At 40.8% G+C, this 106,787-nt stretch overlaps 1 protein-coding gene across 1 annotated transcript; it reads left to right on the top strand.

Moving 5' to 3' along the window:
* Positions 1-16,662: 16,662 nt before the first annotated feature.
* Positions 16,663-103,172, top strand: LOC126406807 (protocadherin-16-like). The gene is made up of 21 exons (XM_050071320.1): positions 16,663-16,977; positions 22,826-24,646; positions 83,216-83,404; positions 84,125-84,356; positions 84,552-84,788; positions 85,222-86,250; positions 87,148-87,335; positions 87,421-87,517; positions 88,075-88,232; positions 89,614-90,460; positions 93,711-93,950; positions 94,850-94,975; positions 95,126-95,335; positions 95,451-96,317; positions 96,417-96,530; positions 96,614-96,825; positions 97,150-97,301; positions 98,001-98,131; positions 98,412-98,698; positions 98,815-98,956; positions 99,462-103,172. Exons 2-21 carry the CDS (start codon positions 22,847-22,849, stop codon positions 102,050-102,052), a joined length of 9,849 nt encoding a protein of 3,282 aa, XP_049927277.1. The 5' UTR covers positions 16,663-16,977; positions 22,826-22,846; the 3' UTR covers positions 102,053-103,172.
* Positions 103,173-106,787: the final 3,615 nt, after the last annotated feature.

Below are 106,787 nucleotides of genomic sequence, written 5' to 3'. Positions count from 1 at the left end.
TAATGTGTTGTGTTGTGTTGTGGTCTTTGCATCACTTTTTTCAATGTGTTGTGTTGTGGTCTTTGCAGCGCGTTTTTCTAATGTGTTGTGGTCTTTGCATCGCTTTTTCTAATTTGTTGTGTTGTGGTCTTTGCAGCACGTTTTTCTAATGTGTTGTGTTGTGGTCTTTGCAACGCGTTTTCTAAATGCTGCGCACTTGTTGTCAAATTGATGAAAATGTTTTCTCAATTTGCTTGTATTTTGTCTTTTTGCATGTGTTTTCTTAAGTTGCAGTGCTGTGACCTTTCAGGGCCACCGTACGGTAAAGCCTAACGTTAGCTTTTTACTTCTGGCGATCCCATTTAAGCTTCAAATGCGGTATGAAAGGTGTTCATATGTGAAGATTATCTCACTGAACAAAACCTGTAAGTATCATAAACTTGTGTTAGCCACAGAGCTTATTTTCTGACATAATCCAAAACGCAATGCAAAAATCACATTCACTTTCTCTTCCGGGAACCAGCGCAATGCTAAACTTCTGGGTTTTGATGTCAGCCCTGGCACACTCTATATCTGCACTCTCTGTGTCTGTGCATGGCCCTGTCCAAATACCCGCATTTGCGCCCTTGTGCCCCTTAATTGCGCGCTCCCGCTATGGGGCGTAAGTGCGTAGGGTGTCCCAATTGTCTTCTGTTGTTATCAAGGGGTGCAAACCTGCACCCTTAATGCACCCCTTCCGAAAGTGCGCATCAGACCTCACTTCGCTGAAGGATTTTACCCAGAATCCTCTGTAGTGTTGTGACGTTTCGATTTAGGAACAGCTTTCAATACAGTCCACATCACTTTACAATTTAATTTACCTGTTGGTTGGGCATCAGCATCAGTACTTGGATCTGATGTAGATGCTGCCTTCTCCTGCGGCTCCTAATCCTCCTCATCATTCGCTGATTGTATCTATTTATCATTTGCAGTCCTCCTCATCATTCGCTGATTGTATCTATTTATCATTTGCAGCAGCAGTGCTGCGAACAATGTTGTTTCCTCTAACGCCATGTTTCTCTTAGGAGACGGACCAGCTGGACCCAAATGGAAGTGACTTGTACACACCTGTCCCAATTCTCCTGTTTAAACAGTGTCAGTCCCTTGGGCACTTATACCCCTAACTGCACTTTCGGCAAGTGCACTTCAGGGAAGACCTCAGGGCGCAAGTGCGGGTATTTGGACAGGGCCCATGACTGTAGCAGCACTGAAGTGGCACTTTCTACCTTTATAGACTGTTTCACTGGAGTTGCATTGCTAGGCAACATCTTGGGTCCATGTTTACTTCCTGTCAGCTGATATAATTCACACACACTGCAAAACATTCCAACAGGATTTACAAAGGGACCCATTTACTATGTTTATGTTTCAAGTGTGAAACGGTCTATATGGTATAGCACCATTTCTCAATATGGACTTTGTGCATTTCCCTTGGAGTGTTTTGATACTGTCACATATGGAACCTATACCTGCTCTATATTACAAAAGACATAGAAATCTGACTTTTTACAATACCAGACCTTTAAAAACAAAATAAATTCAACTTGACTTGACTTTCGTTGAAGTAAAGATTCATTTTACAACCTTAAGTCCACAGTTAAATCATCCAGAAAAACATTTATATTCATACATTATGCAGTTGGCTCTTCGTGACCGCTTTGAGGATGGATGCTTTTTCTGACACTAAGCTGTTCACTGCCAATATGTCATCATTTCTTGCAGGGCACTGTTCCTAGTGGCATTTTCACCTCAATGAGGTTTGGGTCTCTCCATTGTGTGAAAGCTCTAAAGTGGCGTGTATTTGAACCTCATGGCATAGGTATTTAATACATGAGAAAAAAATCTGCTCCACTGCCTCTTTGGGACCTGTTGCTGAAGTGCTCTTGCAGTGGGACCAAGCTATGCTGGATGGGAGAGGAAACAGGAGTGGCATAGCAAAGTGAAGCCTTTTCCGGTCCATAAATGCCATGTTTATTTTTGAAGTTCTGGCCTGGTGTGCACCACTTCTCTTTTAAACAAAATGGTGGGTGTGTAAAGCCTGTCACGGCGCTGACAGGGATGGTCAGGCCTTTATAGCCCTGGGATGTAGGAGCAGGATGTTCATCAGTTCAAAGAGGTTTTAGCCACGTGTAGCTCAGGCAGAGTGATCATGTCAGCAGAAGGGCAAACTTCTTCCTTTTTTTGCAGTGGAAAAGAAAAAGGATTATTTATGACATCGGTGTCCTCCGTGCCACAATGTGCTACACTACTCAGCACTGATATATGATGGAAAAAGCATTTCAGCGTAGAAATTGAGCACCATCTTGCTGAATACATTAACATTGATATTTTTATGAGTTATCATTATTTGAATTTTTTATGACAAAGTTTCAGAGATTTCCATTTCTTTCAAATAAAACACACTTAAAGATTACACACTCTTCTCTTTCCTTTTGGTGCAATTGTAAATCACAAGGTTATATACTATACTTATGTGTTTACTTCCTCTATTACGATGCCAGTAGCACGACTGGGTCTGGATAGAGATGCTGGGTGGTTTCCAAAGAGTTCTTTTCCACAGCTGAAGCCACTTTACCATGCCTGTTTTCACCACAGTACACCACAGGCCCTTCTGTGAGGTTGCTGCGCTTCCGTTGTGTGCCTCTCAGAGCCTCTCAGGCCTCCTCACGATAACACTGCAGCCAGCGCTGTCGTAGGATCAAAGATCACCCCACGCCTAACAAACAGCTAGACACTTGGCCTATCAGAAACATCTGGGAGTGGTTGGTTGCAGCTGTTGGTGCATGCCCACACCCCTGAAACAATCAGGACTCAGGCCAGATGTGGAGATCATCTCACGTAAGGTACAGATGTTTCTGTTCCTCAGAATCACTCACCGCAAGGCGAAGTAAGATGCTTTCTGAAGTCCTATTAAATTTAGAATGTTTGTACTACACCCAGATTGGGTTCAGTGCCTTGGGATATGCCACTGGCTTGTGGGTTGTCACTATTCAGCAAAGCTGATTGAAAACAGTGCTGCTTGCAAAATGCTTTTTGAAAACAGTGCAAAAAAAGTTTTTTGTTTTTTTTTTCAAATGGGTGAGTGTGAACCACTAAATATCACCTAGTCTGACCCTACTGATGATATAGACGCGAGAATGTTGCAGAACTTTTCATACATTTTCCATAATGAGCACTTGTATTTCAGTTCTTGAAATATGCTGTCTAAATTTGGTACTTGTTGAAGTAATGTTATGTTTACCACAGGACACTCCATAACATCCCATTACAATGTCAATACCAGCAGCTGTTCCACTAGATTATTGCTGTGACCCACTCACGTTGAAGAAATATTTGATTTGTGTACAAAAACAGATACTCAAATGCAAATTATTGCCCAAAAAAAACCCAATATGGTGGTAAAAGTACCAAAGTATTAGCCGTAACATGTAAATATCAGAAGTACTCATTTTGAAACATGGCTCCCTTCTGTGTGTTAAATTGTTGATGCATTAATATGCCAGCTGGTCCAGCTAGTGCTGATTTTTACTAATTAATAAATTGTTGGGCAGTTCAATCAAGGGCAATGCATCATATTTTATGAGCTGATATGTTTTTATGTTAAATTTTTGACTGCAAAATGACTATGGACAGCCTCCAAATGCAGCAGAATAAGAAATCTATTTTTATGCCTTCATTGCCAGCGTCAGCCGTGGCTGGAGGCATTATGTTTTCGGAGTGTCCATCCATATGTCCGTACATATGTATATATGTCCGTACATATGTATATATGTCCGTCCCATTCTCATGAACGCAATAAGAACATCCATCCATCCATCCGTCCATCCATCCGTCCATCCATCCATCCATCCATCCATCCATCCATCCATCTTCAACTGTTTATCTGAAGCTGGGTTGCGGGGGCAGCAAGCCGAGCAAAGCATTACAGACATCCTTCTCCCCAGCAATGCTTTGCAGCTCCTCCTGGGGGACCCCGAGGCGTTTCCAGGCCAGATGAGGTTTGAAATCCTTGTGTTCTGGGTCTGCCCCAGGGCCTCCTACCAGTGGGACGTGCCTGGAACACCTCCAACGGGAGGCGCCTAGGAGGCATCCTGATCAGATGCACGCACCACTTCAACTGACCCCTTTCGACATGAAGGAGCAGCGGCTATACTCCGAGCTCCCTCCGGATGTCTGAGCTCCTTACCCTATCTCTTAAGGCTGAGCCCAGCCACCCCACAGAGAAAACTCATTTCGGCCGCTTGTATCCGTGACCTCAGTCTTTTGGTCATTACCCATATCTCATGACCATAGGCGAGGGTTGGGACACATATGGACCAGTAAATCGAAAGCTTCGCCTTCCGGCTCAGCTCTCTCTTCACCACGAAGGTCTGGCACAGCGCCCACATCACTGCAGACACTGCATCAAATCAAAGTGCCAAAACGTGTCTCAAGAACACCTTAAAGGAATTTCTTCAAATCTGGCACAAATGTCCACTTGGACTCAACAATGCACTGATTAGATTTTGGTGGTCACTCTGACCTCATAAATCATGACTTCACATGCTAACTATGACAAACTTTCTCACAAATATCTAAAATATAATGATGACAGTAATGACATTTTATATATCCAAATGTTCAAAGGTCAACTTTACTATAACATCATAACGTTCTGCAAAAACACTTTTCTGGAACAGAAAGGGAGACATTCGTTCAGATACTGAATTGGTAACACTAATCTTGGGTGTCCATCTTGGTGCTGTGCTGATTGTACACATCTTCTGTGCTGCAGGGTTGAAGATGTATGTGAAACATCCTTGTTTTAGAATTTGAAGCTTCTTTACAGCAACATCCATTTCTGTGCATTCTCAACTGTCATGGTTACATATGAGTCTGGACAGACATGGATGTAAACTGTGATTGCAACCTTACCAGTTAACGACTAGTAATTCTAGTTTCCTTCAGAAATCTTGACTAGAAATATATGGTTTATAGGATATGTTGTTAAATCTTTTTAAAAAAATGACAAAATACAGCCTTGAAATGCAGTGGAGTAAGAAGTACATGTTTTCCTTTAAAATATGGAGTGGACATTGTTGCACAAAATTTAAGTTCATTCACTTTATTTAAGTTTTCCGTTAAATTGGTGAGTTTTGAAGGTGATATACATGAATTTATGCATGGAGGTTTTACACATTCACCCATTATTACTTTGATTTTGAAAGATGATTTTCCTTACAGTATTAGCTTTTTTGCTGTTGCACTTGACATAGTATGATATTAAAAAAACTGGTCCAAACAAACTTTTCACACATGGTACAATATCTAATGAAAGATGAACATAGAACATAAAACAAGTGGCTTTGTGTTCATGTTGAGTCCTGTACATGATGCATTAGAATCCACCATGGAGATGTAAAGTTAATGAGACATAGACATGAAGACACCTATTAGTGATTGCAGAGTTGACATATTAATGCACTGGCTATGATGTTAATACCAGACCTGAGATGGTCTGGAGAGAGTCTTCCACTCCTGCAGACTCCCTGTGGTGATTAGAAAAACACTTTGGTGGATATTACACCCTGTTATTCTATCCCTCTGCTGTCTCCTCCTGTTCCATTTCTCTACACACTATTAAAACAACATCTTTGGCCCAGGTTCACCGAGCATGACATCGGAAGTAAGGTTTAGTGAAGTACCCTCGCCGTGACCCCCTCCTCTCATTCTCATGAATGAAATGGTTTTGTTCTGTACATCAAAGGAAGGTCTTTTGTTTGTACTGGCTTTTACTTTCTGTATATCTTTTCCTCAAGTTTCCCCCTGCAGTGTAAGCATGATGAGTTAAAGCCGTCTTATAAGACTTGTGGGCCGTGATAACATCAGTGCCCTTGACATGCATTTGTTTTTAGTCTCGTATTTAGATGATCCCCCGTTGTTGAAGTCCTATGTCTGCACTACTACTTCTGCTGTCTCTCCGTCATCAATCTGTCCTCCAGCTGCCTGGTGGTCTTCAAAGTGGAACCCAAAGACCTTAAAATCTCAGGGGATGGTTATCTGTCAGAAGATGTCACTGTAGAGTGTTAGTTGAATCCTATGGCGGGGGGGTCAGGGTCAAAATTAATCCAGATATAAAACAGCAGAATGACGTAGGACAGTGCAAGCATATGAGGAGTGTATGGTGAGAGTTAAAAGGTTTTTCTTGTACATCAGTCAGCAGATGTGATATAGAAGCTCTTCCTAATAGTGATAAATTTCTCAAAGGCTTTTCTGTGAGAGCATAACGATCAATTATTAACCAATCTCCCAATTTAGCAGAGGTCACAGGAAAACTTATCATTTGAATTCTTTTTTTTTCTTTTTTTTTTAACTTTAGAGTTTTTTTCTCTTTCCATGTTAATTAAAATTTCAATTGGTATATTGAGTGTCACCAATGATAAAATTTTCTTTTATGATGCACATACCTTCCTTTTTCATTTTCAGAACTCTTTTTTTCATGTAAATACATACCTCTTTGACGACTTTGGCAATGATCCTAATGGGCCTGGGGTGCGCCACTTTGGTTGGGCACCTGGTATGGAGTGTCTCCCTTCCCTTGCAGATGTTTTTGGAAGAACCAACTAAGAAGAGGCCAAAGGGGACCAAGGAGACCCTGAAGGGGTCACATCTCTCAGCTAGCCCAGGAGTCATTGCTGATGCCCAATAAGGAGATGTAGGAGGTGGGTAGGGAAAATGATGTTGCCAGCACAATGACCAGCATAAGACGCTCCAACATGAATGTATTAATAAGATACTGCAAGGTATAATGAAATGTTTGGTATGTTTACCATGTCTTGTGTCTAGTATTCTTTTGTAATAACTGGAAGAAGAGGGAAAACACCACTAGCCATGGACCACTGAGAATCTTCTGTCTTACATAACTTGCATGCTGTTTGACTGTGGGCAAAGTGGTGTGCAGGGGAGTGCAAGCATGTGACTGAGTTAAATATTGAGCTTCAAAGTAAATGAAACATTAAACATTTGTTATGGGTCTAGTTTTTCTTCTCATGTATCTATGACCTTACTGACATGCAGAAGCCATGGACTGTCTCCCATCTTGCATTCTGAGCTTCACCCACCCTTCTTTGATCATTCAGCTACTATATCTCTTACGACAGCCTTGCCATTTGTTAATTATTTGGCTACAGGCGTTGGCTCTTGGTTCCTTAGCTCATGAGTCAGAGAATAAAATGACTCCCTGTGCTTCAGGAAGAGGATTGGGGTTCAAAACCTCAGCAAATCATCAAAGGGTAAAAACGGGATGTGGTTATTTACTATATCTGAGGTTATAAAATAATTTATTTCACCATTAAATTGATTATACCAGTATATTTATCTGTAATTTTTGATGTGAAACCTTGCCTGTGTATTTTTAGTTGTGGCCTCAGCAGCTGGTTTATAGAGTGCCTCTGATTATAGTGTTTGTTCAAACCAAAGCACATATGGCTTTGACAGTATCATAGCAGCTCTCGTCTCAAACATCTGTGCATGACTAACACTGAAACATGACATGCTGATGTAGAATCTTCCCATGGGCCATTTATATATTAGATTTACTCCCCATCACCTTTATACTCCATCCTTCTCCTCGAGTGTGCTATGGATTTCTGCGGCTTTACTATTTAGCTTTGTTCCTAAACTCCAGACAAGCATTTATTATGTTTCCCAAGATGGGCTTATTTTACACAACACAACGTGTTGCATGCTATAGCAGTTTTCACCTGGGTGATTTTAAGTCATCGATCAAAACTGACTGGCTGTCCAGACTTCAGAAAATGGATGTACATGGTCACAGCTGTGTGTTATTGCCCTTAGCTATATTCCTGAGATTCACACAGTGTGAATATTAGGTAAGATTCTTATATTTAGCAGCTGAGCCTGGCCAATGCAAAATATAAGTTTTTATAATTCAAAGGCTTTTCCCAAAGGACAACTACAACAGAGACATTGAAGCCTGTAGAGAGTAATTTGTTTTTATGGTATTTATGTAACAGTTATGTTAATCACTCAAGAACTCAAGAACGCAAAGCAGCTTGATGAGATGCCAACCTGATGTTTTTTTTTCATGCAAGTAGGCCTAAATGTTAGAATTAGAATATGATATTGCTAAATGGGTTGTAGTATTCTGTAAGAAGTCTGTCTTTGAAACAATTTTATCATGTGTTCAGGGTTTTTACTTGCCACTACTATTTTTATGTATAAGACAAATATTTCCATTTCCACACTGAGATCATGTAAAATATATAAATATAAACCAAATATTATAATCTGTTTGCTCTTTACAATATGCACACTTGTATTATTCAATTAATGATTTGTGCTTGTTATTTTAATACAAATGAAAACCTGCTGACACATGCACATTTGCAACTTGTGGAATCTGAATTACTGAAAATTTATGACAGTCAAAGGATGAGCAGATGTGTATTGGACCATAGAATAGGATGTTGACCCTTCAGGCTGGAGGGAGTTGAGAAGACCCTGAGGATATATATAGCTCTCCTGGCCGATGGGTTTCGAACAGCTTCCATTGCTTTCAGTCATCGCTATGGGAGCTGGTGAGGGATGGGCTTTATTTAATTGTCCAAAAAGATGCGTATTTCCAGTGCACACTTCCTCAGACAACTGGTCAGATGCACTTGACATCCTGTCCTATATTCCTGTTGGGATTTCTGCCTGTAGCTGAATGATTATGACAGCAGCACTCCCCTCAGATGTGCACCTGGTAGTGGGTATGTGGATGCCAGGATCCACACACTTTTTTCTTTCTTTTTTTTTTTTTTTTTAGAAAAAAACAAAAACAGAAAGAGTATTGCCTCAATATAAGCTACATTTTTAATTAAAAAAAAACAAGCAACTGTCATTATAAAAAATGAATAAATTGACCATGGCTATTAAACTTCACAACACAACAAAACTGTGGGAACAAATGAAGAAACCATCAAATGTATTTAGCTAAGTTAATTAATCCCTTATACATTTAAAGCTATGCTCAAAGTGAACAACCGCACATTCTCAAAAACACTGCGCTGAGGCAACCCTGCTTTCTGAACTGCAATCCTTCAAAAAAATAAGACTGTCTACAGCTTCCATGTTGGTGTTGATGAGATGTTTTTCCTATTTGAGTAACATGTTAAAAACAAAACAAAAACCCTCAGTTTCATGTTTTTTACTGGTTTATGCACGTCATTCAGAAAGCTGGTTTGTATTTGCATCTCCATAAGGAACTGTTTACCATTTCTAACTATTCAGTCCTGTTTCTTGTTATGTAAATGTTTTCTCATGAGCATGACCATATGGATCATGTGACCCTTGGACAAATTGTTGGCGGTGTTGGCAGCCTTGAGGGCTGATGCCTAACCCCAAACACAAAACTGGCACATTCTTTGCACAAATATCCTTTTTTTAATTCATAACCACAGTGTTAAATAAAACAAAAAATCCTGCTGGTATCTTTAACAAGAAAATCTGTGCTTGGACTATCAATGTGATAGAATTGCTCAGAGGAACCTTGGCAACCTCGAGTTCATGTGGAGCATAATGAGACTGACACCATAGCCACCTTATGTATTAGGTCTGCTTCCCCATATGGACCTGATTTAAAGAGGTCAGCTGTACACAGACATTCATAATTTTGTTTTTTTCCTGTTAACTCAAGCAAGGTCAATGACTGCTTTTTTCAAATCTTTATTTGCTTTCAGTATTGATTATCTTTTGTTTATGTGTTGATGTTGATTGACAAGTTTGGAGGAAATGGTGAAATAAGTTGACTTTTGCTCCAGTTGCAGTGAATACAGGAATATAATTTATTGTTGATAGGAGGGTGTGGGTCATTTATGTTTCCTGTGGAACCAACCAAAAGCTTTACATCTGCCAAAGAAAATGATCACAGCAACTGACTCATGGCAGAGAAAAATAGTTTCCATGGTTATATATCAGTTTATTCTGTCACTCCATCTGTGTGATGACTGGAATGAGCTCCTTTTCTTAGTCACGTTGGTTGTGATCTGCTAGTGTGGTCGGGACATGCACTTGTAACAGAGTAAGAGTTCAGTGAGGCTGAAGAGAAGAAGGAATTTGCCCAGGTTGCTCCTTGCTGACCCTGATAGTGATTGTTCACTTCAGTGCCAAGGCTCATTACTATGGTGTGTTTCAAAATGATGGACCAAGTCGAGTCAACGATTTCTAAACTTTCTCAAGTGACAGCATTGTGAAGTGTGGAGTAATGGGATTAGAGGCTTTTTCTTTCTGTCCTCAAAGAAACGTTTGCTTGAACAATTTAATTGTTTTGGGAATTCCAGAGCATCTCTCTCAATGCTGTGCATTCCTTTCCTAAACAACAGCATGCATTCCTGGAGAATAAAAGTGATCTCCATCAGAATTACTCAGACTCCCTACAATGTCTGAGGAATTTTGTTCTGCGGGAGAACGACATGCTGGACTGTGTGATTGATAGTGTATTAATTAGATTGCATTCACAGTGGACAACCCAAAAGATTTGGCTGTTCTGAAGTGGGTGTCATTGTTATAAGCCAGACTGCTGTTAACTGGGCAACAGCCCAGTGGCAGATCTGATCCTGTGTAGTATTTAGAAGCAATGGAATTTGAAGGATAAAGAGTATGACATATTCATATACTTGGATGTTTACTGTGAATACAAATACTTAGGTTTGGAGAGATTTAATCAATTTATATTCATTTTAAAGAGCAGAATCGACCAAGGTTTAATTTACAAATCACATTAGAGCCGCATCTTCCAACAAGAGAAATCCTTTTGCTGACAAGCTTAATTTATTCTCATGCTTGGTAGGTCATTTAGCAGAGTTCAGTTCCACTCCTCTAGTAACAAGCAGAACTCTTTGCTGCATGGCTTGAAGGAAGATGCCAGTTTTATTGATTTTCTTATAAATCTGTACTTTCTACTTCTCCTGAGACTGCTGTCAAAAACTTCATATTTGGATTATTTCTCATTGTCTGGAGCTGTTTGTATGACCCTATTAGGTCCTTTCAGTGAGCCTACATTTTTGTTGAGAACCACGACAATAGAGACACTTTCAATACCAGTTAATATCATAGGATTAAAATACAGCTATTCCAGGTTGGATATTCAGCATCTTGTGTTCCAATAATATCTCAGACTCCAGTATGGATAAACCATAACACCAAGTGCCAGTCTTGATGGCAAACATGTTTAATTATTGATACATTAAACTATAAACTACATTACTACTAGTTAAATGCAGTAATTACAAAAGACACCAACAAAAACTAAATGGGCTGAGAAATACAGGACGCATAGACCATAGCTGTTTTGCAGCAGCATTAAACAGTTTAATGTGGATTTTTCCTGCATTGCACAGCCGATGGACAGATTTGGCTCATCTACATACAAGAAAGGAGAAAAACAAAGGAGTCACAGGCAACTTACTGGCTTTGTCGTTATAAAAGGCACAAGAAACACAATACTGTTTTGGTTAGTTAGACTGTTTTTTAGCCTATTTAAGTATTTGCAGAGCAGACTGGGTCTCTGTCAGCAGAGCCTGCTTTGTATTTATGTAGTCACACAGATTCACACCTGGGACTTGCTGAGCACAACCACAGCTATCCTCAAGGTTCCCTGAGCACCAACTGCCAAGGAATAGCACAGTCCTCCCAGAGTCCTGCTTTGCCTCTTGGGTGAGATTCTGTGGTGGACCACTGTGCAGGTGTTTAACCTTCTGTTTTGCAATGAAGAAACAATTGCTTCCCTTTGTCTTCCGGTACAGAGTGGACAATGACACCACAGTTTCTAATCAAAAGAGTGCCACGAGTGAACAGTCGTGAGAGTAAACGGAACAGATATGCCCTTTCCTGGTTGTTCAGACAGAAAATAGTAAAGTCTTCAGGCTGGTGTCACAAGGAAGTTTGACCACACAACATCTGTAGGCAATATGAAATAGATATTGGACATGGGGTAAAGAAAACCAAACATGTAGTTTATTAGACTGTTAATTTACTTGGTCTGGCCTCTTATGTGTCCCTCAGTGCAAAAAAGGAGAATTTATTGTGACTATCATCATCATCTGCACTAACTTACTACATACCACCATGGTAGACTGAAGACTGACTGTTTTTCATCCAGCAGCAAGTTTAGATCATGAATATCATTTTGTTTGATATATAATGAGTCTTTGGGCCTTGATTTTAGGGTTCAGGCTAGGGTATCACAAAGAATTTAGATTTCCCCCCCCTTACATGAAAGATTTATTGCTGCACTTTTTGGAGTCAGGAAGCAGTGGTAACACTAAACAGAAACCTATAAAAGATCTTTTACATCATGATTAACCAGAAGATGATAAAGAGCTAGTACTCCTAGATTTTTTCTTAACCAAATGAAAACCACCTGCGCACTTAATATCTAATATCCTTTGGAAAGGATCGGTCTATGCAGAGTATGTAGACATATACAACACGTACACATACTGGACATGCAAGTGTGCTTTAATACAGTGGAACTGAAAAGTCTCTTAAATGTGATGAAGAACTGATCTCAGGTCTTCTCTTTCATCAAGTATGTGAAGTACATCCTTTTAAAAGTAAACTTCAATAAACCCAGGCTCATATTTCCTAAAATACACAGCAACCTGGGGGACATCGTCCACTGGTGCTTCTGGTTAACGTTTTGTCTCAATAAAAGTCCACATTAGACTTCTGTGCAAGCATGCCCAGCCCCCAAAAACACCACTCCAGTGTCCCCATCAAATATTCTACAAAGCCCACCTTAGAGGTCTAAACACAGCTATTTAAAGCCTACAACTTATACCATTCATTGTGTTTCAATTCAGATAAATTGTAGTAGAGCAGAAGATGTAATCAATATATGCACTGAGGTCTGGCTGACAGAAAAGTTACATTTAAGAAACACAAATTCATCCAGCACTCTGACACAATGAACAACTGTTAATATATTAAGAAACGAAATGCATGCTTCTTTGGTTTAAGTAACAAGTCATGCATCAAGTCATGTTTTTTACAGTTTAATATCAGTATGAGATAAGAAAAAGTGGTAAAAATAAATAAATAACTGGACACAGAGGAGTATGTTTGGTCAAGTTGTGCTTACGTGTAATCATCTTTGTTATTCTTTTTCTTGTCTTGATAAACGATGAAACCAAATATTTCCACTGTATGTTGTGAATCAGCACAAGATGAGATCATGCCCTGTTTCTGTAATTTTGGTTTCCAGGTCTTGATAAAAGACAGATTCATATTCATACATGCTCTAAGAAGCAAAATACAAAACAAAACACTGAACTAAAAAGGTTATTTTGTTTCCTAAGGCACACTTGCAAATGCAAACAATCAAAACCTTGTGAGTGTAACAAACACAACACAGACTTCAGTGATGGGAGGGTCAACTGCTGTACAAATTTAATGACAGGAAAAAGATCTTAAGAGGATCATAATTAGTATCTACAACCTCGCAACACTAAGTAGGAAGATGTAGGAACAGCTGAATCTTTTTCGGCTTCCCACTATTGCATGGGCAGCTCATTAATTACTTACTTTATCTCATTTCATTACATCGTGTGTATCAGGTTGAATGCACTTTTGTTCTGGGTGAAATGAATTCTTCTGGTAAAGCAGCCTGTCACACATTTAACTTTAATCTTGATTAAACTCGATCTGTTTATTATTTCTTCCATGGACTTTCAGCACAGCTAAAGGAGCCAAGCTCTGTGGTTTCCCCTCTAATCCATGGTCAAATGTCACTAAAATAGCCATCACAGAAAACTTACTAAGACCACAACCTTGTGATGTGGACAGCATATAACCTCAAAGTAAAATTGCAGATTTATCCACCACTACAGCACCTTGCTTTTTTATGCAGGGTCTCCTATGACTCACAGGAGCAGTCAAGATGCTCTCAACCAGTGAGGATGAGGCATTGAACTCAGTCTTATGCATGGGGAAAAAGATATGAAAAATTCATCGAAAGTGTGAAGGGACCTTGGGTAAAATAAATTCAGATTTAGTCTTAGAATGTAGAGTGCAAAGTCAGGGCTGGAAACCAAAGTTGTACTTTTGTATGGAACTTTAGTGCTGATGTCAAATGAGTAACAGATGCTCCTCTGATGTTTTGATGCGATTTATTCACAGTACAATACCTAATCTGCTTGTTGTTGTTTAAAAACATAAACAAATGCATCAGGTTGACATTTTTACATTTAGTTTCCGTAAATCTTTTCATCTTTCATCATTTATCAAAGTCAGAGTCGACAATTCCGTCGGGTGAATTTTTTGTCTGATCAGTGTGCTGTCAACAGGATATTTGACAATCCATTGTCTTGTCAACAGGCAGTGTTTATAGCATTTCTCTTTACATATTTGCACAAACAAACAAACAAACAAACAAACAAAAAACAAATGGTATTTGTAATAAAATAAGATAAGACAAGGAATATATCCGTTTTTCTGCTTAACAAACACAGTTATAGATCACAGAGAGTCATAACTTAAGCATATAATATCAAACAGCACTACATGTTATCTAAGAAAAGAAATGAAAACAATGTCCTGTGTTGTCTTTGTAACTTCCCTTTACATCTTAGTTCACTGACATTTATATCACCTTTTATGACTCTACATCTGTGTCTTCATACCTCATTTCATGCAATCTGTAAACATGATTTTTGTGTACAACGTGCTATTTATGAACTTTTTGTTTCTTTGCACTCTAAATCTCAACTAGCTCATGCACAAAAACATAACCAAGCACAATATTATTTTAATTTGTGCCATCTGCTTTCCCGTCACACTAGAATAAATGACGTTAAAACATATAAAGGACAGATAGTGTAGATAATATGCATGATTGTCCCTGCAGACGTAAAGCTGTAGGCTATTCTGACTTAGCAAAAAAAAAAAAGACTGTCATCTGACTTTGTGACTGTGTGTGTGTCTACGTGAATGTATGTGTGAATTGGCGTGTATGTGTGAGCATGTCTGTGTGAGTTTGCCTCCTCTGCTCTGCTGTCACAGTAATAATGAGTAGCTGCCAGCACTGGAAGTCATTCCACTTGGTGATATTGCAGTTTAGAGTGAGAGTGAGGAGACATAACTAGGTTGCTTGGAGGAAAAATGGTTTAGCCAGCAAAAATTGTTGAACTGTGGCAGGGATGACACTGACCAAACCTTTTTTTTCCCCGGAAGTTTTATTTTTCTTAATCAGCACAAACAGAACGATACAGCTATGTCAGTATATTTATACTGACTACTAAATACTTTCACTGTATTTGGCTAATATGATTTTATCATAAATCATATGACCTTATTTTGTGTTGCAAAGGGTGCATGAGTTTAGAAAATATGTATCTTTAATGATGATAACAACAAAGATCAATTAATCATTACAGTGAATGAAAGCAAGATGATCAGTTGCATGCATGCATCCAACTTATGTCAACTGTTTCTCCACAATAAATAGGATTGTTGACACAGCAGGGCCCCTCTGTTGTTCTTTTGTTTATAACTTCTAAATGCAAAGTGACAAGGCTTTAATAACTTTCAGAGCTTTCAGTGATTGACAATAAAGCGAAGCAGCGTTATGGCTCCAGCACTATTAGATATAAAAGCAGAGCTCCTCTCGGGAGATGACTGGAGATGTAGGCTATGCTTCTTTTAAGAGTCACAAGATGTGAGGAAACGTTAAGGGCATTGTTTCTTCTCTAGACTTAGATGAAAAATACCCACAGGAGGTTTCTTGACTTCCAACATCTGAAGGAAAAAAGCTGTCTGTGTGATAGCTAGACTTCCTTATGATGCTTGAGTTGTTTTGTCAAGGTGTAGGTGGATTTAAGGTGAGCTACTCTATGGTACCAGGCAACTGAATATGATAAATGTATATCTTTGAAGATTTTCACTATGATTTTCACCTATATCTAGTACAAGTTATCCTTAACAGCGACAAATTGTGATTTTGAAATTCATCTTCAATCTCATAATGTCAAAATGAGTCTATATGTTGCTGTATTCTTAGTTATTCCAACAGTATGATGGCTCTGAGGGTCAAAACACAAGGACATTTCAGAAAACATGACATTTCATAAAGTTCAACGACATTTCACAACACATAACGATGATCTGGTGGTTTGTGAAATGTTGTGTATTGTGGAATGTCGATTTGTTGAAGCTCAGTGCCACCATACAAAAGAAAATATCATTTTAAAAAACTGTTTTCCCAGATAAAAATACTGTATGTGATGCTAAACATTTCAGAGCTGCTACACTGTATGCATATTGCAACAGCACACTTAGGCTATCCAAACTTTTGGCCAAATTTGAGGCTTTTCAAACTTTATCTCATCATTCCAGATTATTTAAACCCATGTAGCAGCTATTGAACACTGCATGTAATGTTACTGATTTACACTTCCCTTTTGCATAGGATGGTGGCACCAAAGTTCAGCAATAACCTGGCCTGCCTCTCTGCAGTCGGTGTGGCTCCTTGTGGCAGCCACAGCAGCAGCAGCAGCACTAAAGAAGAGAGGAGCAGGAGGTTGCACTTCGTCACGTGTTGCATAAATTAAATTTGGAGAGGGACGTCCACCGCTCTGCCCTGCACTGTTTGGTTTCAGTCGGCGTGCTGCAGCAGTGTGCCTGCGACCAGACAGACAGTGGATACCGTCAAGTTGATAACGTCTACTAGAAGAGGACGACAGGAAAGTTTGACTTTTCGTCTTTTCGTCTGGGAAGACCTCGCAAAGAACTAAATAGGGATTTAGCAAAGAAACTAATTGTGTGTAACGAGGAGGAATCTCTACAATCACTGGCAAAGGATACAGGTCCTGAGATGGATATAACTTTCACTTTGGACTTCATAAGGGAGTACTGAGAAGAATCTGGATACCCTGAAACTCGGCTTGTCTATTCTCAAACACAGCAGAGCAACAGATGAATGTGAGTATCCATCACAGCATGTCACAGATCTCCTCACTCCATAAGTAACCTGAGGCGATGAAGTTGTCCATCAGCTCAGTTCATCCATAATCACACTTTTTCTTCTCCTGTTTGGTGTTTACCACACTTTACAACTCACTCGCTGATCCCCTGCCAGCAGTGGATACTTTCTAGTGGACGCTTATGTAAAACTCATACATGACTTACGACGCTGGCTACTTTTGCAGACCGCTTTCCAGCTCTTTCATGCTCAGACCTTTATGTAGCGGTAATGGACATACAGTCCTTTTGTATTCAATGTTGCAACCTGGCGTATATAGCTACTTTTAAGAGCCACTTATTTCAATTTTCTTTGCAGAGTTGAATTAAAGAAACAGACCCAAATAAATGCTCTTATAGAAGACTATCTCTGCAATATCATAGTATCATACCGTATTGTGTGTTACTTCAAAGCGTTCGTTCTTAATCTTTTCCGTGCAAAACTATTCATAAAAGATATTTAAGTTCTGGTACGACGTGTTTTTTTTTTTTTTTTTTTTTTACTGTTCATGAAACACGACTCTGCATTGATTTTTGTCACTGCACAGTACAAGCCCAGCCTGCGCGCATACTTTGAAGCGCAGCCAAATATTTTAACAGCACGTCAGGTTGCACTTTTTTTAAACTCCTCTGAGACATTCCTCCCAAATTGGTCAACCTATGGAGTTATTTCATTGTCCTGCGAGTGCTGCCGCTGAGCCTTTGTGCCTCCCTCTTCCTTCAGTGGAACACATACCAAACGATTACCCACATGTCTACACAGTTATTGTGTTGGCAGACTTGTGTTCATTGACCGTGAATAGGTGTTCCTTTCCCTCAATTAATAAATTAATTAAGTCTCCACTGGGTTCCATCACCGTGCACTTTAGTTGTGAGTGTGATGGTTGCCATGGTGCAGCTGCGTAATTATGCAGCCTTTTTTTGACTTCACACAAGGAGTGCAGGCTCCTCCTCTCTCTTTTTTACTCCCCACCAGCCCATCAGTTTGAGGAGGACGGCGGAGTCCTGCTTTTGGTTTAATTTGAATGCAACATCTATAACTGTAAAGTTAGGAAATGCCCAGTTTAATTGTTGCTTCCAGTCATTGAATACCTATTATAACAACACAAGAGTAACTGACCAGACCCTAACAGTATTCATACAATTTTTTTTATTTTTTTAAATTTACCTATCAGTGCTTTTCATCCATCCACCCATGTCTACGTGTATCTATCCATATTCTCAGTTTTGGGGCATTTTTTAACTTTTGTGATAATGGCCATCATTCTATCTGTAGATGACTGTGTTTGGAGCATTATTCTAATGTGTGCCACTTTTAAGACTGGGTTGGGTTGTAAATTAAAACTCAGAGAAAACAAACAAAATGCGGCACTGATGGATAAAACCACCAAAATTTGGACCTCCACAGCTTTTATTACAATCCAAGGATTATGTCATAAACCCTTGGTGCAGTGCATGAAGTAATCATTTCACTAGTCTTGTCTTTGTAGCTTGCATATGCTATTGATGAAGCTAGTGTTCCAGACTCCTAAAAAGGAATGAAAAACAAAAGATATGTTTCTCCCAGGACGGCCACACCAACACCACCCAGAAAGTTTCTTGCTGCCTCACATTTCTGAAAATTGCCTGGCTGCAGTCACTGCGGTTTTTACTCATCTTCTTGCAGTGTCGTCATCAGTATATAAGTCAAGTATACATCAACCATGGCGTTTGAGGATGTCGTCCCAGAAGGCTGTCACCTCTGGAGTTTTTCTCATTAGTGACCAGACTCTGTCATCTAGAATAAAGTATCTACATTAATGCTGAAAGCAAAAAACCCTAAAATGTTTTAAATCCCACCTGTTAAGAAATATTTATGTGCCTGTCCACGTATGAGGTGAACTTTGACCTTAGTTTTAGTAATCATGTCCAAACTCTCCTTGCACCCCTGCTACTGTAACTCGATGCACATGTGTTTTTAATGATGCAACCACTAGTACCACCAACGCAATATCAAATGGTGTCATCTTCAAAGACATAAGGTGTGTGTTTTTTTTATCCGGAACATCTTACACAAACAGCTGAACCAACTCATGCTGCTCTTGCTGTGGGAAAGAGATCATCCTTCTTGTCACGGACCCTCAGAACCTTCAGTTCATCATTTAAAAAGTAGCCGCGTGTTTTCCAAATACCATGCTTGTTATGGCCAGGAAGTGCATGTGTATTTGAGGCTTGTGATGGCTTTCCCTGGCCTTTTTTCATGCCGAGGGACTGACGTTTCAAAGGCTAATGCAGGGCACAGAAAGGCTGCACTTGTGAGAAGCAATAGCCTGGCAAACATTCAGGGCTTTTTAGTTTGCTTTGTGCTAAGCCTGTCATCCTCATGTCCAGTCAATCTGCAGTTCTGTCTGTGGTTTTCATTATGGCTCCATTGAGCCTCAGGCAGCCTGGCATGTTCTCGAAACCTCAAAAGTTTTCTTTGAGTTAACTGGAATCATGACATGGAATTAGAAGCTCGTTTCACATAGTCTGTCACTACAGTTGTCCCTCTTGGCCTGGTGATGAAAATGGTTTTGGTTGTGTTAATTAAAACATAGCAGCTGAAGTGCTGTATTTGGAATCATGCTTTTGATGAATTGTGATAGATTTTAATCAGTATTTGGGTTGCATCCATTTAGATTAGATATTCTGGTTAGATCAGAAACATCTTGTTTAATTCACAAGAGACTATCTCAAATATTGTGTATGATTGTAGTTTAAGATATTAACTTAAGATAAGTATTTGGTGATTATTCAATAACCCCAGGATATGTCTTCACAGATGAAATGATATGACTTGGCCAGTTTGATCTGTGGCAAATCCAGTGTATTAACAATGATGTTTAACAGTATCTTTTACTACATGGTTAAATATCATCTTAACTTTTCATGAGAGGTTTGGCATTCTTCTGTGTAATGTGGGTATTGGCTCATGGAGGAAGGCAGCAGTGTTTGTTCAGATGTATTGTCTATTTTAGGTTTTGCCAAACCAAAGGCCTGCTTGTCTTGATCTTGTAGTGGAAGAAAGACAAAAAGTACTCCTCAGATTTGAAAAATGAAAAATAAATAAGCAAAATAATTTTCAGCATCATGAAAAATGAATATCTGACACGTTATGCCAAATGTAATCTGGACCACAGTGGAGAGGTAGAAATGCAGTCCTGATTGGCCCAGCATTCACTGCTGCCAGGGATTTTGATGCTGATTCCAGTCATGCTAGCAAAGTGCCCAGAATGATACTGACTGTATTCAAACAGAGGTTTCATTCTGAATGTAAATCCTAGAAACCTTGGATTCGGTTGGTTGACGTGGTTTAGAGGATTCAAAAGAAAGTGGGTCAATGCTATAGTTATTGCTAACAATGAGATGTACATGCCGTGTTACACACATGTGCATCTCAATGAAGCTATTGCAGTGTGCAAATAAAATATTTTAAAAAACGTTGCTGCAGGTACATGGGGGTTAATACTTCAGCAGTTGCATCATCTCAACAAAACTCTTCACTGTTCTTTAACTAACAGCAGGAGGGACTCTCCATGATCTAGGACAATGATGCAAGGAAAACATCTGAATCCAAGCCACAATGGGATTGGCTTACTAAATGCAACAGCTTTTTACCATCAGCAGCTATTTTGAATTGTTTTTTTCCGGACTGCTTTCCCTGAAACCCTATGCACGAATAGGTTGTTACCTTTTAAATCTTGACTGCTAACTTGCCACTAACTTTCAAACATGAAACTCTCAGTAATGGAGGCCTGGGTGGTTGGGTGACAGTTTTTGTCATATATTTGGTCAACTTTTTAGCTTTAAAGTGCAGAAATTTCTTTTTAACTTACTGAATCTTTTAAAACCATATGTCCCTCTTAGCCTGGTATTGTGCAATTAGCCTACCCGACTGTGTCTGCTATATCCATTAGGCTGCTCTGCTCTGCAGAGGTCCTCCACTGTAGCTCAACCAGAGAGTGCATTATTTCAGTTGTGGCATTTGGACAAAGATTCTGGCCTTGAAAAGCTATCGTTTGTGCTTTGGAGAAAGCTTTGTAAAAGTGCATCCCCAGTGTTGCAGTAAAGTAAATCAATACTGAGACTTTAAAGTTCAAGTGCTGTCAAGACTTTCAGGCTGTCGTGGATGTGCTTATGTTTTAGCCAAGAACAGCACTCACAAAGCAACCCAAAGTATGTAATGGTGAATTTGTAATGCTTGCTTTTAAGGTCCTGTCATTTGCAATTTTTATAATCCTCGTTAAACGTAAGAATTAGAAGTGAATGCAGCAAATTGATCCAGAGATCACTTTTATTCCTAAACTGTTCATTTAAATAAACTAGAAATGTGTTAACAACACTGATTTAATGTAAAATTTCACAACAAGTAATGCCCTGTTGTTTCTCACTACTCACACTGAAATGAATTCAAACCAATTATTGACATTAAAGTTAGCATCTTCGGTGTCGTGGGCCCCGTATCACGGCAGACTGAAATTAGCCCCACGATCTTGTGTGCTTATGGCCAACTTCCAGCAGCCCTCAATTACAATGCTGCAGAGCCAGAAAAAGGGAGAGAGGTAGACTGCATGGAGCCCTTCAACTCTGCTGTACTGCTCTGTCACTCAAACACACTGTCACCACTTTGGCTGAAACAGATCACCACACCGCGTTTCAGGACACATGGGAGCCATTTAGTGCGCGCGCACACACACACACACACACACACACACACACACACACACACACACGCACACACACACACACACACAGATACACAGATGTTTTGTGAATGTTTCCCTGCATGTATCAGTTCAACCACTGGGGGGAGCCTTGAAGAGCTTTCAGTAGACACCAAATTCCTCAAAATTTAATACAGTATAATATGTTTATGTATGTATTTCCTCAGAATTAAAGCTAGATTTACTTTTCAGACAAGTCAAAGTAGTTATGAATTACACAAGTTTAGACAGAACCACAGACAATTGGAAGCTGCTCTCTTTATTTAATGAAAAAGACACAATAATTTTCTGTGTGCCAGACATTTGGTGGTTTTGGATTATTCTACAGATGGTGACAGTCTTGTTGAATAATTTCCACATTGCTTCAATGTGTCTTTCAGTCTCAATTAAAGATTCAATGCAGTGGTGTGGGTCCATTGCCAGAGTTGGACGATTCTTTATGCAAGGGCTTCTAACACCCTACTACTTTTAAATATCAATATTTTAATACCCTCTTGATTTAACTCTTGATTCCTGAATTTGATTCTCTGAAGTATTGAAAGATAGATGTGTTTGCATGGGGAGAGTTATATATTTTAAATGGTTCTCGGATGAGTTTTTCCAAACTGCTCACTTTATGAGAGCTAAATGTGGTAGCACACATAAATATTAAATCCAGGACTTTGACGAGAGTGTAGTGCTGCTATGGTGAACACACTGGGTAGCAATTCCTCCATCCTTTTAATTCAAGTTGAATAGCCACAGCAAACGACTGAGGTAGTATGATGCGGCCTGTGGCTTTGATGTTTCTTTAGCAATAGAGAGCTTTCTGGTATGTAGGGGGAACAAGGTGTTGACTTATTAGGTGGACGAAGAAGTGTAGGAAAATGTTATGTGCAGGGTGTATTGTATGTGCTGTGGTTGGGAACAGAGCCCATAAAACATATGGGGAAGTGTTTAAGGCGTATACTTATTTTTCTTAAACTAACTTACTCTGTATTTCAATGCAGAAATAATACATCTTTTCTTAGTTTCTGCTGTTGTCAGGTTTAGACATTGCTAAGCTTTTCCTCTTTGTGTGTCTCCAGGTTTAAAAAGAAGGAGCCAAAATGAAGACAGCTGCCAAGGGTTTTGGGAAGTCTATAATGGACCCTTCGCACCGTGAGGGTTGGTGGAACAGAAGGATAGTGCTAATGATGTATGTGGCCTTGGAGCTTGTAACAGTCCATTCACCAGTGGTCCTGGGGACCCTTGAGCTACAGCTAGATGAGGAACAGCCAGCAGGCACAATTGTAGGGGACATAAGTGCGGGACTTCCTCCTGGCATCACAGCATCCCTGTACTTCATCTCTGACCATGAGGGCACAGGTGTGGGTAGTGATTTGGACATAGATGAGAGCACAGGCATTATTAAAACCGCCAAAGTTCTGGACAGGGAACTGAGGGATAGATACAATTTCATAGCAGTCACCATGACAGGTGTGACCGTGGAGGTGACCATCAAGGTGAATGACATAAATGATCATGCCCCGACGTTCCCTAGAAAACATGCCACATTTAAAATCCCGGAGCAGACAGCTATCGGCACCAAGTTCCCTCTTGAGCCAGCTTTTGATGCTGATAAAGGCCAGCTTGCAACACAGGGTTACCTTATCAAGGATGGAAATGTTGGCCAGGCATTCACCTTGGAGACCAGGAGGGGAAGCAATGAGGTTCTTTATCTGGACTTGGTAGTCAATGCCATCCTAGACAGAGAAAAAAGATCCACCTACACATTATCTCTGGAAGCCTTTGATGGTGGTTCCCCCAAAAGGACTGATCAGATGACATTAGATATTACTGTACAGGACATTAATGACAACGCTCCCATTTTCAACCAGAGTCGCTACCATGCTATAATATCAGAGAACCTCCAGCCAGGAAGCAATATCCTGCAGGTGTTTGCCACAGATGCTGATGAAGGAGACAACGGGATGGTGGTGTATGAAATCAACAGGAGACAAAGCGACCCAGATCGCTACTTTGTCATTGACTCTCGCAGCGGCATCATCACTCTCAACAAGCCGCTGGACTTTGAGATGAGGAGAGTCCATGAGCTGGTGGTCCAGGCACAAGACAACGCAACCCATCCGGAGGTGACCAATGCCTTTGTCACTATCCACGTCAGAGACTACAACGACAACCAGCCCACCATGACCATTATTTTTCTCAGCGAGGACGGATCTCCCAGAATCTCAGAGGGTGCGCAGCCAGGCCAGTATGTAGCCAGGATCTCAGTCACTGACCCAGACTATGGAGAGTATGCCAATGTCAATGTGTCGCTCGAGGGAGGAGATGGAAAGTTTGCCCTGACCACTAAGGATAGCATCATCTATCTGATCTGTGTAGACCAGATTCTGGACCGGGAGGAGAGAGACACCTACGAGCTGAGGGTGATGGCAACAGACTCGGGCACTCCTCCTCTCAGGGCCGAGTCCTCCTTTATTATCCAAGTGATTGACATCAATGACAACCCTCCTCTGTTTGACCAGCCAGTGTACAGGCAGGTGATCCCTGAAGTGGTGTTTCCAGGGAGCTTTGTGTTACAGGTGACAGCTAGAGACAAAGACCAGGGGCCCAATGGGGACATTAACTACAGCATCCTGCAAGACCAAGGTGCTTACTCCAACTGGTTCAGTATAGACTCTGTTACAGGGATTATCACCACTCTGTCCCAGCTGGATTATGAAAAGAACCCCAATCCAAGTATAACTGTGGTGGCCACAGACGGAGGGAAACCACCCCTGTCATCCACTGCTGTGGTAAACATTGTTCTTCAGGATATAAATGACAATGAGCCTGTCTTTGAGAGAAACTTCTACAATGTGTCCATCAAGGAGAACACAGCTCCAGGGACCTGCATTCTTGAGGTAGGACATTTTTTTGCAGATTTATTTCATTAAAATTTGTAAATTGATTGATTTTGTAAACAAACTCCCACACTTCAACGCTGAGTTCATGTGAGAGTCTGAACTCAACTTGGGGGCAATAGTGAAGTGCTTAACAAATGGAAATTTATTAAATAAATAGAGGAGAAATTTGTCAGACTTTGCTGATTCCTTTCATTCCTCTATGAAAAGTTATTTTTTAAAAGTAAAGCTGTTTAATTTTGACTGCCTAAGTGAGGATTTACCTGCGATTTTAGGCCAAGATGATCTCCTCTTTGGCTGTCCTCCCCTTCACCTCTCAAAAGGTTTCCAGGGTAACAGAGGCAGTGTAAAGTCCTCTGTCAGCCCAGGCACAAAGGGGGTTTTCACATATTCACAGGCAGAGACAAATTCAGGGCTTTATCCAAAGAAATAAATGTCAATTCACTCTCAAAAGGCACCTTAATTAGGCTAGTTGAGCGTGAGAAAAAATGGCTATAGACGACAAGATGAATTAAAGTTAGGACAAATTACAGCACTGCGACAGAGACTGCAGTCCTGTGTCATTAAAACATATTGTTTCTCAAGTTGTTTTTGGCGATCTTATTAAAGAGACAGGACTTACGAAAAGACAGCTCTTCAATTATTTAAATAATTCAAGTATTTCCTGAAGTCAGAAAGCTTTTTTTTCTCTTTTTACATGTATAGACTTTCATGCAAATTGAATTTCACAAGTGTCTGCTGGAGTATTGCATGGATCAAGGAGTTGGATACAGAGTGCAGTCCAGACAGAGGGCTTAGCAGACGGGATCTTGGCCCAGGGTTTGGCCTTGGGAGAGGGAGGGGTGAAGGGAGACACAGGCCTTACCGCAACTCCTGGCCTGAATGCAGAAATAGAAGCTACGAGGGCTTCTTGTGGGAGGTCCCCTAATTATAAATCACAGGGACCACAAGGATAAGGAGAAAGGGGGAATGTGCTGAAATTGATTATAGAATTTGGAAACTGAACCAAAGAATAATTAAAAAATGTATGTTTTGGAGAACTGTAAAGCTCTACAATCACTCTTTCCAATGTGGGTGGAAGTTCATGTTCTATGAAAATATCTGGAAAGTTTTTTTTTTCAAACTAGAGATGGTCAGAGTTTTGTCTTTCCCCTGCATTGCCTCCAAAAGCATTACTTACCTGCTCTCAATCAGCTCTCAGAGTATGACATGTTTGATCAGTAGCCTCACGGGGTCCAAGTATGAAGTAGTTCTTTAAAGCCACTGCTCGCTGGCCTCTCTCAGGCCTGCCTGGATGCTGCAGACGTGTGTTTGGCGGGCCATGTGAGAACAGACTGCTCTTACTCAGGGTGCCAGCTCTACATCCAAACATCTCAGCAAGACATCTGATGACTGCCTTTTTTTGCTCTGCAGATGAAATTCCCAATGTCCCCCTTTTTCCATACACAATTCTGTCCAAAAAAACCATTACAATATGGGTATTGTGATCATTAATTCAATCGTTTGAAGTGGCTTGATTTTCTTTGCTCCGCAGGTCACCAGCACAGCAGTTCATGATTATTCTAATGTAGTCTGGCTCCATGGTGCTGTGCCTGTGATATTTTGTCACTTTCTGCTATACATCATTTGGTTTATGGATGACTTTAAAATTAGATGTGTTGGGGGAAAAGATAACTAAAAATAAGGACTTAAGCCCATTAACAGCAATCAGTCTTGTAATTCAATATGCAAGATCTACTGCAAAGAAAATAGGTCATCTTTAAGGGAGGAAATCAAATACGACATGAAAAACAACATTTTAAAAACCGTGAGTTGCATTGTGGAATGTGTTTCATGAGCCGTTACTAATTCCTTTCTCCATTATTAGTTTTTAAACTGTGTCCAATTTTGCAAGTTTTCTGGATGGTGTAGAAGTCAAATATAACTGTTACACCACAGATCTGATGCCATGAAGGAACCACAATACCAAAATAGCTTGCTATACTTCTTGGATTCATCTATTTGATCCATTTATATGGAGAATGATGTTCTCTTTAACCATTTTATGTCTCAGTTTTACACTGTGGCTTGCAAGCATGCATTCACACAAGAGGTACTGTTACACTGCACTCTGCCAGTGTATGCTTTATTCCAAATGTGTGAAGTCTTCTCAGAATAATAGAAAAGGGAAAATCATTACCTTAAGGTCATTTAATTAGGTCATTGAGCATAGATGCTTTTGATTCCCAACATGGAAGAAGGAGACTAATACAAGATGTCATAAGGGATAATGAGGCACATCAGCCAGCCTTAATATCTCCAAATTCAGAAAAGCAAAGTCTGGTTATCTTGGCTTTGAGAGTTATTTGCCATTCACTCTTCTGTGTGTTATTTCACTTATGAAGTAATGAAGCTTTCCAGTTGTTACGTCAGAATGTCGCTATGGGGAATAATTTACACCTCATACCATTGTGGTTTTTGGTTGGTTTGGAGTGTGTCTCTGCAAAGAATTGTCCCTCTGTCTGTTTTGGGGGGTCGTTCTGGCTCCAGTAGAAAGGCAAGAGGGGGTCTCCAGGCAGCTGAGGGGGAAATGAGCCCTGACAAGCGCTGGCATGACTGGCGGAGGTGACATGAGCAGGGGGGCTTCCTCGTCTGTCTGTTGGTCTGTCCCTCTCCAAATTCTTATCTGATCTCACTTCATTTCTCATTAGCTGGGTGTGAAGATAGGCCAGGCCTAATTTTTAAACGAGCCTCCCCCATGTTCATGACAGAATGGACCGCTTGTCATCACTGCAGCCCCCTTAGCAATATAAGACGAACAGTGATTGCTGTGAGTGAAGGAGCAAACATTTTTGCCTTTTTTTCTTTCTTGAAGCTGTAAAAACAAACTTTTGCATCTATCAGTTCCTTTACCGCCCAGATTGCTTCCTGTCTTAGTGATGTCTTGGCAGCTTTTTGACTAAACACCTCACTTCTCTTGAAAAAACATTGGCCATATTGTGTAGGATTGTTATGCTTTGGCTAGGATTTCTTGTGTGCAACAATACTAAAAGCCCACTAGTTTTTACTTTAGATAACTACAGATGCAGAGGCTTTTTAAGCAGTGTAACATATTGTGCCACTCAAACATATTCGTTATTTCACTGAATTCTTTGAAAGGCAGCCTAGTTGAAAGAGACACCTCAGTGAAGTGGCACTCTGAATCACTTCTCTATTCCTGCCAACATAAAAGCAACCAGTCTATGGGGAAAAAAGAATACTCATAATTGCCCTGGAGAGAAAGTGTGAATGATTGAAAGAATGTATTTCTTTCATACTAGTCTCTTGATTTCCATTTTTTTTGTTCTATAGTGACCACCTACTGGTGACGAAAGGCAGGTGCTAATAACACCTTCAGCCATGGGGTCTTTGAGCTGTACCTGATGAAAAAAAAATGTGTTATGTGGTGTAATAATTTTCCTACTTGAGAAATTCATAATGCTCTCTGCACCACAGTTAGGATAAAGATCTGTTGTTCACTGTTTAATTGCAAGAGTTGCTTTTGTTCTAGCTTCCTCAGTGAACTTTGGAAAGCCTGCGCTGTTGAAGTACATCAAGCTTTTCACAATCTCTGCCTTTATTTTCTTGTGTGTACAACAGTGCCTGCTTCACATTTCTTGTTGAATTGACTCATTCCTTCATGTTAAAAAATGAAAAAAATATTTAAGAAGTTACTCTGTGACAGTAAATTGTTAAAGTTGATGAGAGTAATTGGGATTTAAGGCAGAAATAAGGTTGTTGTCAGCCATTTTATTTAAAGATATACTATGCAGGATTATTCTAAAAACAAGGGAAAGACACACACTAGTATCCCTTATTAGAAGTGTGTTGTGGGTTTTCTATCTGAAGAGACTCTGCCCCCTGTCTGTATTTTCTGATTTTCCTGTTATTTTTGTACTGAGAACATTTATGGGTGTGTACCCCCATAGTGCTCAGGTGAGGTTGGGGCTTTATGCTTCATAATGCTCTGCTTCTTCACAAAATGTCTGTCCTGTCTGTTTAGGCTTCAAATGTTACATGCTGACCACATTTTTTATCTGTCTTAGTGTAGTGCTTAAATTTTTCTTAATTTTACTTTCACCCAAACGAAGGCTCTGCAAAACAGCCATGTAAAGTGCAGTGATTTGGTGACTCAAAGGGACACCTGACTGCTCTACACTCCCTTTGCATTGCCACATTTTCTCTTTGTAATGACCTTTGCTAACTTCTCAAGTACAGCTTTTCCAGGGTATCCAAATGAGACCCAACTATGGTGATGAGTGAAATTGCCAGTTTCAGACTGATATTTTGGTACACAAACCATGTCATCAGTTCTCACCAGACATTTTTTGGGGATGGTTTGTGTCAAACGAAATGTTCACTTGTCTGTTTTAATACCAGACTGGCCTGTCTCCCCATGAGATTGGTTTAGCTTGAGGCAAGCTGACTCTGCTTTTGGTCTCCTCTGTTTCTTTTTCCTCTTGCTAACTAGCAAGCTTCGCTGTGGCTCTGCGGTGTAACAGTATTTTCAGGGACTGGTAAAATTGCAGGAAACTGGATGTGCTACTTAATGTGTTCGCAAATGTAATACTTCCTTGAACAATTACTCCTGGGCCTAGCAGGGGCACTGAAGCGAACATAAACACTGATGTACATCTGGATAGAGCGTGGGTGTTCGGGTCAAAGTTGCTGTGCTTGAGACAGCCGAGCGCATTTTATTGTGCTCAGACGTCCATCATCAAATCCACCGCTTCTCTCTTTCTACCAGTACAGGAAGAGGAGAAAGCTGTGGTAAAACTTTTAATATTATATGCTTGAATACAGAAGCTGGGAGGAAATACTGTTCATTAGTCGGAAACCAAAGCTGTGGGTGTTTGAACACCAAGCTGTGAAACAGAATAGAAGGACTACTGTGGTGCAAATGCTGAATTTGTTTTAGTTCTTTTGTTCATCAGTAGAGAAGTCAGAAAGTAAGTGAATTCCGTATGTCCTTAACACTTTTCCAGAGCCTAAGGTGAAATTTTAAATGTGTAAATGTTGTCCAACCAACAGTCCAAAGATATTTAATTGAAATAATGGAATAAAGCAGCAAATCTTCCCATTTTAGAAGCTTGAACCCGAGAATGTTTGGCATTTTGCTTGATAAATAACTTAAAGGGTGTTTTATTTATCAAAATGTACTGTTTCAGCATTAGTATATCTGATAGAAGTTTGCTTTGGGATAGTACCTCAATTATTATGCATAAATACTTTATATTTTAGACAGTTCATATTTTTGTACCTGCTCAAGCTTTTGGAATTTAACAGATAGCTGCTGTGTCATACAGGTGCAACCAGCCAGTGATGTTATGAAAGACACGGAATCAAAATTCTTCATTAGTAGCTGTCTGTTAAATTGGTGCTGAGTGGTAAAGCAAGCAGTGTTTACAGGCCCTCAGGGTGACTGTGAAGGGTCAGTACAGGCTGTGATGTAGCCACGCGGAGTGTAAGAGATGAAAGTCTGCTGGAGGGGTTTCCTGCCCACATCTGGCAAGGAAGGAAGATGGGCTTATATGGCTTTCTCAAGGGACAAGAAATTTCATTAGTACAGTCTGTCGGCCAGACTGTCTGCTGCAGGTGAGGCAGACCTCTCGGCACTGCTCCCAAGTTTCTATGAAAGGGTGTGAGTGTGGTGAAAGGAGAGCCATAGAGGGAGAAAGCAAACAGTTGAGAGTCTCTAGAGGGACAGTCAGCCTCTGGCAGCTGTGACAAAGCTCCAACTCAGCAGCTGGATCCAGCTGTTGATCCCTCCTTTGACTCTTAGGAGTGGGATCTCCTTCACTCTTCCTGTCTCTTTGTCTCCGTTTGTCTCTCTTTACTCTTTCTCCTTGTCCATCCAGACTTCTTATCTCTTCCCACTTCCTTTTCCCACACTGCTGCATCCCCTCTGTGATCCAATTACACTTCTTCACTTCCCCCTGTATCCCTCTGGAGTGGCGACAAGTGAATCGGAGCAGGTGAGAGCAAAACATCTGCCTGCCTGGAGACGCTCAGGCCTCCCTGGAGTGACGCTAACACACTGTCTTGTGGGTCTCAGTCAGACCGGACCCAGGCTTATCTAATTTGGTGATGCAAGAAAGAAATGGGTGTAAATTACCAACAGAGTGAAGTCAGACTGCAGGTGTGTGTGCCTTCACAGTCACGTTGTGTCACAGCGTTGCGCTCAGGCTCAAGTGGAGCACTTTTGCTTGACCTTCGTAAATAGAGACAATTATTCACTTTGCCTCCCTCCTCCTTTGAGACGACTCAATGGGAAGGGGGTAGTAGACTGAGAGGCTTGCTGTGATAAGGGCTGCCAGGCCTTCTGTTCTCACAGGCCGTGGTCCCCCTGCACATGTGCAAGGCAGTTGGCACTGCTAAACAAGCTGGGCATCAGGAAGCATCATCTGCTCATGATATTCATTCTGTTCCAAAGCAAATCTGTGCTAAATCATCCATCCAGTCCCCTGCTGTCCATCAGAAGCCACCAGACTGGAAAGCAGACGCTGAGTGACAGCTTGCCAGGTAACAAAAATCAGTAACCAGGAAACTAGATCCCAAACAAATGGCAACAAATAATTTTTCGGTGTGATGATGAAGTGCAGGTACTATAATGGCAGGTAGTCATCAGTATGTTGTATTTTACATTCATGACAAAACTGCCTCTTCCTAGAAAAGCATGCACTATATATACACAGCCCCAAAATATCTTAACCACTGAGCAAATTGTCTCCATATCCAGAACTTGACTGTTACAAAGAATGCATCGCTTTAGTCTGCCAGCAACCTCAGCCCCCCCTTTTGCTCCAGCCTTGCTGCTGCACTGACTGCCAGTTGAAATAACGATTGAGAAGAATGTTACTGAGCCCAACAAGCTCATGGAAAGAGTAGAGCATTCAGTTACAGGGCGTGTGGTCAGATCATCTTATTTCTGCTCTCAATTAGATCAGTTTTGGTTTACGACCAGGTCTGATTAGGACTGTGAAGGTGGCTGAGCGTAGGGATTAGTCAATACCTCAGCTCCCTATGTGAGAAATAGGTGAGTAAAAAGAGACAGAGGTGGTAAAGCAGGGGGAAACATGAAAAATACAAACAATTCCAGAGGAAAAGATTCCAAAGCCAAGGCTATCTCTCTGTGTGGTCAGGAAAATGTGGGACCTACACTGACAACATTAGAGCAGGATGTTTTGCAGATGCTTGTTAACAGTAATGACAATATGAAAGCTCTGTGCGTGGACCAAATTAGTGCTGAGGGCTGGGCATTTAACCTCAATACTTTCTCTGTACTGACTGAAATATGACCAGGCACAGTGTATCAGCTTGTTTATTCAGCGAAGTTTTTGTATGGTTGCCTATTTTAAGACAGCATTTAATATTTGAGACGCTTCATACTTTTTTCATGTAAGAAGTTATTTTCTTACATGAAAAAAGGGTTTTCTTGAAAACATAGCTATAGCCTTCAAATTAAGGTATTTCATTATTTACATATTACACTTATCAAAACGATACCCAGCCCTAATAGTGTTGGATTGATAAGCTGTTTAATGAATAAACTGTTTAAAAGAAAATGTATCAACAGCAATTTTACCAATCAATTGATGGTAGTCATGTATTAACAATATTAACATTTTCTGGTACTGGTGTCTGACTCTATCCAAGTGAGTAGGTAATTTTTCAATCTCTGTAAGACAGAAGTAAAAGAAAGCACATAGGAGCGAGCGACAAACCACATAGAGAATGAGGTTTGTGGGGAGAGATGCTCCACTTTTACATTGCGGTTAGCCAACGTTGTCAGTCTTGGCTTCAGACAGAGAGGCACCCGGGCCTGCTCCAACCAGACTCCCAGTCTGTGTGTACTGATGCTCCATGGTGGTCCACCCTCACACTGCTAGTTGCATATCTTGAAGCCTTTGCCGCATCTACGAGAAACGCCCCTCTTGTTATAAGAGAGGACATCTGTTATGCCTTATCTATTCTAAGGTAATGCATTCACCCTGCAGATTAGTTGTAATAAGGAGACAACTGCTTAGCTTAACGCTGCCTTCCTCTGAGTGCTAGGAGGTGATTTAAAGATTTAGCGGGGGAACTAATTACCACAGGGTTGCGTACCTCATCAATAAGGCTAATTTGGTTTGGTGCTGCAGAGTTTATGTTGAGAGTGGTGTGCTGCTTCTTTTAAACCAGCGTGTTGAAAGGCCAAATCTTTGTTTAGATTGTTGTGTATAGCCTGGTGCTGTGAGGAGCCTTGAGGCAGTGTGGGGAGCAGTGGGACTCTCTGCTGTAATTAGGTAGAGCTGGTATGCAGGAGTGCAGGGCTCAAGATGTGTGATGTGGTATCAGGAAAGGCGAACAAAAAGCCAGGGCATGGGTTGTGTGTGTATATCCGTGTCTTGGTGTAGACGGGGTTTAAGGGTGGAAGAAATTCTCTAATCAGTGCCCTGGGTTCCTCCTAGATTGCTTCACAAATATGTCTTGTGAGATCCAAAGCATCAAGGCAGGAGACTCAGAACAGGGAAATTTATGAACCACGTATGATTTTGGCTGCCCATGGCCAAACTAAAGTGATGCACATCAGTGCTCTCCACCACCGTTCCCTCCCAGCATAGGTTGAAAGCTAGACATGCAGCCAATCTGATCCAGTCGGGGCAGAACCATATTGAGTTGCAGCACCTTGGAATGTGAAGTGAAATGTATTGACCTTACATTTTTGGGTTTTTACTGAGTGGCATGTGCACACTGTACAGAGGCTCTCTTTCAACCTCATAGGATGAATGAAAAAATACTTCATGGTTAAGTGCCCATAAAAAGTATGTATTGTCTGCAGCAGCCTGGGCAAGGTTAACTTACCACTCAAATCGATGCAGACAAGAAGCCGGTCAGTGCAGTAGCTGGGATAATGGAGAAACAAGTTGTTGATGCTTTCAACAAGCCAATTCATCATCGCCAGAGCTGAAGGCATCCAGACATCTGGTTTCAGAAGCCGTCTCCAGTCAAACCTGGCTGTGTCTTTATAGAGGATCCCTGGAAGTGATGCATAATATATTCTATCAGATCCCTGATGCAACTACAAAAGCCTCAAATCCCAGTGCCATTTCTGTAATGTGCTGCATCATATTCTATCATCTCCTCTGAATCCATCTGCGATTTTTTTTTTTTACAACTAAGTAACCTTTTTAATCACCTGTGTCACTGCTGCTCTAGAAACAGAATGCTTTCAGAGGTTTATTTTTTTGCCTCATAGTTTTGCGGGGGCTTTAGTGCGACCTTAGTCTAATGTGGTTGGCGGTGATACTCGCATGCAATCTCACTGTCTTTGGGGGTGTGCAGATGTGAATGATCTTGGTGTGCAGATCTTTGGTTTGATGCCTGGAGAGAACTAAAGAGTCACCTGCTGCCAATTTTTACTATCAACAACTTATTGCTTACAGGACCTGATTAGCCCAGACAGCGGATATGATGATTAATGTAGCAATTTGCCTTTTGTATGTGAACTCACGGCATGCTGCAATAACATGAGCTCATTCAAAGATCTGCCTTGAACTAAGTAGTTTGCCTTTTTAACTCTTAAATAATTTAGGAAAAGTCAACAAATAGCTGCATGATTGTTTTGTTTCCTTCCTGCGTCCCATTCACAGCTTTCGAGTACTCCTACAGTCTTCTACTAGTGGTCACTGAGCAGGTTTTATCTTAAGGGCATTTAGGTTTAGAGGCAGGGGCTAGAATTACTCAAGTCACATTTTTGCTGACATTTTCCCAGTTCATACATACTAAAGTGGACTGAACTGTCTTCCTCACACTTTCAATCACAGGCCTATTGGTCTGATGCTTCGACGATCATAGTCTCCTGACAGATTGTCCACACTGTGAATACAAGGCACAGGCAGTTTCATCATCACAAGTATAACAAAAGCTTTGATCAAAAATAAATGCTGTTTTCAACCCAGGGGGAGCCATTGAGTGATGTTTTAAGTTGATTTTGACAACATCTGAATAGTCTCCTGGGCTACATACTGTACAGTAGACGTGTGGTCTCCTAAGCAAACAGAATGTTTGATAAGATGGTTGAGATATAGAGCCTCTTACGTACTGTGCTACAGGGTAGATAATACCCTTGTGCAGAAATTCTCATTTCATGGTCGTGATTTAATGTAAAAGCTGCTACAGTACGTGTATGATTTTCTAATTTTACATTATGATTCCAGTGCATCCCTAAAATGTAACCCTCAGCATTTTGAGCATCTAATAATGCACGTGGTGGTTCTCTCTGCTGCATTAGAAATGTCACTCATTGGAGTGTCTTAAAAAAAATTCAAATGTCTGCCTTTAAACATCCTAACTCTACCCATATGCAAGGATGAGGTATTTTATTTATATTGCTGTGTATTTTGAGTGCTGCAGCTTTAGTTTGAGAAGTTGTATGCACTGTCACAATGCTTTGGCAATCACCTCTTTACTAAACATTAATGTACAGAGTATCGTGACCATGCAGGGGAAGGATGAGAAAATAATTAGGCTCCTTTTCTGGCTTTAAATCTCAGCTAGTTTCAGTCAGCGCTCTTCCCCTGTCACCATTCCTGTCATCGCTGCTACTGCACCAGTTTTTATTTATGGGCTTTCCTTGCCATGTTTTTTTTCTTTTTTACCTCAAGCATACTAATTCCACACTCTAATAGGCTTAGTGATATCTATGCCATTTTTATTCTCTCACTACCGTGGAATCATCTTTGAACTATCGCCCCCCTCAATATGAAATGAACTGCACTGAAGTCTTTGGCTCATGTAACCTTTCTGCCATAACAAGGGGCAGGGTTTTGTCCTTTAAGTAACCACATTTCAGAGGGTAGAGTCAGTGGAAGTTTTGCATTGCCTCATTTTAGTCCACTTGTGTATTTCTGAAAGGAGGGCTTTCTTCGGAAACCTCCTCTGAGCCTCTCTCCCTCCTGCAGTTCTGTAAATGACTTGTAAACAGGCTGTTTAAGTGTGAAGTCACCCTATGCCCTGTTGCTTCCGCTCTTTATTCATCACACTAACACGCATACACATAGAAGTATGGTGAATGTTTTTGCTAAAGAGCCGGGGGAAGGGCACCACCACTGTTGCGGTACTGGGGTTAGCTCTAACATGCTCTGCAGAGAGTTATTTGTGCAGGAGAGATACAAGAGAGCCATTTAGAAAAAAACATTTTTTAGTAAAACCAGCTTAGTTTATATTTGATTTCTCGTGATTTAAAGCTCTAAAATAACACAGTAATGTGATAGTGACATTTCACGTGACCATATTGACCTATCTCTACATAACTGACCTGCAGCTGTTTATTCTGCATAGAGTTTTGAGATTATAAAATTGGGCAAACGAGTAAAGAAAAACTAAGCCATGAAGATGCTGAATGAAAAACTGAGCAGATTAAAGGAGAGTACTCTGACCTGCACTCTTTTGAAATACTAAATCAAGAAAGTGGGAAATGATTGAAACAAATGGGGAATGCGGAAGGAGGAAGATTGAGACAGAAAGCAGATGCTGAGAGGGAAGAGGAGGCGATTTACCTCATGCAGTGTGTGCGCGTAAGTGGCGTGTAGATGAAGCTCAAGTGGTGGTTTGTTACCATGGCAATATTGGGAAACGAGGGAGGCGTAAACAAGAAACCCCATCTATTTCACGGGCAAATCATCATTCCAAGTGCTGTTTTTCCATTATAATTGTGGTGGTGTATTTACGAGCTAGGACGGTCCCTAAATGAATCGTGGAGAGGTGAACTCATGAAACCTCGAAAACTCAGCTACTTCAAAGTTGGTAGAAACACATTTAGACTTTGTTTTTTAAAGGCACTGGACTGTTAAGAGTTAAGCTGTCCTTTTTTCCAGAGTTCACTGCTGTTTCTATTTGGACTGTCCTGCTGCCTCAGCTATCGCACGACATTATCAACACGTTCTAGAGGTCTGGGGAACATGTAGCAGGGTCTTAGGATGTTTGTTTGGAGATAGAAACATCACGATCTCTTGGCTGGTGGAGGTACATTTATCCTGGTGTATAAACACAGAGTATAAACTGAGCTATCAGATGAATCTATATTGTATATCAACTGAGGTTTTCATTTGGAGGGGGATTCAGGGGGCTAGCAGAGGACTGAATATGTTTATTCAACATGTTCACCCTCCGCACCCCCCCACCCTTGCATGTTGTCAGTGGCTGGGCCTCTGCATCTGTCATGGAGCACAGACATGGGGGAGAGTTCACAAGGCCTCCTCTCTCCCAAACTCCAGCTCTGCTCAGACGTCTTTGTCCATGCTTTTTGTCTCGCTGCAGGGACTTCCCTCTCAGCTCTCCTGGGTTCTGATAACAGATCCGGGGCATCCTAATGAAGTGCTAGCGTGATTAGATTCAATATGCCCTTCTTTTTTCACTTGGGAGGGAAGAGCTATCAGTCTAAAAAACACTTCCCTTCAGAAACAGACTTATCCCACACCTACATCCCACTGTTGCCTGGAGCTGCGAGACTGTTGCTAACATTCGACCCTTATCTCCCACAGTTTGGCCATGTGAAGAAACAAACACAAATCTGTTATCTCCGACTGGACAAAGCCCATGTTGGCACAGTGGCATCAATTAAACACTCAAGGAGAGCTTTCATGGGACTGATGGGAGTCTGTTTGAGAAAAGAGGATGCACTTGCCTTAAATCTACATTTTGGTAAAATAGCTAAAATGTTAAAATATGTCTTGTTAGTCTGATTAACAACATGTGGTTACATAAAGGAGCAGTGCTCCCTTCTGACACTTGAGTGTCACCCTCTTTTTCAAAATTAAATTCTGGTGTTGGGTCTGGTTACTGACAGGAAATCTTCACTCCATGACTTGCAGTGATAGATTTATTGCGTATTAGGAAAAATATTTTCTTTTATGAAATTCAGCAAGCACAACACTGGAATCTCCAATGATGCTGCAACATGTTAACCAATTCCAAGAATTAGTAGGACTGCACCGTTTATTGATGCTCATGAATTTAGGTTATAAAGTAGCAAGTAGTGATTTATATTGTCTGGGTATTTGGCGAAGCAAAGTGAAAAGTTTCCTAGCAGCTTTAGAATTTTTCCCCCTGTTGAAGCTGAAGCAATTACATAACTACATAGTATCTGCGAGATGCATTAAAATTATTTATATTTTGCAGTCATTAAAAATGACTGCAAAGTATAAAGAAATATTGTGTTTTGTAAGAGGAAGAGTGAGATGAATTGTGCAGCAGTTTGCGTGCCAGTGTGTTCTTTTCCCAGTCTTTTCCCAGGGAAGGTAGGACAAAGCTGCAGGATTTGGCCAGTGTTTTAGTAGTAGGAGAAGGGATGCATCAAGATGAGGCCAAGGCACACAAGCTGAAAAGATTTTTGGCCTGGACATACGAGAGACAATGCTTCAATCACGGCAGATCTATACCTAGAGATTGGCGGGACCTGAAAGCAATCCTTGACTTAATTGACCTAAATCTTCAGTGTATGTGCTTATGACTGAGTTGAAATCATAAAATTGGCCTGGTAATGATATTATATGACAGGACAAGTACTTAAAGATGGAAGTTTACTAAAGGAAATTAGGTTATGTTGATACAAGGCACCCTACACACTTTCAGTCTAAATTCAGTGAGCTGTCTGTAGGTGTTGCTGTGTCTCCAGTGGCCAGTAGGGGCAGATGGGCTAACTAAGTGCTAATGAGTGAGCAAAATTTTCATTCACCCAGTGCAACAATGCACTCAGCTTGCTGTTTTTTATGTTGTGGAAGGCTTAGGCCAATGGGGGAGTCCTGCAGGATTTCGCACTTGTCCACATCCTGGTTTGGCTTGGGCTTTGCCTGAAGGGAAATGAGGAATGATCTCCTTTAGGTCACAGGCCATCATTATGGGAATAAGTATAACAGGAAAGAAGTACTTACAAAAACTGTCCCAGTGGATATTTTGTGTAGCTGTGGCGAGTGCTGCAGAGTTGGAGTTGCAACTTCCAGGGCTTTGTAGACCATTTTAACCACTTAGGTCATTTGTTATTTTCTAGAGAGGTTCCTCTACTCTGTAGAAGCATTGCTACTGTTTGGAGCACCAGTGCTTTGTTGAAATCACCACTTTTTAAACACTCAGCTGATTTATTATAAACCATATTGAAGTGGGTCAGTCCTCTCCTCAAAGTGAGTGAGTTATTGTCTCATAAATTCTTCTGTGTTTGCTGACAGTGGTGCAAATGACCATACTAACATGTTTTCAAGTTTAGGCTTTATAACTACAGATACTGCACAGTTTTGGTGGCCATTTTGGATGTATTTTCCGTATCAGTTCAGACATCCAGTGGATTCTATAAACTTAGAGGTCTCAATGCATTGTCTCTCATGTTCAAAGCAGCCAGTGGTTTCTAGTACAGTATCAGTCAATTAGCAGACTCTCAAATCTCTCTTGAGTTGTGTAACCATTACAGTCCAATTAAGTCTCCATAAGTCTTTGTTAATGTCACGCAAGAATTGCATGGTAATGAGTTGCTGATAGATTTGAAAACTTTGCACAGCATTACAGCGTTATTATAAAAATTGCTGACTTGATTGATTATTGTAGAAGCAGAATAGAGATTTACTTCCACCTACTTCCAACATGCACAGAGAAGGGAAAAAGTCTTAAGAGGTCAAACTCCAGCAAAGCTTGTAGTATACAGAAAATCATTGGATCACTCTGATGAAGGCCATAAGCAGACTTATGTTGGTATAACAATAAAGTTGTTCTGTCTACTACTGTATAAGTGTTGCTGGGGTATGACCTTCAGACTGAATGATTACACAACTCAAGCAAGTTTCAAGAGTCTGCTAAGTGATTTTCATACTACTACTATGAAAATTAATGGAAACTACTGGAGGCTTGGAACATGGGGGGGGGCGCACATTATAGCTTTATAGAGTCACAGAAGCATGTAAGATCAAGTATGTGTCATTTTGTAGCGAGTGGGCTGAAAGGGTTAGTTGAGACTTAATTTTTGTTAAGAAGTAAAGTTGTCCTTTTGGACACAGCCTTCCTTTTCTCCTGGAGATTTTCTGCTTATGAGTCATCGTTTTGTGAGTTTGTAGGGGGAGAGTTTTTCTTTCATGAGCTAACTAACTTAACTGGCAAACAACTGTGGTAGTTTGATATGACCTCTCCTTTGCTGGTGCAGCTCTTAGTGCTTTGCCTTCTGTGAAGTTCATTACTGGTTTACAGTATTTAATAAGCTTCATTAATTTGATCCCAGTGGTACTCACTCCTCTGCTCAAAGGGGTGAGTGCAGGATTTGGTGTGGTCTCCCCAAGGCTTGGGTGGTATGGTGAAAGGGATTAACGGTGTGACGTCAGAGTACTCTGACTGGAAAGAGTGGCATGATATGCTCACATAGTTGTGTTCACGCTGGACACTAGGTTGGTTTCCAATCCCTGCTTAAGCCCGGGAATCTTCAGATGTGGGCACTGAAGGAAGCTAGTGGAAATGAACACCGTGGCAGTGGTGTGCTCTGTGGATGAGAGAGAGGAAATTGCTTGCTCATACAGCACCAAACTAATTCAGGGTTTTCAAATCCTTTCCAGGCTCACCAAAGAAAACTTTATTATATAACTCACTACCTTTGTTTTCTATTTCTTAGCTCATTAGATATACAAAAACAAAGAACAGAGGGGAAACAGTGTTTTTCTAAAGCCGAGTGTCAGGCTAGATTGATGGATCAACCATTTCCCCATATTCATGCTATTCTGCAAAGTAAATTATTCAAATGAATTCAGCTCAGCCAGGACAGCTCATAGAATACTTTGTGTGAAACTCCTTTTTTGAGATACAGAGCTCATTTAGCTATGGTTGTTAGCAGAGTGATGGGTGATGCTGAGAGGAAAGCAGATTGGTTCTAAATAAATCAAATAATTCCTTTATCTCTTGCCAAGGACCTCCTGACTCTGTCTTCGCCTTTTATTTAAAAAAAACTTTGCTGCAAGTGCTGAAGAAATATAAATAGTTCCAGACTTTAAGTGGTGTTTGGGTCCTTGATAATTGTGGTCATGCCCATTTTTCACCCTCAAACTACTAACAAAACATACTGTAGTTACTGTTTGTTCCAATATAGAGTTCTGGTAACCTGTCCTAATTAAGGTTTTATTTACAAGTACATCAATATCCTTGTTGCAATGTTTCTTTTAACCCGGAGTGTTAATGTGAAGCGATGGTCTGTTTAGAAGACCAGTCTAGACCCTTTTCACTCTGTGAGCTCGCTGTTGCCAGGCTGTTAGAAAATGCCGGAGGAGTTACCACAATGTGCTTGTATAGAATGGCTTATGGCACAAACACGGCACTGTCTGTGTCTGTAGGGACTGTTGATGTGGGACAGCTGCTTTATGATGGTAAACTCCTTTCCTGAAAGCTGAAGACCCCCTGCTAACTCGCCAGCATAACTACATTGTACGTGAATTGACTCAACATGTTGGATTAGCTGGTTAAATACAGTGATCCTTTCCCTCAAAAGTACAATCCTGACATTTAGGGCATTAGAATACCAACAAAGACTGGTCAATCTTTCTCAGGGCTTTCTTTTCTTATTTATTCTTGGCCCAGTGTGAGGAAGATAGCAACCTGAATGCTAATTATGCTTCTCAGTACAACTCTGTGGAAGAGGTTACATATTGAGATTAAATCAAAGTTTGAGGTAGACAAACATGAGAAACTGGACAGTTTTTTGGTTTACAATGGCTCTGTTGTAGATACAGATAAATAGCTTTTGTGCATAAGGGTTAAAGCACTTCGAATATATACACTGCATGGATACTGCCAAACCAGTGACAGGGAGCTCTTGCCATCTTGGCAAGTGTCTGCGTTAAATAAATACAGCAAGAAAGAAAGTAGGGGAAAAAAACAAGTGAATATTGGGATCCAAACCAGAAACCAAGCCGTGTAGGTTTTTTCATTTTCCTCTGTCATGCACACAGGCTGAAACACATCTCAACACTATGGAAGAAGAGGACAGTGGTAAAGAGATAGACAGAGAAGGCAAAAGTGGAGAGTTGACAAAAAAAGAGCAAGAGAGGTCTGAGTAGGGGAGAAGAAAAAAAAGAGAGCGAGAAAATGGAATAAAAATAGGTCCATGATGGAGCTGGTGTCTCGATGAGGCAGCCCACTAACCTCAGAGGCGCCACACTCCCTGGCTTATCCCAGCCCAGTGAAAAGGAGGGGCCACACCACAGATCTTTTTGACTGCCAAGGCTCCAGCGCCAGGCCGACTCTCGCTCTTTCTGTCTGGTCGTGGAGGGGCCAGGCATCTGAGACTTTGAAAGGCAACAAAGCGCTGCTCCCCTCTCAGGATGACAGGGCAAACCCTCTTGCTTCAGAGCGAAGAGCTCTCAGCCAGGTGTCTCATCAGACCTGCAGGGTTTTTTTTCCATGTTTGCGACTGCTGGGATGGTTCTGTTGATTTAGCAAAGTTACTGACTCAGTGTGGGAGCTGGTTGCTACTGAGTCAGAAGCCTGACATTTGAACTGCCCTGGCAATATGACTGCATGCTGCAGTGTTGGTCACATCAATCACAGCAAGTTGGGGGCTGGCAGAGCAGACATGAACCTGGCAGGAAGTCACTGACCTGAGAGTGAAATTCCACAGGTTTACCATCACTTTCTGTCATCCAGTGCTTTCCAGTGGGATAGATGGCTACTGAAAATGAAAATGTCATAGACAATCTGAAAATCTAGGTGATGCATCTAACAATTAAGTTTATTTGTTTGAAAATTCTAATCTAATCAAGACTTATGATCTTTATGATTTACAATTGATGTCATCTTTATACAGGTTATCAGATCTCTGAGGGAGCAAAGGATTGCATGTTTCTAAACTATGTTTATGCTTCAGAGAGTCATTGTAAGTAAAATTGCCTTCATTCTACATATGAAAACAACTGAGTCTGATCTATCATGAAGTCTGCTGTCATCTGGGAAATATTGACAGACAAAGAAGGGAAGAGAACTAGACAGCTCAACATGATCGCTCATCTGGAGGATATTCAGAGGAAAAATATTTTCATAACTGTTTGAAATTTTACATATTAAGCAGATTAAGGGGACTGTACACACACATTTTCCCTCAATTGAAAAAAAGAACATCTGGATAGTGTTAGTCATGTCTTACGAAGAGTATTATGCTTCTTTGTCACTTCACAGTAAAAGAAGTGTGCATAAAACAGGAACAAATAGGCAGCATATTTAATTGTCGCTGTTTTTTTTTCTTTTTTGTATCTTCCCCTCGTAAAGCAAGCACATACAGTATAATTAGATGGCCAAGATTTAAAACCTATACTTTCCAAAGCCACAGAGGTTTGAAATTTTCTGAATGGTTACAGTGCTCAGTTATCCTATATCAGGAATTTGTAAGTTGAGTCTTCCTTTTGTTACCAAAGAACTACAACATTACAGTCTAACTTATTGCGATTGCATTTCCTGCTTACTTCAGTGCTATGCTACAGGACATAGTTGTTGCTGTTGAAGCACTGATGTAAAATACATATTATTTTGTATATTTTGTGTCTTTGAAGGGATAGTTTTATCCCTTCAAGATTTTCTTCACATAAACAACTTAGCTAACAAACAACAATAATAAATAACAAACATTAAGAGAATGTGGTACGTGCAAATTCTTACTCTAATGCTCTCCACATACACTCCTCTCCACCATTTCCTTTACGTTCAATTTTTTTTAATGTAAAAAAAAAAAGTTTGCCGGGGGATGGGGGCAGCTACCTATGTTGCTTACAGGACTTACATGAAGATCCACCACTGTGCAGAAGCACTGTTTTAAAGTATAATTGAATAGATGAGAATAGAAATTTAGATGTGGTATTGTATGTTTTGTTTATGTATAAGTAAACAAAGGTGGTGCCAGCCATCCTATGAAGCTAATGAATCCAAACAAGTGAATGCACAAATTCCAGTACACTTGCTTCTCCAACTCTGTTTGTCTTTTTGCCAAGACAAAAATATCTTTGTTATTTGGTGAATATATATATTTTTTGTACTCAGTATACCTCACAAGAACAAGTTTCTACCACAGGTGAGCCAAATGGGAGTAAAAACCCACAACTGAAGTTATGTAAAATGCTTTTTCATCCAGCTACAAACTCACCCAACAACCAGCTGTGCTGAAAACCATTTTTGCAGAGCTTACAATTAATTTTTCAATTGTCTTTAAAAATGGTTAACCACAAAATACTTTCAGTACCACAAAATATGTTGCTTTAGGCAAACAAGGAGAAGACTTTTATCCAATATTCAGTGTTTTTTATTAAAAATTCTCATTATCGGACCATTTGGAGCAAATTAAGTTTCATTTTTGTTCATGTCACACCGGTGTTCTTTATTTAGTGTGGTCCGTGATAACACTCCAGGGAGAGGGTAGAGTTATAGCTTTATTCAAAACCGCCCCGTTTGCACTCTAAGACCTTTTCATCTGGTAGCAATCTCCCCGTGAGCAGTTTCAGCCACCAAAAGCCCAATCCATCAGCCACTGTCATGTGCTGCAATGAAATGTGAAAGGGAGTGTAAACGCAGAGAGGCATGATGTTCTTTTAAAATGGAAAATACCAGTTTAAACTTCACTTGTGCATAATTGCTTTTTGGACAAACGGGGAAATAAGGAAATCAATTCAGAATTTCCCCCATTTATTTCAAGATGAACTCCAAGCATTAAATGAAACACATTGTCTCTCTTTAAACTTGCTGCCTGCTCATTACTCTTAAGATAACAGTGGGAAGATGGTTAAATGTGTTGATTTCATTCATATGCAACAGACTGGTTTTAATTGGTTCTTCTTTCATGTTTTATGAGACGGTCACCACAGTGTGTTTGGGTTTGATGTAGAAAATGAGCAGCAGATTGCATAAACTCCAATGCAAACAGGGAAAGTAGGTGCTGTGTGCATGCAATGTAAGTGATTGTTGCCAGATTATATGCACCATATGTATTCCTTTAAAAGAGTAGACCGTATTTCCTTTTTCATGAATTCCTCCCACAGTCATCGCATAGTGCATCCATATTTACCTACACTGGCTAACTGGTTCCATGCTTTTCAGTTCAAATTGTCTTGAGCTGGTGGACAGATAGTAGCAGCACAGCAGGTCACAGAAGGACAGGACAGCCTTCAGCTATCTCCCACACATAAAACAAATCATATCCGCTCAACTTTAAAGAGTAAGACCTGGGATAAAAGGTAATATTAACTGTCTGTCTAAACAGATGAAAAGCAGTCTAAGAGCATACAGCCTCCGCACTCTCGCCCTGAGCATCAGGCATGCGGTCAAAGCTGTGGTGCATCTCCTCATGAAGGTCATTGAAGGGTTGCATCATGGGATTATGGGATGCAGGATGTCTGCCCTTACTAGACAGCGAAAAGGAAATGAGAGGTGTCTAAATAAAGCCAGTTAAAATGAGTCAGACAAAAAGTGAACGAGCCTTTTGCTCCATTCACTTGTGGCTTGTGATGAGATGAAGTTACACACTGAAAATGATAATATAGGGATACCAAAAGGGAGGGAGAGACAACAAAAAGGAAAGACGAAAGCAACCAAGAGGGGGACAATCTTGAAAATCACAGCTGATGGAAACACAAACTGACTCACAGTTTCTTCAACATTATTGAATGTCTCCTGTGGAGAAATGAGGGCTGCAGGGTTAAAGAGTACCCCCTTACAGAGCCACAATGTGAGACTACACTGAAGCAAAACAGACTAATTCTGGAGATATTTATATGCTGAGTTTTTGTTATTTTCATTTAGTGTACTGCCTTGTAATATTGTATTTCAGATAACTTTATTGGATTGATGCATTCAGAGCATGTCAGCAAACTGAAGGCGAGATTCAAGCTGACAATACTGATCACAAATAATTGGGATTTGAAAATGATGAAAAGATTGGGGGGGGGGGGGTTATTAATATAACTCACTAGTTTACATGTTATTAAGACTTAAAGTTACGCATATTTAAGGGAAAGCCCGCTTGAGTGACAGGCTGTCTGCAAAGTGCTGCTACAGTCTAAATTCCGATCCACCCTCTTGTCCAAATATGGTCCATTCTGGCACCAAAAATTTAAGATGGTGACAGCCGAAATGCAGATCTCAAGGCTTCAAAACAACAGTCCACAAACCAATGGATGACATCATGTACCTACATTCACTATTTTGTGCAGTCTATGCTTAACACCCTTAGTTTACTGGAATTTTACTCATTGACAAGTAGGAATATGGATTTTCTTAAATACTCTCTGTACGTTTTTAATTGTTGTTTTGTACTAATGCAGATGAATCTGAAAATACTGGGATCCTGTTTAATCAGTAGTTTTCATATAATTGTTCACACTGGAAAGCAAAACAGACACAAAGTAATCACAACTAAATCTCCTCATCCTTTCTAACAAGGCTAACAGTAATCCCTGGGAAGCCTCATTGAGCTGCTGCATCAAATGTAATTTATGCTTTCAAATGACATGTCACAGTAATAACATAAAGATGTGTTAAGGCAACACCTGCATTGTACAAAATTAAACACAGAGAGAACTGGAGGGGACAGAAAATTGACTTCTTCATTTCTATAAAGGTTATAGCCATATATCAGCCTTTTACTGTTTATCTGAAGGCAAATGCTTAGGTTACAGTTAAAAATGCTGATCGTCATACTTGGGTGATGGCTTTTAGGGGAATTGTTTCCATTTCTTGTATACCTTTCACCAGAAATGGCTATGTTTACACTGAAAACTTTGAAAAGGTTAGGAACCTGACCAGCACTTTATGCTGCAGAAATTGATTAACCTTTCTGGTCCTCTTTGTTTTCTCATTTACATAACTGTGAGTGGTTTTACCAGGGTGAAGTGAGGCCCTGCAAGTTGCCAGCAGTAAGCAGCTGCTTCTCATCTTTCTCTACAAGCATATGTGTTATGGCTCCACTCTGATTGGGTATCACATAACTCCCTTGTATCTCCTGAGCCCTTTGAGACTGAGCTATAGGCACTGGCTGCTTGATTATTGCAGGGGTCTCTGCACTTTAAAGAATAGCTCATGGCAGAATACATTTTAAATGCATATCTGTCTTTGTCATTTATTGTTTTGTTATGCAAGGTACAAGTAATCATAAATACTATATCTTTTTATTCTGAATTTGGGAATTGGCAGTAATAATGCAATAAAATTGTACTGGACAGGTGCTTGTTTTCAATATTGCATGCGAGAAACATTGTTAATGAAATTCAGATTTAATTCAAGAGTTCACTAAAGCCCAGAGGAAGTACAACCTTGTGAGTTCTGTTGTGTAGGCTCACCATTAATGGACAGCAACTGCCATTCAACATGACATCTCCATTTTCAGGGTTACCATCCTGCTAAGAGCTTTTCTCCCTTTTCCTCTTGTTAGGGGTCACACACTCGAATATAAACCTGGTCTCTTGCCAGACTCAGGCTTGTATCTGTTTCTCTGTTTTGTAAGCTGGCCCTCGACATGGCTCCTCCACTTCCCGCATCCTGCACGACGGTCCTTAGGTTGTTTGTGAAATGGAAGTAGCGCCGGACTCCTCTGGGACGTAACAGAGAAGGGAAGGTCTGTAGCCCCCTCACCTCTGTGTTCCTGCAGAGTCTCTAGTGGCTCAGTGAACAGTGGGCTTGCTCTCCTTGTCTTTAGACTTTATGTGTATGTGTGTGTTTGTCTGAGAAAGAGAGAGGTCTTTAGTTTTGTGTATTGAGGGTGGGCCCTGCTTTTTTGCATTAGAAGTAGATGTCACATTGAGTTAGTCCAGTAGTCTGCTGAGATTTGGCTAGACTAGAGAACAATATTTTTCCAAGATTGCCCTGGAGTGCCAGTAGCCAAATGAGGGGATGCTGCCGTCTAAACTTCTGCACATTCCTCCTGTTACTCTGCATGATACTTTTTTGCTCCATCGTTTTGCTGTATCCTTGCAACAAGTTAAAATATGCCTAGTTTCCAGCCTATAATTATGCATTGTCTGTGCCAGCCTATCAGTCTCCCTTTACCTTTTTAACACATTGAGCTGCAGTAAGGTTTGCATAGTGTTATCCTTATCTGCAGGATGCACCAGGCAGACTGGAAGAATATAGTCTGACTGATGGGTGGTGCATTTACTGTGGGTAAGATATAATATATCTCCAGCACACAATTTCTGTGGTATCATTTGTAATTGATTTCAGTTGTGCTTTGTGAAGTTTCTCATATTTCACCCCACTGGAGTTTCCCTCCCTGTCCCGAAGCTCAATTACCCTTCAGGCTTGTTTGAGCTCATCAGATGTAGAAGCAGGTTTTCTTTTGTGGGAAAAATTAAGAATCCATTTATAACAATAAACTAAACATTTTCTTGGATGAGACAACAGGCAAAGCTTCACTAGAGAGAAATTAGGCTGTGCAATTTGTTCTCAACAAAAGATCAGGGATGTCCCACATTCCTTGCCAAGGCATTGAATCTATACCATGTGAAACCAGAGAATGTGATTTTAGTTGTTGGCATGAATGAGGACTTGTTTGGTTCTGAAGTGAAGGTCCACCCAATCCCACACTACCCATGCTATGAAATTCAATAGTTCCCATGTTTTGTTTTTTTCCCCCACCTCTTCAAGCAGCAAATGAGAAAGTGTTGTGGGCAATCACGCACACCTCCAGTGGCCGACTGGTTTGGGTTGGCTAGGTGGTTTCTCCAGGCAGCTGTCTCAGCCCAGGATTACACAATGCCCAGGTGGGAGTATCCATGACCGGGCCAAGGAGAGAGTGGCACACGTCGCCAGCTTTAGCATGAATTCCATTAACACCCGTATGTCATCTGTCAGCTGCACTAATCTGAAGCCGACAGTTGTAAAAATAGGGCCGTTGGATGGTAGATCTCCCCTCATTGATTTGGTCTGCCGGGGTCCCTCGGCTTAATCCTGCAGTTGTTCCCCTGATTATAAACAAATGCATCTGTCATCACTGCTGTCATCAGAACCAAAATTTCTTATAATTGATCGATTTCTTCATAACATTTCCTTTAATGTAAAGTTTATTGGACACGGTTTAAAATTTGTTATTTTGAACATTGTTACTTACCACTACAGTTTGAAGTGAAGTCAGTGCAGCAGCTTGTTACTGGCAGCTGTTTTCAATTGATTTTTTGAAATGCTTAGGACGATTTCTAGAATATGGGAAAAGGTTACACAGTAGGAAAGACAGGTTTTCCTGTCAGTGGCAAAATATACATTTAGGCATAATTCAGATATAATTCAAAGGCATGAAAATGTGTTTTTTTTTAGTATGTTATTTTTTTTTTCACTTTTCTTTTTTTTTTTTCACAGTAATACAATTAAAAAAACAGACACAATAGACAGAATAGACCCGGCACCATTTACAGAAAATAACAGAAAAAACAACAGGGGTCATGGTCTAGATCTCCAGTCCAAAGCTGTCTGTAAAAAAAATGAATGAACAAACAGAACAAGAAAAATAAAACAAGCAAACAAACAACAACAAAAAGGAGCAAAGGAAAACACATACGGGTGGGGGACTGCCAGAATATCAGTGTACAGTATAAAGCAGAATTTGCACAGAATAAAAATGAAACATGGCAGCAAAGCTCATGAGTTACATAGTAAAACCTCATCAAGCAGTGCCAGAAACGGCTTCCACACCCTAAGAAAGTTGTCCTTTCAGAGCAACCACATATTGACAAAATCCCAATCTGGCTAAATGTTCATTTTAAATTGCTTGGAAAACCGATTTAATATGTCACACCACAAATGACCTAATACCAGACAGTACCAGCATGAGTGTATCCTTTGGCAGTACCACATTTGTCACACATAGTAGAGACTGATACAAATCTCTTACCTAGTTTAGTTTTAGAGCAATCTGGAAATCCATCGGTAAAAATAAATAAATAAATACATTTTTTCTTCCTTTACCTCTGGGGGCACTTTCAACTAACGGAAGTGCAGGGGCCTCGGGGATTGCTCACCCCCTTCGCTTTCGGTGGTGGCCCCAGTGTTACACTCCTACCTGCAACTCGAACTTAATGGCGGTAAAAACGTTGCCACTAATGCCCTTTTTTTCCTCTGTAGTTATCTTTCACACAGGGCTGCCGACAGATTCTACAATGTAAATTGCAGAATCTGTCTTGAGAGATTAGTTTTAGAGTAATGCAGTCTATGTAAGACTTTATATTAAATTAATCTTTATTTGGAATTAATAGAGCAGCTCTTTATACTGGATAAACCCTCTTCCCACAATTCATCTGATACTGGAACACCCAGTTCCTCAGCCCAAGCCTTCCTGAGATGACTGGCATTCACTGGCACCATAAAAACAGTGACAAAGCAGGAGATCGAATGTTAAGCTGTGAGAGAAGTAAATCATAAAAATGTGACTCATTGATTAAATTGTGAATTCAGGGATACACACGTGTAGGAAATGCCTGATTTGAAGGTATTATATTTAGCTTTGATCTGAAGAAATGAGGCAAATGTGTAAGCCATGGAAGGATCTCCAATGCAGCACAGTCCCCTCTCCCACCAGTGTATAAACTCTCCATCCACCAGCGCTGGTTTGAACAAGTGATTGTATGCTGCAGGGGTGTGTACTGAGACATTTGGCAGTCAAAAACATTTTTTATTTTGTTTAAAAATTTTAAGAGGATGAGGAAGGGTTTCTGAGGATGTAGTTGTGACCCAGTAATTTGTAGGGAGGCTGTGCACTGGAAATGAGTAGCACTGGAAGAGAGGTCCCAGAGACTGACATGGATTCAGTCTTAAACCAAAGTGGGAAGACAGCTGACCAGTTATCACCAGGGGCCAGGGGAACCCCATTGCCAGAAAGTGATAGCCCTCCCCTTTGCTGCCCAATAATAATGCCCAAATACAGGAGGGTTGAGGCCATTCGTTCACATTCTTCTGTAAGTGGGTTTAAAAATGTGAGGGGATTTATTTGCCCACACAAACGATTGGATAGCTGAATCCAGCCATTTAAAGAAAGACAATGATAAACAGATAGAAAAGTTTTGAAACATGTACAAGAACCTTGGAAGTGCAACCATTTTTTATAGCACTGATACTACCATTTGTTGAGAGGGCAAGCAACCTCCAGTTCCTGATGTAACCCATTAATTTGTCTATTATGTCCAAGAAATTCAATTTCAGTAAATGTTCGGGGTTTCTGAAAATCTTAGGTCCGAGGTAAGTAAAGTGGGTGGTAACTAATTTAAATGACAGATTTTTTTAAAAAAAATTCAAGGATCAAGTTGTTCATAATAGGCATAAATTCACTTTTTTCCTAATAAATTGCTATATCCTGACAAATAAAAAAATCACAAGGCTTTCATTACTACCAAATTTTACAGCATAGATACCTGGTTGACACCTGATTCCTTTTGCAAGAGGTTCTAAAACAATATCAAAAAGAAGGGGAGGAAAGGGAAAGCCTTGCCTTGCACCACGATGCAAATCAAAAGGTTGGGATTTGTCTGTATTAGTGAGAACATGAGATACTTATCCACTGTATAAAGTTTACCCCAAACACTAACAATACTAAATAAAAAAATCTACCCGAGATAAATCTGGTCTAATCAGGATGTATACTTTTTGAGATATGAATACCCAATTTTGTGGCCAGGACTTCATCTGTTACCTTTTGATCACAATTTAGAAGAGCATTGGGTCTGTAACTTGCAGGGTAGGTTTCTTCTTTTCCCTTTTTTAGACACAGTAATAGCAAATGGTTGTTTCATAGAGTGAGCTGGGCAGTCTCTTATTTTTCATTGAATCATTCATAAAAAAAAAGTATGAGATGAACTATTTTTTTCATGGAACACCTCATAGAAGTCACTGCCAAAGCTATCTTTTGAGTAGCAAGATATAGATGCACTTATTCTGTTTTCAAATCATAAGGGTGGGTAAGGTCAGGGGTCAGTGGATGGCCAACAGTAGGCTCAGCAACTCTACAGGACCTGAAACACAAGTAAATCAAATACATACTCACTACTCAAAACTGTGCTCCAGAATCCTCAATCAAATTAGGTTGCTCCAAACGGGAACAAGAAGAAATACAACACGAGAGGGGTCTCTCCCCAAGTCTTCCACCTCTGTTGCTCTCTCCAGTTCAACTTTTGTATTTTCATCTGGGTCTGGTGTGATCTGTTATATCCATTAGTCCGAGGAGGCCTGCGGCTCTTTGTCTGAAGGGATATGTCAAACTGTTAGCAGAGTATGGTCTATTGGCACATAACATCAAGCAGTGGATTGAAGCATGGGCTTCAAAAAGAGAAACCGCTAAAAGGCTGACAGACAAGAGTCCGTAAGCCAATAACCATGGAGACTAGATTTTGCCTCAGCTTTGACATGCAAAAAAAAAAAAAAAAAAAAAAAAAACTGACAAAAGATATTAATTTATAACTTACAGATTAATGCCAGGCACAGTCTTTGTTTTTTGTGTTTTTATCTTAAGTGTTTAGAACAAACACTTGAAAAAATACTGAAGCATTGGCATTTAGGTCTGAACTGCTAGATCTGAACTGCTAATCAGATGTGACGTCTAGACCGACCCACCCACTTTACTTCTCAAATTTCACTAATCAGTGATCATATAACTTTGTGCTTAAATAGAGACAAAAAAGTGTTAAATTGTATTAACGTGTTATAATTGGTTGTGGATTTTTAACTAGATGACCATTTGGGAACCCTTTCAAAGATCACAGTGGCTTAAGCAAGGCCATACACAGAGCATTTGTTCTGTGCAGAGGAAGTCACTGTGCTGAAAGAGAAGATGGCAAACAAATTGACAGACCCAAAGGGATGCCTTGATGTCCAAATGACTCTACCAGAAACAGAGGGGGAGAGAGGTCAAGATGCTACAATAAAACTGATTTTACCTTTAAAAGATGTTCTTTTCAACATAACACACAGTATCTGTGAATCCAGTGACTCATAACACCTGCTCTCAACATATAGTGGTTATTTCAGAGAAAAACATGAAAGGAGGTATTTGTTCTTTCATCCTTTGTCCAGAGTCACTGCCGTGGGGCATTAAATAAAATCTTGACATAGTGCAGTGAATTTAGGTGGCTGTTGAGCCTCTGCTTTGTTGGTTTATGTATGGGTGGTTTGTTATTTCCGTTGCTGCCTCTCCTCTTTCCAGATCCCCATCCTCTGTCCCTCCTCTGTTTTGCAATGCACATTGTTGTGTCGCTTGTGGTGTCAAGCAGCAGGTCCACCAAAGTCATCCAGAAGCCAGGCCTGGAACCGTGAGAAAAGATTGCTGTGTGATTGGATTAGCTTTTGAGCGCCACGTTGCTTAATTAATGAAAATGACCCGGGAGCAGAGAGTGAAGCCATTGTCTGCGGAGTGACAAAGTCCCTGCCCATCAACAGTATCCTTAACAGGATTTCACAAAGTATGCCAGGCGTTCTTAATTTGTTGGCTTAGACCACTACAGAAGGCCCCTGGCAGCTGAGATGTTGTCTTCCCTTCTCTTTGCAGTGGCACAATTTCAAACAATAGCAGTTCACTTCAGGATCATAAAAAGGAGGTAGAATTTAACATGGTATTTGTGCAAAAGTAGCCAGTTGTGACGCACTGGTAGCAGAATCTTTTCACTTCCACAATCATCTTTTCACTCTATAGCAAAAATGCTGTCCGTTGATTTAACCTTCATTTCCATTTTGCCAGCCAGCAGCTCACACCTGCAGATTATGGCACAGTTCAATGCATTCATTGCACATGTGAACAGTAGCTATGGTTCACTTGATGATGTGTGAGCCCCTCCTTCTTTCCATCCTCCTTTCATTCCTGCTCCTTTAACTTTCTATTGAAGAGGGATGTAAATGTGGGCTGGTATTATGAGGGTGACGACCCTGCGGGGTCTTCTGAGAGGTTCAGCAGAACCAATGTGACCAGATTAGTTTGCATTCCTCAGTGCAGAATGACTCTCTCTGGAAACTATTACCTGGAATTACCTCAAATCAAAGACTTCTTCCTATTATCTCAGCAGGATCAGTCAAAGCAGACCAAGCTGTGACTGCCAACTAAGATGTTAGAATAACAATACTGCATACCTGTTCCCTTGACAACCAATCTGTGTTTTTGTTGAATTAGTCAACCAAAAAAATGAAAACCTTACACATCCTGAAAGCTTGAGCAATCGCTGCAATAAATTGTCAAATAAAGTAAATTTGTTAAAAAAATAGATTAAAGTAATTAATGTTATATAATTAATCTTATATAAATTATATAGTTCAGTGTGTGTCTCAAACAGTCATACCAATATAACTTTTTCAACTAGCCCCCACACACATATGCAGACTGCTAAGGCCCACACCTGTCAGTCTGTCTCCACAGCCTCATGTTTCAATCACTGCTAACACTTACTGACAGTGGCTAAATATTCCCAATAGCTCACCCACTCATCATGTTGATGAAGATGTGTCAGAGACAGTTGTGTGCTTTGAGTCTGCAGCCAGTAGAAGACAGACTGACTCTTGTGCACCAAATAGACCATCTAACAGGACAACTACTATATCAAAGGAAACCTTATTATAGAGCAGTGGTACAGTTAAGTCCTCAGGCATCAGATCAAGCAATGGTTACAAATCTGAGTAGTGTCATGTCTGGAGAACTATCTTCTATACAGGTTGATATTATTATTATTATTATTATTATTATTATCATTGTTAGTAGTAGTAGTAGTAGTTGTTGTAGTAGTAATGCAGGATTGTCACACCCTCCATTGCATCTTTGATAGAATTGACTTGGATGACAGTTTTCTTTTACACTGCACTTTTGTGATCATCTTTCATTGACATTGTAAGGTAAAACAAACCAAACACAAACAACTGGCAAAACTAAAAATACAGAGAAAACAATACAGATCAGCCAATACAAAATCATAGAAATCTTGACTTAAATTAAACTTCCCTTGCCACTTGGGTTCACAAATACAAAGCTTAGATAAGTGACACTCTAAAGAATACTTTCTTACTACTGTGTCCGGGAGTCTTAACAGGCCTCCTAATACATATGCATATTATGTTTTAAGTTCTTCTTTGATGTTTTCAAATCTCATCTGAAATTTGGTAAAGCATGAAAACTGCCTCTTTCTTCTCAATGCTTTTCTACGGAGGCCTTTTGTTATTGTTCTCCCCCCACAAGCGGTCATGGTTTCAGATTTCACCTTGGCTTACAAAGATCTGGAAATCTCTGAGCTTTTGACTGCATCTGGAACAGTGACTTCACAAGCTCTGAGAAAGAGATTTTGGCTTGGTCAGTTCAGTGGACATCTCTTCACAGCTTAAATTTCCATTTTCATAATAATGTATTGAATGTTTTATTTCATTATTGATTCTTTAAGAAGAAAAGGAGAGACTCAAATAACAGCAAGCGATGGAGCAAAGCCTTTACTGCTTTGTAGTCACTGCGTCGTACAGTTTAAACAATGGCAACAAGAACAGTAATAAATGAGTTAGAGCTCCCTCTTGAATTCATTTGGGCTATTTTGTGAAGTTTTGACAATCTTCATTTTGGACTGGTGTTGAGTCCCAAGCTACTTATAGTTGGGCCTCCCTCTCAAGGGAGATGAACAACAGCTGTAAGACAAATGATCTTCTCGCCTCATAGTACTACAACCAGAGTTCCTGGGCAGCTTGCCCATACAAGCGAATTTCTAGTTTTTTGAGTGCAAGAGCATCTCATAAGATGTGTGTGTGTGTGCGTCTGTGTCTGCGTGTGTGTGTGTGTATGTGTGTGAGGTATTTGAAATGTGATGGAGGAAAAGTGTTGAGCATGTATCCAGTGCTGGTGAAGAAAAACACATACAAACCTCTTACCTTATATAAGTGGATACTCAGAGAGTGAAAAATTCTAACAATATGTAGGAAAATCAACATCTTGCATCCATTGTTTTGTCCTCTTTATTTGACTTTAAAATAATTCATCATAAAAACAGGAATAATTTTTACTTTCCCCTTTGATTAGATTGGTGGGTCTTTATTCCTTCTTTGGTCTCCCTCCAGCAGGCCTGTGTCATAGGAAAGGTCCTAATCCCCCAGAGTAAAGGGGTCTGTTGTGGGGGAAACTCTTACAAGAACATATGGTCAGAAAATGTGTGGTTCCGGGGTCATGCCTGGTGGTTTTTAACAAGATCACCAGAGCATAGCAGTCTTTTCTTATAGATCATCATTTACATTAATTTTAATATATTGTGCAAATGCTATTTAACTAATTCGGAAACTATCCTGTAATGTTATATGTGTATGATTCTCAAGAGACATGTTTTTGTTCGGAGTATGAGTTGAAGTTCATTGAAATAATATGTGGTGGCTATTTAACCATATACTGCACTGCTTTGAAGAGCTCAACAGCTCACTGGTTTCTGTGAGACCAGACATTGACAGATCGTAGCTCAGCTTAAACCCTTTTTTGTAGATTTTGTTTCTGCACAAGGTGTGAAAATAGTTTTTTTACTACAGGAACTCTACATTCTGTGTCCAACACTATCAAGATGGGAATAGTGAATATGCTTTATTCCCCCGGTGGTCATTTTTAACTCACACCACACTTGGGGTGGGAACAGCACGTACAGCCCAGCAATGACCTGCTGTTTCAAATGTTCATCATAAAAATGTCAGTTAGAGGAAAAGCATTTATCATCACATATTCCCACCGGAAAACATATTAGAAACAAATGGGTCCAGAATCTGGAGGGATTTAGCATCATAGCTTGAGGTTATATACTTGACACCTATAGATATTATCCCAACTTGTAGCTACCCTTAGCTTCCCAGTAAGCTAGTGTCCCTGCTGTGGTAGTTGGGTCATTGCACAGAGATGTATTGATACATACATGTTTGCTTTAAAACAGCTCTGACCCAGGTGTGACATTGATGAGTGTGACTCCACGTCTTGGTGAAAATGTTTTAATGATCTGAAGACATTTTAACCATTAAATACACTCCAGGAAAACACAAAGTGTGTTGTAAGAGGGGTGGATGGTAAGAGACAACAACAGGTTGCAGGTGTAGTGTTCTTAGAGGCACCCTTAGGTCTATCCCACAGCCCTTATGTTCCAACGTGATATGGTTTATATGTTAATCTGGGATAGGTTTTCCCATCTCAAGTATGATATACATTAAAAAAAGGGGAATATGGTCTCTCACTAAGTGAGCTCTGACTCAGACAGCAAACAGAAGAAGATAGATCTCCACCTGAATAAGCGTGAATGTTAATTTCAGATTTAGATGAAGTTAACTGTAAGTAGGTAAAATAACAAAGCCAATGTCCAGATTTCTTCTTGCTTGAGCCATATTCATAAAAGAAGGCCTAACTGAGGACTTTGACAGGATTAAATCATGGATATGTTCTGCAATGATTATGTTATCCTCCTGCTTCTCTTTATGAAAATAATCACATCTGAGCAGAGCTTAAGACAACATGATATGACTTTACAAGATCAAAGTGGATATGAAACAGTTTCTTCTCACTGATGTGTAAGAGTCACTAAAAGATAAACAATAGTCACAGCTAATGTGCCTTAGTCACTGAATTCTAAATAGAGCAAACCTAAATATTGCTGTTAAATGTAAACTCTATCTATCTGTTGTTACTGACATAATCCTCTTGAGACTGTTTTATTTACAAGACCCTTAAATAAATCCATGTACCTACTGTGTGTCTGATATGTATCCAGGATAGACCATATTGTACTGTTTATAAGATGTGAAAGATAGTTATGCTTCGTGTTGAAGTCACTTTTCAAGGCTGACTTAGGGTCAACTTCCCCACCTGCTGTTTAAACATCAACTATGAACTTAGATAATATAAAATATACAATACCAGTTTCCCTATTTAAAGATGATTCATCATATTACATCTCTTCAATCAGTCAGTCATTTATTTTCCACATGAAGTCATACAAGTCCAACTCCAGTGAAGTGCGATCCCGTCAGCTACTTCAACTTGTGCACTGCAAATTAGTCCTTATTGGGCTCTTCTTACATTGTAAGCTGTTGCATGTTTGTCCGTAAGTTAACGGTGGTGACGTGGAATGTGCTCTAGACTCTTTATGGTTCCATCTCCTATGTCACTGGGGGCATGCGTGGTAGTTTGTTTATGTATCTTGACCTCAACAAGATGGCTACATAGTCGCTCTTCCCAAACACGGGCAGTGACTGCGCTGAATTGCACGTAGCAGTGATCCAGAGTACGAATTTCCTTTGTGGCGCAGGGCAAGCAAGAACAGCACAGCTCCTCACACTCCCACCGTCACACCACTTCTTATTTGCTGCAAAGCACATGCCTCCTCCCCTTCTCTCGCCATAGTTCTCTGCCCTGTCACACTGGCATTCAAGAAAAAAAGTCACCTGGTTGAATGGTGCTGTCCAGCATTTCAGGATTTAGTCAAGTTTCAGTGGAACAAAGGATATTAAAGTTTCTGATATCCCCATGTAAACTGATGCAGGCATGAAGGCCGTCTGGTTTATCCAATGCTTGCACAATGGCTAGCAGAATGCTGGTTCGACAGAAAGATCCACGCAATCAGGATCGCAACCAGTGATTATTCAATGCTGCCCGCAGCGCCTCTGATTTAGATATGGATGCAGAGATGGGCGCAGAGGTGGTCTTGCTTGTCCATGTGGTTGGGATTGTAGCTGTTGCCCATCTTCTCCATCCTGTCCTTGATGTTAACTCATATTCACATTTGAAAATCTTAACCTGGCCAGCCAGCAGAGTAGCAGGAGAGGAGAGTTTACAGACTATTGAGTTGATTTCCTTGATAAGTGACGTGCAATCACATGCCACCACCGTCCAACACCAACCATAAAAACCACCACCAACACTTGCAAAATAGACACAAGTATAAATTTAGCAAAAATTTAGTGGAGCTGACGGAGAGGCATGTGCCTACTTTGCAAACCTGACTTCAAATCAGTTTTAAATGGTACCATCAACCCACTCCTGAGGAATGACCAGGCAAAATGTAACTTACTTTGCCCTTGCTGAATCCTGAAGGGTCCTTCTGTCATGGAATTTACCCACAAATTCATGAAAGGCACCATCACTGCACTTCTGTGCTCTTACTGGAGTTCAAGGTCGGCTCTGACCTAATGAATTATCACGTCATGCTTACAAGTGAGGATGGCCTACTTTTTTTTTCTTGTCTATGCTGAGTTTGTTGCCACATCACTGAGCTCAGTAATGCATTCACAGATATAGGAGATATGCTTAACAGCATAATTACAAAAGCAAACAGAAACCTCTTTAAGACATGTCTGGTATCACCCTCTCTGATAGGCTGTTATATCTAGAGAGGCAAGAGTGATAACAGGCCACACACTCTGCATGCTCCTTCAGCACATTTCCTTACTGCTCCGTGTTCATTGCTAATATTCTCATTAGGGCCAATGGAATGGCCGCCTAACATGTTTTCACAGCCGGTGTGTGACATCATCACGTTTCAAAAGCACCTCATAAACACATAGTGCTCGGCTGAGGTTGGGTCTGGGAAAGCTTAAAGCCACCCCTCCACCCGCCTCGTCATTGTCTCTGGAGTGACAGTGATCTAAGAGACCATGAATGATGAAAGCAGCCGAAAAAAGTATAAAATTGAGATTATAAAATATTGTTTAGAACTAGATTTAAACAGCTCTCCGGTATCTGTTCTTTGTTAACTTCAGCATTAATTACTAATGAGGTCTTAGACGTTCTTACTGGGTACCAGGCTGCACTATGTGGAGAACTTCATTCTGCCAGTAAAGATTTTCTGGAATGTACAAATAATCCTGTCTTTATTTAAAAAAAAAAAAAAGGAAAAAAATCTACCTCAAAAGGCGGTAAAATATCAAACAAAGAAAAGCTTACAAAAGAAAAGTAAGTCTCTGGTCAGCCAAAAGGTCTTAAGTCAGTTCATAATAATAAGGCCGAAGACTTCAAATGTGTGAAGATTGTTTTCTAACAGTATTGTCCTGTAAACCTTTTAACCAAAAGGCCACACAGCGTGTAGAACAAAAAGTGAAATATCTCTAAAACTGAGACTTTGATCTCCAAAGCGAGTGTTTGGCAAAGGCATAAATGTTTCCCCACAAAACCGCTTAATGGGGCTAAAAGAAAAGGCAGTAATCATCATCCACTAGCACTTTAACAGCTTGTTGGCACAGTGAATTATTATGTGCACATGGTGCAAACTGATGCTGATATAATTTCTCATTAATTATTGATCGTTGATTGAAGCTTTTGCTCAGAGTTGATATTTTTGGGTCATCATTTGCACTTTCTCATTTCAGAATCAGCACTGGAAATGAAAGTCATAGGAATGAAAAGCTGCTGGTATGAGGGTTTTCACCCATGAATAGACAGATTGGAGATTGAGGCCCAATTTGAATTTTTCAGAACATTTCTTTATTGCATATTTTATCTTACACTAAACGAGTAAAATCTGCCTATTTTATCATGCTGGGCAGAAACTTGGTACTGCGTCACAGGTGGTGACCACATTGGACTTTTATTCAGACCTTTTGTATCAAAAGGCTAATGTCCTCTGACTTTGTACATTATGGCACTGATATGTCTCAGAGGAGAGTAGGGTCGCAACTAACAGTTATTTTCATTATTAAATAATCTGATGCTTATTTTAACAATTAATTGATTAATTGTCTAGAATGTCAATTAAAAAAAGAAAATGCTCATTACAGTTTGCCAGAGCCATCATCAAACTCTTTCTTTTGTCCAACCAACAGTCCAAAACCCAAAGATTCTTCATTCACTATCAAAACTAACAAAGAAAAGCAGCAAGTCTAACATTAAGGAAGCCGGAGCCAGTAATTGTTCGACAGTTTTGCTTGAAAAATGACTGAAACTATTAATCAATTATCAAAATATTTGGTGATTAATTGTCTGGTGATGGACTAAGCGATAATCGACTAATTGTTGCAGCTCTAGAGGAGAGTAGCAACAGATCTTTTTCATACATAACTTCATACATACGGTCCAACTTTGGCTGTGCAGCTGGTATTCTCCGTTTTACTAGTTCCCCTCTCTGAGCCTTTGCCCTCTGAAATTAGATGTAATCCCTTTGAGGAGTGGTTGATCTGCTTATCGTTTCGCTACACACAGAGCCAGTTTCCCCCCCAAAGAATCTATCATGTGACACCTGAATCTTTAACCCATCAAATGAGCTTAAATTATACTGGTGAAGCAAAGTTCGAGAGATCCCATGACTTGCCAATAATCCACAGTCCCAGTTTCCCATTGGCTTTTTGGATTACAATATGTTTTCTTTGTACCATTTTTCTTTTCTGCTATTAACACTAAAACAGCCCACATAGCCTTGGGTTTCTTTATGAAATCCACAACTAATCCCTCATTACCCCACATTCAGGCGTTTATTGAAATGTTTGCAAGCCTTGTATGTGGTCCTGCTGGATTAGTGGATTCAGGGTTTCACAGTTGAGAATTTCCGATGCATCTGCAATACATGCATGTAGATAATGCCTATTTTAGTAGCTCTTTGTAATGACCTGTGTGTTCTCCCCTATGTCTCTGCCATCATGCTGATCTGTGAAAACCAGGGCCCCTCACAGCAGCCGCAGTTAAAGACACTTTTGTTAGATACAGCAACTGTTTGTAGTTGAAGGGAATAGACTCTAGTGTGCTGATGTAATCTGTTAAAGGGAAGGAAAACATTGTATAGTTGTTGCTGAATGAGCCCTGGAAGGCCCCAACCTCAGAGGAAACTGGGAACAGGGGGTTGGAGGATTAAGAGTGTTTTTTTTCTCAGACTTTGGCTTTACTTTTCCCCACTTTTCCTCACAGTTTTTTTCCCCGTTTCCTTTCTTTGTAAAAGGGAACTAAATTTGCTCCTGGCCTCATTGTACAATGCACCCTTTTACACTTTCAGACAAGTATGACTGGCAGATGTAAGTTAACATTTTCTGTTTTCTTAAGATTGAATGGAGGTACTTTACAATGGGAGATCTCAGATCAGTTTGCAGGCTGTGTGTTTAGACCCAAACCAATACAACAGAACAGATACATCAACACAAAGATTCACTTTAATTTTCAGAAGAGAACCTCAGACTGAAACTATAAGCATGCGGTCACGTAATGGATATGTATTATCTTGAGTGTTGTTGGTGTTCTTTAATGTGGTCTTATTTTCCAATCCCAGTGCTTCCAATAAAGAGTAGACATCAGCAGTTTTAAAACCATAATAGAGTTTAAACCATAAATTTGCTACCCTGCCATGTGAGCAAGATGCTTATATCAGTCTTAGGGTCTACTGTTTGAGAGAACTGTAGAGGTTTTCCATGCCACATCCCAAATTTGATGATTTCCTACTGAACACCAAATCAGGAAGTACAATAATGGATGGCACCAACACTGAAGCTTTAATATCCCAGACTACTCTATGATCTATCTCAGGAATTAGCTGTGATGTTTTAATGAAGGACAGGCTTAATTAGCACCACAGGGGTGCTGTGTGCTCCGTCTGTTTCTCTTGCATAGTTCAGGGTTTCCACAGTCATGAAATTCCTGGAAAAGTAATGAAATTAGAAAAACTGTTTTCCAGGCTTGGAAATGGTTTAGAATTAACATAATGTTTTGGAAAAGTTCTGAATATATGGCTATTGTTTAAAATATGTTCATAAAAATCACAAAATGTCTAAAGTTATGCAAAACGCATTCTTTGTGTTACTCATTTAAAAGCTAGTGCTGAGCTGCGTGACTGTTGAAGGATCACTAGTGTCACATGATAAACACAGACCAGACCAGCACTGTGTCATTGCCAAGACACCATCTCCTTTTGGGGAAAGAAAGGCACTGATATCTTAAGAGGAGCAGGAAAAGGCCAAAAAGCGGTTGTGTTACGGGTTATCCAAGGCTTTCACAGTGAGATCCGAGGCACATAAGAAACTGAATATTCACTGTCAGTGTGTTAAATGGTAAAATGATGTTAGTGACAGTTACTACTGATGGATAGCTTTAGTTAGCTTGAGTGGGAGGCTCGTGCAGTACAATCATAGAGTAGTAGCATCAGACCATTGTCTCCAACTAAGTCTCAGCCTAGATCAAACGGTCTGCTATTGACAGGTTGGTTATTTACAGACAAACCTAAGAATACCTTGTCATGATCATTTTTGCAAGGTACCCATATTTGGCAGTCAGGTATATTGGCATATGCAGCTAGTTGGCAGCGGAATGTCCAATGAGCCAGTAAAGTTAGCAAGTGCTTTGCTTATCTGCAAATGCCTGGGATGTGCATGTTTAATAATGTATGGTTATATAGGCCTTAAACTACTTAAATAAAGCCATGAAAATGGGGTAAAATATCATGAGAAGTTATGGAAAAGTTTTGAAAATTCATGGCTAAATGTGAAGGAACCCTGGCAGTAGTTCTCCTATTGTTATCCTTAACTGGGTCACGTTTATCTTCTCCTTAAAACAACATCTGCCCCTCTAGAGCAGTTGGACGTGCTTAGTTTCAGTTTTAAATGCATCACTCAGCACTGCAAACAGAGACATACCAAATGAAAAATAATGCTCCTTTTTAAACTGGCTGGCGAAAGAATGACTTGAATGACTCTCTTCTGTCGTGTCACATATTGAAAAACATCTCTCTTATTTTCTTTTCATCTCAAGCAAAATCTCCCTCTGCTGTTTATTTTCATTGGGTTGTTTATTTAGTTAATCTTTCAGCACTTCTCTCTTTGTCTGGGTAGCTTAGAGTTGCTCTGCCACTCACAGCAGCTCATCCACTATCCATGAAACCAGTGACCCCTGGGCAGCCTCACTGTGTTCGTCTTGGCTGTTCTCCCATTACAGAAAGGCACCAGAAACGTAAGACACGGGTGCATGTGTCGTTTGGACAGCTTATCCTCCCTACAGGACTTGAATTGCCTAGTAGCCCCCATTATTAGTCATTATACAACCTACTCTCTTTGATCTGGTCAAGGTCTATGTCCTTCCTGTCTATCTGCTCTACTGCTTTCATGACCTCTCCTTCATGCCTATACTGAAATATCACTGCAACTGCTGTTATCTCCAAATGAGGATACGCCTCAGCTTCTGCACTAACATCAGGCTTGAAATATACTGACAGTTTTATATCAGGAATAGGCTCTTCAGAAGTACAAAGCAGCCTTTTACATGCTTTGGCCATTTTTCATGTAACAGGTGCCGAGAGAATCTGTTCAGATTTCTGCCTCTAATACAAAGACCATATGAGGATTAATCTGCAGTCAGTTTAGAAAGCAAGAGCACATACCTATAAGGAGAAACACATTTGATCATAGTTAGCCCCTTGGTGTGTTTCAGTAGACCCACGAAGAACTGAAAGGGCTACGGAAAATGTTTTCAAGCTGTAAAAATACAACTTATCAAAGAGGCTGCTAGAGACAAGTCACATCCCCTTTACTCAAAAGCCCACATTTTCACAAATCAAAGTCTGGTTTGCGTATGGACAGTCTGCCACCTATGAGACGTGACAGATTAAATGCGAGCAAAATACCAAACTGCCTCATTAGATAACAGCAACCTAGTGCCCCATCCAAAGAAAGCTGGAATAGTTTGCATCTTAGTTTAAAGGATTAAAAAAGTTTATATGATTTCTGGCTATCAAAGTAAACATTTATATCTTGCAGTTCACAGTTAGCTTTTGCTGCTCTTTAAAACGGCCTCCTGTAGTTCACGACTGATTTAAAGTCTTTCGTCCTACTTTGTGGAGCTTCACTGACTGCACCATAACAACCCTGCCATCTTCTTCCTTCCCCAGTCTTACAGACAAGGAAGAGAAACGGTGACCTTTGACTGTTGTTGTGTCTGTTAGGTCAGGCAGGCCTTACACCCCTGTGACACATTCCACTCCTTCCGATAAATCTTTCCTCAGGAATCAAACTTTGATTTATTTCCGCCATTGTCACAGGGGTCTTGAGTCAAAGCGCCCAACAGAGAGTCACAGAGGTTAGTGCCCAGGGTCTACCAGCAGGATATGATACATTAACCCATTCAGTTCCTGTGTAATGTCCTCTAACACTGCTTTAATGGGCTAATTTGTTACTATTATGGGCATGGTTGAAAGACTAATATGCATGACTATGAATATTTTTTCAACTGAACAAAAGCATTTGCAAGACACAAGAACTAATGTAGACTAATGGGTTTCTCAACCACACATAGGGCCACTACCAGTTGGATGTAACAGTCATTTTATTGTATAGTCACATTATTACTCATGTAATTGGGTTATTCCACAAAAGGTGCATGTCAGTGAAGCATGAATTAACTTTTTGAATTTGAGTTTGCAAATTCTTTACAAACAGAATATTTTTTCAAAAGAAAGATTGAATGTTCTCCTGCTTATCTGCAGTATTAAGGAAGATATGTATCAGGATAAGGAGGGCATATTGTCTGTGATGTGTGTTGACTCTTTTTACTTTGCATCTCACAACTGCACATTTCATGCATTACTAATGACCTCCACAGCAAGTCCTTGATTTAAAAATTTAGAAGAAAAATTCATATGCTGTATTTGTGAGTTAATTGGAGGTAAAGCGCAGCGTTGTGTTGCAGGGAATATGCAAAGCTCTACTGAAATCTAATTTATTTATAGCTGTTGGCATTAAGACTTCAAATCAAATTAAAATACACCTTATAAATTGATTTTTGATCAATAAGCTTAGGTCAAGGACTAATTAAAAATGAATCAATTTATCATATTTATGGAGTTATTGCCTCATAAGTGTGAATGTTTTTCATTTAAAGCTTAATTGAGCTGTCAGTTTAGTTTGATAGTTCTGCGGTGTATGGATTGCAATGATTTTGAGAGCACTGGTTTGTCTCATCATTTGCATGAAAAATGCTATCCATTCAGTCGTATAAAAGTAGCAGTTTTACATACGTGTTCAAAGAAAATAAAAGAGCTTTGACTCAAGAATCTGAGTTGTATCAGCATTATTGGAGATAGAAGCATCCGGTATGCTCCTGTGGATCAAATGAGTGAGGAGTAAAAGAGACACTGACATCAGCAGACAAATCTTTTGGCTTCCAGCGATACAGCTGATGATGAGGGATTCCTCAGAGTATGGTATTCACACGAAACTGACGATGATGAAGCTGTGCTGGCAACCTGTTATCTGCTCTCACACAAGAGAAGATTTGAGATTAACCATAGCACCATTACATATGTTTTGCTGGAACATTGTCCTACCATAACCAAACTAACAGCAAAAGTTTACACTGAACTTGTTGAATGTGTCTACAGATAAGGAGATGATGGATGATGACCCATTCACCTCTTCTATGCCTATGATGTGTGCATCCAATTATAATGATGATGCTTCACTGCTGTGTTCCTGGAGTTAGTTTAGCTGAGTTCAGTGTTTTCGGCTTGTTCTAGCGTTTACATCACTCATAGAGCAAGTAGCCATAAAATTAAGACAAAATGAAACACAGAGGACGGCTGGGAATGAGGTTTCAGCAAAGCCAATGAAGCACTGACTCCAACATCTAAATGACAGGTCGTGAATGCTGCAGAATTGTAGCATAACATATTAAAGCATTAGGCAAAATGTTGTCTTTTGGCTACACTTACTTGTTTAATAAGTGGGTTACAGCTTGTGGCTTATTTGAAGATCATTTGCTGGTCTGAGATGCCCTGTAATATCATACCTCAGAACATCAGAGCAGCCTTTAATTACAAAGTCAGAACAACATTTACTTGGATCATGGAAAAACACAAAAGACTCAAGAGGGATGTTAGGTGCCAATTTATATATGATTTACATTACCCTTCCTTTTTCCTGTGTCATAATTCACTTGTCTGCCACAATGTCATGGTTATTGATGAAGACAGAACCTCATGTGCCTCCCTGACACAAGAGGCGGGTGGCTGGCTACTAGATGAAAGGCGGAATAGATGGTTGCCGGGCCGAAGGTCACAGAGGGCAGCTGGACATTTGGCTGACCTGTGACCTAAGATGTCACATGTTTGCCAGAACTTTCTGCTTGATTGGATTAGATTAGGTATGCTTCGTACCCCTTTCTGTGTAAATCACACACACACAGATGCCTGAACTGCTTGAAACTGCTTGACAAACATGATCAAGTATTGTGTGTATAGGTGGGGTGGGGTTGATACTTGAGACCTCTCAAGACTGGAAATTCAGTCTGTTTCAGTCTCTTGAATTTTGTCTTTTCTTCAAATGCTGTTGTACATGACAAACAAACAACACCAGCAGTGCACAGCACAACATAGAGCTAACAGCTTGCCTACAACTCTAGCAAATTTCTGAGATGTCTGAACACAGAAAAGATGTGGTGTTAGCTTTAACCACTTTCATGATATCAGGACACAAAAAGGAAATGTGAAATTCATACAAGACTTTCGGAGAAATTAGTAGGAGTTTCACTATAGGTGGTTTGTACAATGTGTTTTATCATTTTCATTCATTCATTCATTCATTATCTATACTCTCCACTTCAGTGTCATAGGGCCTGTAGTCTATTCCAGCATGCATTGTATAGAGGGCAAGAAAACATCCAGAACAGGTTTCCTATTCATCTCACACTCATGTCACACTGAGCTGATTAAAGCCTTGGCTCTGACAAACAGAGAATCCATTTCATTCAATGCCTAAAAGAAAAAGAAAGAAGGGATCCACTCTTAATGTGTTTCATTTTTTGTCAACAAAGAAAGTCTGTTATAGTAGCCTACATTGTCATATTTGGAAAGGAACCCTTCCCTTATTTTTAGTGAAAACTAAATAAAGCCTTTATCAGAGTATACACATTGGCATAGTAAGGCGTAGTAAAGGCATAACAAATCTGTCAGGTGTGCTCTGCATGCCTTCACATGTGCAATCTACTGCTCCCTCTATACAATGTCTGCATTGCAGGTTTATTAATAATATCCACATTTATTTGGAGAATTTTAATGGAACACAGTCAGTTTTTGTAGCCAGGGGTCCGTCAAGGATTGGGGTGACTCGATTAAGCCGTTTCAGCCACATGGTCTTTAAGTCGTTCTCAATATGGCCCCTAACCTGGGACTAATTTGCTTTGGGAGACCCTAGCAGAAGCTATTACCACAACAAAACAGCAATTGATGGAGGGATCTAGTCAGAGTAAAATATAATGAAAAAGATTAAATGTAGGTTATGGAAATGTATTTTATAGATTCAAGCCATAACTAAAAACGGAGTGCATAATCTAATAACATTGGAAGAGCTTTTCCATCAAGATCAAGCAGCAGTGAACACAATAAAGCGCCAATTTACACAAAATTAAATGAAAAGAAATGACATTCGACAAACACAATAGCCACACGTCTTTCAAGAAACAATATCCAAGGTATTCAGTTAGTTTTTCAGATTGTCTTTACATTGGGTAAAAGGATGTTTTCAGCAAAAATTGTTGACACCACTAATGTTAAATGGTAAAATAGTCTATGTTTATTGGATTTGGATGAATCAACCCTTTAATATTGTTCTCTAGCAATCCTAAAAACCAACAACAATTCCAATATACATTTAAACCTATGATTTGCTTTTACTGACAGAGTGGAAGACTTTTTGAATTTCATCACTGAGTGTCTCTACACCAAATGCGCACAGAAGGCATTCTCTTGCACAGCTGGACAAGCAATTAATACTGAAGCATATGTCCAGACACTTGATGATAACAACCCATCCTATGTAAGTCTCATTGCTCAGCAAAAAGCAGGAAATGTAATCACTGGTCAGACTCAGGCTTGTGGTTAAGTGCTCTTGGGTAGTGTGTGAGGTAAATTTGAGGTGTGTATGAGTACACCATGGGGATCATCAGGGGGAAGTCCTGGCCAAAGCTCACTTTTTGTGTAACCCAAACAGGTTTTTATCTTTCAAATACATGAAATGTGTTTGATTCAGACTTGTGTGTGTTCCTTTTAGGAACTTGCGTGAGTGTAATCTTTTAGAGGACATGTTTACTGTGGAAGTCCCTTTTGCTCTGAGAAACAACTGAAGCGCTCACTGACTACCTTATGTATACTCAGAAGGGATTGTTTGAAATGAATCACATGAAGGAGGGGACTGGACATGTATACAAGATAAAATATAATTACTCTATCACCTAAATATTTTGCTGAAAACTAAATAAATATCCCTGTGAGGAAATGAAACCCGCCTATTGCTTTGCTTTCAAAAGAATTTGTCTGGGAAAAAAAAGCTGCTCATGAATCAGCGTGAACATCTCAGATGGTAAACATACAAATATCACATAGTAATGATATTGAGCATGTTAAATAGGAAAAGGGCTCTATCATAACAGAAAGGGTTCCAGTGTAGGAGGTGACGTAGTTTTACATGTGGAAGTATGGAAAATCTCATTATCACATTTTCCAGCAAGTTTGAAAACAAGATGAAAGGTGTAACGATGACAGAGCGCCAGTATCTCTATCCATCTCCATGTGACAGAGCCAGAGTTTTATGTGAAGAGCAGCTGTTGTTTGTTGTTGGCAGAGAACTGTTTGGAAAGTTACAGTACATATCGTGTGTATGTGCATTCATTTGTCTATCTGTACATGAGTCTCTGTCTGCTCAGGATGAATCTGTGTTGACTTGCAATTATGTGACTCGGTGAAACAAAAGAAAGAGATCCAAACAGACACTCTGCTCTCCAGACCGCCTCCAATGCCAGAGCATGTTATGTGTCCAACCCACGTCTGAACCAAGGATGACTTCTTTCAGGACTGGGCTGACAGTTAAACAGACTTTACTGGAGAAACCGTGTGCAAGCCAGAACCCTGCCTGGGCAGTCTTCATTTGTTTGCAGTGTTTATCAGTCAGTGACAGGGTGTGTTTATGTGTATGATTCCAGTAGGCCTTCATGACCCTAATGCCCTGACTCACCCCCAACCCCCCTCTCTGTTTCCTCGACTCGAAGGCGACATTAGAGAGTGATTCAGTTCTTCTCTCTCATGACGGATTACATTACTACAAGAGTAGCGCAGTAAAGCTGTGGCTGCTGCAGGTGGGCTTGAATAACTCCCTTCCAGTGGTTTGCACATTCACACTTTACAAGAGCTAGCTCAAAGTTCAGTTCACACTGATGAGAATAAACTAGGTCACGTTCATAGTTCACAATTTGAATTTTTGATTAAGTTCACAGTTATTTCACATGCAGTAAAACAAGTGGTGTTCAGTGTAGCAACAGTGAATGGTACTCACATTCAAGTTCTTAAGTTGCAAACTGAGTTGTACCATCCATCAAATATATAAGCACATTCAGTAAATACACTTTTTTATCTGATCAGTAGGCTTACAGTATTATGCTTAAACTTCAGATGAAATTCAGAGAGTCTGTCATGTTGTCAGAAAACTTTAGGACATGTTAGAGATACCTTGAAACCTAAAAATACACTTAGTTACGTAGTCCTTACTTTTTTAATTGATTTAAACTATGTCAGTCAACTGAAATTAATAAATAAGCTGGGTTGGGATGTCATCTATTTTAATAAAGCAACTGAACATTAGGCTATTAACTCTTTAACTGTGTAAATAAATTGCCTTTATTTCACTGAAAACAGGATCAAACCACTGACAGGGTTACAGTGAAGCTTTGAGTCTCACAGGAAAATGGCTGAAAGGTTGGTATTAAATGAAATGCTGGTCCCACATGGCAGCAAAATTATGGTCCAATTTAATTGTCTCCAAGCCACATTACTGCAGGAAAGTCTGTCAACTTCATCATTATGGGAAACAGCCACTGCCTGGGGTGAGAAAACTGAGTAATGATGTGAACTGTCACATAGTGGAGCCGCTACCCAATGCATTAAGAGAACATGTGAGCACAGTGCTGATGATCTATTGATTTATTTACTTTTTCCACACTGAAGTTAGTGGCTCTGTCAGGATATTTCAAGTACGAACCTTTTCTGTGTTATACTATCACTGAAAAGATGTGACGCAGTAAAGTGTCTAGAATCTAGAATGCCATTTTTACAAGACAAATGACGTGTTATAAACACAAAAAATGCAATTTAGAAACCTTTATTGTGTGTTGAAAATTCCTCATGCTTGGCTTGCTGCAAATACAGAACATCTTTCCATTGGAGTTTATTTGTGTGATCCTCCTATGAGACTGGACAGGTCTAGACACTCAGCATAAGCAACTGCACACAGTGACACAATACTCTGTCTATGCTTTCCAAACTGTCTGTTTTAATTACTGTTTTTCAGCAAGCTAGAATTAAATTACAATGGCAGTACGACTGTCAATAAACATGTCCTTCATGCTGGATGACTTCTAAATGTCTGCTATAAAATCATCTACCTAAAATGTCAGTGTTTTCTGGACCTGACTCTCATGCAGTGCTTTTTCCATGTACTTTCCTCTGAAAGATGAAGTTGAGAGATGAAGTTTTGGTATTGCACTAGGGCCCTACTGATCCTGTATAGTAAAAGCTGCAGACTCGAGTCCCCTGCCACACCACAGATCTGGCTCCCTCTGCTGCGCTGGGAAACTTAACCAATCCACCCCATTTTTCTTCTAACTGCTGACCTCAGCTGTGCCTCAGGGACAATACTGTATGCACACAAAGTGAACACAGCTTGTGTATTTGTGTCTACATGTCTGTATCAGTATTCATATATGTTGCATAGTCAGCATCTGTATGTGATTCTGTGTGAAGAGGAGAGTTTCTCATTCAAATTTAAATCCTCATTGAAGGAATATTAAAGCGGAAAAGAAAGATCTGCTTTATGATCAGCCAAGCTATCAATGCAGACAAGGCATTTCAAATCTGATGTCTCCAGTGTGTTATTCATTATGAGAGATTTTATGCGCTGCTTTGAGTTGACCACCGAATGATAAAATTAGCGTGTGGTTGCATGGTACTTGCTTTGAATGTCTCTATTGGAGAGTCTGAATCCATGTCAAAGATGAAGAGTTAACTGTCTCCTAGAGGGTTTAGGCAGCTATGAATCCACTGATTCTGTATTGATGAATGCAGTGTGTGATCATGAATTTACTGAAAGACAGCCTGATCACAGGAATTTAGCAGCCCATCCCGTCAATGTGGCTCACACAGAGAAGAGGGGACAAACTCCAGCGTTGAATCTCTCCGTCCATCTCAACAAACAGGCTCGTGGATCTTTGGGAACCAGGGTCCAATCTTGCTCTGATACTGCATCTGCACTGTGTTTGTGCATGCCATGCTCAGTGGGCATTCTCCCACCCACTGCAGGCAGCTGTAGCATTAGCCTAGCCCACATCAGTGCTCCTGCACCCCCACATGCTGTGTATGGTTCGTATTAGCTCCCCTCCCACCTACCCAGACCCTGGGATCCACCGCCTGGCCTGCCTCAGCAGACTGGAGCTCAGCACAGCTATTGGATGGCTGTGAAAGGGATGACTTGCTGAAACAGAGCCAAGCTAGAACCCAACAGGCCCGGCTCCATGGGTATCTGACGCGAGGTCACCTCCCCTGGTAGATGTCTCGTGAGAGTGGATCTACTTAGCAAGCTTCTAGCATCAGTTCACCTCCCACACTGGATTGGGCAGGTCTCAGAGGCTTTGAGGCTTTTAACTGACTTTACTAGTGGCTTTTGTGGCGGTTTGTGTTTATTGGAGGTTACTTTAGAGGTGTGCTGTGGCCCTCAGTAGTGTGCACTGAAGTGGAATCAAATGAGAATAGATCGTTATATGTTGTCATGTCAGATTGGAAAATGCTGCATTTTTACTGCATCTTAGTGCATTTGCATACATTATTTTAGCATAAATGAGCAACTTATCAGCACTGTGCCCTTTGAAATTAAGTGAGGTGTGTAATTTTCCAATTGAGCTAGAATTCTACATGCAAGGAAACTAATGGCACAGTGTAATATCCATTTGAAATATTGAACTGAAATTAAAGGCAGGCTCCTCCAACTCACTTGTTTTTTTTTAAATCCTCCAACCTCCACATCTTGTTATAACATTGCCATTCAAAATGATTATTCTTCAATGCACATAGCTCAAATGAGCAATTTTCTCTTTATTTTCTTTCCATTGGATAATAAGTGGTCAGCATGCATAAGAAAATAGTGGCAGGTTTGTTTCTCCCATTTGCCCTTTTGAAAATAAACAGGCTAATGTTTTCAGCAGGAGCCTCTCAGATGGGTTACTGAGCTGCCTTTGTCTTCCAGGTGGCCAAGGGTTAACGCCACACACACCAGTATGCGCACACTTCCAGTGGAGTTTTTGTCATATTTATTTTTCTATTCAAAGTAAAACCATCGTTGAGAATTATTCCAGATATCGTGTGCGAAAGGGTTTGTCAGCGGTGGCAAATTCTGCACGTTATGGCACAGTCCTCCCCAGCTGTGAGCCTACACCAAGGTCAGCAACACGTCTGGCATGCAGGCCTTTCCCAGGACCCCCTGCTAACCTTTCCACCCATGTGCTTTTCAAAATTTGATTACAAATGTTTTTCTTTTTTTTTCTTCAGGATATTTTCAATAAGAGCTACAAATCAAATTCTCCTGGTTTACCTGTTGGGATCATGGCTTATATCAAATATGACTGTGGTAGTACACAACAGAGGGCAATTATGAATACCTTGAAGTTGTTTTCAAGGTGTTCACATTCCTTCTTGGTGACCCAGGACCTGACTGTAGACAAACAGTAGCACCTTTATATTTTCATAGAGCAGATGCAAACGTATTTCTGCTCTACTTCACTACTGCCCTCAATGGGGATTTGTCACCATTATTGCAGTAGATTGTACCTGATTAACCTAAATAATTTGAAACCTTTAAAAAGTGGTATTGCACGTCTGGTCTTGAATGCAGCTTCCACTCCATTCGGTTCTAGTAGTGCTACCTTTTTTCTTCAGCTGCACAATATCTCTCCTCTCTGTTCATTTTGCCTTTTCTGGAACATTTTTCTCCTTAAATGGTTTGATGCTTAATCACTTCCAGATGCAAGGTCTAGATGAAAGACAGATGCTTCAGCATTAGAGGAAAGTCTAATGAAAGTAAGAAAAAATGCAGGCCACCTAACTTCCAACAACTGAAGTTTGTCACAACTCTTAAATTGCAAACTACAAAGAGTGTCTGCATTATATTTTACATATTATGAGACTTCAAAAATGTGTAGTGAACCCCGACAGGTTCAGAAACATCTTGAGGCAAGTCTGAACTCTACTTAAAAATGAAGGTATTTTTTGTTCTGAAGACTCAACATTTCTTATGCTGTTAGATTCTGTCTTTATTTACACTACATATAGACCCACTGACATGGTGCTTGTTTACTGGAGGATCATTTGGGCAAATTTATGATAATGAATGCCAAACCATAACTTGATTAGGGATTGAGCTTTGAAACACCACCACCAGAATTGTGTTGGAAACTGTGATGCCACTTAATATGTAGAGTTCTTGACATTATTAGTCAAGAGAGGTGTAACTGTTTGAGAGCAACAGCAGTCGGTGTTCATTTCATGTATTTCCCTTGTTTGTCATACAACAAGCTATTTTTACAGACATTTGCCTTCAGAGTGGATTACAGGCAATAAAAATAGGGATGTACCAGGAATCATGGAGACACAGCACTTAACCACCACACAGCTCTCTTAGACAGTGTCCTATTCTTATCAACAGAATTAAGCACTATAATGGGAAAATTTCAAGTTCTTAATCCTGCCACAATGTCATGGCATGTATTATCTTAATGGACCGTATCACTGTGACGTCACGCTTACACTTCCAGGTAGACAGCTGTCAATTGTTTTGAGTTAAGCAGAGATGCGAAATCCGCAAACTTGTTTATTTCTGTTGTCATTTTCAGCTGTAACTAACATTTACAGATATGTAGTTTAACACAATGGTCCAATCTACCTGACGTTCCAGCTGTGCTTATTGTATGTACTATGATGCTTTGCTAGCGTCTTTGACAAACCAAATCTACCAGCAAAGAAGCTAAGCAATGTACTGTTGTGGACAGGGGCTGCGGCAAAATGTATTTTAGCCACCCCCCAAAAAAACAATATCAGTTCAATTGTACACTATATTTGGAATATTTTCACTACTGTACCTTACATACTAAGTGATCAAGGCAGCAGAAGACCAGCAACTCCCATGTTTTTAAATGACTGTTGTTGTCAGTAGAGTCTGGTGGTTTGAGATATCTGCTTCAGTTCCCAGACAGAAAGGGCTGTACGGTAATATATATCTATATCTATATCTATATCTATATGTATATATATTCATATATATATATATACATATGTATGGTAGGCCTTTTATCAGGTGGCTGAAAACTAACCAATTGAGCCAGCGTTTGCTCAGCATTGTTTCATTTTACATTTCTACCCGGATGATATTGTAAACAAACATTGTGATATGGTCTATAAAAGAGAACAGTAATTCTCAGAAGTAAACAATTTAATTAACAATTTAATCAAATTTGGCTAGAGAGAACTAAAAATAGCCAGTTTATTGAACAAGCCTTAATTTTAAGAGGTGGACCTTCCAAAACTGTCTTTGGTGAGATAAACAATTGGTAGCATTCTGGCTTGATGTTCTTAAATTGCATTTTCTATCACATTTAATTCATCAACACACTGACCTTATACCCGCTTCACGCACAGAAACTCTGTCACCATGTTTTGACTCACTTTTTTCCAGCAGTGTAGTAGTTATGGTGAGTGATGTGTGAGAGGAAAGGAAAGAGACAGAAACCTTATCCTGTCCCATGTCTGCACTCCAGCACCAAGTGTGATTATATTCCTGCCTGCTATATTACCTCCCCTCTGTTCCTCTGCCAGATATGTGGACCTTACACCATACTAACCTGCTGCCCTTCACCCAAGTCATTCACATTTATGTCAGTGCACTGCATAGAGGAAGATGAAAAGCTGCAGTTCATGGAACCATTGTTGATTTAGAAATCAATACTTTTTTGTCTCCTCAGTCTGAAAGTAGTTTCTTTTATGTCCTGAGCTGAGACAATCCCGTTCGAAGAAACTAGGACAGTAGGACCTGCTGGGGCCATAAGCTTGGCAAAATGCTGCTCTCCTGCTGCAGACCAGTCAAAAAAAAAAGTTGTTGAGTTTTTACAGAGGCAGCCAAAAGTTGCTTAGACTGGGCAACTGAATTATGTCAAGAACATATAATTCCGGAAAATTTACTATAAAATATTATCTGTTGTCATGTTTATCCTTTAGCATGTGTAATGTGTAATGGATTTTGTTAGTGTTCATTTACAGTTCTAGTCTGGTTGAATCATTAGCCCAGCAAGGACAGTTGGAACTCATTTCCATAGTGAAAGGACAGTTCTGGATGATATGATTTGGCAACTGGCACATAACTGTATATTTTTCGAGAAATCAGTGTGATTAAGATGGTTACTGACCTTGACAGTTATATGGTGTTTCACAGGGATACCCCAATACAGCAGATGTATTTTAATGGACATCTGGATGGAGAAAGTACTTGACAAATCTGGAATGGATTGTTCATGTGAAGTCATGCAGGGATACCGAAGGAGGTTTTGTAAATTTGAATTGCTAATAATGAGTAAAACTCTACATGACTGTTTGGTCTGTAATTATGAAGAGTATTTTGCTGTGCCAATGCCAGTGTAACGTTGCTGAGGCTTTTATAACAGAAATTATGCAAAGGATAATTGAGAGCTGTTGTAAAATTTTCATTCAAAGGAATCACGCTTCAATTGCTGTATTTGAGCATTTCCTGTGAAAAGCATTTATTTGGCTGGCCACACAAAAAATTTGCTCCTGACCAAAATGATCTTTTCCCCCCAAAAGCAATGAGATTGAAGCATGCTGGCGTTCCAGTCCATCCATTCCCTCAAAATTTGGTGGTCACATGACCCCTATGGCCTATTTTTGCGCTTCCTTTAGGTCCCCATTTGCTTTCTCCAACGCTGGCACATGATAAAGTGACTGGAATTCCATTAAATTCACTCTGGTCCCTACAGGGGGAATCCTTATTTTTGATGACCCCCTGACCTTTCCTGCTGCATTACATTCAAGCCAAAGATTCTATTTGTAGACAAGAATATCAAAATCTATCAAACAGATTGCCATGAAATAGACAAATCAACTCATGTGCTTCCTCTAGTGTCACAAACTTTTATTTAAACCACAATTTTAACATACAGAGCCCCACCTTCATGGCAGACTTTCATTTCCAAAATTAAACTAGCATGTAACTAATAGTGAAAATGTCAATTTGCAATGCAAGCAGCCCCTTCTTTATACAGGCAAAGCTCTGTTTTTAACTTTTAAAAAAAATAAATATGGAAATTAACAGAAATTGGAGGAATACATGGGAAAGTACAACCCTTTCCAAAAATAATAACCGCAAGATCTTTTTATACATCACCTCACAGCCATTAATGTGCCTTTAGTAGATTTTGGCATAGCACAGTCTCCCAGCCAGGTATTGTGTTAGGACAACCACTGTATCTGTTCTAGCTTTCTCATACTATGTAAACCTGCTCTGTACACACAGTATGTAGATGATCTGAGGAACACAACAGGGCAGCTGGGAAGATTCTTGAACATCTCTCAGTGTGTTGCAGCTGGATGTCTTTTGAAATTGCATTACTTTTATCACACTTATACAAAGAAGCCAGAAATCACAGGCCACAGTTTGGTAGTATTTAATGTCACCATTTTGTAGACCTTACACATGTCTCAAACTATGCAGCAAAGATTTCAGCTTTTTGTCTCCTGAGTTACCACCAAAATCTTTCACATATGGTTGGTTGGAATCCAGACAATACTGTGCAGCAAATGTTTAGAGTTTTGATATATTCGTCAACAGTGTGTGGGCTTCTTCCTTCCACCGCGTCAATGTGGTCTCTGTCTGGTTCTTTGGTGTGGTGGTGGACATGTCACAAAGTCTCCAACCTGCCTATCTGCTACTTGAGCGAATAGTGAAAGAGGCCTTTAGGAAGTCTCGACCTCGCTCTCCTCATCTCTGCTATCCTCAGAAGTGATGCCAGGACAATAGAGGGAGAGGAGTGTGCACGGCTTCACACCAGCTGTGAAAGCTCAAAGCAACTCTCAGTCCAGATTTCTGCAACTCGCCCACTCTTTTGATTTCTTTGAGCCTACGCTTTCCTCTTTGCCTTTACCGTCTTAATGATCTCTATGTCACTCCATCAATCTATCACAGGCTGCATGTAATTGCTCTTGTGGGAGTCCTGCTTTAACAGGCTTAATTGGTTATGTCTGTGAAACTGCCCTTAAAATTATGTATCATATTGATAATTTGGTATTATTAAATAAGTTCTGTAAAGTTCTCACTTTTGTGACTGCTGATTTTGCCGTAAAAATTAGACTGAGTCAGACTGGGATTAGATTGATTTAAATTGGGGCATTACTGGAGTTGAAAATAGTTTAAACTCTAAAGATGGCAGATAAAATCAATAGTAGATGGAGTGCACAGTTCCTCTGCCTTTAATAAGTCTCCACAGCTTATTAAATAAAGTCCTCTTTGTTCTAGATCCCTAAGGATGGAAACTTGTTCTTATTTAACATTGACATCGATCTCTGTAATTTAAGCATTTCTTTAAACCCATCTCAGTTGCATGGCCAATTTGTCACATATGGTGCTTTAAGTAACAGCACTCCCCAACTGAGATTAAAGTAGACGCAATCATAAATTTGAGTTTTAACACATTTAGAAATGTCTTCCAGTATTTTCTGAACATTTGTTTCTGCCACAAAGTTGCCGAGTTAAATTTGGGCCAAAGTCACAGTAGCCACTGCTTCATACTTATCTGAGCTTAGTTTGTTTGCAGAGACTTCCTGGTGGATACAAGGAAGATTTTGGTGTAATCAGAGTGCAAAATGAAAATGGTCTCGCTCTTCTGCTCTACACGCATCACAACACTGTAATGAGCGATGACTTTATCCCCAGTGTTTGTACGTCGGTGTCTTTGCTTACCCATCTAAGGTACACTCAAAGGACGTGTGCATGCAGAGTTTGATTGATGTGTGTGATAATTTCCCAGTTGGCAAACATTTACATGTGCACTCCGTCATTTGTGGCCTATTTGGATTGGCAGAGGTGCAGTCCTGATTGGCTGGTTTCACTAAGGACTACGTGAGACAGATTTGTTTGACTGGGCACTCAAAAATACGGGGAGCATGATTAAAAACTACATCGCCTTCATTTCACCCCGTGTTGGCCTCAATGGTTTCGGCTCTACATCATTCATTTACTCACAGGTTTTTGCACTAGGTCTTTCCACAGTGGAGATTTTTTGCATGGCTGCACAATGAAGACAGATAGAGGGGCAGTAGCTTGGGCAAGTAAGGTCCTGCTGACGTACATGTGCTTTTGTTATCCACAAAAACATAAGAACAAGGACTAGAAAGCCACAGTGGACAATCATGTATGAGAATTGTAATTGGCCTTTTGGGAAATTCAACTCTAAAAATAGAAAGCACCTAAATCCAGGGCTTGTTCTTTTCCAGGCCTGGCACTCTCTCAGACCACAGAGTGAGGACATGGGCCAAAACACTTTGGAGCATCCAAAAGCCTCAGGATTATTATTCCATTTGAACATATTATACATAAACATACAAAGGCATGTTCTCTCCTGTGAATCCTGTTCTCTTGATTGGACAGTCAGTCAGTCAGAAAGTCTCCTCTGGAAGGCTTCTGGAATCTGATGGGAGAACCACAAGTGCCCCAGTTATCTTTGGATTCCCCCAGCTTGTTTTACTAAGGACTCGGCCAAACGTTGCCTTTCCCCTGCTGATAAGACAGCTCCCATCATGCCTCACTCACACACATGGAGTGTAAGGAGAATAGTGCTGGCTGCCGCTGATGATCTAAGATTACTCCTGCTTTGAACTTTTAATCCAATAGAAATAGAGACTTTGTGTAATACCTATACATTGCAGTAGAGAAAGTAAAAAGTCAGTGGGAAACAGAAAGAGAGGCCCCTTGTATCCATGTCAAGATGGATTCGACAAAGTGGTGAGTGGTATTTTTTTCCCCCCTGCAGGGCAGAGAATTCCTACTTCTGACTGGCGCATCTTTAAATGACTATCTTGGCTATAAATGTTTCCTTTTCCACAAAATCTACAGTATACCCATGTAGAGGAGATAGTTTGAGTGCATATTGAGACTGGTAATAAAAAATTTTAAAGGTCCAACGTGTAGGATTTTGGGGATATATTGACAGGAATGGAATATAATGTAATATGTATGTTTTCCTTGGTGTATAATCACCTGAAAATAAGAATCATTATGTTTTCATTACCTTCGAATGAGATGTTTAGGAAGCGGGCCCATGTCCATGGAGATCGTCATGTTGTGCCACTATGTTACAGTAGCCCAGAACAGACAAATCAAACACTGGCTCTAGATAGGACTGTTCGCATTTTTGCATTTTCGCATCAGCCGTTGTAGTTAGCAGCTCCTCTGTGACAAGAGCATCGGAAAACCACTAATTTATTTAACATTAAACTGCATTATGCATTATGTTTTTTAACAGTTAAAATCACCAGGTCTGTTTGTTTTGGAGAAGAAAAGACCTCTGTAGACAATTGGGGTCCCAGTATAAACTTCTTGAACGGCTGGATTTTGAGTTATCCAAGAAAAAAGGTTAGCACAGATTAGCACGGGCTGGGCTAGTGGCCCGTCTCTGACATACCAAATAGCATTGGAGGAATACTTATTTGTAGGGTGAAATTGCTTTCTCTCCTGCATTTACAGGTCTTAATCACCTGGTCTATTTGTTTTGGAAAAGAAGGGACCTCTGCGGATAATTCAGCTCCTGGTTAAATCCTGCTGAACAATAAACACTTACAGAATTTAACTGTGGGAAGATTCAGTTGGTTGCAATCTGCAGTTCTCACCACTAGATGTCATTAAATTCCCTTAAATCTTATACACTATTTCTTTAAAATAAAATGAAGAACATTTGACAGGGAAATGAACAAGTTTCTCTTCAGTATATTGAGATAAATAATGGATTGTTTTAATGCTGAATTGCATTACGTAACATCCAGAACAAGTTTCAGTCTTTATTTTATTTAAGGTTTTGTGGGAATCTTGTTTAGTTTAGAATCTGTTGAGATTAATACTTGCTTTTTATTGATTTATACTTTCAGCCACACTTTGTTAGGTTATCCTTGTCTCTCAGGGTTCATGGTTTGGGGTTTGCCTAATTGTCCTGCTCGTTTTTCATTTGCATCTGGCCTCATGTTATTTCATATATGTGGCTGAAAAATTATAATCTCCTGGACAGTCAACTCTTTGCGTTCCAGCAAGATGACACTGATATGCTGCTATTAACGTAGAAATGAGAGTGGAATTGAAATTGCAGTCTCTGCAGATTCCAAAACAGACTGATTGCTGCAGGCACTCTACTTACAGTGGTTAGGATTTATGCAAATGTGATTGTGTGGTTTATTATCTTACAGTACATTCCCTGCAATACAGCCGTACACGTAACTCATGGAACATATTGTTCTCAGGTTTTCAAACCACATATGGCTCCAAATGTCCTCACCCTTTTGTGTAGTATTGGAGCACTGGGAGAAGTGAAACTATTAAAGCACTGGATCCTCCTCATGTAAATTAATTTCATGGCGTACACATCACTCATTCCCCTCTCTCTTCTGAATTTGTTCTTAACAGAAAAGCTTAATATCTCTGTAGCACACATTGTGCCAATGTACTTGCTCCAGTTGTAAGTTTTCGAACGCACAGGGAACCCTCAATTCAATGTGAATTGTGTGTTAAGTTTGAACACACCAATAAGTTTTACTGTGTATCATTATAGTTTCATAGAGTGGAAAGAGATCCAACTCCCACCCCACCAAAAATAACTTTAATTTTCTTCCTTCTCTTCCCTTCTTTCTTCATCTTTTTCCTTTCATTTGTCAAGTTTTTGTATCATGATAAAAATGCAGACTTTTTACATTGGATTTTTTTATGAACTGTATGTGGGATTACTTTATAAAAAAAAGTTTTTATGGATGGTTGTGGCTAAAACAGAAAGCAACATCAAATAGCGCGCATATTCAATGCCTGCCACGAATGGGTCATTCACAAGGGGGAAAATATTTTCCTACAGATCTGTTTGGAGATGTTTGGAGCTTATCTGCTGGCTTTTTAAAGTTTTTTTTTTAAGATGCAGGTCTTGCTAAAATACTCCTTCAACTTTCCCTCCAGCTGACACATCACACAACTGTGAAGAAAACAAGCATATAAAGCTGTGGGGTTGTTATAAATAACTTGTCCCGCTGCAAAATGATAAAATATTACAGTAAGCTGCAGTCTCTGCGCGTTAAAAGATGGAGTAGCTTTCTTGTATTGCTCTTGGTTTCCCCTTTCCTCATGTGGTTTATTATTCTTCTCTTTGGCTTGCGTCTCTGCCAGCTTTACAACTCCCTCACTCCTACACACTACTCACCCTCTGTTAGGAGTTACAGTCAAGAGTGTGGGGCATGCTCTCTGCTGAGTCCCCCGTCTGCCATCTGCTCAGGAAAGAGATGGAGCCTGAATTACCGCAGCCAAACCTTCATCGCCTTGAATGAATGATTTCCATCTACTCACACTCATACCAATGCCATCTTTAAAAAAAAGTCAGCTTTTGATGATAAGCATGGCTTGCCTTATTTTTCTTGGCTATGTTCCTGATGACTACTCCATCTTACACAGAGGAGGCTCCCTGCTGCTGAGTGTTGGAGCACCAGAGCATAAACCAAACTTTTTTTCGCTCTCTCTCATCCAATTAGTGTTTTCCTAAAAAGATCCATTTATATAAGATGGACGGAAGAAGAATTCTAATCAACTTGTGAGGTTTAACCCTACTATAATCTCTTGCAAACTGCGATCTAGAGCCAACACTTGCAAACAATTATACTGCTGGTACCTAGGGGCCCAATCTGATTGGTCTATTTGCCTTTTGCTGTCTTGGGAGATTCTGTAGTAATTGAGTCGGCTCCCCGGCTGATGGCTTGTGAGCAGCTTTTATAGCTCCAGCGGTTCCAGCCCTCTGTAGATGTGCGGCATTATTAAAACCAGACCGCAAGTGGGACATTACATTAGGGTATAATGCGCTGCACTGAAGCATACTGTGTGGTATCCCACTGTTCCCCAGCCGTCCCTGTCACTGTCCTTTGCTGACAGACGCCACTCCTGAAGCAGGCAGTTTTCCCTGCTGGCAGCCCTCCCAGAGCCTGTAGAAGTCATCTTCCTTCCCGCCACCCTCCTTCATTCCCTCAGAGCCCCTTTCTGCCAAAGGACCTGTTTGGCTCATGCTCAGACTCAGATAAACAACAAAGACCAGGTCCAAAGATGCTTTCAAAAGCCACCTGGTATGGTGCTCTTGTTTCAGTTTGTGGATTGCCATCACTCTTACATCTCTCTAATAGAATTTAGATTTGATCTGCTGTGGCTTTAGAGTAGTATTATTAATGAGTATGGAAACTGCTGAGTTTATCCAGTAGGATATTTTCCGTCCAACTTAATAAATTTTAATTTTAATGCACAATGTTGGAATGTTTAACCAATAGCATGTTTTCTTCTTTGTAGGTGACTGCGATGGATGCAGACGGCGGTTCTTTTGGCTCTGTTACCTACTCCCTTGGCTCTGGCATTACCAGCACTGTTCCCTCTCAGTTCACCATTGGCAAGGAGACTGGCCAGATCTGCACTAGTGCTGCACTAGACAGAGATCAAGGGGTGGCGAGCTTTGACTTTACTGTTACTGCAGTGGATGGGGTGAGCCACAGCGTTTTGAAATCATGCTTAATATGAATCCATCGAGCCACAGAGTAATCCCATAAACACAGCAGCCGTGCTTCTCATAGACAGGAGACCAAAGACATGGCCAACTGTGCAGAAAAACTTTGATATGAGCAGCCAAGTAAAAAACAAAATCTTGAATGGCTCTCCATGGCAGGCTTACGCAAAAGAGTATATCCTGTTCACTTTATGCCAAATAATACTTAACAAATAAAAGGTTTAAAATGAAAGAAAATTACTGCAGCCATGTTAAAGCAATCAGACGGAGAAATGCCTCAACTGTCAGGCAGTAATATTTTAACAAGTTGGACTGCCGCCTCCCTCGTTTTTGCCACCTGGTCCAAATGAAAAGCCTGCACTGTGTTTTCTGCAAATGAAAAGCCTATGAAACAGATTGTTCAGTTGCGGCGGGCCCTCTCACCCTCTACGGGTCATGACATATTGCTCTTTCCCAAGGGAAACTATCAATCTGTATCCCTGCACAAACCTGCTGGGACTATATTTTAGAGGCTATGGCTATACATTGAAATTTTAACAGGGTTTACTGCTGGTTTTTACTTTTACTTACTTTGACCATTAATGTGGTCTACTTGCGCCATTAATGTGGCCTAAATCCCGCTTTCAGGTGTGTTTTCTTCTGTTCATGATTTAATGTAAGTGAAGGTATAACAAAGGAGCTTTTTGTTTCCTCTGCAGGGTGGACTGAGCTCAGTCGCCTATGTGAAGGTAGATCTGGTCGACATTAATGATAACAGACCCGCCTTCTACCCAGTCAACTATGCTGTCAGTTTGAGCACGCAGAGCGCCCCTGGGACATCTGTTGTCAGAGTGACGGCCTATGACCCAGACTCAGGCGAGAATGGAAGAATTACATACAAAACTGTACCTGGAGGGACCTCCCCTTACTTTACGCTCAACAAAGACACAGGTTGGCACAAGTACTTTGCTAGTTCCTATATACACTTAACTTTATTTATATAATTTCTATTACTTAGTAAGCTGAAGACTTTTATCCTGCAATTTCTTCCTGCAATTTCATTGCATTATTATGTTGCATGGTTTACAATGTTGTGTGATGTAAAAATAGCCTGTTTGAACCTTGTCTACAACTATTTTTTTTTAGGTGTGATCTCCCTCTCTCGGTCTGTCTATGGGAAGGCAAACTCTGTCATTCCCATTCAAATCTCTGCTCAGGATGGTGGTGGTCTGGTTGCTCTCGTCAATGCCAGAGTCAACATTAGTGTGGTGGCGGGGCTGGTGGCGCCGCCCGTGTTTGAACAGACACAGTACTATTTTACGGTATCAGAGGATGCCATGCGGGGGACAGTCGTAGGCATTGTCCAGGCAAGCAGTAAGACAGGTGGGGTGTACAAACACATGCCCTCTCTTCTTTGTCACTCACTCACTCACTCACTCACTCACTCACTCACTCACTCACTCTCAAACACTCAAACACACAATTTTGAGTCCCACAGTCCATATTGAACTGGTCAATATCCATTTATCAGTCACACTCGATCATACTAAAAGGAGTTTCATTTCTGCTCCCTGCACCACTTGTACAAATAGGCGTTGGGCCACTATACACACCTAACTCTGAAATAACATCAATCAGAAATTCCATTTCACAACTTTGTTTATATATCCATTTTCTGAGTTTTTAGAGCTCTATTACAGTCATGAAAGTTGAAAAATTACATCTTTGGAGTATACGGTTACTTCAGTGCTTTTAGCGCAGCCTCTTGAGCCACAGTGACGTGTCTCTGGTTTTTGTCATCTTTCTCCCTTTCTAGGCACCTCTAGAGATATCTCCTACACCATCAGCTCTGGGGACCCTGCAGGATACTTTACAGTGGATCCTGACACTGGGGCCTTAAGGACCAGTCTGCCCCTGGATCATGAAGCGCAGTCAGCTATTGATTTGGAGGTGCAGGCCCGCAGTGGCAACCCCCCTGCCTTTGGCCAGACCCGTGTCCACATTACCATTGCAGACATCAATGATAACCCACCTGTTTTTCTGCCCTCGTCTTCTGAGTCCTTGCTGCTGCCAGAGCATACAGAAATGGGCACAGTGGTTTATCGGGTCCAAGCTGAGGACAGAGACTCTGGAGTCAATGGACAACTTACCTTTGATCTTTTCTCACCAAGTGTAATTCAGAGGACTTTCAGCATAGAACGCAGCAGTGGTGAGATTCGATTGGTAGGGAGCCTCAACTATGAGAATGCCCCTCGTTATGACCTTCAGGTGATTGCCAAGGATAGTGGAGTACCCCAGCTTAGCGCCACTTTTGTGCTTGTGGTTCATGTCCAAGCAGAGAATGACCAGGGACCTGTGTTTGATACTCTCACCTACCGTGTGGAGTTAAAAGAAGGGACTCCAATAAACACACGCTTCCTGCAGGTCAGGGCTTTGAACAGAGAAACCCCTGGCTCAGGTCATTTCAGCCCCCTGGCGTATCACTTGCGTCCAGATGGAGATGCTGCAGGGTTTGGCATTGCAGCAGACAGTGGCTGGCTGTTTGTGAAAAGTGCCATGGATAGAGAAGTTAAGGACATGTATCTTTTAACAGTGCTGGCCAGCCAAGGTCATGGACAGTTGAAGAAAACGGGCAGTGCCACAGTGCGGATATCTGTGACTGATGAGAATGACAACTCTCCCCGGCTCACACAAGAGAGGGTCTTTATGGCTGTGAGAGAAAACCTGCCTGCAGGAACAGGCTTTGGTCACGTGTCAGCCTCAGACCGAGACAGTGGCCCCAACGGACGCCTCAGCTACCGCTTTCTGCACACTGATCGCCACTTCCAGATAAACTCCCACACAGGTGAATAGAAAATGTCATGTGTGAACATAAATACCAGAAGCCGTCTAATGGATCGGAGTGTTAAAATTGTGATCGCCTAGGCTTTGTTGATCAGGAAACCAAAGCAATCTGTACATTTATGCAAAGATGTCTAAAGAACAGAGCAGGTATGAGGGAAAAAAAGCTGTTATGCTTAATAAAGCTGCTATTGACAGGAGAGCTAGCAAGAGAAGAAGAGAAGAAAGGCTGCAATGCTATTATTTGATGAATTTTGGATGTCATCTAGATTATGTAGTCTTTAGAAGATACTGGAGCATTCCTGACCCAAAAATTAAAAAAAAGGCTCAGTTTTTGTTTACAGCTGTGCATTTATTATTTTTTTTCTGTAAATTGAACAAAAGCTAAATTGAATATTGAATACACATCAGTGTGAAAAACAAGCTGTCGTGATTCCATCAGAAAAATTTTGTGTAAACAAAAATCATTTTTTTATTTCAGGAAAAAAAAACTTTATCAGTGTTTAGTTAACTCACCCAGTCATCTTTAAAAGATGAGAGACTACAGTTGCCTCTTCCCCACTGTCATAAATTAGTCAGATGATGGTGACAGTAGCACTAAGCATCTTGCGGGGCTCTAATTGGCCTGCTGAGCCTGTTAGTCTGTGGGTGGAGACTCGAGAGTCTGATTTGTGATTAGTATCTGGCTGAGTTAAGAGCCTCTACAGCATCTGCCAACCTTCCAAAATTCCTCTATTTGTGTGCATGCACATGTACACGTACATCTGCACACTGTGCATGTCCATTACTTGTGTGTCATTGATCAAAGCCTGCTGGCTCTTGAGTCTCTCATCGTTATTCCAGTGCCCTGGACTACTGCCTCCGCATAAAATCTATCTTATCCACCCCCTTCTCTCCCCAGGTGAGATCAGTACAAGGACCACTCTGGACAGAGAGCAGCAGTCTAGTTACCAGCTGGTGGTGGTGGTCCAAGATGGAGGTTCACCCCCTCGTAGTGCCTCAGGCACAGCCTTCATCACTGTCCTGGATGACAATGACAATCACCCCTCTTTCACCCATAGCCAGTCGGGCAAAAGTCTCATCATACAGGTGATGCCATAGGACCACAAACACAGGCAGGCAGAAAATTAAAGTTCCATTACGTCTGTGACATCTTTTTTTTTTAAACTCATAGGTGACAGAAGGTCAGTCATCTGGGGTTTTCTTGGCCACACTGCAAGCCAAAGACCCAGATGAAGGGGAAAACGGGACCATATTCTACTCTTTGTCAGGTATAGTACTTGCAGGAAGTTAAGAAAGTACTCATCTGTGCAAAATAATTATTGAAGGATTTATTTAATGTATGTAGGTGCAGTACATTTTCTATTTTTTAAAAAGTATTGGTACTCAGTGATGTGTGATAATGGATGAAGAGAGCCATGCATATAGAACACCTTGAAGGGCCATTTGCCACCCAGGGCCACAGTATAAGTTTATTATTGTAAGATTTTTTTGTTGTTGTTTGTGGATTTATGTTGAGCTTTTTTGTTTATTTATCCATTTTCCAGTCTTGTGTTATCACTATATTAGTGTTGTTTTAGTGCAAAGCACTTTGTAATTGTGTTTAGAAAAAGTACTACATAGATCACGTAGATTATTATTGGTATTCATGCGTGTAAATACTGTAAACATATGACACCATGGTTGAGTCAATAAGCAACATCTATCACTTATGTCTGAAAATGTTTTTATGCTGTGAAAATGCCACAACTGCCTTGCTAGGTTTGTGTATTTTGTTCCTCCATGTACATCACATCCAGTTAAAGTCTGGACTCTCTTTCTCTCCAAGGTCCCAGGGCTGAGCGTTTCTCTTTGAACCCAAACACTGGGGAGCTGCGCTCATCATCCCCTCTCAGCCACTCGGAGCGGGCTGAGTACACTCTGACGGTGACAGCTACTGACAGAGGACTGCCCCCTCGCAGCACCTCCTGCTCCCTCACCATTCAGGTCAGACTTTCATTGGAGCTCAGCCAGCACAAACACCCTCACTACTCACCTTTTTCATATCAAAGAATAGACTTGGGGCTGAGAGGATCCATGTCTCTGGGCCCCTCAGACTAGCTGCAGACATATCAGCCGCACTTCTGACAAGCTTCCCTCCCATCCCCTCCCTTTTCTTCCCCTGTGACTTTTCAAAAGGGAAATTTCTATCTGAAATGGAAAAGTGGGTCTGAATCAAATACTCCCAGCTGGCTTGTGATGAGGGCCAGCTGTAGACTGCTCTGATCGAGGTCATACTCAATGACTTCAACACTTTTTTAATACAGTAGCCCGCAATAAGCGGCAGGGCTATACACTCACGTAAAACACAGCATTGAAGGTAATTCAGTTAATATTTAATATAGAACAGAGAATGGACACAATGGAAGAACCCTGGAAGGGAACGTAGATTTATAGGTTCCAGGAAAATAGAGTTGCCATATAAACAGCTCCATTAAGTGCCAGTTCAGTTTTTCCTCCTTTCCAACAACAACAAAAAAAGAAAGTCATAATTATTAGTTAATTGGATTAAACAGTGCAGTGTTGTTCTTGCCCGCTGACGCATTTCTATAATTTCCTTTAATCATCTTTTCAGACTGATTTTCTAAATCCATCGATGATAGGATGGGACTATACCAATTTATTTCTGGAACACTCCTTTTCCATCTAATGTGGAACCAATTTACAGCTTGTCATGTATGATTTCACAACAAACACGGCATATTTTTTGGAGTGCCTACTTACTGTGGGAACTGTGCTGTAGGATGCTGAGTATCTAGATCACCCCTTCAGCCTGCAAAACGCTGTCAGTGATGCTGCTGAAAATTTGATCAGCACAACCTCTCCCTCTCCCTCTCCCTCCCCCGTTTACAGCTGCGTGTGTTTTATTAAAACAGTGTGTCATGTGTGTTACTTATGGTGCTCTTTTCATACAAAGGAGAGATGTAATAATGCTGTAGTCTTTGAAGACATTTCTCATCAAAGCAAGTGTAAAGCTATACACAGTAAAGGAGTATGTCCCAGTGCTAAATTCAAACCATCTTAGCATTTCCCCCTCTGATTGTATTACTTTTATCATCTATTATTTTTCCTGGCAGCGACATGAGTACCAGATTAAGTGTGATTAAGGTTAGGAGGCGTGTTATTCAAGTCTATAAAAACCTCTTGTAACCGATTTCATTTGTTCCCAGTGAACACATACAGTAGACCAAATCTTTTTTTGCTTTGCCCAAAATCTATGAAATATTTCCATTCTTTATTATTTGACATTGTTAACTTGAGTTGCCATTGGGCATGTAACTTTTCGTTGCACTGTCTACAAATACTCATACAGTGTTCTTTATTACAGGTTCTCAGCACCAACAGACCTACTTCTAAGACCAATTCATTCTCCATATCCTTCAACTCTGTGGAGGAGGCCAAGCCTGGCTCTGTTGTTGGCTCAGTCCGCCTTCGTGACAGAGAAAATCAAGAGGAAGGGGAGGTAACCTACACAGTGGTCGGGGGCACAGCCCGGGATGGGACCTTTGTGGTGGACCGTCTGACCGGAGACGTGTACCTGGCTCGTCCTCTTGACTATGAACGAGACGCACGCTACACTCTGCAGATTGAAGTAGATGACCTCTCTCAGGCCCCTCCTAGCAGCACCCTGGTCCATCTGGACATTGACATAGAGGACAGCAATGACCACGCCCCTCAGTTCCCTGAGGACCCCATCACCATTGTCATCTCTGAGAGCATGGAGGCTGGCTCCTCTGTCTATACTTTCCAGGCAATAGATAAGGATGGCAGTGGGCCCAACAGCGAGCTGAAGTACTCCATTCTCCATCAGTGGCCAAACACTCCTGGCCTACTAACCCTCAACCCTTCCACTGGGGTTCTCTCCTTGGCTCAGGAGTTGGACCATGAAGTCACCTCCAACCTGATACTGGTTGTCAAGGCAACAGACTCTGCCCTTGATGCCACCCAGAGGCGCTGGGGTTCAGTCACAGCAAGGGTATATGTAACCGATGAGAATGACAATCCACCAGTGTTCAGCTCGCCAACAGCTGTCAGTGTGATGGAGGACCAGCCGGTGGGCTTTGTGGTGCTGTATGTCATGGCCAGAGATGCAGACCAAGGGGAGAATGGCAGAGTGACCTACAACATTCAGTCAGGCAACACTGGAGGAACATTCAGCCTCAACCCCAACACTGGTAAGTCCAGCCCAGTGCCAATACAGAAGGTGATGTTTGCTTCATGTTGCAAGGCACAAATGGAGGGCGTGGAGGTCTGGGTTGTAGATGGGTTAGTTGCACAGGTGACATGCTTGATACCAGTTTGCATGTTATCGAAAAACAACAAGTAATGTTTGCTTTTTTATACACAAATATTGCAGTAGCATTGCAATACATTTATACATTTTATAAAACTTAATTTTGGGTACTGCAGAATCAACCATGATTTGTCTGATGATAGTGTTGCATAAGTCATACATCTGACAGAAGTGTTTAGAAGAAAATGATATTCTGGATAGGCAAATTTCCCTCTCCAAGATGCATTATACAACGCTGTATAAGGGCCATTATGGGTTAAAAGAAATGGAGCCATGGGAGTGAGTAATATTCTGAGACAAATTTCTGAGATTAAAGTGGTTAATGTATGAGAAAAAAAACCCTCACCATTTAATGGGAGAAAAAACTTGCATATTCTAGAGCCAAAGGGGTTTATCCAACCTGTCTTTGCGCGTATATGGGAGAGGATTGCCTTCAGGGCATTCTGCCAGAAAGTCAGGTGACATAGTATAAAGAGTGGCAGAATCCATGTGGGGAGGAAGTTGTTGTAGATCAATGGATCAAGCACAGGACTTTCACCTAGGAGACCGGGGTTTGTGTCCCGTGTGAGTCAGCCTTGGCCTGTTATTTTCAGACTTAGTCAACAAATAATTGTATAAAGCTGCTGAATGCACACTGTGTAGATAAAGTTTAGCAGATTAACTGAATAGGCCCAATAAAGATAACGTCATATTTCGATGTTCCCCGTCCTTGACGTTGGCAAAACCTTCATTTTGAAACTATTTTTTTAACCATAATGGGATGTCTTGATTGGTCATTGAAACAACAGTCATCCAATGTCTCAACGTTTGCTGGTATTCCCTGTTTACCATTGGCGTCTGTGGTGTGATGATTTTTTTGCATGTAAATTTACTTCTTTAATCTCAAAAATTCTGATTTTTTTCCCCTCATACATTACCCCCCTCCCCCTCCACCCTAAAACGCCTTCATAGTATTTAGATACAACACAATGTTATGTTTCATTTCAACCTCCAGAATGTTTTTCCTTGTCCCCTGTTTTTCTTTTAAATTTTAATAGAACTACAACTATTCAGTTGCAACTCTTTAGTCTTCTATCTTTATATTTCCAGCCCCTGTAGGGAACTCCAGTTCTTTAGAATTACTGTGTCTTGCAAACCCCTTGCTCATTTCAAAATATTTTCAGTTTAAGCAGACAAGCGGATCTTCATCTGCTCACATCTGTTTGGATCCTTTTATGGTATTTTTTCGCATTTGTGCCACCTTTAAATTTCACTTGGCATTGCATGTGTGCTCACCTTTCCATGTGCTTCCACACCACCACCCCACCCCAATTACCAAATCTCTCCCTACATAAACACACACAAACTCTTGTAATACTCTGCTTGCGTCTTAGCGCCGCACAACTCTTGCTTCACCTTTCATGACTTATTTCTCTCAGTTGGAGGCCAGACAGACAGAGCAGCCTGCCAGATATTGAACACACACACACACACACACACACACACACACACACAAACCATCATCTGTTATTGTGGATCTATTCCCATGAAAGACCAAAGAACCTCCTGCTTGGACTTCTGGGAACCATTAGAGAAAGGATCAGTTACGCGTGTTTATGTGTACGCACGTGTGTGTGTGTGTGTGTGTGTGTGTGTGTGTGTGTGTGTGTGTGTGTGTGTGTAGGCCTGCACATATGTGTTTGTGTGCTTGCGTGAGACTCTGTCACTTAGTCAAAGTTGACCTTGGGCTATTTGGTCCAGTGGCCTTTGTTGTGGTGTTTGAGACACGTGTCAACATTTGCTCCGCCTTTCCCTTCAAGTCGCCAACCGGGATGCCCCCTAAAGCAGCCTGGGGATGGAAACATTCAGCGTCTGTCATGCATGCCACTTCTGCTTCAGCCCAGTATGTGGGCTCATCTTGAAGTGTTTTCATGCACACTGGATATTTGTTAGAATACTGACAGAGTTAATCCTCAGAGCACCTGGTTTGCTCCCGTTTTGGGGTCAGTGACTGGAGACCTGGTACCATCTCTGCACACTCTGTTTTCATTACTTTTACTCACAGTCTTCAACAATAGAGAGGACTATCAAGCTATTATTAGGAATATATAAAGTCACAGAGTAAGACACATTCTCATCAGTCATTGTCAGAAGGGAGGTCATTAATTTCACTTTTGGAGCAGAGGGAGAGTACCCTTGTGATATAGTGAATTGCTTCTTTACAGAAGACAGCACCATTCAGGGATTAACACATCCAATTTTGATAAATGACCTGCACATATAAGAAAAGAAAAATGTGTTTGTTGTCTGAGCAACCTTAGCTAACCCTCACACTGCAGTCCAAAGTGTTGGCGCCACAAACCTCACATAGGCTTAAGATGTTGGAATTGAAAACATCCAAAACAAAAAAAAACTTTCCCCTGGTTCCCACTGTCTTCTTTTCTGCCCATGTGTTATCAGTGACCAGGGATATGGCAGGATCACAGAGGAGTCAAATTTGGTGAAAATATTCCAGCCTGTAACTCCTACCAGATTAAAGGCTTAGGGGCAACTTATCTCAGTCCTAGCAAGATACAAAGCAAAAACATGCACAAAAAAAGTTAAAACCAAACAGCCCTGGCCCTCTTTCTTTAACAGTTGCAGCTCATTTTAAAGCATGAAATTGAAATTGAATCAATGCAAGCTCTACCCTCTTAGGGCAGGATAATGAAAAGGCAAGGGTGCCCCTAATTTCTACGGAGCACGGCAGGCCTGGCTGTTGCGTGTCTAGAGCGTGTGTTTACTGCTTCTCTCTCGATGGCTGCGGCATTCTCCAATGGAAAATCTCGTAAACTGTGGCCAGACTGTTGGGCTGTTACAGCAGTGGTGGTGGTAGCACTCAGGTAGGCAAGGCTGTGTGTGTGGAGGAGATTAACTATGATTTGGCCCTCACACGGCAACTTTTCACACTTGCTTTAAATCCATTGACTACACACAACCATGAACAGTGGCATGTTTTACTGCCTTTGATAGCACGCTTTTATAAAGTAGTTGTCGTGTGTAAGTGCCTCTGCAAAACAGGCTGTAATAAAGTACACCCACACACAGACACACATGCACACACATACAGGAAATCTCTCCTCAAATTTCACCTCTGATTCATCTCTCTGCAGGCTCTCTGTCTATTTTCAAACCTCTGGACCGTGAGGAGCAGGACGTCTTTAACCTCACAATAACCGTTGAGGATCATGGGATACCCCAGCACTCGTCCAGCCAGCTGCTGTGTGTTCACGTGATTGATGTTAATGATGAGGTGCCCTGGTTTGAGGAGAGCCTGTACGAAGCCCAGATCTCTGAGAACCAGCCTCCAGGAACTACTGTGTTGACAGTGTCTGCCTCTGATCTGGACCAAGGTGAGACATACAGCGTGCACTGACTTAGTTACTGCAGCTTTGGTGCAGGCAATTCTAATTTTTAAGCAACCATGCGTTCACAGGGACTACTAGGCTAAAACTGGCTGGTGGGAAAATTAATGTTTCAGACATCTAAGTTACACATAACCATAGTTTCAACATTATTTGAGTAACTATATTTTGATGTGAAAAAGGTCCTAACTACATGTTGAAATATAATCATGGAAATGCTGATTATATGTAGTTACATGTAACCTAAACGTCTTTTCAACCAAACTGAGCCTCATTTTAACCAAGACACGTAGACGGCTTTTTAACTCCAAATTACTTAAATCATGCTGTATGTACTTGTGTGTGGATTTTTTAAAAATAGATACAAATTGTGCTGCTTCAGCACTTAAAACAATAAAAAAGGCCTGTAATTCCTCTCAGCCTTCATGTGCTGAGTATGTGTCCACATTACAGACATTAACAGTTGTTTTTAATTGTGGACTCAGTAGGGCGGGGGTTGGGCTACAGAGAGGGCGCATTCCCTCAGACTTAGTCAGAAGCACATAAAACAGAAGGATTATAAACTTTCTCTCCAAAAGCAATTAGTGAAGTAAACAGGTGAGGTTGCCAGACTTCTTTCTGTTAGCACGCAATCTGGCATCCAGACACCTGAGGGAGGGTCATCACTGCCAAACGCTTAGACAGCAAAACTAATGACAAACAAACAAATACATACACAAGCTATTAACAAGCGAAATCCAAATACCCTCTAAATACTGTTGTTTTTTGTCAAATATTTCCAGGTCATAGGAATTAACTTTGTGAGCTTTGGTGACATTTGTTATTGGTTTAAATTTTTTGCCATCCATTTTTAAATTAAAGGATAGTCACTGTGTGTTTCTGTGTAGGAACCAATGGGCAAGTGACATATGGTGGTATCTCAGAGAAGGGTTTCAGCATCAACCCAGTGACAGGTGTAATAACAACCACTAAATCGCTGGACAGGGAGCTCCAGGAGTACTACACAGTGACAGGTACTGCCCTCTGACTGTCCTACACCATCGTAGATGAAACCTGCCCTAAGACCACTGCTCTTACATACATAATATTAAGCATTACTTTGTGAACCATCTCTTTAAGATCACAATTAATTTTGTCTTGTGGGTTTTTTTATGTTTTGACAGTTTATGCAAAAGATGAAGGCCTTCCCCCCAACTATGCCAAAGCCACAGTGAGGATCAGACTGCTTGATGAGAATGACAATGCTCCTTTCTTTGGCCGTCTGTACTACAGCATAGAGGTGCCTGAAAACCTGGAGGCATTGCCTCTGTTTACCCTGAGAGCCACTGACCAGGATGCAGGAGATAGTGGGGAATTAAACTACAAAATTACAGGTGATTTGGCAATTTGTTGTGTTTCAGTTCTATTCAGCTCCCATGATTTTGCATTTTGTTCATTTTAATAACTTTGATGACTGTTTATAACAATTTGCCCTTGCTTTTCTTGCAGCTGGAGATCCATCAGGAGACTTCCGCCTGGACAAAAAGTCAGGTGTGTTGTCCACCTCAAGGCCTCTGGATCGGGAGAAGAGGGCTGGGTACACAATAACGGTCACAGCTCAGGACCAGGGCCATCCTCCCCTCAGCGGCACCGCTACGGTGGAGGTGACCATTCTGGACATCAACGATCACAGCCCCCAGTTTCAGAGTAGCAGCTACACTGCGGATGTTTCGGAAGATGTTCCCATTGGCTCACTGGTCCTGGAGGTGAAAGCCATTGATCTGGACCAGGGCCCTAACAGCCAGGTGCTGTACTTTCTGAGCCGTGGCACCCAGAGCATGTTCATCATAGACCAGAACACAGGCCGCATCATCACAGCAGCACCCCTAGACAGAGAGAGAACTGCCTCTTACACCTTTGAGGTCTGTGCCACTGACTCCTCCCCTGCAAACCCACGTAACTCCACTGCTCAGGTGACTGTCTACATTCAGGATGTGAACGACAATGCACCCTTCTTCGTTCAGGACCCACTTATTGTGAACATCTCTGCCAGCAGTGTGTCCAGCCGCCGAGTGCTGGCTACCATGAGGGCAGAGGACAAAGACTTTGGGGCTAATGGCTCTGTGTTTTATCGTTTCGCCAACCCCGTTAGGGGCTTCACCATCAACTCGCTGACAGGAGATATCCAGGCCACAGAGAAGCTGCAGACTCTGACCCAAAGCCAGAGGACTTTGATAGTTCAGGCCATGGACCAGGGCAACCCAGCTCAGTCTTCCCTTGGGGTGGTTATCATTTATATTAGGGAACAGAGCTACAGGGGGATTCGCTTCTCTCGCACAGCTCGAGATGTCAGTCTTCAGGAGAATGCTGCTAAAGGTTTATTAATATTAAATCTTTTATTTGGATATTTATGTATCTATAGTTGAAATAAGTAGAAGTAAAAGGTTTCAACCAAATGTGTTTTTCATCCTATAGGCACTGTAGTAACACAGACTCAGGCCCAGTACCCCGATGGCTCTCAAACTGGTATCAGCTACAGTATTTTCAGTGGAAACAGAATGCAATCCTTTGGAATAAACCCCATTACGGGTAAGTGCAGAAATGGCAGCATGCTCTCTAAAACAATGTTTTCCAAATCCACAGTGTGACTCAATGTTGTTTTTGTGATCTAGGTGAAATATGGGTCCAGAAATCTGAAGAACTAGACTTTGAGGAGACCCCGAAACTCCGCCTTGTGGTGAAAGCTGAGACGGCATCCTCCAGCTCCTACATGGCTGTCAACTTAATCCTGCAGGACGTCAATGACAACTTGCCACGCTTCCAACTCCAGAACTATGTAGCCTACATTAGGGAGGCACAAGGCTACGATTTTCCCATTATTCAGGTGCAGTAGCCTGTCCCTCACATATTTATTATGGTTGGCTGTTTTTAAAGTGTGAAGTTGTAGAAAAAAAAGAACTCATGCTTTAGAAATCTGGATAGTTTCAGCAGTGTAGAGAAATTACTCTGTTCAGTTGCATGTGTGCTCATTGTCCCAACTGAATATACTATAGAAACATTTGTGCCATGAAGCCAGGTCCATATAGCCCATTTTTATTAACTCTTGACTTCCAAGTCCAATATTGCTCACTAGTTCATGTTACACTAAAACAGCTGTTGCAAATATTTCTGTATTTTCCTTTCCAAAATGGGTTGGTCATTTCCTCAGGTGGCTGCAGATGATCTGGACCAGGGTCAAAATGGTCAAGTGACCTACTCTATCAGGTCATCATCCATGAGTGGTTTGTTTAAGATAGACCCGCTGACTGGCAGCATCACCACTGCAGCCATAATGGACAGAGAGATCTGGACACAGACAAAGTGAGTTTTGCTCTTTTTTTCTCTTTGTGTGTTTTCACATCCTGCCATGTAATTCCCCTCAGCTAATCTCTGCCCTTGACGCACACTTGTTTAATGTTTGTTACTATGATAATGTCCATCCCTTCTCAAATAACTTTGTTATAACGTTATTGTTTTAATGATAAAGCTATTTTTGTGCACATTTCCATTAAAAATAGCCATGTCTTTTTTTTTTTAAAGGCGTAGATCAGTTTACATAACTGCATTTGGTCATCTTTTAACAAGGGCTGCTCAGAAAATGTTTTCAGTTATGGAGAGAGAAGAGAGGATTTGGGAGAAAATGCAAATAAGCTGATGGTCATGCAGCAAAGTTATAAAAAGTTATCAAAGCTATAAAGAAATCATGTTTGCCCGGCAGATGGTATTTTAAAATCACATTGTGAAGAAGTTTTGTTTTATTGATTTTTTAATTTGATTTGCAGTCACTTTTTAATGTTGAAAATAAGAACTGATGAATTCCAGATTTGTACAACAACAAAATAAGTGGGCTCTATTTACTGTAAAAAAAAAAAAAAAAAAAACATATAAAAAAAAAAATCTTTTGCAGCAATGCTCAGTCTGAAGCAAAAAGAGGCTGATCTTGGTGGGGGGTGAAACATTACACAACCAAGTTCATAAAAGTTAAAAGTTCAGACACTGACATTCATTATGTGGCACCAGGCTTGTTGTTACAGCAACAGACCGAGGAACCCCACGACTGGCTGGCTCTGCCACCCTCACTGTGATCATCATCGACCTCAATGACAACAGTCCCATGATTCCTGTGCATCAGGAGATCCGAGTGCCTGAGGGTAAGTCAGCTTCACAGTGGAAGTTAGTGCAGTGATCTTATCATAAAGCCTCCCATCACACTCCCTGGCAGCTCACTCAGCGGGGCTCAGTAAGAAAAGTCTGACCCTATTACGAAACAAACTATTGCCAAGTTCCTCTGTTCATTTCCTGTCTGTTAGATCAAGGCTTTCCAGAACAGGATATTTCTTAATAAAGATTTTTTTTTTACTGAAAGCCTTTGTGCTTCCTTTCAGCTGCAACCTATTTTTTCTTCTGCCTCTCCACCTTATTATTATATAGATACTTTGATCGGCACAGTCATCACCCAAGTAACAGGAAATGACGTAGACTCAGGGCCAGCCCTCTCCTACACACTACACCTGGATACAAACAGCCAAGGCATGTTCGGGATTCATCGTTATGGAGGAGGGGTGTCTCTGACTGGCCCTCTGGACTATGAGGAAAGGACGTGGTACACTCTGACCGTCCGCTCATCCGACTCCAAGCATCAAAGCGAGGCCAACATTACTGTGCTGGTGGATGATGTGAACGATAATGCCCCCACCTTTACACAAGACTTGTATCAGGTGCAGCTACCTTCACACACCTGTCTTAACACCTACGTCTACCAACACCTTTTTGAGTTTTAGCATATTAAGTATTTATATGGATATACCTATATTTGTACTGTGTTTCTCATCAGGTGACTGTATCAGAGCACCTCCCAGCAGGCAGTGCAGTCATCACAGTAACAGCCACTGACCGTGACTCCGGGGACAACGGGAAGATTACCTACAGAGTAATGTCATCAACTAGAGGCGTCTTCTACATTGACCCAAGCAATGGTAAGGTTACTGTGTGCACATTTATGGTTGTTTTCTAACCAGAGTTCCACTTAATTACCCTTCATAAAAACATGATCCCCTATGGCTCTCCTTGGATACACATTTGAGGTTTGGACATATTTGCCACAGACATTGCAAAATATTTAATCATTTTGTTCATTAAAATCATTGAAACCCAGATTTAATGTTATTTGCCTCCGATGTTTTGCTTGAGATAGCATCTAAAAATAAGCGTATTATAAAAGAGGCCTCTTTTTGCCCCAAGCTATTCTGTCTCCTATTGTAAAATGCAATTCCTTTGCCTCAAATAATGTTCCCTTTAAACCTGCTACTGTCTTTACAAAATGTAATTATAGCTCAATTATTTATTTGAGTCATTCATTGTTATTTTTATAGCAAACTACCCTGTGTAATGAACAGTTTTGATAATTAATATGATGGGCTCTGAAGAGACAATTTAAATAAAGCTGCTGATTTTTTGACCACATTCTTTTTAATCTTACAGGTACTCTGTTTGTCAACCAAAAAACAGAGTTTGACTTTAAGAACCCCTCCATCCTGGTGATAATTGAGGTGCGGGATCAGGGCACTCCATCACTTTCATCAATTGCCACTGTGCAGGTACAAGTGTCTGATGTCAATGACAACGCCCCCATCTTCCACCAGTCAGAGTACAGAGCCACTGTCAGTGAAGATGGGCTTCCTGGATCAACTGTTCTGACCTTAGAAGCTGTGGATGGAGACCTGTCTCGGGACAACTGTGGTTTTGATTTTGCCATTGCCAGTGGCAACTCAGGTAATGCCTTCCAGATTGAGAGCAGCGTGCGATTCTTGGAGGGACAGGGTTTCCAGACAGTTGGCAGCCTGATCCTGGTGGAGGAGCTGGACTTTGAATCAATGCCAAGTTATAACCTGACTGTTGTGGTATCGGATCGTGGAATCCCTCAGCGTAGCTCTAGTGTGCCCATCCTCATCAGTGTTACAGATGCCAATGACAACCCTCCAGCTTTCAGCAGAGCAGAGTACAGTGTAGTACTGAGTGAGGGTGCAGCAGCAGGGACAGAAATCTTGCATCTATCTGCCATAGATCCAGACTCTGCTCCCAATGGAGAAGTGCAATACTCCATAAGCTCAGGGGACGAGACAGACCTTTTCCAAGTGGACCAGTGGACTGGAGCCTTGAGGCTGCAGAGACCTCTACACAGTGAGAGACAGTGGTCCCATATGATTGTTGTCCAGGCTACTGATGGTCTAGGGCACTACGCTTTGGCCCCAATTAGTATTGAGGTGAAGGACATCAACGATAACCGGCCCTTCTTTCCCCTCAAACTCATAACTGCGAGCATCAGGGAAAACCAACCCCAGAATGCCTTAGTCACCATGCTGCATGCAATTGACCATGACAGAGGGGTTTTTGGACAATTGAGGTACTTCATGTTAGACAACTCTAAAGAGGTAAGAGAGGCCTTCTTCATGAACCAAACTTCAGGAGAAGTACGGACTCGCTCTACTTTTGACTTTGAGAGGGTTAACTCCTTCCATTTTGTGGCTGTTGCCATGGATGCTGGCAACTATTCTGCTACTGTAACAGTGCAGGTTTATGTTACAGGGGAGGATGAATATGATCCTGTTTTCACCTCCTCAGAGTTCTCATTCGAAGTGCCTGAGGGAGCAAAGAAAGGTCAGATCATTGGCAAAGTCCAAGCCAGAGATGAGGACGGAGGCGTGGATGGCATTGTCCTCTACTCCCTAGCAGACAGTTCGCCTTATTTTGAAGTCAATAAATCAACAGGAGCGATTTTCTTAAAGATGGACAGCTACAGTAGACATGTGAGTCGCTCTAAAAGAGAGTTGCGTCTAATGACACTGGACGTGACTGCTCACAGCCCTCTGGAGATGTCCCGTGTAGCAGTGGCCAAAGTTACTGTAGATGTGACCCGTACATCTTTTGGTCTCACTAATGACATGAATATGCTTCTTATCAGCGTCATTGCAGTTTCACTTGGGACTATAGTCATACTAATAATAATTGCTGTGGCACTCTTTCTTGTTAAATTAAGACGGCAGAAGAGGGACCGAAATGCACATGGACGGACACCGGCATCAGGTACCATGCTGCACAAGTTTGACGAAACAAAGATAGCAGCAAGTGAAATGATTTACCATCAGGCTCTTCCTGGATACACAGCTGATCAGAGTGGCAGCAGTGGGGGTCCATACACTCGTGGAGGATCCTTGGATCCTTCCCACTCCAGTGGACGTGGCTCTGCGGAGGCAGAAGCAGCAGAGGATGATGAGATCAGAATGATCAATGAATACCCCAGAGTGTCAAGTATCTCATCCTCCATGCAGGAGCGCATCTCTGCCCGAGGTCCGGATTCTGGAATCCAGCAGGATGCAGATCAGCTATCAGATGTGTCCTGTGAGCCTTCAATAGATTGGTTCAAAGGGAAGAAACTGGGCAGTCTTAATAGTACTTTATTAGCTGGCCAGGTGCCAGTCTACAGGGATGAAGGGGGTGGGTATGTGGGTGTGGGACGGGGACTTAGTATCTCCCACCCTAAAGATTATACTTTCCCAGAGGATGGAAAGCCTGCAGTCGATGGCTCCTTGACAGCCATCGTGGCCAGTGATGAGGAGCTGAGGGGCAGCTATAACTGGGACTACCTGCTAAACTGGTGTCCCCAGTTCCAACCTTTAGCTAATGTTTTTACTGAAATAGCACGTTTAAAAGATGAAACAGCTCCTCCTCATCCTCGCAGGTCGTTTCATCACAAAGCAAAGGCAGAGTCAAGAATCGACCCCCCACCTCTCATAACCTCTGTGGCCCACCCTGGGGCCAAAACTGTACCTCCAAAGCCTGCAGTGGGGAGGACTTTCCCCCACTTGGCTTCTTTGCGAAGATCCCCTCTCAGCGCAGAGGGATCCATCTCCTCCGTCGCCATGTCTCCAAGTTTCTCCCCATCTCTCTCACCACTGGCAGCACGTTCTCCTGCAATCACACCCTTCAGTGTCTCACAGGGCCCCTCCGCATCGATGATCAGCACAACTGAACACAATTTAGAGCACAGTGAAGAGGCAGAGCTGAGGATTTAAATTCTAAAGACACATTTTAAGGGTGAATAAAGACTGAGTCATTGCTGTCCCAGACTTGTTCTACTGTATGACCACAGGGGCTGCAACCTGAAATGAGTAAATGCTATTCTCTTTCTCAAGAGTACACATGGTCACACTAAGAAGTCCAAATAACTGAAGTTGTGGTGCTTACTGAAGAAAAATTAAACTACATGACTAACAGGCCAAAATGGACTAAACCTTTTTTTTGTTTATCCTTGTGTGAAAGAAACTCCTCATTCTTCTGTTGATCAGTGTTAATTTGCACATTTGAATGGAGATTCATACATGATGTCAATATTTTGTACAAAAGCATTGTCTATATTTTTATATTTACATGTGGTTTCTGACAAGAAATGGCATTAATGTGTCAAAAGGTTGCTAAAACCTCAGAATATATTTCTATATTTGTATATTTGTAGTTTGTACTGTATACTTGTTTGTACTGTAAGTTGGTTTTATCTCTCGTGATTCTTAACCTTGTGGTTTTAAATGAAGCTCTTCATCAATGCTTTATGAATTGGGTTATTTGTAACTGGCTATTGTAAATATTTATAGAGAAAGAGATGTCCTTGCTTGAACAAATGAAACATCAGTCAGAATAGACTATTGTGTGATCGGATTTTCTACGGTTCCAGTATTTGATCTCACATCAAAAGGTTATCATGAATGTGAAATGCTGAAAAGTTGTCTTAGTCCTCAACATACGTCCCTTCATTTTCTGTAAAAGAAAATGAAACCTGACATCCAATGATCCTGTCCTTCAGGTGCCCTGGCTTTAATTTCTCACAATGAGCCTTACTGCTTTCATTTTGCATTGTGAAAATACTTCATGTGAGGGAGAACGTTGAGCAGCTACGTGGTAAATGTAAAACTGTTTGCTCCATCAGCAGCCTAATCATGTCAGAGAATGCAAGCAGGTTCTGGTCATTTTTCTACTCATCTATTGTTCCTCAGTAAAATATCAGAAAAACATTACTTAAAGGATAACTTTGGTATTTTTCAACCTGGGCCCTATTTCCCCATGTGTATGTTTGCGTATGATTCATAGGTACAACTCGTTTTAAAATTGGTTCAGTATTGAGGGAGGCGGATGCAGCCTGCAGTCGCGAAATGAGCTAAAACGGTAGATATGAGGGCAAATGCGTCCCGTATAAGTTTGCGCATTAAAAGTGCTTTTTTTCGCCACTGACCGGTTCAGATCGCCAGGGTTATCTCTGTAAAATACTAAGCATTTCCCTTACCCTTCACTTCCTCTGGGCTGTGTGTGACATCATCTCGCGAGAGCTTTGCTTGCAGTAAATGTGCGTCTCGGAGACAATTCTAGGTATCAGTATTACATGCATAAAGACATATTAGTTACTTGATGGATAGTTGACCATTTGGTCCCTGTGGTTTTGGCCGCCTCCAATTTATTTTGGGCACATGAAAAAAGGTATCCAGCACTGCCCTGTTGATCAGAGGGGGGAAATCCTCTAACGTAGTTTCATAGCGTTTGGTAGTTTCTGTATCATCCCAGGACACATCGAGACCATGAATATTGGGCAACAGGTCCCACTCGTTGCAACACAGACATTCTTCCTCTGTGGGCATGGAGTCACAGCAACCATAGGAGCACCACCAGTCCTCAGAGATTCGCGTTTGTGCAGCCGCTGCTTCACCCTCGTCTGCTCGTTGGCCCTCTCTCTCTGTCCTCGTCTGCTCTTCAATTTGTAGGAGCTCCTCGTCCGTATACTCGGGCTCAAATAAGTACGGGCGGCCATCGTAGTAAAAGGGCTCATCTTCATTCTCGAAATCGGGTAAATATGCAGCCATGATACCGATGCAGTAAAACTCTCAACTGTACTCTGGGACAACCAGCGCCACTCTGAGCGGCGCTCAGCATGACTCCTCTGTTTTCTTCCGGCAACAAGCAAAGCTCTCGCGAGATGACGTCTCACACACAGCCCAGAGGAAGTGAAGGGTAAGGGAAATGCTTAGTATGCTATTTACAGAGATAGCACTGGCGATCTGAACCGGTCAGTGGTGAAAAAAAGCACTTTTAATGAGCAAAACTTATACGGGACGCATTTGCCCCCATATCTACTGTTTTAGCTTGTTTCGCAGCTGCCGGCTGCATCCGCCTCCCTCAATACTGAACCAATTTTAAAACAAGTTGTACCTATGAATCATACGCACACATACACATGGGGAAATAGGGCTCAGGTTGAAAAATACCGAAGATATCCTTTAAGCTCTAAATCAGTGCCATCCTGACACTGAAATTTGCAGTAGGTTTTTCTCATTTTTGGCCTGATTTTTTGTATAGATTTACTGAGAAGCTGTAATGAATGTTCTTTTGGACCACATTTGTACCCTAGCACTATAAAGAATAGTATATGGATTAAAAGTGATACTAACAAATGTTACATACGGTGTGATGGAAGTAAAAATGTATTTTTATGAATGTTCAAACACCACCAGAGAATGTTTCCTAGTTAATGAGAGCAAATTCATGTCAGGTACATGTTCAGCCATATTTCAAAATACTTTAACACAGATGCCTATGCCATAAATACATTCATGATCATAATTGTGTTTTTGGCAGCCTTTACAAAATGAAATAATGTATACATTTGCATTAATAACTAGAGCAGTAGAGCCCTGCTATGGCCTAAATGTAGATTCCTCTCTCCTTCAAATTGTTATATAAGTATTTTGTTTGCTTAATCCCTAGTTTTAGACCCTTGTTAACATTATCTTAATTAATTCTAACGTTCTGCAGTATTTTTATTTATTATATAGGTAGACTTAAGAAACAGAGAAGCTTGGTAAATTATTTACAAGGATGCTATTCTGACCTTGGCCAAATATACATGAACACTACCTATTTGATAGAAGGTACCTTGTTGTTTGTTTTGTTTTGTACTGAACAGTGTTACCTGCCACTTACGTTTCATGTTTGTCCAAACTGGGCATATGATGGTGCCATAGAAGAGAAATTCCTCCAAATGTTCACACATATTCCAGGCTCATCCGGAGAAGTCTTTTTGAGCAAAAAGTGCCTGATTAAAGTACTTATGTGAACAAATTGTCGCCTTTGTCACATCTTTACCAGCTCAGAATAATGGTATGAAAATGAAGCATATGATGATAGTCATTATGTGCGGTTAATCCATAGATGTATTTAGAGCTGTATGATGTTGAATTGACAACCAGTGTTTTAAATTCAATATGTCTAACAAGCAGGTGGTGACGTGACATTTTGCAAAGCACATGACATGACCAGTGGTTTACCGTGAGAGTTTGGAAGTTAGGTGGCCAGATCAGATATTTTGTTGATTTAGGCACCTGCAGAAGGCTCAATTGTATTTTCTGGCATCCCAGACCTCCAAAATCTAAATACATCTAAAGTCACTACCCTGTAACCTCGAGCTAAGACTTTGTATAAACTCTGCAACTCAAACTCCCTTTTGTCCCAGGGGCAATAGGATAAGTGGACAGATGTGGGCCTCAAACAGCCCAGTTGAGTCCCAGTATTGTCTCAGTCCTAAGCAAATGTATTTCAAATTAACAATATTTGATTTAATGATAGCCATTAAGTGTTATTTAGAACTTGATAGGCATATTTGATGTAACAAAATCACAATACCAGAAGTTATTTGAAGTAATGGCTTTACAGATGCCCTCATTTCTACAAAAAGCAGCCATGAACAACAATGAACAAAAACCTTGACACATTCCCTTCTGTCCTGTTAATGCTCTTAGTGAAGCTTTTCCAACACACATGAAGGCAAAACACAAGACTTTGAAATAAAACACACTGGATAACATAAAGAAACCTTAAGTTGCCTCTGATGAAATTCTCACATGAGCCTTATTCCATTCCTTGTTTGTTCAAATTAGCACCACATTCAAATGGAGCCAGAGTTATTTCCATCCTGCTTTAGTGTTCTAACGCCCATTCATCCATTTTGCCAAAAGATCTTGTTCACAATATGTTTTGCAGCTTAGAAGTCATTCATCATATTAAACTGACCACACCAAATCCCAGGTCAAATCTCACATTTTGATCTTTAGGCGTATGCCGCTAATGTTCTCCCAATAAATCTTAAACTGTTATTACTTCTTTTTTATCGTCTCTGCAGTTATCCTTGTTTTGCTGCTTTAGAAATGCTGGTCTATGTTGTTGTTTCTGCTAACTGCCCTAAATATCTATTCCCCAGATCATATAACACATAAGAACAAGGTGAAGTAAAGCAAAGTTGAACAATTTGTCAACAATCAGAGTTTAGTATTACTAGAATGTTTTATATTGTACATAAAATCTCTATGTTTAAAATTTGATGGCTCTCAAATGATACGGTGATGTAACAAAAACATCAAAAACACTAAACTATGATCACCCCAATGTACTTTTCATCGAACGCCAGAAGGTTCAAGCGTTGTAACATACTCAACTTTTATATCAAGAAATGCATTTGTCAGAGCTCTTTTGAACTTTTTCACGTTAGAATTAATGCATGTCAACAATGTTTCTAAACAGTGTTATTTTTTAAAATCCCCACCCAACCTGTCATGAGAACTCATTGCATCACTCTTATATTGCCCGAGGCAGGACAACACTCTGCTGCCTGATGAAACAGAGCTGAAACTGGACGAGTGCTGTTTGTCGGCTCCAAGGCCCGCCTCTGACTGGTTATGGAGCTGAAACCTAAACCCTGCGGTATTCTGAGCA

Source organism: Epinephelus moara, chromosome 2 (genome assembly GCF_006386435.1).
Source record: "Epinephelus moara isolate mb chromosome 2, YSFRI_EMoa_1.0, whole genome shotgun sequence".
Lineage (NCBI taxonomy): Eukaryota > Metazoa > Chordata > Actinopteri > Perciformes > Serranidae > Epinephelus > Epinephelus moara.
Note: the sequence above shows the minus strand (reverse complement) of the source record. Positions and strands in the feature narration are given on the sequence as shown.

Bases quoted from the DNA above. Each gene is read 5' to 3' on its own strand.
- LOC126406807 (XM_050071320.1), top strand. From the start codon at position 22,847: ATGAAGACAGCTGCCAAGGGTTTTGGGAAGTCTATAATGGACCCTTCG. The intron at 94,976-95,125 runs GTACTGCCCTCT...ATGTTTTGACAG, and splicing joins GGAGTACTACACAGTGACAG to TTTATGCAAAAGATGAAGGC. The intron at 97,302-98,000 runs GTGAGTTTTGCT...ATGTGGCACCAG, and splicing joins GAGATCTGGACACAGACAAA to GCTTGTTGTTACAGCAACAG.